This window comes from Pleurodeles waltl, chromosome 3_1 (assembly GCF_031143425.1).
Source record: "Pleurodeles waltl isolate 20211129_DDA chromosome 3_1, aPleWal1.hap1.20221129, whole genome shotgun sequence".
Classification (NCBI taxonomy): domain Eukaryota; kingdom Metazoa; phylum Chordata; class Amphibia; order Caudata; family Salamandridae; genus Pleurodeles; species Pleurodeles waltl.
Window position 1 is genome coordinate 1,907,073,864 of NC_090440.1, and position 144,179 is coordinate 1,907,218,042.

A 144,179-nucleotide genomic window follows, 5' to 3' on the forward strand; every position below is an offset into this window, starting at 1 on the left:
TAGCACAAATTCCGCCTGTCTCTCCAGAAAAGGTTCCAACATTACTGGGCACCCTTAAATCAGGATCTCCCCTGGATCCTGCACTGCCATCGACTTTAACACAAGGATTCTCAATAATAGTCCCCATTCTGACCGACTTGTTGAATCTGTCAATGGCTATTAGTTTTATTCCCTCACAGTGGAAACATGCTATTGTGAAACTCCTGCTTAAGAACCCCAACTTAGACCCATCTATACTTAAAAACTACAGACCCATTTCCATGTTGCCAGCTTTCACTAAGATACTTGAAAAACATGTAAACACTCATCTTTCCATCTTCCTGGAAGACAATAACATTCTTCATCTCTCTCAGATGGGCTTCAGACCCTTACATAGCACAGAATCAGCACTGATTGGAGTCACGGAGGAGGTCAGGAAGCACCTAGATCAAGGACTGACTTTGGCAATTGTGCTTCTTGATCTCAGTGTCTCCTTTGACACTGTAGATCATGGTATCTTACTCCAGAGAATGAAGGAAATTGGAGTTACAGGGAATGCTTTAAGTTGGTTTACAGAGTTTTTGGATGCAAGATCTTTTCAGGTACTTGATCAATCTTTCTACTCTTTAGTCCCACGTTGTTCGATATTTATATGTTGCCACTGGCTAAGGTAGTGGAACCTTATGGCCTTTCCCTAGTATCATATGCAGATGATACCCAGTTGGTGGTATCTCTCTCCACTGCACTGAACTCATTTGAATCATCGCTTGCCCCCTGTTTATGGGCAGTATCCAATTGGATGTCTGATTGTAAACTCAAGTTGAATGGAAACAAAACAGAGGTTATGTTCTTGGGTCATTACGCCAAACCAAATCTTACCCCTTACAATCGCTAGGAAACCTTCCATCCCCCAAAGGATACATTAAGAGTCTTGGTGTATGGCTTGACCCATGGCTGTCCACGGACCAACAGGCGAAGAAAATATCTGCCATATGTTTTGGCATATTTAGACTTCTTAGAAAGGTGTTCAAAATACTTCCATTTATCGTGAAGAGACTTATCATACAGGCATTAATAATCTTGTGCCTGTATTATGGGGATGTCTTATTTCTTGGGGCTCCAAATTATGTTAAAAAGAAATTGCAATTGTGCAGAACACTGCTGCCCACCTTCTCTTTAATATACCCAGGCATGAATCGGTCAAGTCTGCCCTCTCAGCTCTGCACTGGCTCCCATTGGAGCAACGGATAAAGTTTAAAGCACTGTGTTGTATCCATAGAGCTCTGTATGTCAAAGGCCCTCCATTCTTGCGAACCATGGGCACTTTTCATAAGCCTGTCAGACATCTTAGATCATCATCGGCAGCTTTGGCGGTAATTCCGTCAATAAAAAAAAGCCAAATGGGGTGGAAGATCCATGTCCTATCTTGGTGCTAAACGGTGGAATTCCTTACCTCGGTCCTTATGTCAAACTGGCAACGAATTATCTTTCCGTCGGCTGCTGAAAACATGGCTGTATTGATTTCTGTCCCTAAGGTATTGTGGAAGATTTCTTTGTAGCGTTGGGAGGCCTTTGGGTAGCTATGCGCTCTATAAAAAAAAAAAAAGAATAAAAAAAAAAGAAAGAATGGTCAGAGACCTATGCCATACTCTAGAAACCTTTGGGCATAACTACATTCTTATGTATCCACTCTTTCAAACACATGATGCCCTGTAATGGGGAAGCTAACAAGTCATTGCCAGTGAGATGTGTTAGCCTAATACTCATGCCATACTATTCAAGAATAGTGTCTGCTAGAATTCTTCCTGCTGGAATGCTAGATACATACAAAATTACTAGATAAGTGCATCATCATGGGATGGACTCACCGCTTTTCTGACCACGGACACTATAATTGTAAAATACCACTGATATTAAGTGTATGTGCCTTTGAAATGCTCATGTTTTGTATGCCTGTATAGCTGAATAAAGTGAATAAAAAATGAAATATAGTTGATATATTTTCTAAAATTAAAATGTCTAAAACTAAAATCTAACTTGTCCTCTATACCTCCTATGTCAGTTATACCAGAGAATAAAAGCAATTTATGGATCACAATAAAGATATACTACAGAACGCAAAAGCTGGCCACTTGTTTCCTTTCAACATTTTACTTTTTTTTAATTAATGTATCCCGATTGCATACAACTGTTTTCACTCCCTTTGGTCTCTTATAAGCCCTTAGCCACTATTTTGCTGTTCCAACCATTGAGCTGATCATCTGTCCTTGCTAAAAAGATGGTCTAGGAGTAGCACAGCAATGAACAGTCTGGACACCTGTTTATAGGGCTTACCAAAAAGTACCAATACGGCACTCTCAAATACAAATAATGTTTCTTTTTACAGTTTTGCGTCCTCAAAGTGCATCTCACCGCAAAAGTCCACTCAATGTTCCTAAAACCCTACATGGAATTATTTTACCTTGACTTAAAACTTCTATTGTTGCCTTCCTTTTTCTTTGAATGACCCACTGTTTACTTTCAGTTCTCTGCACACACCCTCCCTCTGAGTACAGAGACTACTCTAAGTCATGTGCATGTTTGAATTAATCTCCATTGTGGTATTTCTGCAATATGAGTCACACTGTATCTATAAAAAAAAAAAGGTAGAGAGCACCAACCATTTTCAGAAGAGCTGATGTCGGTTATGCATCAGACGGCTGGGGGCAGCGATGGATGTGTGTATCAGATGGCCCCTGACCGTCCTAGCACCCACCTACACCCCCTCCCCCTCAACTAGGGATGGACTCCCGGAGAGCTGATGACATCAGCGCACACATTGCGCGCTTGCATCATCAGAGCAGGCCAGTGGCCCTGGAAGCCATTTGCTTCCAGCACCAATCGGACAAAGAGGTACGTTTTTTCTCCTGGGAGGGGTGGGGGTTTCAAAGAGGCACTGGTATGAAAGTAAAGAGATTTTCCTTTCCCTCTGTGTCTCTTTGAAATGTATTCCTGCCGCACGATCATGCATGGTGTCGCGATCGTGGAGCAGGAATACCACTGGGCCACCAGAGATTTTTGTGTGTGGGTGTGGGTGTTTGCATGTATGGGGAGCAGCCCCTTGGGCAAGGGGCACTCCCCTTTAGGGGGCACATATTTTGGCCATTTCACCCCCCCCCCCCCTGCCCCCCCCCAACCCTTGGGGGCAGATTGGCTTTTTTTTTTAGGCCAAACTGCTCCCAAGAGGGGCAGAATCCACTAGGTCAGCAGAGAGTTTCAAAAGGAAGCGACCCCTTCAGCAAGGATCGCTCCCTTTAGGGGGCATATATTTTGGCCATTTCTGCTCCCTTTAGGGTCAGATAGGCCTATTTTTAGGCCCATCTGCCCCGAAGGAGGGCAAAAACCACTAGGCCACCAGGAATTTAACATTTTGGTGATTTTAGGGAGCGAACCCTTGGGCAAGGGTCACTCTCTTCAGAGGGCAATTATTTTAGGCATTTCTGCCACCTTTGGGGATCAGAACGGCCTTTTTTTTTTTAATGCCCATCTGCCCCAAAGGGGATGTAAAAATCACTAGATCCCAAGGATTAAAAATGTTGGCGATTTTGGAGAGCAACCCTTTGGGCAAGGGTCGCTCCTTTTAGGGGGCAATTGTTTAGGCTGTTTCTGCCCCCCCCCCGGGTGCAGATTGGCCATTTTTTAAGGCTGAGCTGCCACTAATGGGGACAGAAACCACTAGGCCACCAGGGATTTTTGCATTTTGGAGATTTTGGGGCGCAAACCCGCTGGCAAGATTCTCTCCGTTTCAGGGGCAATTATTTTGGGTGTTTCTGCCCGCCTTGCGAGCAGATCGGCCTCATTTTTGGGCCCATCTGCAGAAGTTACTAGACATCAGGGATGTTTTAATCAGTGTGTTGCTGCTGTTGTTGTTGGCAGCGGCCCTTTGGGCAAAGATCGCTCCCCTTTAGCGGGGTGAATGTTTTGGCCATATTTGTAGACCCATAATCCCCCATACCCCCCAGCTTGGAGTGTGTGGACAGGGGTATTGTTTGCATTTGCCATAATGTCTATTTCTCCTTTTTATTATAGTGTAAAGCTTTTGATTCCTTTGCTGTGACTCCTGCTTGCGGTTTCAGCAATGGCAGATCTGCAGTTTGCATAGTTGCTTGTGTTTGATAAAAATATCTTTTTGTACTGTTTACTTCAATGATTATCATTGCCATGCAAGGATGAGTTTTTGTAAATGGTGTAATAATAGCAGCATGTTTAGCTTATATTTTATTGTGTGTGAAATACTTCTTAGATCTGTTCGCTATGTGTATTGTGTTGTCTTATGTATAATTTGATTTTGTTTTTCGTTTTTAGTGGGATATAGTTGGTGCTTGCTATGTCTGTGCAGAGTAGGTGCTGGTGAGTCTAGATGTCTCTGGCAAGTGAGTTGTAATGTTTTTGAGTATAGAAGTCTTTGTGATAAAGCCACACTTTATTAATTGCTTATTTTACACAGTGTTGGTTGTTGTTGACGTATTTGTCAAGTTACTTTTATTAGGAAGTATCATGGCTAGCCATAGGATGACCACTCAGCAGGTTGTTGGTATGATTTTTGAGTCTTCCTATGACCATGGTTAAGAGACGGACTCTGCATCTGAGGCAAAGGAAGAAGTGCAAGATTCTGCCAGTGAAGTTTCTGTCCAAGAGGAATCATCTGATGATGAAGTCACTCTCAGTGCGGGTGAAGTGCCTGTTTAGAGGACACTGATGTGCAGATAGTGCAGCAGCCTGGAGCTGAAAGACTTCTCATTGGAAGATCTGAAATCGGTGTTGCCCCAAACATGGTGCAGCCAGCATTGCCTGCCTTTACTGGTGTCGCAGGGTATAAAGTGAATAATGAAAACTTGCCTATAAATGTATTTGAGTTGGGTCAAGATGGCGGACGCACTTTTATAGTGCTCCAGACCCCTCTGTCATCGGCCTTGAATCCGCCCAGGTCACGGTCGCAGAGGGGGTGCCGAAGCAATTAGAGACGGGGCGCATCTGAGAAGGAGTGATCCACCGCTGGAGCAGTCACGGGCACAGGTACTGAAACTGGGGCCCTCTCGAAATCGGAGATGGGGCGGAGGGATAGACACTGACTCCCTGGGGGTAGAGCCCTCTCCTTGCTGATGGGCCCTTCCTCCACCCCCCTCTGCCTTTTCCCCTCCTCCTTTCGCCCTCCCACCCTCAGGGGTGAGGGGGAAGAGAACGCCCAGTGCCTGGGGCCCCCTCTCTGCCTCTCCTTCCTCCTTTCCCCCCCCTATGCGGCCTCGCGCTTCCCAGACCGGGGCCGCGGCTGGGGCGTGGTGGGGACCCAGAGACCAACTTATACTGCATTAAAAGACATTTGGACGCTCTCCAGGCGAACAGTTGGAGGGGGAGGGGGCCGGTGGCCCTTGGGGACACGTCAAGCCGGGGCCTGGCATTGACGGACCTGCACTGGGCCCAAACAATGAACTGCTAGAGGTAAACAAGAGGAAGGGGCAGGGACCCAAAATAGATTGTTGCAAAGGAGGTGGACATCCGAGGTTCTGCGCCGCACCAGGAGGAAGGGGCCCCAACTAAACTCCGATTCAGACCCCGGCAAAGAAACACAGTAGAAACATGGGCAAAGACAAGGCAACACGACAATCGACAGCCCAAGCGCGCATAGAACAATTCGCCACAAACACAGCTGGGCCCCGAAAAGAGACCCGCACCCCGGGGGAAAAGGAAGACCAACCGACGACCTCCGGAGACTTAGAAACGATCCTTCAAGCCATCCACACTTCCCAGACCGCAGAGGAGGCCAGGGTGGGAGAAGTCAGGGAGGAGGTGTCCCTGGTCCGTCAAGATCATTGCAACGCCACGGCCCGAACGTTAGAGCTATACCGAAGAGCTGAAGATGCTGAGAACAGATCAAGACGCAACAATCTCAGGGTGGTCGGGCTTCCGGAGGCCACAGCCGCGGCGTCTCTTGCCACGTTCTTAGAGGAATGGTTCCGATCCTGGATCCCGAGGGACCGTCTCACCCCATGGTTTGCCATTGAGTGAGCCCATAGAGCTCTACAGATGAGGCCTCCGCCGGGGTCTCCGCCAAGACTGGTGATACTCCGCCTCTTTAACTTTAAAGACATTGACATGATCCTACAGGAGGCCTGCGTTAGGGGAGACCTCCTCTGCAATGGGGTTAAAGTCCTCCTCTTCCCAGACTACACGTGGGACATACAACAAATGAGGCGCTCATTTCTTGAAGTCAAACAAAAACTGAGAGCAATGGATATTCAATATTGTCTACTGTTCCCTGTGAAATTACGAGTGGTCCATGGAAACAAAACCCATTTCTTTGAACAACCAGCCGCGGCATGGACATGGCTAACGGAGGAACTGCCGCTCAGACCGACTGGTGAACATTCTGAGTAGTCACAGAATGGGAATAAAGCCAACAACCGGCCGAAACGACTAAACACTAAGGGACACCGCACGCGGTCGGGGAGGCCGTAGCTCCCGCTCGAACTCCCCACTACTGGCCGCATCTGATAACTCGAAAGACCAGGGGCCATCACAGAGGTCTGAGGAGCACGAGAGAGACTTGGAACAGCGAAGCCCGTCCCGGGCTGGGGCCGATTCGTCAGGAACCACAGATTTATCATGTAGCCCGGCAATATAATTTGAGGCCCGAGGGAGGGGAGAAGATAAACTATGCTGAAATATTAATGTCATAGATAACTAACCATCATTAAGTGCTTTTACTTCAATGATCCATCTATATGGAGGGGTCCACCACTGCTCAACTAGTTTCAGTTACTGTTACCATCTCGCCAGGTTAAAGGGCCCGATGTTCATGGGTAAGGGCGACAGATGCTTCTGGGGGGGAAGTATGGGGTGGGGAGGGAGTTGGGGGGGTAAAAACGTTACATTCTATAATAGGGGGTGTGATACTGTTCAATGTCACGTTGACATGCTTGCTGGTTTTGAATTTGGTTAAAGTACAGGACAACCGACAGACGGATCTAAACAGAGCAATAAGCTCTCAAATGCACGCGGGGATACTGGGGAGGGAGACACCTCAAACCCAGAGAAACTGCACCCGAGGGGCAAAGCCAAGACAAATACATACACAGATGTTAATGTACCCAACATAGGCCATCTGTCAATGGACTGTTAGATAAGATTAAGCGCACTGCAGTGTTTACCTTCATACATAAACACCGACCCGAAGTGCTCCTTCTGAAAGAAACACACCTTGTCGGGAAGCGATGCCCCTTCCTGGCACGAAGAGGGTTTAACAGGGTCTATCATGCGGGGTTCATGCGAGGCTCAAGATGGGTTGCGATTCTCCTACACTGCTCTTTTCCTTTGAAAGTGGTACAGACCTGGAAAGATAAACAGGGCCGGTATGTGGCCATTACTGGTAAAGTGGAGGGGGTGACGATCAACATAGTTAGTATATATATATTCCCCCAATGCTACAACGGGGAACCACTAAAGAGCTGACTCAGCTCCTCCTAGACCTACCCCCGGGGCTAACTATGCTAGGGGGTGACTTTAACGCTGTCCCAGACCCGAAGCTGGACATAGAGGGCCCAGTAACCACTCACAGATGCAAAATGGCAACAGGCCTTGCGAATTGGATGACAGCGACTGGACTCTGCGACGCATGGCGGCTATGGCACCAAAGACATAGGCAATTCACCCAACCTCGGCGGCACATGGTTCACAGTCTCAAATTGATCTGATACTGCTGCTCAGCATAGATTGCAGTGTCCTAACTCACACTGAGATTCTAGCAAGAGGCATATCCAATCAGGTACCACTCCGCTTGGTTATAGGCCACACCCGACAGGCGAATCGCCCAATGTGGAGGCTAAACGCCTGGTATTTACAAGATGAAGAGTTTGTAGAACAGCTGCAAAAGGCACAACTTTACTATTTTAGCCTTAATGATGGATCAGTGTCCTCTCCTGGCACCTTGTGGGCTGCAGGTAAGGCTGTATTGAGAGGATCGGCTAGGGGCCTAATAAGAGAAATAGAGCGCTTAAAAACTCATAATATCGAATCATTAGAGAAACAGCCGGCAGAGCTAGAACACGTACAAGCGAAAGAACCGAGCGAGGCAGGGGTACGACAGCTATCCCTAATACGAGAAGAAATCCAAGATCTATCCCTAGAAGCAGCGAAAGCCCTCTGGCGAGCGAGCACAGCAAGAATATACGGATGGGGGGACAAAACAGGGAAATTACTCCATTGGCTGGTCTCCCACCATAGAGCCTCAGGCATCATCTGCGAAATTTGGGATGGAGACCATGGTAAGGTTGAGAAGCACCAAGACATAGCAGAGGCCTTTGCCCGCTACTACAATGCGTTATATAAGGCCTCGGAATCAGTAGACCCGGCCCACGCTCGTAGGCTATTAGATAGCATCTCCCTGCCCCGGCTGCCCCCCTCAGAGATACAGATCCTAGACGAACCTCTGAGGGAGGAAGAAATAAATGGAGCTATCGCGGGACTGAGAGCTGGGAAGGCTCCGGGCCCGACAGCTTCCCATCAGACTACTACAAGAAATATAGGAAAGAGCTGGTACCCCATGTGATGGCCCTTTTCACAGAAGTGGAACAACGAGAGTTCTTTCCGAAGGGACTAGACGAAGCCACCATAGTGATGATCCCCAAATCGAAACCTCCATCACTGCACTGTGCAGACTATAGGCCGATCTCACTGACAAACTGCAAGGTCAAAATCCTTGCCAACATCCTTGCAACACGTAAAAGAGTCTTACCGCAACTGATCCATTCAGACCAATGCGGATTCATGGCAACCAGAAGCACCAGTCATTGTATCCGTCGCCTCCACGTGGCTCTTGATGAGAGACATAGACGTCCCAGAGATCTAGCGCTGCTCTTTATTAACTTTGAGAAGGCCTTCGACTCGGTGGACTGGAACTTCCTCTTCATGGTGCTTCAAAAGGCAGGACTTGGACCGAGGTTGTGTCGCCTAGCCCGAGCGCTGTATGCAGACGCCTCGGCCCGGGTGCAGGTCAATGGGACCATGCATTCACTCTCTTGAAGTCAGAAGGGGAACGAGTCCACTGTCCCCCCTCCTCTTCGTCCTAGTCATAGAATCTCTGGCCCAGATGTTCAGGACAGACCCGGAATATTGTGGCTGGAAATGGAGGCATGCTAAGGAAGATAGAATAGCCCTATATGCGGACGATGTGCTGCTCTACATGGGTACACCAAGCACGTCGGGACCCCGCAGCCTCCAACTCCATAGAAGCTTCACAAAGGCATCGGGCCTGAAAATGAATTCCGCCAAGTCAGTGCTGGTTCCCTTGGTAAACACCTGTGACTGTTTCGACTGGCAGGACACAATACCCCTCCGCAGGCTGAGTTTTAAATACCTCGGCGTCTGGGTTACCCTCCTACCGGAACTGACCGGGGCGAAGAATGTGGACTCGCTATTGACACGGGTAAAGGCAGACCTACAAAGATGGCAGACACTACCGCTGAATATAATGGGCCGGGTTGCCCTGTATAAAATGATGATCCTACCCAGATTATTATATGCTTTCCAGAATTTCCCCTTTCCAATCCCTCGTTCGTGGTTTCGGACCTTAGAAACAGCCCCAACACAATTCCTCTGGTGGGAGCCAGGCATCGAGTGGCAGCAAAGTATTGTAAGAGAGGAATACACGAGGGAGGCCTGGTGGCGTCTGACCCGTACTTATACTACCTGGCGACACAGGTACTAGTAATTCATGATTGGTTTAATGGAGGGTGGTCGGACCCAGCATACCAGGTGGAACTGGGCATTCTAGGCTTCCCACACATCCTTGACGCGTTATCCAGTACACCTCTCCCCCATTCCATGGGCGAGATAACTAGGGCAGTTCTCCTGGCATGGCGGGCTGCGCTGAGACACACCCACTGGAATGCTATAGTTACTCTACAGACTCCGTTGTGGAGGGGGAGATGGATGAGTGCTACCGCCGCACTGGAGGGATTTGCAGAATGGGACCTATTGGGGATTTCATTGGTAGGTGACGTGTGGAAGGGAGAAACATTAAAATCCTTCCAGGAACTACAGACAGAGTTCCAACTATACCGAACACAGTTCTTCAGATATCTCCAACTTAGGCATGTCATAGGAACGCAGCTTTCGAAGAGTCTGCTGCCGGAATTCAGCCCCCTCGAAGCTAAACTACTAATGGGAAACCTGGGAGGGAAAGGGGTTTCACAGATCTACAAAATGCTAGTTAACAATACACCAGTGGACACGGATTTGACAAGGACTGGATGGGAGACCTGGACAGGTGCTCTAGAAGGCTCGGAGTGGGCAGAGGCACTAGAGGCCCCCAAAACCCTAGCCATATCGGCAGAACTACACACTGTACAGTTTTATTATTTACACAAAGCATATCTGGCACCGGTCAGGCTTCTACGAGCTGGACCGTGGCCAAATAGCCGTTGCCCCCGTTGTGGCAGGGAACACGCAGATTTCTTTCATATGGTCTGGTCTTGCCCGACCATACAGGTCTACTGGGGAAGGGTACTAAACGACTTAAACAAGACATTGGGGACAGAGCTGCAGCTCTCTGCCAGTATGGTACTACTTGGGGTCATTGAAGGGGTAGTGAGATCATGGACCAACCGCGCTTTCATTGGGACGGCCTTGCTAGTGGCAAAGAGAGATATTGCTGCGCGTGTACCTCGCCCTCTGGCCCATCGCTACAAAAATGAAGAAAAGGTGTAGACTGGTGTGCCAATCAAGAGAAACAGTATATGAATCGAGAGGATGTCCCCGGAAATATGAAAAGATATGGGGTCCATGGCTTGGGACATTGTCATAGGCCGGACTGGAACAGTCTCCTCCCCACCGTGCTGATTCAGAGTAACACATACTCTCCCCGAGAAGCTACACATACGAGAGACTAAAATGCATAATACTAAATTGTCTGGTTCTGTCTGTACTAAATGGTTGATGCTATATTTTCTTGAAAACAATAAAAATTTGTTTATAAAAAGAAAAAATGAGTTTTTCATGAACAATGTATTTTTGGGTGAGATTGTTGAGCAGACTACTTTATAAGCTGAACAGTATTTGAGGTACAACAGTGTCAGACTTAGGCCCCATGCTGGAGCTACCCAGTGGACTCCCACAAATCTGGAAGAGTTGAAGAAGTTCTTGGGTTTAACTTTTTTGATGAGCTTGATATGGAAGTTGTCGCTGTCTTCATATTGATCTACCGGTCCCTTGATGGTAACAGCCATATTTCCTGCAATCATGAGTTATGATTGGTATTTGCTTCTGCTTTTGTTGATAATGCTTTAGAGTTGCCACAAGATCACCCTGATTGTGACTGTCTTTATGAGAATCAGCCTGTCCTCAATCACTTTGTAGATCAATTTCAGAGATCTATGTTCCAGGGGAAGAAATAGCTGTGGACGAGTCTTTGGTCGTGTACAAAGGCTGTTTGTTTTTTTAAGCAGTACATTCCTAGCAAGAGGGCACGTTATGGAATTAAGATGTATATGCTGTCTGGGAGAAGTATAGGATATGCCTATAATTTCCAGGTCTATACTGGTAGAGATTCCACTACTGAACCCCCCTGGTTGTCCATCCACATTTGGGTGAAAATTGTATGGGAACTGGCAAGATGACATTTTAACAAAGGTCACCATTTCTACCTAGATAACTTCTACACTGATGTGCAATTGTTTAGGGAATGGTTCAAAGTGGACACTGTTGCTTGTAGCACAGTCCGCTATAACCATAAAGGTTATCCAAAGAAGCTGGTGTGTAAAAAAAAAAAAAAAAAAAAAAAAAACTTGAGAAGGAACAGTGCAGTGCCTTACGTAATGATAAACTGCTAGCTGTGAAATTTGCAGAGAGGAAGGATGTCTACATGCTGACTACCCTATATGATGAAAGTACTTAATCTGTGGCTGTTTGGGGCCACGTTGCTAAAGTGTGCAAACCTGTGTGCATTTTAGACTACAATAAGCACAAGGGTGGTGGAGATAGGCTTACATTTGGTATAAGAAGTTGGCTATCCCTCTCTTCCATTTAGAACCCTTTAATGCTTTTGTTGTGTTCAAGGATTGATCTCCAGGGTCAAAGATGGATGTTCTGTTTCAGGAATCTGTGATAAGCAGCCTTGCAGTAGTGGAACAGGCAAGGGTTCCTAGAGTAGGAGTGGTGGAGTATGTGGCTGACTTGAAAGATTGCCACTTTGCTGATCACATTCCTCCCACGCCTAAAAACAAATCCCTGTAAGTAATGTAGAGTCGGCATGTGGAAGGAGAGTTTTATGCACTGCCCTGATTGCCATTCCAAACCTGGGCTGTGTCACCCGCCTGCTTCAGAACATGCCACACCAAATACATTTCTGGGAGCACTGTGAGATTTGCTTGGTCTGTATTGTATTATATTTTTTGTTTAGTTTCAAAGTTGGCATTAGTGTGATGTATTTAGTTAGAGATGTTGTGTTTGTAGTCTTGTGTTTGCTTACAGTTGGTTTGTGTTTTCTTTTATGTAAACAAAAAAATGTGATGGCTGTTTGCATGGACTGGTGCTTGGCTGACAGTGTCTGTGAGCTGGTGCTTGGCTGGCAGTTTGCTACACACACTGCTAGCCAAACACCAGTCCACACATACTTCGTCAGCTGGTGTGATTGCTGTATCAGTAATGTGGGCATATGAAAGTGATGGGACCTTGAATGGCGCTGTCGATGTGAGTGTTGTAATGTGCTGGGTTTGCGGCTGGCGGCATGAATGGTCTTGTGTGTGTCATGTATGAAAGGTGTGTGAATGGACTGTGAAGTGGTTGGTGCTTTGACATGGTTTTACAGCTCACGAGCTGCAAGTTATTGGTTTAGTTTTTTTAACTTTCAAATATTAACAGTGCATTTCATTTCTGTGAAATCTGTTAATAAAATGTAATCTACTGAACCATCACTCACACTCGTGCCAAATCCAACCAGTATGCGTCTGTACTTGATGAGTATATGGTTGTGCAATAATAATTGTCTGTTCTGTCTTTCTCTGCCAGGGTGTACATTGTCTCCACATGGTATCTTGTTGTGAATGCTGTAATATACTGGGCCTGCGGCTGACGGTTTGAATAATCTTGTGTGTGTCGCATATGAAAGGAGTGTGAATGGCCTGTAAAGTGGTTGGTGCCTTGTCGAGGCTTTACAGCTCACGTGATGTGAGTCATTGGTTCAGTTTTTTGACCTATTAATTATTAACAGAGCATTCATTTTGTGAAATCTCTTGTTAATAAAGTTTTATATATTGAATCATCACTCACTCTCATGCCAAATCAAACCAGTGTGTATCATGGCAAGAAAAGAAAAAAAAACCTCTCCGCTATATTCAGGCGTCGAAGCACACCCCTGACACACAAAGGGCCTGATTACAACTTTGGAGGAGGTGTTAATCCGTCCCAAAAGTGACGGTAAAGTGACGGATATACCACCAGCCGTATTACGAGTCCATTATATCCTATGGAACTCGTAATACGGCTGGTGGTATATCAGTCACATTTGGGACGGATTAACACCTCCTCCAAAATTGTAATCAGGCCCTAGGTGTCTTGGGTGGGACCCAATGATGAACAGGCCACCAACTAGGTTAGTGGTTGAGGAGTCTTTTTAACAAAAACTAAGGGCTTTTCTTCACAATTTGAGTATTTTGGGACATCTCAGAACTAAGAGACTTGGTAGTGTGCTCGCTTCTCATCTATAAAAAAGAAATCTACCAACTCTGGATATACACAAAACTAGACAACCAGGAGTAAAGGGTGGTGTGCCTCTTGTGGATTCCAACACATTTTCTTACCCACAATGCCCTTCAAACCTCAAAATGTGCTAAAATCATACATTTTCCTTAAACTTCTTTGCCATATTCTTCCACAAACAGAAATAAACCAGAAATTTTCTATCACTCAGTGTTACCCTCGGTCTCCTGCTAAAAATGCTACCTCACTTGTGTGGATGGGCCAACTGCCCACCACAGGGAAGGGCCCAAAACACAACATAGACACGTCAAACTTAACTGTTAACTATTACTTTCTATAGGAAAACCTTGAAGGATCTACACAAATGACCCCTTGCAGAATTTAGAATTGTATTTACTTACAGAAATGAATAGCTTTCCAGGATTCACCATAGGTCTGACACCCATTTCTGTCACCAACTGGAAGGAGGTTGAAAGCACAATACATAGAAACAATGGGGTATGACCCAGTAAAATGCCAAAACTGTGTTGAAATTTTGGTTTTCTGATTCTAGTCTGCCTGTTCCTGAAAGCTGGCAAGTTGGTGATTTTAGCTTCGCAAACCCTTCATTAATGCCATTTACACAGAAAAAACAGAAGTTTTCTTCCTCAGCACTGTAATCCCATTTTCCCCAAAGAACCTAAATTTTAGCTGTATTTTGGCTAATTTCTCGGTCCCCACCAGGGTAATCCATAATCCCAGAGCACCTTCAGAAACCCCAGACTGTTGGAAAAAAGGGACGCAAACGGCATGGATAGCTTATGTGGACAAAACGTTATGGGGGCCTTAGTGCGAACTACCCCAAATAACCAAAAAACGGCTAAGTACAGGAGGGAGGAAAAGGTTTAGCAGCAAAGACACTTTCACATAATTTACTTTAATTAGCACATCAATGTCATGACTAACCTTTGTTCCCAAGTACCGTGTTTGATGCTCTTTACATATAAAGAGCAAGTCTACACCCACCAGCCCTGACAATGCCATCAGTCAACAGAAGGAGTGCACACTTACTCCAGTTTATCTGCAATCCAGAGTATCTACGAGTACTGTACTTGTGTTGGAGTACACTTATTGTAGCACTTATACACAGGGATAGTTTGCAAAAGCTAAGAACAATGCAATATTAGTTTGTTTGGGGAACATTAATTGTGTAACCCAGTGCAAGCAAGGTTTTGCAGGGTTAACTGTTTTAGAATACCATGGCATGATTCTGCAGCGAAGCAAGAAGCAAGAAGCAAGGCTGAGAAGTGCCTTGGTATGAGAAGCCAACATTCTTTACATAAGAGGTACCCTTGGAGCAGCAAAAGTCAAGACTAGTCATAAGCAAGATTTCATGTTGTCAACAGTGTAGCTTCATAGAGTGCGAGTATATGGGTGTCTGAACAAGTTATTTTGTGAGTGTATATATATATATCTATATATATATATAGATATATATACACACATACACACACACACACGGGGCGTGGCCAACGATCCGGAGATGGCGAACCCTTAATCCCCTCGCTCTGGAGGGGCCGACACAAATCCGAAGTGAATGCATGCCATCTCTGGGCAATCTGGTGCCCAGGGGTGAGTGGGGGACTGGGGGCCGGTCCTGGAAGCGGCCAGGCCCCCGCTGTGGTCGCGAAGTGCCCAGACCCGGCTGTCGGCCGCGGGAGAGGCTGGTGGCCCGTCCCGGTGCTTGGAGCCGGGACCTCGCGTGAGGCGGTGGGCCAGCCCGGAGCGCGGGAAGGCAGCTAAAAACTACAGAGAGACACCTAGAGGCTCTCTCTGAGGAATCGACGCCAGAGCCCGGGGGTTGCCACTGGGTGAAAAAACAAAAGGTGCTGAGTCGCGCCTGGTCCTCCGGGGGGCGGAGGAGCCCAGCGGTGGCTGGGAGGTCGCGGGGCCTAGGCCCCGTGGCGCTGCGATCGGGAGTGGATCCCGTGAGGTGTGGCGAGTGGTGCGGACCCGCTTCCGGGCCCTGTGGAGGCGAAGGGGCCTGGGGAAGGCCGGGGGGACCCAGGAGGGGCAGCGCTCTAGGGAAGCGGGACGCACCGACGTCCCTGGAGGAGGGCGTGGCCCTGGATGGTACTCGTGCCGAGGGGCAGGGGCTCAGTCGGGGCCCTGGTGGGGACATTCAACACGCTGCCACACTGTAGGAAGCTGCGATAAAAGGCCAAGCTCACCCCCGCATTGAGCTGGAGAAGACGGAGCCTGACCTGTGCAGTTGAACTCTGCACCAAGTGGGAATCGGCCTACTGGACGACCCAAGCAAGGCAACCGACGGAGAACACTATTGGCAGGGTGCCTGAAGCGGGCGGCCCACTGATCGCCCCATGAGCCGGTGACTCCTGAAGTGAGTGACACAGCGGATGGTACACCAGACGGGACTGAAACCTGGGTGTCCTGGAGTGCGCCTAGATTAGCTACTAACGCCGCAGTGAGTACTCGGAGGAGGCGAGTGTGACCCTGCGGCGAACTACTGGACTGGAGCGGAACTCCAGGGGGCCCCCTGGGCCGATGGGAGAGCGGCCCTGCAACGCTGCGGCGGAACTAGTTGAGCCGTGTCATGGGGTGCAAACGTGCAGAGGAACGATAGAAAAGGTCAGGACAGAAGGGAATAATGGTTGCCCGCGGGCTGCCGGCACGGAACCCTCTGACTGAGTAACGGCAAACCGTGGATGGCTGGCGCGCCCTTGGTGGGCCTGCCTCGCGCCCGCCTGGGGTTGTGGCCTGACCTGTGGTGCGGAACTACAGAAGGTGGGAGCTTGCGGCGTGACCCGGGCTTGCGCCCTTGGGGTGCGGACCCCCCCTGCCCTCCCCAATCGATGCCCCCCAAGGCCCGACATAAGCGCAAAATCATGGACACTGCGACACCAGCGGAGCACAAAGAAATGGAAGCACATGGCCACTCTCAGTTCAACGTACAGGAAACCCTGGACAAAATATTAGGTGCGATAGAGGACACAAAGACAACACTGCAACGCGACATCAACCAAGTAGCGGTTGAGGTAGGCTTACTGAGAGCAGACCACCACAAACTGGTGGACAGAGTTAAAGAAACAGAATCCACGCTGGCAGATATTGGGCCGAAACAGAACGATCTAGCGGCCGAGGTGACCTCCCTTGCTACCAGAATGGCACGGCTTGAACAAAGGGCCGAGGACGCGGAGGGGAGAAACAGGAGGAACAACGTGCGCGTGGTGGGCCTCCCCGAGGGGGCCGAGGGAGCCAACAAGGTGGAGTTTCTGGAGAAATGGTAAAGCACAACGGTGGCACCTGGATGGCTGTCCCCCTTTTACACGCTGGAACGTGCGCACCGGATGCCGTCGAGGCCTCTTGCTCCTGGCAGACCACCTCGTGTAGTGATTGCCAAGTTACTACACTACAGAGACGGAGACATTCTTGTACAGAAGGCTAGAGAGATGGGCCTGTTTAAAGTAGCAAACGGAGAGGTGACACTATTTCCGGACTATACATTGGAAGTCCAGAACAAACGAACCTCATTACTAGCAGTCAAGCGGGCCCTAAGGGAAGAAGGGATTCAATATTCGTTGTTGTACCCAGCCAGACTGAGAGTGATACTGGAGGGGAAGACCACTTTCCTACAGTCTCCGGAGGAAGCATGGGAATGGCTAGAGAAAAATGGATCCCAGATGGGGCGACCTGCGAGTGAGGGTGCGACTGGGGGTCGAACTCGTCGGGCCCGAGGGCGCGGAGGCCCGGGAATCGCCCGCGGCTGGCACCAACGCTAACACAAAAAGAAAAAGGCAAAAGGGTGGCCCTGGAAGCGGCAGCCCGAGTGAGTGGAGGTGCGACCCCCCTGGAGGGTTTGGGAGAGGAGTCGGATGACACAATGGTGTCCTCGGCTGGAGAATCGGGCTGCTCGGCGCGTGCTCCCAGGGTGACACCGCAGACTGCCGCCGAACTCGGATGATCCTAACACGTGAGGGCCCGGAGACACAGCACAACGGGTGAACGAGAGGCCCCTCTGGACTTGGCCACCCCCCAGTCCAGAACCTCGCCTGTCCATTCAGGCTGGCGAGAACTGCAGTTATATGTTCGAACAAGTTGCACTGTTGCATAGTTTTCTGGGCTACCTACAGTTTGGTAGGAGCCCTTGGGAGGGGAAGTTGGGGTTTGCAGTTACAAGTTAAATTGGCAAAATGGATGGCGATACCTGGCTACAACATGGGTCCGAACAGGGGAAGGGGTAAGTCGGGGGTCTGTGGGAACCGGGGGCACTGTCATCAGACTATTATACTAAAATGGCAGACTACAATCTCTTAACATGGAATGTTAGGGGGATGGGCACGCCGGCTAAACGACATAGAATTCTCTCCTACTTAAAGAGAAGAGGGGTGCAGGTGGCAATGCTACAGGAGACACATTTGATGGCTGGGGAGGTGGAGAAACTGAGACGCAGGTGGAGGGGACAAGTGTTTGCCATGGAGTACTCAGCGTATGCAAGAGGCGTAATGATATTGGTCAGGGCCGGGGTCCCTCTGGTGATAGACTCTTCCAGCATAGACCGGGAAGGTAGATTCGTGATATTGGAGGGGAGGCTACATTGTACCCCGATTGTTATAAGTTGCATTTATGCCCCCAATCAAGACCAGATCCCCTTTCTGAGTAAGTTATCGAGCCACCTTACCCGCCAATGCACAGGAGAACTATTAATAGAGGGGGACTTCAATGCAATACTAGACACAAACATGGACAGGTCAACTCCGCCACTGCAGGGGGCAGTGCCAACTAGAATAGCCAAAAAGCTAAGTGAATGGTTGGGGACCCGGGGGCTGGTCGATGTCTGGCGGGAGCAACACCCAACAGACAGACTACTCGTATTATTCGGGCCTCCACAGGCTGCATACTAGAATCGATAGGGTGACATGCACGGCGGGCCTTGCGCGTAACATGACCCATTCTGAGTATCTCGGCTGCACACTGTCGGATCATAATCCCTTACTGCTTACGCTAAGAGTTTCGGAGAATAGGCCCCCCATTCCATCATGGAGACGGTCCCCCGCGTCGCTGGAAGACCAGGCGTATAGAGACGCCCTGCGGTCCCACCTGGCAGAATATATTGAGATCAATGGTGGATCCACCTAGTCCAGGGCTACAGAATGGGAGTCACTTAAGGTGGTGACGAGGAGCAGTCGGTGGGTGTGAAGCGCACACTTGAGAGGGAACTGTCTGCTTTAGAGAAGGAAATGCATGTAGGGGAGTTGAGACAGGGCCCTGAAGCCCAGGGGAACGAAGAATATAACCGAGCCCGCAGAGAACACTCCTGGATTGAGGAGCAGCTTAGGTGTCATAGCATGCAAAAATATCTGGCATCACTACAATCAGAGGAAGGCAGATCAGGGAAGCTGCTAGCGTGGCTGGTGCGCCCAAATGGGGGCGGAGAGCCCATTACGAGTGTACAAGATGAAGAGGGACTTCGTAGACATAGCCCAGGCCCAATTAACGACGCATTTAAGGAATATTATATGCACCTGTATAGGAAACCTAATGACCTGGGGGCGGAGGCCTTTGAGGATCTCCTACAGCAAGTCCCACTCCCAAGATTGAGCCAGGAAGAGCGGGATAGCCTAGGGGGACTGGTGACAGTGGAAGAGATAAACAAGGCCATATCACAATTGGCTCCCGGGAAGACTCCTGGCACAGATGGCCTACCAATGGACTTTTATAAAAAAATATAAGACACTATTGGTTCCCTGACTGGCGGAGATGTACACGGAGGCTGCCATGCACGCTCCGTGAGGCCTTGGTGGTGCCGCTCCCCAAGACAAAAAACAGGGAAGCATCAGTGACTGACTTTCGTCCCTTATCAATGCTGAAAAGCGACTTTAAGATCCTTAGTAAGGCCATGGCCGGCAGGTTGCTCCCCCTCATGACCACACTCGTGCACGCGGACCAGAACGGTTTTGTCTCTGGTCGCAGCACGTCGTTGAACTTAAGGCGACTTTTCACTGTCTTACATATGCCAGTAGAGGAGAAGCCCCCTGCTGGGGTTTTACTCGCGGTGGACTTCGAGAAGGCCTTTGACTCAATTAGATGGGACTACCTCAGGGCTGTGATGTTAAAAATGGGACTAGGGGAGGACTGGGTGAAATGGGCTGACCTATTGTACTCATCCCCGCTGGCACGGGTGAGTTCGGGCAGAACGATATCCAGTACATATCTGGTATGTCGGGGGACTAGACAGGGGTGCCCCTGGTCCCCACTGCTATTTTCCCTTGGCAATTGAACCTCTGGCGGCCCAGCTGCGACAGGAGGGAGTGGGTAAAGGAATTAAATGGGGACCAACTGAACATATTATCTCCCTATATGCTGATGATATACTGGTTTATCTGAGAGATGGAATCAGTGGCCTCCCGTGGGCTCTGAGGACCCTGGAGGTTTTCGGTGGGCTGTCGGGGCTTCGCCTTAACCGAGGCAAAACGTTTGTATTTCCTATGCTGCCGGACTGTATACGCCCTGAAACATGCCCGAGAGACGTGAATTGGGCCCCACGGACCTTTAAATATCTGGGCATTCAAATATACCATGAACTGGGCGACCTCTGAGACGGCAACCTAGGTGGGACACTCCGCTCCCTACGGTCCTCGGTGGGGTTCTGGCGATCGCTGAAGCTAACAATAATGGCCAGAATAGCGTTATCAAAAATTATTATGCTTCCCCGCCTCCTCTATTATTTAGTGAATTTACCGTTGTGGATCCCTCCGGCGTGGTTCCGCGAATTGAACACATTGCTTCGGGAGTTAGTGTGGGACGATGGTCGCAGACGTACGGCACTGACGACCATTTGCAGGCGGGCGAGTGCAGGTGGACTGGGGGCCCCTGACTTCGAGGCATATTACCTGGCGTCCCAGTTACAATGGGTGCCCGGCTGGATGATGGGCGGGGGACAGTTGGACTTGTTCACTTCCCACGGTATGTTGGACACAGCACGAATAGTAGGACGAATGGCAAAGAGGAAGATCGCCCCTCTCGGAGACAACCTAATGACCAATGTTGCGATGGCGCGCTGGAAGAGATGCACGAGAAGAGTCGGAGTGGGCCCGCCTTACTCTCCGGCGCTGCCATTGTCGGTCCTAGTCGTGGATCCGAAGGAGATGGGACCAAGGGGCCTGGGTCTGAGACCATGGACGGGAGCAGGGATAGGGACGGTGGGAGAGCTTTTCAGTGAAGGGGTGATGAGGAATTTCACCGACCTAGTGAAAGGGGGGGTGCCCCTGGGTCAATTCTTGCTCTATAGGAAGTTGGTGTACACTCTGAAAGACCATTGGGATACAATTAACGCAGAGCCCACTGTCCACAAAGTGTTACACCTCCTGTTGACGTCGGACGGAGAACCCCATTTGATTGCTAAAATATATCGAGCCCAGATTGAAGCTGCACTAGACCCCCTGCACTCCCTGAGGGAGAGGTGGGAGAAAACGGTCGGGCGTGACCTGTCCGAGACGGAGTGGAGTAGGGCTCTGGCTTATCCCCGGGAGATCTCACGTAACACCCGTTTAATATACATCCAATATATCTACCTACATAGGACGTACCTCACCCCTCACCGACTGTTCCGCATATACGGGGGGACACCTAGGACATGCCCCAGATGTGGCGATGGGGAGGCTGATTTTGACCACATGATGTGGAAATGCTCAGTGTTGCAGGTTGGATGGGGGGCGGTGATAGCGTTCATATCAAGACTATTTAGCACGGAACTGCCGTTAACCCCCGCTATATGTCTACTGGGCCTCAAGAACGGCACCCCTCGGGGGAAAGTCAGGAGTCGCTTTTTGGACCTCGCTCTGGCCCTGTATAAAAGGCTGATCACGAGGGGTTGGGAAGCCCGTAGCCACCCCTCGCTCACTGAATGGAAAAGCGACGTTGCAAAGTGGACTACGGCTGAGTTGCAGGTCCTGAAGGCTGAGGAGGCCAAAGGCCTCGCCCCAGACTGGGAGGACTAAGTGACGAGTTGGGACGACCTAGTGAAGGGACCAACAGCTCCCAACGCGGCACCAGTAGAGACAGGACCATGAGGGGGTGGAGGGCTGAGGGGGCGGATGCACCCAATAGAGTTGCCCCTTGGGGAGGGCTCCCGACACCAGAAACGCAGGCCGACGATTGCACCAGCAAACCACACTAGGGCATGAGCGACAGGGCAGGGATGGCCACGCACTGACACAACAATGTAATGGGAGAGTGAAGGAAGATAGTTTGTCCCTCCCCATATAATACAATCCCCTGTGGAGGACCTCCCCCAGTTAACGCAGGAGCCATCCACAAGAAGCCATCATGTTTATATACAGTTTAATAGTGAGTTGAGCTGCTATGCGGACATATACAATAAAAGTGTAACACAGAATCATAGGGCATAGGACCCACTGAAACAGGAAGTCAAAGATTAGATCTAAGGAGTAATGGAGACCTAGAGAAGGTCAAAATCAACAATAATTCGAGATACAAAACATATGTAAGGATTAGTATATATATGTATCTTTTAAACGATGTGTATGATAAGAACAAGATGTTACCACTGACGGATTTGCATAATGTAAAGCAGTGAATTTTTAATAAAAATATATACTAATAAAAATAAAAATATATATATATATATATATATACACACACACATGTACACACATATAAAATTCTATCTGCTTATTTTTTACTATATGCTTACATTTATATTAAATAATTGCATGTTAAAACTTCTACCCCATAGTTTGACTTGCTTCCTTGAGTTAGGGGCTATTAGATAGCACCTCTACTCAAGTGACTCTGTGTCTGCACTTTGAAGCTACAACTGTTAGTGCGAGGTTGGGTCAGTTTCTTAGTAACAGGCACATGTCGGACCAAATGGATTTTGACTTCCTGACATAAAATTATCATCCATCACCTGCCTAAGACACCACATAATACCATGATTTTTTCCAGCCAAGGACAATGATTTTCTTTCGGCTCTGTCACAAAAAAGTAAGATAGAATCAGTGTATATACAGAGTAATGTTGGCCACCCTCAGAAACCTATTGTTGTGTTGGGTATTGCTTAAGTAGCTTGCGCTAGACAGCACATGCATTGTTCTGTGTTAATGCTCTTAGTTTTTTTTATACAATATTGTAATTTGAATGACACAGCATTTCACTTGTACTTATTGGAGTTGTGGCTGGATCACCCAAGGGCTATTATAATACAAGGTTTTCTGTGTCTCCTTCACTACAGACTTGGCAACGAGTGTAGCCCCAGCTAGAAGGAACTAGAGGCATACTGAATTTACTTTGTGCTGAAAAATTGCCCTTACCTTCAAATTGTATATCCAAACATAGAGGGTTGTGTCCTAATAACCCCACTAAACATGGGCATGAAACTCACTAAACATTAACATGCTATAAAGTAGGGATAGATCATGCAATTCATGAATCCACAATAAAACATTGATTTATCACCGGGATATAAGTATGATTCATATTAAACATCTCATTTGGTTCATTATTGCGTAGTAATCTGTTCTCCTAGTACACAGCACCTGGAGTGTATTTACCAGTGAACGAGAAAAGAAATAAAAAATAGAAAAACAAGAAAACAAATCACCATAAATCTCAACCTAAAAGTTACAGCTTGAAATACAATCAATCCTGTCTTCAGTCTTTCTACAATATTACACATAGGCGGTCATTCTGACCCTGGCGGTAGACTACCGCCAGGGCCGGGGACCGCGGATGCACCGCCAACAGGCTGGCGGTGCATCCATGGGCATTGTACCGCCGCGGTCAGAAACGGGAAACCGGCGGTGTCCCGCCGGTTTCCCGCTGCCCTTGGGAATCCTCCATGGCGGCGCTGCAGGCAGCGCCACCATGGGGATTCCGACCCCCTTACCGCCAGCCTGGCTCCGCCAGAACCTGGCTGGCGGTAACGGGTGTCGCGGGGCCCCCTAACAGGGCCCCACCAAGATTTTCAGTGTCTGCCAAGCAGACACTGAAAATCGCAACGGGTACAACTGCACCCGTCGCACCCCTTCCACTCCGCCGGCTCCATTCGGAGCCGGCATCCTTATGGAAGGGGGTTTCCCGCTGGGCTGGCGGGCGGCCTTCTGGCGGTCGCCCGCCAGCCCAGCGGGAAACTCAGAATAACCGCAGCGGTCTTTTGACCGCGCAGCGGTATTCTGGCGGTTCCCACTTGGCGGGCGGCTCCCGCCGCCAGCCAAGCTCAGAATCACCCCCATAATGTGCTCAGACTCCTTAATTTGTACACAATCCACACAGGAGGTAGTCCTTGAGTGGTATCACATACCTAGGCATTCCCACCCTGAACTGTTTAATTATGTGTCGATATAATTAATTAGTTCTTAAAGTTTTGGTTAACTCCTCCAACAGAACTTGTTGACATTTTTCAGCCCCACTTTACTTTAGAAAATGCTGAGAACTGACAAAGTCACATACTGTCAGATTGAAAATGCTTTGAATCTCAAGTTCAATTCAGTAGCAAACTTTGATTATGAACTACATGTTTTCAGTAAAGAATGTCAAAGAGTTGGTGAAACTATTGTTGAATTTGTGGAAAGACTCGATGCATTCAAACACTGTAAGTTCAATTAATTTAATGCTAAAGAAATGTGTCTTATGAGTTATTGATGGATGCTTGCCAGATTAATTCAGATGACAAATTCTGAAAGAAACTCAGTCTGAAGTAAGTGTCAATGGCTGCCAGAGCTGAGGAATTGCTGAGAGACAAGCTGCTTACATGGAGACCGGAGGTTGCCCGGAGAAATTCAGTCATGGGTGTAAAAAGTAATCCAAAGCAAAAGACACAAATTGATGTCTAGATGTAAAATGAAGTTTTGTTTTAGATGTGAATTTGCGCTTCCACACGAAGGAAAGTGCCCAGCCATTGGACAGATATGTAAAGGCTGTGGGACAGAGAACCATTCTGTGACGATGTGTAAAGCGAAGGAAAAAGTAAGTGCATAACAGCACGAGGACTAAATGGCCGCCAGGATGTTCCAGAAGCAATGTTTGACACACGCCCACAAGGCCAAGCAGCGACATCAGTTGAGGCAAATTGATAGTAAATGAAGTATATCATCACCTAAATCATCATCAAACAGTTCATCCATCTCAATAACAAGTGAAAGTGAAGAAAGGAATTGTGCTATGTCGATGTTTACCTCAGAGAAACGTGCACAAGTTGGATTGGTTGCATGTGAAGAAAAATGGCAAAGAAAAGTCGACATGCCAAAGCAACAAAATTATACAAACACTGTCCAAAGATCAAATTGAAAATAAATGGGTGTTCAGTACCTTTCATTATAGAAAGTGGTGCATCGATAAACATAATACATGAAGAGAAATACAAAGAAGTATCTCCATTACCCCGACTCACGCCATCAAAGACCAAAGTGTATACTTAGGCAGCATCGACACCCGTTAAGAGTTAAGGTTAATATGTAGTGACAGTTAACATAAGACAACGAAGGTACAAGCACTGATGCATGTGCTCCAAGGTACAAACTCAAGTGCCGGTTTATTCATTTTCGACACGGCTGCTGATATGGGACTGATTTCTATGAATTACAACATGAATGTTCATCACGAAATAGTAAGTCATTTCCCTTCGTTATTTCATGGTTTTGGAAAGCTTAAGACTATGAAAGTAAAACTGCATATTAACAAGAACATCCATCCTGTTGCTCAGAGACATAGATTAATTGCTTTTAATTTACATGAAGCAGTTGAAAAAGAACTTGAATCAAAGTCCGCCAAAGTCATTATGATCCACTGCTCAGAATCCGCCGAAATTGAGACACTCACACAAGTCCGCCACACTAAAGGTCAGCGATAAACTGGCGAAAACAAACCCTCCACCGTCACGCCAACAGAAATACGCCCACACTATCACAACCCACGAATCCACGCAGCGGTCTTTCAACCGCGATATTCCATTGGTGCTACACACCGCTGCGCTCAAAATACACACACTCTTACAAAACACAGCCACATTGGACAAATCGAAATACACACACCTGATACACATATACACACCACTCCCACACACCCAATACAATATAAAACACACACCCACATCACCCACAAACCCCTACAACCAAAATACAGAAAGAAGGCCAGAGAGACACTACAAACTACTACCAAGCATCCACAGACACACAATACCATCATCCACATAACTTCCACACACCTCACACAACACACCACTAAATATCACCCCACGTATCACAACACACACCACCCCACACATCACCCACACCACACCATGGCACGGCAAAGACACCCCAGGTTCTCTGAGGAGGAGCTCAGGGTCATGGTGGAGGAAATCGTCCGGGTAGAGCCACAGCTATTCGGATCACAGGCGCAGCACACCTCCATAGCTAGGAAGATGGAGCTATGGCAAAGAATCGTGGACGGGGTCAACGCAGTGGGACAGCACCCAAGAAATAGGGATGACATCAGGAAGAGGTGGAACGACCTACGGGGGAAGGTGCGTTCCGTGGTATCAAGACACCACCTTGCGGTTCAGAGGACTGGCGGCGGGACCCCCACCTCCTCCCCCCCACAACTAACAACATGGGAGGAGCAAGTCTTGGCAATTCTGCATCCTGAGGGCCTCACAGGAGTATATTTACTACTATATCCCCCACCCTACCTGCATGCCATCACATACCCCCACCCTCGCCCTCACCCCCATCACTCCAACTCCTCACAAATGTCTAAATATCACAAACCACACATCCCAACACCAAGCTCTGCATGCAACAACAAAACATGGACACCCATCACCAAAGCATGGCCACTGCACATACCCATACACCCCCCTAAACCATCATCACACAAGGTCACACACAGGAATGCAAGCACTGGGGGACACGGTCACCCACCCATTGCACACCATGGCACACACAGATGCAATAAACATCCTTTTATACCCCTGCAGGACCCCTACCCAACGTCACCGGACAGGAGGGTCCACACATGTCCACACCACCAACAGAAGAGGCCCACAGTGATGACAGCAGCTCTGTCCAACTGGATCTAGATGACCAGCCCGGCCCATCTGGGACCTCGGGACAGTCGGTTCCCCTCACACTGGCACAGGCCACCACAGAGCTTCCCCCCTCTAGAAATATCAGCACAGCACCCACCCAGCAGGCCCATACCTCTGTCCCCAGGACACGTCAATCAGCAGTGTGTCCACCACTACAGGGAACCCAGGCTAACCCACCACCCCAACAACAACAGGGACCTGGGGACAGTGGCAGTGGGCACACGTTCACGGGACAGAGGCACATGAACACAGGGGAACTGGGAGGGCTGCTGTGCGACAAGGGGAGGACAGGCCCAGGGAACCCACTCTCCACGAGGCCCTCTCCAACATCATGGGAGCCTACCACCATTCCCAGGAGACGATGGCAACGGTACTGTCCAAGTTTCAGGAGACCCAGCGGCTGCAGAAGGAACAGTATTTGGGGTTCAGGGAGGAACTCAGATCCATCAATTCAACCCTGGGCACCATCGTAGGGGTGCTGAAGGAAGTCCTCAACATCAGGAGGGACACTGTGGCACAACAAGGGGCCCCGGACACTAGCCTGGCCGATGAACTTCCCACCACCTCCGCCGGCGCTGTGAAATCGTAAGGGAAAGTGAAAACTCAGTGACCATACACTGGGTGAAAATGACAGACAGTAGAGAGGTAGTAGATTTTAATTAGATGTAGTAGGCAGGTTTGTATTCTTACCTGTGTCTCACTGGAAGTATTGCATGATCACCGAGTGCCTGTTGTCGATGTCCTCTTCTTCTGCTTCCTCGTCTTCACTGTCCACATGCTCCACAGCTGCCACAAGACCTCCATCTGGACCATCCTCCTGCAGAAAAGGCAACGGTCATCGCAAAGCTAAGTTATGAAGCATACAGCAGGCCGCAATGATCTGGCACACCTTCTTTGGTGAGTAGAATAGGGAACCACCTGTCATATGGAGGCACCTGAACCTGGCCTTCAGGAGGCCGAAGGTCCGCTCTATAATCCTCCTAGTTCACCCATGGGCCTCATTGTAGCGTTCCTCTGCCCTTGTCCTGGGATTACTCACTGGGGTCAGTAGCCATGACAGGTTGGGGTAACCAGAGTCACCTGCAAATGGCGAGGGACAACTGTTAGACACACACTAACCTGTAGAGATATCCCCAGACCCAGACAACCATTCCCACTGACTTGCTTCCAGGTGTTCATCTAATAGCCACACAGGGTGCCTCTGGAGTTGACCCATCACATAAGGGATGCTGCTATTCCGCAGGATGTAAGCTTCATGCACTGAGCCAGGGAATTTGGCATTCACATGGGAGATGTACTGGTCTGCCAAACACACCATCTGCACATTCATCGAACAATAACTCTTCCGGTTTCTGTACAACTGTTCACTCCTGCGGGGGGGGGTACCAAAGCCACATGTGTCCCATCAATGGCACCTATGATGTTGGGGATATGTCCCAGTGCATAGAAGTCACCTTTCACTGTAGGCAAATCCTCCACCTGAGGGAAAACGATGTAGCTCCACATGTGTTTCAGCAGGGCAGGCAACACTCTGGACAACACGTTGGAAAACATAAGCTGGGACATCCCTGATGCTATGACCACTGTTGTTTGAAATGACACACTTACAAGGAAATGGAGTACTGACAGCACCTGCACTAGAGGGGGGATTCCTGTGGGATGGCGGATAGCTGACATCAGGTCTGGCTCCAACTGGGCACACAGTTCCAGGACTGTGGCACGATCAAGCCTGTAGGTGATGATCACGTCTTTCCTCCATTGTCGACAGGTCCACCAGCGGTCTGTACACTGGAGGATGCCGCCATCTCCTCACATGTCCCAGCGGATGGTGCCTATGAAGGACAACAGCGAGCAAATAGTCAACCAACTCAGAGGTACGTACACACAGTTTACACAGTACCCGATTCATAATCCGAAGTTAGCATGTATGAGTGTTGCGGCAAGGCCTAGGTATGTGTGACGCAGTTAAAAAATAAGCCATGTGGGCCCCTAAAATAGCGGCTGCCTAACCTGTGAAGTGGGACAATGGGATGTGAGGTAACTGCGCTGGCGTTGTACACCGTCGTGGTAGGCGGTCGAAGCCCGCAGCGCAATTCTGCATTGGTTAACATTGGACCCTATGGGTCCCAGGAGCCAATGACTATGTACGCCGGCGGTGACGGTACGCACCGCCGCGGATGTGACCGCCATTTTCTATCTGTTCAATCACTCGATACCTGATCTTCGACAGGAGAGGACCTACACTGCAAGTGCTGCTGTGACCTCAGTCTGGAAGAGACGATGGCTCGTGCGTCTGGGGAAATGGCCCCTGCCTTCAGCACGGAGGAGTCGGTGAAACTCGTGGATGGGGTCCTCCCCCAGTACACGCTACTCTACGGTCCACCAGACAAACAAGTAAGTACACTGGGAGCATGCTGTATGGGCTATGCCTGTGTGGAGTGGGGTGGATGAAAGATGGGGGGAGAATGAGGCGTGCATGAAACGATGGTGAGTGCATGTGCCACATGGCAAGGGTGAGGATGGGGGCCAATGACTGTGACGGTTCAGTTGGTAATAACTTTTCTTTTTCCTCTGGACAATTCATGTAGGTCAGCGCCCACCAGAAGAGGGATATCTGGCGTGCCATCGCCAAGGACGTCCGGACCCTGGGGGTCTATCACAGACAGAGCACCCACTGCCGTAAGAGATGGGAGGACATTCGCCGCTGGAGCAAGAAGACGGTAGAGGCCCAGCTGGGGATGGCCTTCCAACGTGGGAGGGGTGCCCATTGCACCGTGACCCCCTGATGTTCAAGATCCTGGCGGTGGCGTACCCGGAGCTGGATGGGCGCTTGAGGGCATCACAGCAGCCACAAGGGGGTGAGTACACTTGTTCAGCTGATTCAGCACGCAGTGGAGGTGTCTGGGTGGGGAGGTGGGCTGTGGTTTTCCCTAGGCCAGGGCGAGTGTGCTAGCTAGGTCCCCTTCTTCTGGCAGACCCTGTGGCACCCTACCCCACCTGTGTACAGTGCCAACTACACCTAGTCAGGCTCCTGTGACATCCATGTGTGAAGATGTCAGCCATAGCCTTGTAGGCCATGTCCCAGGGATTGAAGAGTGGACCCCAAGTGCACGGCGTAGTGCAGGGGGATTCTGTGTCTGTCGTGTCCGCCAACGGTAGCGGTAATGCATGCACTCAACATGTCTTTCTTCAGTCCCCCACCCTTTTTGTGGTCTCCCTGTTCTTGTGTGCATTAGCATCATCAGGCGGAGGAGCAGTGGCACCACTGCATCCCACATGACCCTAGAGGGTGACACTACGGAGTCTGAATTCACCAGTGGGACGGAGGGCGAGGGGAGCTCCACGGCGGGGACAGGAGGTGACACCAGTGATACGGACTCGTCCTCTGATGGGAGCTCCCTTGTGGTGGCGGCCACATCTGTGCCCCCGCATCTACAGGTTCAGCCGCCACCCCCCCCTACCAGCACTGTCCTCCCAGCAGCCCCTCAGCCTTTGCCCCGTGCCCGCTCACCCAGGAGGGTGGGCATCACCTTCGCCCCAGGCACCTCAGGCCCTGCCCCAGTCACCCCTGCTGCCCTCAGTGAGGAGGCCATTGACCTCCTCAGGTCCCTCACTGTTGGGCAGTCTACCAGTTTGAATGCGATCCAGGGTGTAGAGAGGCAGTTGCAACAAACCAATGCATTCCTGTAGGGCATTCATTGGAGTCAGGCAGCCCTTCAGCAAGCTTTTCAGACTCTGGCCTCAGCACTGATGGCAGCCATTGTCCCGGTCTCTAGCCTCCCCCCTCCAACTTCCTCCACCCAGACCCACACCCCTGTACCTCAGCCTACCCCAAGCACACCATCAGACCAGCATGATCACACCTCAACACACAAAGGAAGGTCAGGCAAACATAAGCACCACACATCCCACAGGCACTCACACAAGCATCACACACATGCACACACCAACATCCACTGCCTCCACTGTGGCCCCCTCCTCCTCGTCTCCCTCCTCCCTCCCAGTCTCGTCTCCACTCACACCTGCATATACAACATCTACAGCCACTACTTCCATCACCAGCACACACACCACCACACCCCGCTCTCGTGCAGTCACCACCCCCACTACCATTCACACGTCCCCTGTGTCCTCTCCCAGTGTGTCTGTGACGCCACCTCCCAAGGTACACAAACGCAGGCACAAACCCACCAAACAGCCATCCACCTCACGACAGCCTCCAGCGCATGCACCTTCACCCAAAGTCACCAAACGTACACCTACTACAACCACAACCTCTTCCTCCACTCCCAAACCCCCTCCAGCTACCCGTCCCAGTGTTCCCAAGAAACTTTTCCTGTCCACCCTTGACCTCTTTCCCTCACCTCCCCCACCCAGTCAGTCTCCTAGGGCCCGACTCTCCAGGTCCCAACTTAGCACCTCAGCCACAACATCTCCGGGACCAGTGGTGCCAGTAGTCACTGGATTCTGGAGTGCACCAGGCAGCAGGGCAGCCAGTGTGGCAAGGAGCCACAGCACAGACCGCCCCCCACCTGTCAAGCATCAAAAGTTGGCCAGTGCATGGCGGGAGAGGGGGAAGACTCCAGCCACCAAAGCCGCTCCCAGGGGTACAGGTGGGAGTGTGGAGTCAGCTGCGACACCTTCCAAGGTGGGAAAGGGGTACAAGAAACCTGGCAAGTCTGGGAAGAGCAGCACCGCGGAGAAGACCACCATCAGCCCCACTGCCCAGGAGGTGACCGCCACCATCCCCGCTGCCCAGGAGGCCACCGCCATCATCCCCGCTGACCAGGAGGCCACCACCATCAGCCCCGCTGGCCAGGAGGCCACCACCATCAGCCCCGCTGGCCAGGAGGCCACCGCCATCAGCTGCTGGCCCAGACAGGACTGCCAGCACCAGCCCCGCTGGCGCAGACAGGACCGCCAGCACCAGCCCCGCTGGCCCAGACAGGACCGCCAGCACCAGCCCCGCAGGCCCAGACAGGACCGCTAGCACCAGCCCCGCAGGCCCAGACAGGACCATCAGTGCCAGCCCGGCTGGCCCAGACAGGACTGCCAGCAGCTGACTCACTGCCAAGGACCCAGCCGCAACAAGCACCGCTCAACAGGACACCTCCACCACAGGCACCGCTGCCAAGGACACCGCCGCCACAAGCACCGCTGAACAGGACACCGCCGCCACAAGCACCGCTGAACAGGACACCGCCGCCACAAGCACCGCTGCCAAGAACACCACCGCCACAAGCACCGCTGGCTCATGAGCGCCAAGGGCACTGACGCTACTGAGTCCGCCACGAGCAGGATGAAGCACTCTGGGCACAAAGCCCCCTCCAAAACCAGTGGCGAAAGGCATCCACTACCTCAGTCCTTGGCAGGATGAAGCACTCTGAGCACAAAGCCCCCTCCAGAACCAGTGGAGAGATACATCCACTACCTCAGTCCTTGGCAGGATGAAGCACTCTGGGCACAAAGCCCCCTCCAGAACCAGTGGAGACTTATCTACTTGAGAGACTGTGGCTTTGCACTCCCCAGGATTGAACAGTGGGCATGGGGCCCCCTCGTGGATTTGGCGTCGTGCACTCAACCGGCTGAAGTGCCCCCCCACCCTTTCACTTCCCCCTGAGATGCCTGTTTTATTGCTATCTGATGCCCCGGCAGTGTTCTCTCCATCATGTTCGGGTATTGAGTGTGGGCCTCGCCCATGCAGTGTGGGCCCAGTGTTCTACGGACTTCAATGGAGCAATACCTGGACTTGAATTCTTGGTGTATATATTTGTTTATAGTGTATATATATTTTTGCGTACAGGATTTTAATAGATTACAATGGTTACACTCATTTCCTTTTGTCTTTGCATTCTTCCGGGGGGCTTGGGGGGTGTAACTGTAATGTATCATGCTGTATTGGTGTGTGTGTTGTCGTGGGTGAGGGTGGGGGTGTTGCGTGTGTGTGTCCCTGTTTTTTCCCTCCCCCCTCCCCCCTCCCCTGTGTCGTAGGTGCAGTACTCACTGTGGTCTTCGCCGCCGGCGTTCGTGCTCCTGGTAGAGGAGCAAGAAGATAAGGGCAGGAAAAATGTTAAGCTCTGGTTCAATGGCGTCCTGGTTCCTCGTGGGGTGTGTAGAGGTGAGCGTTTTCCCTTCAAAGTCCTGTTTCCCCGTGTTTTTTTTCGCGGTGAATCCGCCCCGGAAACGGTGGCGGATTGGTAGGTTGTGATACTGTGGGCGGTACATTGTCTCCCGCCTGTCTGTTGGCGGTGACCGCCACGCTGTTTGTACCGCCTTGGCGGCCAGAGTGTTAAAGTGGCTGTCTTTGTTGGTGGTTTCCACCACAGTCGTGATTCAATTTTTTTCCGCCGGCCTGTTGGCGGTCTTACCGCCGCTTTAACACCAACCGCCAGGGTTGTAATGACCACCTTAGTTTTGGTGTGGCAGTGGCTGCAGAGCCTTTTCAAGATGTCATTCGACATATCATACAGCCTTTTGTGAAGGCATTTAATTATACCAATGATATATTAGTTCTTGGAGCTACACAGAAGGAGCACCACAGAACTCTCACACAAGTATGGTGTTTACTCAGTGATGCAGGATTGACTTTGAATGCAGACAAGTGTGAATTCAACAAGAAAAAACGAATTATTAGGCCATATCTTTTCTGATGGGGTTATGATACCGGATGCTGCAAATGTACAATCTCTGTGAAATGTTGATCCCCCACATGATGTTTCAATGGTATGTTCTTTTCTTGCCATGGGCAGTTATTGTTCAAGGTACATACAAGGCTTTGCCACTGTCAGTGTTCCATTATGAGAGCTGACGAAGAAAAACGTTTCCTTTCAGTGGTCACAAGAATGTGAGAGAAGTTTCAAGAGAATCAAACATTCCATTGGAAAATGCTACTGAATTGGCATACTTTAATCCAAAGCTTCATGCAGAGGCTGCAGTAGATGCTAGCCCAGGCAGGTCAGGTGCTGTACTTTCACAGCATAGTGGACGAAGTAATATAGTGGCCTATGCTAGTAGAAGATTGTCCCAGGTAGAACATGCTTACTCACAACCTCAGAAAGAAAGCTTGGCTGTGGTATGGCTTGTGAACATTTCCATGTATTCCTGTACAGAAAACCTTTTATGCTGGTAACTGATCATCTAGCTTTGCTGATCATCTCCGACGGTCCAAAAGCCAAGATGCCTCCCCGCATCGAACGATGGGCACTCAGATTGCAAGAATATGATTATACAATTGTGCATCATCCAGGAAAGGATCAGAATCCTGCTGACTACTTTTCGAAAGTGCCTTTACAAGGTAACATTATTCCATCTAAGATGGCTAAAGTCTACATTAATTTAATCGTCAAGTACACCAGCTGCTATCTCATTAGCCCAGATTGTAACTGCTACAAGCCATTATAGTGACCTGCTGAAGTTAAAAGAAATAATTACGTACCAGTCATGTAACCAACACAATCAATCTCTCACCAATGATGGTGAATCAAAAATACAAAAATGACAAGGATGAGTTGTTCATAATTCAGTAAAGAGTTATATTGTGAGGGTTGAGAATCCTGATTCTGGAGAGTCTGAGACAGAAAGTAATAGAAGTGGCTCACGAACGACATTCTGGTATTTCTGCCACAAAGAGAGCTCTCAGAGACAGAGTCTGGTTTCCATACTTAGATGAAAGTGTTGAAAAGGAACTCATGGCCTGCCATATATGTAACTGCCTTTCTACCAATGTTATTCAACATATTCTGAAAGTGTCAGAACTCCCTAAACATGCATGGGAGAGAATACTCATCAACTTCTTTGGTCCACTTGATAAAGGACATCATCGAATGGTGATTGTAGATTAATACTCACGTTTCCCTTGGTTGAAGATCTCTCATCTATGACTCATAAATGAGTTACAGAAAAGCTTGATGGCATCTTCAGATATAGGGCATTCCAGGCATTGAGAGGTATGACTATGGCCTACCCTTTAACAATAAAGAATTTCTAGAGCATCTCTACAGAAAGCATCAGAAGAGTACGTCTTAGTGGCCACAGGTGAATGGACTTGTTGAGCATTTCACTGTATGTTAAAGAAAGCAGTGCAGAGTGCAACTTTTGAGAAGCACAATTTAAAAAGCATACTAATTTCTACTCTACAAGCTTATCGTTCAACACCCCCACTCAACCACAGGTGAAAGTCCTGTGACTTTAATGTTCGGGAGATCAATGGCAACAAAGTTACCTTAATGGACCAACAAGAGAGCCCAAAGTGAGAACATGGTTCACACAAGGGTCTTGGTTAACAAGCAGAAAATAAAATCTTATGTAGACAAGATGCAACATGCAAAGAAAATCTATTTTAGAAAAGATTTGGTGATCGCCCGACAAATAAAATCTGATGCTCCCTATGATGCTGAGCCTTTCCAAGTGGTGTCTACCAAGGGACACCTGGTGCCTGCCCAGCACCCTGGAAAGTCGATCACCAGATATTCTTCTCACTTTAGGCCTGTGTGTCATCGGTCTTCAACTCAAAATGCTGAAAGACTGACCCTGAAAATATATATATACATACATACATATACACACACACACACACACACACACACACACACACATATACTCACTGATTTTGCAAAAACAAAAATGCAATGTTTCATTTAACAGAGAAGGAGATATAGTGTCTTGCACATTTTATAACGGAACCCTTTTGGTTCTGAACAGACTCCGTTGCAGTGTCACGTAATCGCTAGTATGTGATGTACTGAAAGCTTGGTTTAGAAAGCAGGGGCTCACAGATACAATAAGAATAAAGATGTTTGATTTACAGCTCCGAATGTGGCATAGTCATTGGCAGGTAACCATGCTGCGGAGGAAGCTATACAGTTTTACAAGCTTTGTTAATAGCTTGGGGTCCTCGACTCCTTGTGCACCTCAAGGCTCCTAGGTGAGGGGGGTTCTATGAGGACGTGGGTCTAATATTACCACAGAGAATGTGGAATATACTCTTTGTGACCTTTAGATTGTAGCACTCATAGGTGTGAATAGTGCAAGTGTGCTTGGGCATAGGATATACTGCGCCACAATGGAGTAATACTGGCAGATGGTATCGGGGGGAAACCGGGAACCCCAAACATCCTAAACTACCAACCGAAAAGCATCAGACTAGGAAACAACAAGAATCAGATCAAATGTCTGGTCAGTCAAATCAGGATGTGACTGATGAGGGCCTCGACATGAAGACACTCCTTAAAAACATGCAATCAAGCTCTACGTCAATTGATAGGAAGATAGACGGAATCAACCTATGAATAGATGCTATGGCCACGAGGATAGATAAGCATGAAGACTGGCTAACGGAAGTTGAGAATGGAATAAACAATTAAATATAGCGCCCACAAAGACACAGTAGCTACTTAAAACAGATAAAGTACTCTTGCTTATACCATCTAAAAACGAAGACTTAGAAGCTAGGTCGAGGCACAACAATATGCACATTCTTGGAATAGCGGAATCAACAAACATGGAGACGTATGTTGAGGAAATATTGCTGTCCCTCTTTTGTGCGGATTGCTTTTTGAAACTATTTGTGGTGCAGCGGGTGCATCGTTCAATGGCAGCCTGCCAGTAGGCAGGTGCCCACACCATATCCATAATGCCAGACTCGAACTTCCACAATAGATACTCAATCCCAAATCTAGCATGTATAAAGAAAGATATGCAGAATAAAGGCAACATTATTTCATTCAACCTTGATTTCACCCTTGCTGCACAGAAAGCTCATTGGGTTTCCACTGCAGTGAAGCAAAATGTTCAGCAGTTGGCGATCTCCTATGCTAAGTTTTATCCCGCAAGATTGAGAATCACCACTGATGGGCAGCTGAAGGTTTTCACAGACGCACAGCAGGCAACCATGTTTGTCAAATCCTGTGAGGAGTGTTGAATGTGAATGGAAAGGGATAGCACTATACAACACATCTTGCGGTTGGATGACGAGCCTCCTTATGAGATACACTAGAAGGAACATATTAAGTGATAACATCATCTTTGCTGTGTGCCTCTACCAATTGTAGGGATTTGTAAATCAGGGAACGTCAAGCTAATTAGATACGAAAAAAAACAAAAGTTCATGCCTTTGGGGAGGTAGGGGAAAGGCCAGGAAAACCCTTGCCACTAGAACAGAAAAAAAACCTGGGCTGCAACCAATATATTCTCCATCAATTATAGTAATGCCAGCCCCTAATATAAAAAAGCTGATATTCAGGAAGTATTCTTCAAATACTTTAGTGAACTGTACTCATCACAATGTACACCCGACTCGTATCAAGAACATAACTACTTAGAAGACAAAGAGTTAGTGTGGTTAAGCATAGCAAAACAAGAGTTTCTGGCCCAATCTCTCACCCTTGAAGAAATCGCTGAAGTCATACATGGCCTTCCTAATGGTAGAGAACCCGAACCAGATGGCCTGCCCACTGAACTATATAAAACCTACTTGGCCATATTGGCCCCAAGACACCTGGATGTCTTCCAGGAGGCGGTAGATAAAGGTGCACTTCAGCTGTCCAAGAGTGAAGCACTTTCGATTATTCTCTTGAAATTGAATGAAAATGCGGCCTGCTGCGAATCATACAGATCTCCTTCGCTAGTCAATCGTGACGGCAAAATATTCTCAAAAATCATTGTCCATAGATTGCTCCTTTTGCTTTCTGAAAATAATGCTCCTGAATCAGGCTGGGTTTGTACCTGGCAGATCAACAATCACAATCTGGGCACCTTTTTTTTAGTTGCTCCGTCAGATTCAACCTTGAGACAGCCAAAGTGGTGGTATTTTTAGACACCATCAAAGCTTTCTACTTGCTTGAATTACATTACCTCATCAACGTATTGAGTCAGCTGGGAAACCCCCATCCTCCTGTCAATCTTGAGACTTATTAGCACTCTGTAAGCTTTGTCGATGGCTAATTTATAGATTGAGCACACTTCTTCCCCAATTTTAACCCAACTGGCGCTCACCTGGGGTGCCCCCTTTCAGTGCTATTATTTGCACTAGCACTCGAACCACCAGCTACTAAGCTTAGGGAACACTACATTCACTGCACTTCAATGACCACCCCACCCCCCAATATCACTATATGCTGATGATATAATGCTATATCTTAGGTTGTCTCAGGCAAGTCTCAACCCCATACTGAGAGAGTTCATGACATTCAGTGGGCTTTGGGTTTCACTATCAGTAGGGACAAATCAGCTTTTTTCCTTTTAACCGAGGGGACAAGATAGGTAGATCTTGACTTCCCACTTGAATTGTGTATTGAACCCATCAAATACGTAGGGATAAGGCTGGTCGGAATTAAAGAGTAAATTACTAGGCTTAATAATACATGTGCGATTGTCCACTTGGAAGACAGAATTGATAGGTGGCCGAAACTACCATTATCCATGGCAGGCAGAATAAGTTTCATTCATAGGGTAATTTTGCTCAAACGTCTATACTATTAGATTAATATACCCATAATACTCAACACACACTTTTTAAAATCTCTTACAACACTGCTCCCCAAACTAGTGTGAGTGAATAAAAAACCCAGAATTGAATGTGAAATCCCAACTCTGCCATACAATCAGGGCAGGTGTACAGTCCCTAAAATGGAACTGTATTACCTATTAGAGCAAGCCCACTTCACACACTGGTGGATTAAACCAAAGCACCGTATGGCCCATCTTGCTATTGAAAAAGATGCAGTAAACCACACCCCACTTTTGAATGTCATATGGAATAAATGCATTGTTGCACAGTAGAAAAATAAACTCTATTCGTACCACAATATTCGGCAAAGGAAAAGCTTAAAAAGCAAAACTGAACTGAACCTATTATGTACTCCTCAGGCCTCCTTACCCCAGCCACAATTCTTCCCCATGATGAACGAACAAAAAACAATATCACAACCACTTATTTGAAAATACAAACCTTGGGAGACTTGTATGAAGGGGGGATAAATTAATCACACTAGACTGTTAGAACACGTACAGTTCTTAGATCGCTTGACTTCTTTCTCAATTACAGAATTAGGACAAAGTGCAAAAAAAATTAAATGGTGTTCCCTAAGGAACCTGAATGTTTTGGTTCCCTGGAAAAAATTATGAATGCTAAATCTCCAACGCGGCTTATTATACTGGGGATCTTAAAACATGCTCTTGGAACTCTTCTCCGGCACACACTTGATGGGATGCAGAAATGGATTCTGCCCTGTAAAACGAAATTTGGGAATACTGCTGCTCTCAGATGGGAGAACTGCTGCCAAGTAGCAAATTACACTTGATTCATTATAGATTCCTTTACAGAATAAATTACAGTGCATTTCCTCTGTATAAATGAACTCTGTGGGCAGACTCATACAGTGACCACTGAGGGGGAAGAGGATACATGGTCCATCCATTTGGTATAGGCTTGCCAAGGTATTTTTAATTGCAGGTAGTAGGCACACTACAGCAAATTATTGAATTCTCCCTGCTGATTTCCCCCTTTGCTGTACTTCTGGGTTGGGTGAAACATATACTTACCCAAAATGCATGTTTACCTCCCTTGCAGCCCCATTCCCTAGAGTACGTCTTTCACCAGGTGGGGTGTGGGGGGGGGGGGTTGGCTTGTTTTTTTTTTAATTAGAAAACAAACACAGTGGGAGAAAAAAGAGCTTTTCCCTTCCTTCTGTCCCTCTTTGAGTGGATTACTGCTCCAAGATTGCTTGTGGGGCCGCGATTATGGAGCAGGAAGTGAACCACTGGACCACCATGGCCTTTTTTGTGTTGTGGAAGCGGCCCCTTAGGCAAGGGTCGCTCCTAAAGGAGGAATACACAAATATCATGTATTGACACCCCCCCCAGGAGGTAATTTGCCTGTTTTGTTTTTGGTTGATCAGCCCCTCTCTCCATGGGAAGGAGGTGGTGGGGGAGGTTGAAAGCCACTAGATGCCAGGGAGGTTGTGTCTTGAGGAGAAAGACCCCCATGGGAACAAGTCACTCCCCTTGGGGATAATATTTTTAGGGGCAAGCGTAAAGCGCTCCGTCCTGTGTTGTAATCTCTCTTTGGGATTCAAACCTCACCCATGTCACGCCAGTCTCTTTCATTGTGGGCTTGCCTTTTAAAATCCGCTTCCTTTCATTAGTGAAAGGCATGCATAAGTCATGCCTTTCCCAGTGTTTAGCCCACCTCGAGCGCAGCAACCAAGTACTAAAAACATATGAGGCTCCACGTTTTCCATCTGATTTCTGGACTACTTTTTCTCTTTTTCGCAGCACGGTCTCGCTGGCCAGAAGTCGAGCGCTTTGCATTACATCAACCCTGTTACATAGTTAATTGCACTTTTGCCAGTTACGTAGATAATTGCACTTTTGCTGATAGGTTTCACTACAAGTGAACTTTTATTTCCTTTTGTGTGTCTGCTTTGCACTGATGGTGGCAGTCAGCTCGCTTATGTGAAACTTTTACATTTCAGTCTATATGGTGAGAAAAGTCCAGTTAGTTATGTGAAACTGTTTTATTTTCATTTTCAATTTATGGGGCAAGAAAGGCCCAGTTATGAGTTTACAATGCTAATTGCTCTAGCTCAAGCAAACGCGAGACCCATTACATTGCAAATGCTGGTTTGTATTCTGTTCCCTCCCTTACCCGAAGAGCAAATCAGCTGTTTTTAGGCTGATCTGCCCTCTGGAAGGGAGGAGGAGGGGTGCGGAAGCACACTAGATGCCAGGAAACATCTATAGAAGGGGAGCGACCCCTTGGACAAAGGTTGTGCTCCTTGAGGGCTATTTTATACTTAACCCTCCCACCAGAGGGTCGATCTGCTGGTTTTATACAAGAGGAACCCCACTAGACACCAGGGAAACATTTGTAAAAGAAGAGCAACCCCTTGGGCAACAGTCACTTCTCCTGGGGGGGGGGGGAAGGGGAGTGATATATATTTTTTTGTATTCTGCACCCCTGCTTGATGGGGTAGAAGAGGAGTGAGGATTGAGTGATAGAAACCTACTATACACCAAGATCGCTCACCACGGGGGGTCATATTATTCTTGCATTCCGCCGGCACCACCTCCCCCTCCCCATGGGCAAACTTTGTTGGTTTTTGGTCTTTTTTTTAGTGGACTGTGCCTCAGGATGGGTGGTAACACTTCAGTCACCTGGGAATAAGGTTATGTATATGGTGGGGTGGGGGCGTGGCCAAGATGGCAACCGGAGCAGCAGCATAAACTGCAGCTCCGATCCCTGGCCCACACAAGTATCCTGATAGAAGTGTCCTGGCCCTCCCTTTGTGGGGAGCGAGGATCACCTAGGGTGCCGCCGAGGGGCAGCGTTGCTGTCCGGTGCCACAGAGGCTGTAAAACGGAATCGCGTGGGAAACACGGAACTGCTGCCATCGGAGCGTGCCTGGCCGACCGCGTCCCTCGTCCGCCTTGTGGCCGCCGCACCCGCTACGTGCTCTTTACTGGATCCTCCGCATCCCGTAGCTGCTGGTCGGGATCGGGCAGGACAACGGTGGTGGACTGCCGGTGCCTGAGCCTCATCGGAGGCACAAGAGGTGCGGCCCTACAAAGGCGGCGCCGGCCGCGCTCTCCCGGTGGTGGCGCCGCCCCTCTTCCCTCGCGTCCTACCGGGGCGAGGTTCCCTGGGCTCCGTCCGTCCGCCGGGAGAGACGGCCACGGATGGGACCGACGCCCGACCTTCCTCCCGCTCGCAGGGGGCTACTTTCAGCGTTGCGGCCGGCCTGGAGGCCGCGCCGCGCACACAGCACTGCCGTGCGGCCTAGCGGGCCGCGGCAGCCATCTCTCCACTTTTTTTTTTTTTTTTGCTCTCTCGGTGCTGTCGGCTCCACTTGCCGGGACCACTGCCCGAGTCGGTGACTCTTTTTGCGACGCCAGGATCGCCTTGGAGACCGTGAGGGAGCGGCGGCCTACGTTGTTGGTGCCCGCGGCCGCGGTGGGTGAGTCTTCCTATCGGGGCCAGGGCCCGGCCTCCCCCCCGGGCATCGGAGACCCGGGGCTGTGCCGAGGGGGCCCGCTGGGCGTTGGGGGGCGCGGGAGGCTGTGAGGAGCGGCGATCCAGCGCCGTTACGAAGGGATAGAGCGCGCCCCCCCATCTGCACTGGAGCTGCCGTTGCGGCATTGGACGCCCGGCTCGGAGATCTGCGGCCGCGTCCGGACTCCTCGTTACGCGGTGCGCCCTCCCCGATCAGCTAACGCGTTGGGCGCCCCCATCAGAGGGCACCGGAAGTAAAACACTGCGACCCCCCATGGCGCTGGAACACTACACTCGCATGGCGGCAGACCGATCGCAATGAGGCAACAGCAGTATAACGAATGAAACCGGGAGGGCTTCCGGCGTGTGAGGTACAGCCGACGGGCCAGAGTTTACTTGGGAGCCTGCCAGGGGGTTCGCCGGTTGGGCCCAGGGTATTTTTGACTGTCGCGGCGTGGTGGACCCACATTTCTCTCGGCGACACAAATCAAGTCGCAATGTGAGAGTGAGGGATCTCTCCCCATTGAGGCCAGCGTAAATAAAGGGAACTACAGTGGAACTTGCACGAGGAGGGCACCACCCCCGGATTATCCAGTTGAGCAGGCACACAGCGTTGTCCCTGACCCTCATTGCATTGGGCAGTCACGGTTTGCCCTCCATTGACCCACGGCAGTTATAGCACTCCGGGAAACTAAACTTGTGCGCCAACAGTCCTGATCGGAGAAGGAACTCCTAGCATTCTAGACGCTCCTCCATTTCAAGCAACGGGCTCCGAGGATATGAGTGCAGGAAGGGAAGTGAAATAGCGGCTCCCCGACAGTACCGGAGCTATTACTGGGCTGTGCGGCGCTGGACTACATCGCGCCTCACCAGACCGCTGCAATCACCAAGGGCACTATCAACGTTCGCACTTTGGGAATCTAGCGTAGTACTGAATTTTGGATCGTTCCTTCTGAAGAGGGACAACACGCACGACAAGGGGCCCAACTGAGTCCTGCTGTGACCAGGAGCGGCGGCTGCTGCGCAGGGAGAATTGGAGAGGTACCAGACTGGGTCTACAAGTCAAAAAGTCGTAACAAGAACTCAGAGAAATCAAATAGACACTGACACTAAAACGGTTACACACTAATCCCTTCTGAACTACTGACAAAGAGCACCTGGAGACGCGCTTAGGGAAGTCTGAGGACGGGGGCGGAAACTCTCGGCAAATAACAAATCCTGGAGCAACGTACTGGCGCAGGCCAACAAAGAAACCATGGTCAAACCAAAACACCCCAAAACGGGGGCTACCGGAGAGGGAGACCCTCTCCAACCGACCGGCCAAGCAGATACGCAATCGTTCACACAGCTACAGCTGCATGAAACATTACGCACACACTCCCTCCAATTTGATAAAATTATGCAAGCTATAATGGACATCAAATCCTCGCTCGAAGGGAAAATTGATGCCGCAGTACAGGAAGTCTCATTGCTGCGGGTCGACCACCGCAAATTAACCAGAAGGGTTCAAGACACTGAAGCGTCACTGAAAATCATCCAACCAGAGGTAGCAGAAATGAAAATCAAAATGCAAAAAATGGAACTAGACATAACTCTACTTCAACGCAGAGCAGAGGAAGCTGAAGGACGCTCCAGAAGAAACAACATCAGATTCCTCGGAATCCCAGAGAGAAGCGAGCAACCTAAGGCAGAAGAGTTCTTAAGAGTCCTGGCTGAGGAACACACTTAAAGAGCAATACCCCAACACATTACCAGTGATCGAAAGGGCACACAGAATACCGGGCAGACCACCAAAGCCCGGAGCTCCACCCCGTCCTCTAATAGGTCGCTTCCTAAACTATAGGGACAGAGACTTAGTCCTTCAGCATTTCAGAACGTCTGACCAGATTATGTTCGAGAACAGCAGAGTAACTGCCTACCCCGATTACACAATGGAGGTACAAAGCAGAAGAATCGCGTATAGCAAGATTAAGCAGCTGTTGCGCGAAAAAGGCATTACTTATTCCCTCATGTTCCCAGCACGACTACGAATCGTCATGGACGAGAAAATCCTAATGTTCCCCACTCCAGAGGATGCATGGACATGGATCCATGCTAAAGGATTGGTCGACCCGGCCAAGGAAGACGCTGTATCTGAAGAATGGTCTGTCGCTAACTCCAGGAAGAAAAAAGGTAAAAAACCCAAAACATCCTCCCGTCCCACAAAAGCGCAAATGGCGCTGGATCGTGCGCAAATAATAAAAGACATGAACTCATTTGCCCGTGGGATGCTAGACGCCAGGAGCGAAACGGATACTAATGACTCCGCATCACATGGGGGAGACACAAGTCCATCCCCCTCTCCATTGTTAGTGGGCCCAGATCTCACACCGCGATCGGCGGATGAACTTTAAAAACAAAGAACTGGCATCAGCGGACCCCCCTCGACAGCGGCGGCGGTTGGGGTGCGACGTGCTACCGGCGCTGGGCCGCTGCCCCTGAGCTTCACAATGCACGACTGCCGTGGCATGAGTGTAGAAGACTGAGTCACCGATCACTGCACAAGACGATTGATACTGAAGTAACAGGAAGCATCCTGTAGGTGGGCCATCCAAGGGATCGACGCCAGGGAATCCACGCCCCACATACCTAAACGGTATCCGAATGGAACTGACCTTTACGGAATTCACTTTAGGCACCGGTTGTGCCACGTTATTTAGCGGACGCATACAGTCTGCAATATCCTTTTTGTTGTTATACCTATCTCTCTTTTTTCTATCTTTAGGCCACTATGGCCCACTCTCTACTCCTCGGAGCCTTTGGGTTGGGATGGGGGGCTGGCGGCCGGGGCTGGGGGGGGGCGGATGGGGGCACGGGGGCGAGCGTACTCGGGCGGTTTGGGCAATCCCCCACGTCTCAATATAACAAATGACTAAGGAACCCATTTATAATATCATAACCTGGAATGTGAGGGGCATGGCAGGGACAAACAAACGTCACAGAATACACACGTTTCTAAAACGACATCACGTACATATAGCTATACTACAGGAAACGCACATTACGTCTACAGAGGCTGCTCGGTTAGAAAAGTGCTGGAAGGGCTCAATATACAGTGCTGGCGATTCTTCCTTTGCCAGAGGGGTACTGATCTGGATAGCGCCAGGTGTCCCTTACACAGTACAACATAGTACAAAAGACAAGGAGGGCAGATTTATACAATTAAGGGGACTGTTGGATGGAGAGGAACTCGTGATAAGTGGGCTGTATGTCCCGAACATTAAACAAGGTGAATTTTTACAAACTAAGGCCTCACAATTAACCCACGACTTAACTTCACCATGCATATGGGGAGGGGACATGAACTGCGTTCCAAACATAGTAGAAGACAGATCACACCCCCCGCTAGTGGCCGCCCCAACAATGAAAAATGCCCAAATACTGGGCGCATGGATGGAAGAGCGGCGTCTGATTGATATATGGCGGCACTTACACCCACATGAAAAGGTGTATTCCTACTACTCCCCAGTACACCTATTACATACCCGAATAGACCTCATCCTAACTTCACAGAGTCTAACACATAAAATTACGAGAGCGGAATATTCCGCCAAGGTAATATCAGATCACTGCCCACTCATAGTACAAATGAGATGGGGCAGACCTCGCTCATGTATTCCTACCTGGCGATTGCAAACACTTCTACTGCAGGATCCCCCTTTCAGGAAGGACATTGCCACACACATCTCAACCTATTTTGCAGCGAACGTAGGGACGGCCAGCTCAAGGGCCATAGAATGGGATGCACATAAGAGTGATAAGAGGGGCATGCATATCAACCACAGTGGGAGTGCGGCAAACACTTACGCGCGAACTCCGAGCATTAGAACAAGAAATACAGTTAGCTGAAGGCGAACACGCTACAGGCTCCGTAACTACAACCACCCTCACTAACATGCGATCTAAATGGACAGAGGCGGATAACCGCCTCGGACATTTTGATTATCGACATTACATGGCCCGTACACACGCGGAGGGTGATAGATCCGGTAAATTATTAGCTTGGCTTATAAAAAACGAACGCCGGAACACCCCCATAGGTGCTATCCGACTGGAATCAGGTCGGGTAGTTAATACACAGGCTGAGATAAATAATGCTTTCAAAGAATATTATAGCTCACTGTATCGGGCCCGGCCGCCGCCCACCAATGCTCAATTAAGCAGCTTCTTCAATGGTGTCACCCTGACCCATCTGACAGATACTCAAATTACAGAACTAGACAGCCCAATACAGATAGCTGAAATCCAACGAGCACTGCTACAACTGGCTAACGGCAAAGCACCGGGCAGTGATGGTATACCCATAGAATACTATAGCACGTTTCAACCGCAGATCTTAGCACCATATCTGGCAATGCTAAAGGAAGCTCTTCAACTAGGCCTACTTCCTGATACATGTCGTGAAGCATTGATAGCAGTGTTACCGAAGGCAGGCCGCGACCCTTTGGATGTCCGGTCATACAGACCACTATCATTACTGAACACAGACTGCAAATTACTCGGCAAAATACTGGCCAATCGCTTGCTCCCATGCATGGCAGAGTTAGTACATCAAGACCAAGCAGGTTTCATACCCGGTCGCAACACATATAGCAACATCAGGAATTTAATACGCCTAATGAGAAATCCCCCGGTGGAAGATGAGTTGCAGGTTGTAGTCTCACTGGACATAGAAAAGGCTTTTGACACGCTGGGCTGGCCTTTTTTAATGGAGACACTCAAACGGATGGGCTTCGGGCAAACATATATTAGATGGGTGAGAACATTATATACTGACCCCAAGGCTAGGGTTAAGACAGGCGATACGATATCCGAGAAATTTAGCATTGGTAGAGGCACTAGACAGGGATGTCCGCTGTCTCCATTGTTATTCGCATTAGCGATTGAACCTTTGGCCGCCCGCCTTCGCATGATGGCCCCCGCATGGGGTGTCATGGATGGCCAGACACATCAGATAGTATCCTTATATGCGGATGATGCGCTGATCTTCCTACGGGATCATACTGTAGCCCTACCGGGATTGTTAGATCTCCTAGAGGAATTTAGCTCAGTGGCCGGGTTAACAGTAAACTAGACGAAATCCTGCATTTTTCCGATGCGCACAGTCCCCGATGCGACTAGAACACCAGCGGGTCTAGGCGGCTTGAAATGGTGCCACACAACATTTAAATATCTTGGTGTAAATATATACCACGACAGTCAGGATCTCAGAGACGGCAACCTTGGCCACGTGATCAGATCAACGAGGGGCTCCCTACCCTTTTGGTGCTCACTCCCACTCTCCCCTATGGGTAGAGTGGCTATAGCAAAGATGATAGTGCTGCCTCGCCTACTTTATTATTTCATGTCATTGCCTTTGGTACTCCCGAGCTCATTCTTTAGACTATTGAATAGTTTATTAACGGATTTAATATGGGGAAATGGCCGAAGATGCGTTGCATTGACAAAAGTGCTCCAACCGCTCCGGGCGGGGGGAATGGGGGCCCCCAATTTTGAAGCGTACTACGCGGCTGCTCAGATACATTGGATATCCACATGGGGCGGTAACCCACCTGGGGCTGAAGCTCAGAAGGTGCTGTTGGAGCTTGGCGGTACAGAAATAATACAATACCTCATGAACCGCACCGACCCAGCACACACTGGTAATGTGCTGCTGCACACAGCACACTGGGCCTGGGGCCGATATGCGATGCAAAGCGCAAAAGGTCAGCAGTACTCACCAAGGATACCACTGTTGGCTCTCTCGAAATTAGCAAAAATAGCAGCCAAAGTGGGCCTGAATGCGTGGGGCAACAGGGGCATACACACACTAGGAGATATTTTCCAGGACGGACAAATCCTAACCTATGAGGCACTAGCCGACAAGCACGCGTTGGGTAGGGGAGGATTCATAGCCTATGGAGCAGTTCGGCAGGTAATGCGTGAATATTGGAGAAATGGCAACTCCGAACCAGATGTCTCTCCTCTCCTACATGAGTTGCTGGAGTGTACAAACGCCCCATCAAGAATATCGAATATATACAACATTCTGACAACCCAGACGGAACACAAACAGGAGCAAGCAAAAAATAAGTGGGACCATGTGCTACCGGAACCACTGTCTATAACTGCATGGGAGCAGGCGCTGGAAATGACACGAGAGGTTTCACGTAATCCCCGCTTTCGGTACACACAGCTTAATTACATGCATCAGACTTACCTGTCTCCGCACCGCTTAACACGCATATTCCCCCATTCACCGCAAACATGCCCCAGATGCGACACTGTAGAGGCCACTTTCTATCACATGAAATGGGAATGCCTCCCGATTCGGAATACATGGATAGAGATAATAACGTTGCTAGCTGAGTGGACAAATACCTCACTAACTCCCACTCCTGAGGTATGCCTGTTGGGTATAACTCCCCGCCCCAAGAAACGCAAACGCACATATAAATGCATTGCCTTGGCGTTGGTGCTGTACAGACGCCTCATTGCCATGAAATGGAAGGCCCCTGGCGCCCCAGCTGTTACCCAGTGGCGTGAAGAGGTAACACGATGGACCAAAGCAGAAATACAGACATTACAGAATTTACTGGAGAAGGGTATACTAGTTAAAGGCCTAGAGGTATGGCAATCATTTTTGTTAGCCATAGAAAACAAAAACGATGAACGCCCTCCCTAAACAGACGAGAATGAGATAATTGACACATTAAGGACCATAATAAAACAGAATCATATCGCTTGATAGAGGGGCACATGGGAGGGAAGAGGAAAAGGTTAAAAAAAAAAAAAAAAAATTGTACTAATATAAACTAAGGTGCTCTTGGTGTATGCCCCTGGGTGATACGTGGGAGCCCCGTGGTGCGCTAGAGGACATGGGGGCCGGGTGAACTTGAAACTTGCTGATTCCTCTTATTGCGGCCAGCTGCCCATGCCCGGCAAAACATGGCGAATGGCTGGCTGGCCCCCTGTGGGCCGGGGACAACAAGATTGAGCGCTGAGGCGATGTAATTGAAGGGATGTACGCGCAACTGTTGTGCGCGGCTCATGGATAGCAGATGTGGCCTCGTTGGTGATTGGCTCTCGCCCTCTCTCTGGGGTCGACCGCTCCTCTCGCCGGTCCCCCCCCCCCCTCGGACTGGGTCCTTCGCTGCCGCCTTAGCTCCTATCTAACTCTTTTTCTCTATATCTTTAGTTTTCTGAATAACCTTTGCACACGTAGAATGTACTTCATGTTTGGAAGCATGGCCTCTAGGCCCGAATCGGGCAACAGTGCACTTGCACTGGACTCGCAAAATGTGTACCCATAAACTCACAAATATAATGTATGTTGGAACATATTGTAACATCATGTATCTCAGTTAAATGTTGCCACTTGGCTGATAAGCAATAAAAATATATTTAAAAAAAAAAAAATGTATATGGTTGAGTATCTGTCTCCTGGGTAAAATATACTTCCATCTGGTGGTGTCCTTTTTGCCTGTGTGACGCCTCCTTTTAGGGGAATGTCAGTGTCTTTTGATTGATATTTCATCATTTTTATTTGTGTTTAAATTTTCTTTTGTACTGTAGAGCCAATCGCTTCCTTTGTCTTGTTGGTGGATCCTGTTTGCAAGGGCAGCTTTGCCAGATCTGTAGTTTGTGGGATTGTGGTTGGTAAGCAACTCATTTTGTAACTATTTCATCTTATGTGTATCAGGGGCCCGTCTATACAACAGTTTTTTACTTCTGTACAAATGATTGAATCTTTAACTTTTTGTGTGATTTTCTTTCAAAGTAACATATTGATGTGTGCACGTTCTATACTGCCTTGTGATATGTGTAATGTGTTTTTCCTTTCCAGTGGGACTTCTTTGGTGCTTACTTTGTCTGTGCAGAGAAGGTGCAGTTGATCCTCAGACTTTGTTGTCTCTGGCAAGTGATTGGTGTTTTTTTAAAATGTATAGGTCTTTGTGTGCCAAGAGAAGGAAGTACAAGATTCTGGCAGTGAATTTTCTGTCCAAGAGTAATGATCTGATGATGCAGCCACTCTCCGTGAGGAGGAACTGCCTCTTTTAGAGGATACACTGATATACCGATAGTGCAGCAAGAAGAATATGGATTGCAGCCTGGGCTAGAAGGCTTCCTATTGGAAGTGCTTAACTCTGGGTTGCCCGAAACATGGTGCAGCCTGCGTTGCCCGCCTTTAGTGGTATTGTGTAGGTTCAATGCTGAAAATCTTTTACTTATAAATTTCTTTCAGTTGTTTATGGACAATATTTTTGGATGAGATTGTTGACCAGACTAATTTGTATGTTGAACAATATTTGAGGGACAACAGTGCCCGACTTACTCCCCCTCTAGAGCTAGCTGGTGGACTCCCACAAATCTGGAAGAGTTAAAGATGTTCTTGGGTTTAACTTTTTTGATAGCTTGATAAGGAAGTTGTCAGTGTCTTCATATTGCTTTCAGGGTGTACACTGGTAGGGATTCTTCTATTCACCCCCCGGTTGTCCATCCACTTTCAGAGAGAGAATTTTGTGTGGGAACTTGGTACAGGACATATTAAAAAAGGTTGCCATTTCCACGTAGATAACTTGTACACTGGTGTGCAATTGCTCAAGGAACTGTTCAAAGTGGACACTTGTTTTTTGTAAACTAGACACCATAGGGACGCCAGGGTAGCTCATGTAGATCCCTCAAACTACTGGAATCTGCTGAGTCTCTCAAACTACCTGCCACCCAGAGTTCCAACATATCGCCTGATAAAAATGGTACCTTACCTGTGTGGGTGGGCCTAGTGCTCGTAAATGTGCAGGGTCCAAGACACAATGTGGCAACATCAACAAAAGGGGTAGCTGCTGTTTTTGGGCATGGGTTCGGCAGCCACCCAAGAAAGCCTACTACACCCAGGCATTTCAGAAAACTAGACACACACATGAATACAGGGTAGTGTGCCACTCATGGATTCTATAATGTTTTCTTAACCACATTGCTCTGCAAACCTCAAAATGTGGCTAATATTGCACATTTTCGTACATTTGTGCCAATCGGAAGTAATACACAACATTCCTACCAACTAGCTTTCTGTTGCTGTGTTTAGATTTCTTTTTATTCACTACAAGATGGCCGCGCTCAAGATGGCCGTGCTTTGTTTTCCTTTTCCAGTTTCTATGTTACTTGGTGGGACCCAGTCCGATGCGTTTCTATGGCAACGGTCGTTTCGTAACGCCATCGGCAATTTGGCAGTCTATTATAAATATGCCCAAACCCTGCCATTCGGCTTACTTGGTTTGCGCTCGATATTTCCGCCGCTGACACTTAACAGTTTATTATGATACTGCCCCATACCACGCGGTAAGTTCTTCAACACATGTGCATTTGTTGCCTTCATTCCGTTTACGTTCTCGATATACGGGGCTTTATTATAACTGTCTGCTTTCTAACCTTAGCAGCAGATGTTTCCACTCATGTCCCATAACGCTCAATCCACAATACATGTAGCTTCTTTCTCTCTTTTATGTCGCTTTATCTTTTGAGGTAGAACTTGTTAGTATACTTGCCTTTGAATTTTCTGCATCTCTTAGGTAGAATATTACTTTTGAATACCAGACGGCGAATTATTGGGATGATTACACTTTTCTCTTTTATTATTTATGTGTTGATCAATGTGTTTCCTGCTTCCTTTGTTTAGCTTCTAATTGTTTATTATGTTTAGTTTCATTCTTTATTTTACCTTGTTATTTTTCTGTTACTATATATCTTTTGTTTAGTTTATGACCTGGTTACGGACTGTCCGTTGGTACGATGTTCACAATGATTCACCAATAATGTCTGGAGAAAATGAGTGACATTTATATCTTGAGGTATGGCGTTTTCTCTTCGTTATCTGTTGGTTAATTGATAAATAGGATTACCCTTATGCACTAATTCTGTATTTTAATTTAAAAATAATTTAAATGAATGTTTCTACTTTCCAATAATCACTTTAAAAAAAAATCGAATTACTATCTGCATATATGTTTTTTATGATTATCTGTGGATTGTTTGTCTTTTCGTAGTTTTAATGTATTTATTATGTTAGTTTTTGTATATTTCATTTCATTTTGACAGTGATTTTGTTTGTCAGTTTTCTTGAATATTTGCACAACTGTTGTCCAATGTTTGTTGTTTGCTGTTGTTGTCCCTTGCCTGCATATATATTTATAAACATTTTTGATATATGTTTTATTGAAATATTTTTTGTATGTCTTTATATATTCTTTGTTTGTATTATCAATAATATGTTTGTGCGTGTATATATATTTAGACACTTTTTTTCTGTTTTTATAATGTTTACAGCCCTGAAGAAGTCCTTCATTAGGGACGAAAGGCGTTGGCTGTTTTGTTTTAACATCTAAGGACACTTTAATAAAGAAAAATCACTTTCATTACAATATGGACTAAACTGATTTGATTATTTTTTGTGGTGCACGTTCAAGAATTTCTTATACTCACAAAAGTAAGGTATCATTTTTATCAGAAGACTTGGGAGAATGCTGGGTGATAAGAAGTTTGTGGCTCCCGTGCAGATTCCAGAACTTCCCATTACAGAAATGTGTGGAAAACGTGTTTTTTTTTTTTTTTTTTTTAGAAAGTCAAATGTTGATGTTTGCAAACGATTCTGGGTAATACAAACTGGTGAGAGACACACAAATCATCCCCATCATGGATTCCCCTCGGTTTCTAGCTTTAAAATAATGTACAGGTTTGCTCAGTTTCACAAGGTGCCAGATGAGATAGGGCCCAAAATCCAGTTAGGCACACTGCAAATAAAGGGTCAGTTTGCAGTGGAAAAATGTGATGCATCCATAATGCGTTTTCGGCCCTTTATCGCGGGCCATTAGCCTATCCATACAAGTGTGGTACCATTTGTATTGGGAAACTTTGGGGAGTACAGAATAGTAGAGCAAGTGTTATTACCGGTTGTATTTCTCTGGATTTGTGTCTTCCAAATCTAAGACTGTGTAAGAAAGAAGACATTTTGAGAAATGCCATCTATATCACAAGATAGTAATGGTACCCACAAATCCAGAGGTGTGCAAATAACTACTGCTTCTAAACCCCATATCTTGTGCCAATTGCAGAAATGCATAGGATACTTTGATACCTATTTTTCATTATTTTTGTTTTATGATATGATACCATACTATACCAGTACACAATGAAAGCCCAGTGCAAGGAGCAGCTCAGTTATTGGGTCTAGGTACCCAGAATTCTTGGAAAACCCACACCCCTTATCCCCACAGCCAGAAGGTTCTAGCAGATGTAATGGTATGTTGTATTAGTAAATCAGCTACCTTAATGAGAAGTTAAGATGAAAACGTTCTCAAAGCACTGCTTTTTCCCTACTAATTGTCAATATTATTTTTTACATTCATTTCCTTGAAGGATCTACACAAATGCCTCCTGTCCTAAATTCAGAATTTTGTCTAGTTTTCAGACATGCATAGCGTTCCAGGATCCACAATGGGTTTCACAACAGTTTCCACCACAAACTGTAAGGAGGTTGGACACTAGGGACAGAAAACAAAACAACTGAGTTCATTGGAATCTGTGCCCAAAGGAACACTGTCGAGTGTTTTGCTCAAACTCCATAGAGAATTAATTTACTAATGTAGGAAAGTGCCCTCTTTCTTGGCATGGTTACCCCCTTTTTCTGCCTGATTTCAGTGTGTTTGACTGTGGGGCTAACCAGGACCCCAGTGATTATGCTCTCTCTCCCCCCCAAAAGTCTGCATTCCACCCACAATTGGCACACTGGTGCCCCAGTGTAAGTCCCTAGTGTATGGTACTTAGATACCCAGGCCATTGGGTTCCCAGGGGATCCCTATGGGCTGCAGCATATATTTTGCCATCCATAGGAAGCCCAAGCAAAGGGTTCTGCAGGACTGCCATTCCACCATGTGTGAAAAGGTGCAAACACCCTTTCACTGCCACTTTTCACTACACCAGGTAACTTAAAATTACCCCTATGGCAGGCCTTCCAGCCCAGAGGCTAGGGTGCCAAGTACCTGTGTGTGAGGGCACCCCCACACTAGCAGAGGTTCCCCCATGAACTCCAAGCCCATTTTCCCAGACTTCATGAGTGCGGGTACGCCATTTTACACGTGTACTGGACATAAGTCAATACCTATGTTCAGCTACAAAATGGTATCTCCAAACATAGGCATGTTTGGTATCAAACATGTTGGAATCATACCCCAAGGCTTTTGTAAGCATTGGTTGTATTATTCCATGCACTCTAGAAGCTCCTTAGAGCAGTGGTTCCCAACCTTTTGACTTCTGTGGACCCCCATTTTATCAATACTGGAGCCCGGGGACCCCCACTGAATCATTATTGGAACCCGGGGACCCCCACTCAGTCATTACTGATATCTGGGACCTAATATTATAAAAAAATGTAAGCAGTCGCGGACCCCCTGAGGAGGCTTTGCGGACCCCCAGGGGCCCCCAGCCCACAGGTTGGGAACCACTGCCTTAGAGGACCCCCAGTATTGCCATTACACCTTCTGAGAATTTCCAGGCAGCCCAAGCTGCTGCCACATCCCAGACAGGTTTTTCCCTTCTGCTGCTTGAAAAGCTCGAGCCCAGGAAGGCAGAACAAAGGATTTCCTTTGTAAGAGGGGTGTTACATCCCTCCCTTTGGAAATAGGTGTTACAGGCTTGTGAGGGGTATCCTCCCCAAGCCAGTGGAAATGCTTCTAAGGGCACATTTGGTGCCCTCCTTGCATAAACCGGTCTAAACCTGTTCAGGGATCCCCCAGTATCTGCTCTGGTGCAAAACTGGACAAAGGAAAGGGGAGTGACCCCCAGGGTTGGTGCTCAGAGCTACTCCAGAGGGTCCCTGGGTTTTGCCATCTGGGATTCAAGGTTGTCTGGGAACATCGGAGTGGCCAGTGCCAGCAGGTGACGTCAGAGCCCCCCTCCTGATAGGTGGTCACTCAGCTAGGTGGCCAATCCCCCTTTCAGGGCCATTTAGGAATCCTCTGCACCCTCCACTTCGACTTCTGACTCTTCAGGCCCCTACAAGCTGCAACAAAGAAGCAAGACGCCTTCTGCAACATTGTAACTCTGGCTCCTTTCAGCAACTGCAACATTTCCCCAGTTGTGCATCCTCTGAGGACAGCCAGTCTTCAGTCTGCATCAGAAGGAAGAAGGAATCTTCCTTGGGGTGAAGGAGTCACTCCCCTGCTTCTGCAGGCACCAACTGTGAAGACGACCGGCTGCATGGATACCCTCTCCTGCTGAGCTCTGTGGATCCTGCATCACGGGTGGTGGACTGAAGAGGTCCAGACGGTCCTCTCTTCCAAAATGTCCAACTTGGGTGAAGGTAAGCCCTTGCCTGCCCACGCAGGACAGTATCCCCATGCACTGCATCCTTTGCAGCTGCGAAGGCTGGTTGGCATCCTTCCTCCAAGATCTTCCGGCATCTTGACCTTCCTGCGATACATAGCTCCCCGAGTGGTTCTTCGGTGGCGTGGGAGTCTCTTTCGTAGTGCTGTGTGGGCTTCTTCTGCAACTCTCCTGTCCCAGTCCTGTGGAGTTCCTGTGGGTGCTGCCTGGGCTTCTGTGGGCTTTCTGTGTTGCTGAGGGCCCCCTCTGACTTCCCCTCCTGGGTAGAGCCCATCTGGTCCATCCTGATCCTCGGCAGCTCCACTTTTCGCTAACTGCGAGTTTTGAGTGTGCCAAGACTTGTTGGCAGAATCCGAAGACGCAAACCCAACTGCATCCTCCAGGAACCCGACTTTGCCTTCTTGGGTGCAGTGCTGACTGTTCTTACTCACCAGTGGTTCACTTCTTGCACCTTCATCCTGGTGGGTAGCGGCTCTTGCCCTTCCTGGACTCCGTGCTTCTTGAGCTTGGTCCCCTTCTTCCACAGGTCTTCTTATCCAGGAATCCACTGCTGGTGTCTTGCAGTCTCTTCCGGGTTCTGCAAAATTCTTCTCCTCGTTTCTGTGTATGTTCTGGGAAAGTTACTGTGATTTACCCCTGCTTTCCTGGTCGCTGGGGTGAGTTGAAGTACTTACATTTGGGCTTTCTTAGTACTCCCGGGCTCCCCTCTACACATTACACTTACCCAGGTGGGGGACCGACTTTCGCATTCCACTTTCTTAGTATATGGTTTGTGCTCCCCCTAGGCCTATTTCTAACTACTGTGATTTTCACTAATTGCACTGTTTTCTAACTGTTTTATGCCTATTTCTGCATACAAGTGTATATAACTTGTGTATTACTTACCTCCTAAGGGAGTATAGTCTCTATGGTATTTGTGTCACCAAAATAAAGTACCTTTATTTTTGTAACACTGAGTGTTTTCTTTCATGTGTGTAATTATTAAGTACATCCACAGCTACCTCTAGAGAGTCTGGCTTCTAGACACCAACTACACTAATAAGGGATACCTGGACCTAGTATAAGGTGTAAGTACCATGGGTACCCACCACACACCAGGCCATCTCCTACAACTACTTCCTGCGTGGAGGTTAAAGTGCCACCCCTGTCGTAAGCAGTAGAACATTTGATGTTAAGCTTGGCTTGACGCTAAGAAACACCCAGAAATGTCACACATCTTTGTACTATGTACAATTTTAATATATTGCTTTACACAAGCAAGTGAACAGATGATTCTCAAAGTCTAACACAACAGTGTACTGGAAGATGACTGGAAACCTCATTAGCCCCCAGAAAAGAAGCGGACACACCAATCTGAAACTTTTTTGCAGTCCTTCAATGATGCCCCTTGTCCTTCTTTGGTGGAAAGAGGGCATACTCTACACCTAAAGCAACTACGAATGCTGCAAACCCCCACTTGAATCCTCGGAAAAGCACTTCTGTGAAGGTGACCGGCTTTGCAAAGCCTCCCATGTACCTCCAGGCTTCGTTGCTGAAAAGAGGTGAGAAAGAAAAATGGGTCAGTGAAGGTGCATTGGACCTACAGCAAACCATATACCTTAATTGCTTCATTGGCTAAGCATCTCAATTTTAGATTGCAAAACAGTTTTATAGAAGAAATTATTTAAAATACACTTTGATACTCCACTTATTAATTATACTGAGGTCAGAATATGATTGCCTACTAAAACCTTCACAATGAATGAGAATGAAAACATCAGATGAACTTCGCACATTTTCAGTCTCACTCACCTATGACATTTTACTAATTCTTTGTCTTGAATGTCATTTTACTAAAAGCATTTAGCACATACCTTTTATCATTTAAGTTACTGCAGTCTCTTTTGTGACAATCTTTTTCCTACACCTGACAAGCAGTTGTGCATTCGCCTCTGATTAATAAAAGATGTAAAATATGCAGTTATGTCTTTTTGTGGACCTTGTGAGCACCATGTGAGGAAACCCACCAGAATGGTAGAAGACGATGAGGTCTTAGCAAGAAGCCGTTGGTTGTATCTATAACACTTAAATTTGTTTTGCCAAATGAGTGCTTCCAATATTCTACTTGCAAACTGAGACATCCATTTGGTGCCAGAGTGGTGTTTTCAGTTATTTAAGTGGTTAGAAAGGGAATATTTGAGTGTGGTTAAATTAAGCTGGACTAGGGGTTAAGGGAAAGACTATAGAGGATGTTAAATGACATTGGGTTATAATGCAATATACAAATGTGCATGCTTGTTTGTCTGGTGTGCATATAGTTTGGCTTTTTGCGTGCATAAGGATCAATGTAATAGTCTTCTTTTCTCATTCTCTTCCATGGGGCCTCCAAGGGAAGCTCCATTCACCTCTCTGCCTGACAACCGCACTTCTCCAGAGAAGTAACTATGCATAGCATTGCCTCATCCCTCTGTCAGCCACCTATCCCCAATAGACCCACCTTACTAAATGGCCTATGACAAGCACAAACAGGTGATTCACTGTCCTTTTCTCATTGCATTCTTTAATTCTGGTTTATATGATGTGTGCAGAGTTCGAAAGCTCAGCAAGAGCAAAGGAGTACCTGCTGATCTGTGTTGGAACATGATCAGAGCACAGGCTTTAGGAGTAACAGATGTAGAAGTGATCCTCCACATGAGCTTCTAAGATGAGTACTGCCACTGCCATCCAACATGGACCTGCAGTTCATGTTGGTGAGAAGCTGGCGGGCATGCTGGACTTCTGTGCTGGTGCACTAAACCATAGGCTGCAAACCAAAATCGACTTGAAGGAGGACCTGGATGTTGAGGTGGAAGCAGTTTGAGGTCACCCATCTAACCTCTACATCAGGATTACAGATTAGCTGTTCCGGTGGGGCATTCTGGGGGCACGCAGATCACTGGCCCTAGGCATTTTGAGACGAAGCTTTGAGGTGGAGGAGAACCATATGGAGATATACAGCTCTGCTAATGCTTGCAACCCACCCAGAGTTAAAAGTGACAAAGAGAAAACCAAAAGAAGAACTGTTATACTGGATTCAGGGCAACATCCAGGAAATAAAATTTGCTGGATGGATTTTTTCACCCCACCACTGCTTTGTGAAAAAGCTACTGATGGCAATGCCATCACTGAAAATACATGCCTGGAGGCTCGAGGGGGGGCGTAAAACGTGGATAATATTGAGTCCAAGTTTGTGGCACTATAGGCCAGGTGGCATTTATGCGAGGGTCACTAGTGCCGAGACTGCTGCACATGGTCATCCCATTTTCAAGTGCGTGACCTTCATATCCTGATGGACAAGATTATGAGACTGTAAAATGGTAAAGGAGCCAGCACAATCAGACTGACTAGGTGGTCTGTGCCTGGAATAGGAAACAAGGGGTAGGGGGCAAGGGACGAAGACTAATTTCTAAGTGTGCAAATGGCCCATGAGAAGAACCACCAGCCAGTCCAGTTGCAGCGAACTGTCAAACTGCCCATAGTGATGGTGAAAATAGTAAACAGGAGGATATAATGAGATATGTGGCCACAAATTAGGATACCTGGGCTGGAGGAGCATTATCTTTCCAGATGGAGCCCAGCCACTGTCCTGAAGAAAAAGGTGTTTCAATAATTTGTTTGGCCGTGCACCATTCCAATGTCTTTTATCCAGCAATACAAAGGGGATGAATAAGACTGGGTCTTTCCCTTTACAAAAATCAAAGCAGGACAGTCATCCTTCTGAAGCATTGTATTTGTGTGATGCACACTTCTCTTTTATCATTCACTGGTTTGTCACTTGGCCTGTATCTATTCAGACACCTTGGTGTCACAGATCTATTTTTGGTCCTGCTGCTCAACAAGGGTATTACATTTAGTGCTGTATACCCTTGTAGTGGTTTATGTAAGTTCTTAACCCCATCATTCCAATGGAGGTGTCCATGCTTAATGGTGAGCCCATCTACCAATTTTTAAAGTTTTCAATGTCACTGTCAAATACCCTCCTCCCAAGACTGTGGTTTCCAGTGTGTATTACCTATATGCCTTTTTTTAACATGCAAGGATGGTTCTAAAATTTGCGGCCAATATCATGTTAAGCACAGCTGAAGGCTGGCACAGAGATGGATGTCTGTGGAGGGTTGGACAAGGCCATATACTGTAGCTAATCCAAAAGGCTGTTTGCGGCACAGGATTTTCCTTTGCTGTTTCATATTTTGTTTACATGCACTTGGGGATATTTAACTAGGATGTGCTGCACTGAGGGGCATGTGATAAAGGTGGTGGGGCCAAAATGTATCATGGATTATTGCAGCTAATAAACTTTTTGGATTCTTGCTTTCAAAACCGGACTTGAGTGAACAGCGTCTTCCTGGAGATAGACCGACAGATAGATAGATACAGACAGACAAACAAGTGTGTTTCACTGGAAAAAAAACCCCACAAAGGTTACAGAGATCTAAAAGTTACAAAATAGAATTAAAAAACCTTAGAAATTCACTAAACAAGCAAAAACAAAGGTTACAGGGACGTTATAGTTAGGTTCAGATTTTACACACACAAAACCATAACAAGGATTTGCAATACAATGGGTCTCGTGTTTGCTCGAGTTAGAGACACTAGCGTTGTTAATTTCTAACTGCATTTTTCTTGCCACATAAATTGAAAATGAAAAGTAAAATAGTTGACAAAAGCAAGTCAATACAAAGCGCCACGGCTGCCATGAGCGAGTGCAAAGAAGAGACAAAAGGAAAAAGAAGTTAACTCACAGTCAAACATATCGGCAAGAGTGCAATTATCCGTGTAACAAGGTCAGTCCCCAAGGCGGTAACAAAACCTCCCCAAAGCGGGACAAACGTAAAGCATTTACCAATGTCATTAAAGGATTTTTAAAAGGCAAGCTTACAAACAAGTGCAAGTGATGGGAGTGAAGTGGGCGTGATTAAAAGCCCACATTGATACAAACACATTGAAAAACTAAGCTCAACCCAACAATTCAGCAGTTATTGTGATCTCAGGTAACTATAACTTGTGCCCTGAGGTAACTATAACTCACACCCTCACCATGAACAGTTTTCTCATCAATTTTATTGCAAATGGTGCAGTGATTATTATCAAGGATGTCACAGATGATGCTATGACTGATGTAATATGTGGGGTAATTAGCAGTGCATGGTGAGAGTGCGAGTTATACTAACCTTACGGCACAAGGTATGGTTTCTTGAAATAAGTATAACAATAACCGATTCATTTCTATGGTATTGTGTGTGTAAAATCTGAACCTAACTATAACATCCCTGTAACCTTTGGCTTCTCAGTGAATTTCTAAGGGTCTTTTGATTCTACTTCCTAACTATAACTGACATGATTTGCTCTTTGCGCTCTCGTGCCATCACCATGGGGCCAAATTGTGGGACTTCCAGACCTTCCTCTGCACGCATATCCTGACTTCCAGCCATTTGGATGCTATTTGCAAATTACCATCCATTCACAATTCATGTCGGGTTTTGTGGAAGCCAGTCTGCTCATGCTTGGAACTCCATTACCTAGAAGGCCCTGCTCACTGCTTCGCCTCCACCCCTGCAGGACAATGATGGGAGGAGGAATTCAGCACACCTGTGACTGGCCAGCTGGCTGCTAGCTGCTAGCCTGCTCACACCGGATGCTTGTGATTACTGTGAGTCCTTTTGAGCCTCAGCTCTCTTCAGCCCAGTGTTGGTCATTGTATCGGTGTTCCGGTGAGACCAACACTTGCTTCCTGAGCCATGGTTATTCCTTGTTCCTGAGCTGTAACTATTCCTTGTTCCTGAACTAGCACTCCCCGTAGTGCTACCTATGCTCCCGAGCCTTAGCAAATCCTTATTGCTGAGCTGGCACTCCCTGCATGCTACCTTGACTTCTGAGCCTAGGCAAATCCTTGTTCCTGAACTAGCACTATCTGCTACTTGACTCCTGAGCCTCAGCTATTTTTGTTGCTTGTACTGTTTCTGCCTGCAGTGTTTCCTCGCTTCCTTGAGTCCTGCACCAGCACTCCAAGGTGTCTGCTCCAAAGACCCTGCCTTTGCATGTAAATCCAATGTATTCGTATTAGCAGTCAGAATCTGTAACAGCAATTGTGGGTGAGGAACTCACAGAGCTTCAGTCTTACTGTGTGGAGCTCCCAAGTGCGAGCAAGAGAGAGAGAGCGAGAGACAGTGAGAGTGACAGAGTGTGTGTGTGTGTGTGTGTGCCCCTCTCTCAAGTTCTGGGGTGTCAGTGTGGGTGCCACATTGACTTTTTAATGGCTGTTCTTTCTGAGCCTCATTTCTTACTCCCTTGAACATAGCTTCCTTTTTGGAACCCCCTCTCTCCTCTGACTCCGTGATCTTGGGCAGCTCTATACCAGTTTTCTGCCTCCTTTGTCTTCCTCTGCCAAAGGCTTGCACTGCACATGGGTTGGGGTGGGGTGGGGTTGGGGCTTGGGCGCAGGGCCCCGCGATAGGCCCTGTGGGCAACCCCCTTCTGCGAATAGCTGTGCGCAGCAACCGATGCATTGTGGTAATTAAATATTACTTTACATCTTCCTGAGGCAGATGTGGAGCCATTTGACGAGTTTGCGGAGCATGCAAAGCGTGTAAAAACAGGCTGAGGTGACAGCACTGACCTGATGTTTCATAGAGAGTTCACAGTCAAGGATGATGCCAAAGTTATTCGGGGTGAGGGCAGGTCAAGAGTTCTGGCGGCCACCAGGAACCATTCCAGAGGGCCATGTGTCTACCGAAGATCAGGATTTCAATGTTGTCCGGAATGAGCTTCTGGCAGTTGTCCCTCATCCAGGCAGATACGCTCTTCATGCAGCTGTGGAAGTTAGTCTTTGTCCTGGTGAGGTCTGCTGAGAGTGAGGAGATAATGTTGATGTTGTGTCCTTTTATTATGTCTGCGAGTGGTGTCATGTGGACATTGAAAAGGATTGGGCTGAAGGATGAGCCTTGGATGATGCCGCAGATGCTGTGTTTGGCTTTCAGGGTGAAGGGGCTGTACTCTGTGTGCATCCTGCGAGAAAGGATCCCATCCATCTATGCGTATCGCCTGTGATCCCAATCTGGCGTAGTCGATGAGTGTGTAATGTGAGACTGTCGAAAGCTGTGGAGAGGTCGAGCAGGATCAAGCTGGCAGATTCTCCACCGTCGGGTATGGGTGTATGATGGTGATGCCGCCTCTGTGCCTGTTGGTGCGGTCGTGATGTTTCAATTTGTAGCCAGTGGGTGCTGCCATGGCGAAGTCCGTGGGCAGATGCTGGTGTGCGCCAGGTTTCTGTAATGAAGGTTATGTCAGGGGTGAGGGTGGAGATGGTGCCTCAGACTTTGGTTTTGTGTTTCCAAAACGATCTGGCGTTGAGCAGGAGGCATCAGAGTTGTTCCGGCGAAGGTCTTGGTTGGCGGGGGTTGGCCAGGCATTGGTAGTTGCGATAGCGGTTGATTCTAGGGTGGACGAGCGCCGGCAGTGACTGCAAGTGAAATGTTCAGCTGTAGTGCATGGTGATGAGAGGCTGCAGTTGTTGTTGCGTCCGAGGTCCAGGGCATGGAGATCGGCAAAGCTGTATCTGTGGAAGAGAAGAGGGCCAGGGTTCCTGGCACTGGGAGCGGTCCAGGCACGGACGGGTGCAGACAGGCTTGCATTTGGCACGCCGGTGGCGCACCCGCTACGATGTTGTGCAGCGACCTCCATAAGTAGTCCTGGGAGGTGGGAGAAGCCGAAAGGGAGACGGGAGGGCGGCAGCAAAATGGCACACACAAAAAAAAAAAAAAGGAGCAGACTAGGCACTGAGCTGGCAAGCAGTAATAGACAATTAGACCTGGGGTCTACGGCACCTACAATACAAAATGCTACCAGAAAAATGAACTGAGAAACAGTACAGTTACCGGGTGTGAATTACCATTAATGGGAAGCCAAATACCAGAATTCAGGCGTGGTGGACCGCAGGACCGAACCGTTGGCCTCGTGCTGCAAGCTAGGCAGCGAACTTGAGATGCTGGGCAGCAGCAGAGGGAGTGGTCGGGAGACCACGGGTCAGAGGCTACATATATTACAAAAATAATTCTACCATATATATATATGGTTACACGTAGCATAATTCACATTAACAATTACCCACATAAATAGGGGAAACCCTCATTGTGTAAGGTGTTCAATCTATATACAGCTGTTAAGAGAAATCCAAAATAGTGAAGGCCAATTCCAAAACAACTGCCATAGTACAGACAGCTTTTATCTATATTTTATCTATATCAAACCCCTGACACACACCAACCTACATTAAGAAATGAATTTGCTATCAGACAATTGTAAACAAGGTTTTCATTCTTTTGGCATTGGCCACCCACTCTGACAACCCATGGGGGGTTTCACTGTGATGATTCTTGGTAATGGTGTTCACGATTCACTTACTTGATACCGTGGAACCACGGAAGATTCAAAGAAGAAGTTTGCATAGTACCTGTATTGCTACATACACTACGTGCATGTGGCAGCACTACGTGCAAGGTAAACAGTGGTGCAGAGTGTGGACCATTGGCCTCTGCTTTCATTGGCCTTCGCTTCCATTTTGGTTCACGACTCCATTTTGTCGAGTCTGGTTCGGTGCGTAAGGCACTGTTCTGTGTTTTTCCACAAGCTTCGGCAAGCTGAAGGGTGGGGTGTTTTTCTGCTCAACTTCGCTCCATCTGCCTGGTACGAAGGGCGCTATTTACATTCCACGAGCTATCAGTGAGAACAACAGGGGGATGCGCCTGTACACAAGGAGGAATGCAAGCTTCACCTTGGAGTCCTCTCCTGGGAACTTGGCCCGTTCTGAGGAGACGTCTCGAAGGGTGAACAAGGTACCGCCGATTGCACAATTTGTAAAGGAGGGGGTCTTTTTCTAGAAAAGACTCCTGGGCGTTAGTAGATACTATAAAAGTTGGGGGCCTGGATGGGCAGGTTTAGGAACTCTCTTCTGGGTTGGACGCAACGCCAGGAGGACTGATTGTCCCGAACAGAGGCTCCCTGTGCCAGCTGATTTGGGTTCCCCAGCTTTGTGTACGGCGGAGGGATGCAGACGCTCTTTTCGGTGAAGCTTTTCAATTTATTAAGTGTATTGTGTGTGCGCGCGTAATATGTACTTATTCTTGCAGTCATTTTCATGCTATTGAGCATTGAAGTATATTGTGTGTGCGCGCGTAATATGCACTTATTCTTGCAGTCATTTTCATGCTATTGAGCATTGAAGTATATTGTGTGTGCGCGCGTAATATGCACTTATTCTTGCAGTCATTTTCATGCTATTGAGCATTGAGGTATATTGTGTGTGCTTGTATTATATGCACTTACTCTTGCAATTATTCACAGAGTGCTTATATCTTTATCATTATTCTCATGTTATTCTCCTGATGTATATATATATATATATATTAGTGTGGTTTAGTTTTGCTAGCTGAGAACTTGCCCCTTAAATAAACTTGATTATTCTACTTACGAAGGTGTTTGGGAGTGATTGCTTTACATTGTGCCTTAAAATATCCTGAAGTGCATAGTTTTGATATTCTGAAGAGTAAAGCAGCACAGTACCATGGGGTGAAGTTTGAGTGGCGAATACCAAGGGACAATTGTTATCATTTTTTATTTTTTACATTGTCAGGGCTGAACCCAGAGTTATGTAATGACAGCTGCAACACTTTACTCTTGTTTCTGGTCATCATGAAATGGCCATGGGAGAAAAAGCTCCCTCATCCAATCAGTGGGGTCTATTACTTTTTTTTTATTTATGGTATCACTTGATTTTTGTGGGACTAATGCTACAGATATACCTAACTTTTCGAATCCTTTGAGCCCAACCCAGGAACATCTTTAAATACAAATTTCTCGAAAACGGTTGAACGGATTTATAGCAAATATCAAAAAGCAAGCTTTGGAGTAAAAATTTCACTTTTTGCTAAATTTGGTGTAATTATGTTCAGCCGTTTTTTCTGTATTGGAAAACAAAATTACCTCTCATTCTTCACGTGAGAAATCAATATTTTTAGAACACCCCCACAGTGTCTTTGCGCTCGCTTGATGGATCAGCACAAAAACTTCCATGAAGGAGCAGCGTTGGATGAACCTTTTTTGAGAAGTTTAATGCAGGTTCATCAAACAGTGCTAAAGTTATTAGCAAAAGAAAAACGCTAATGGTATGGAAAATTTTACCTACCTATAACTACTAATGATGACTGCTACTGCGTTATATATAGTTGTGTCTCACAAACCCCAGCATGGCATATCTTGTCTGCGGGTATCCGCTTTAGTTCAAAGCACAAAATATCAACCATTCTAAATTAAAAATATTGTCCAAAAAATGTGGACTTTCTTTAGACAGGGTGGGTGAGAGTGGGGCATTAGAATTCCCTTAACACTTTAATCTGCTATATCGCACAAGCAAGGAAGATACAGATAGGACTGAGATTTAGAAATCAATGTCTGGTGACCTTGAGAAAAGACGCTGGAGGAGTGCTAATTTGTCCCATCAGTCAGAGGAGGCATCAAGAGGTTTTGAATGCAGAGCGAAGGTGAAGAAACTAAATATAAGTACTCCGCCTGGCTTGGGAGCTCAAAATAGTAGAAACACGATTTATAGGAGTTTTGAAATCCCATGGGAACTCTGTATTGTGTGGAGTTGCCCCTTAGCCTGTTGTGGAAGAGACAGCAGAGGGCTCCTTATTAAACTGCACGTCTTGGTGAATTAGATAGGAGGTGATGCCACTCCGTTTTCCTTTGATATTTCACACTAATAGTGATAAAGCGATCAGCCCAAGAGAACAGGCGTAAAGATCAACTAAAATGAATGATGCAACCATCTGGCTGCCCACTGCCAACTGTCATCCCATGTTTCCCTGGCTCCACCCTGCAAAGCCTTGGCCTCCGGACCGCTTTACGCTTTGGTTCCTCAACAAAACACGCCCTAATTAGTTACTTCTCTTTCTTTCACTATTGTTCGATGCACTCCAACCAGCACGACCATTATTTTTATCTTTCTACTGCAGTCTGGGTCCGTAAGGTGTTCAGCTTGGTGTTATTCATGCTGTCTTGTAGAAAGGAAAGGCGGCTGGTGGTTCTATATGGCTGTACTGTATCTGACAGTTTCTGGAAATATGGAGACGTCCAGTGCTACAAACTAAGGACAAAGTAAAGGTGCATTTTATGATCTGAGGCTCAATTATACGTGTTGGGGTATGATTGTTTTACTTGGCATCACTGATGATCTTGAGAAATAATTTGGTTTATAATAGTTTGGCCACTGTTGTTTCTTCATATTTGTGTCTGCTATACAATTTGATATAATACCATTAAGAGTAAAGTAAAAAAGGATAACCCTCATTTCATTAAAATTATTCTTTGATTTCATAGTTCGTAAAGAAACTTCGTCGAATCTTGGGAAAACTTCATGTGAAAAATATGTAAAAAACATATATTATTTTGAAGCCTCTTGCTCATATTAGTCCCTTGAAATACGGCAGCACAGCATGTTGGTGTGGAGTTCAATTTTGCATTTTCGTTGTAAATATTTATTTAGGGCTGTAAGTAGATTTGGATATTTTGTATGAACTACTGCCAAGATCCTACTAAGCATGTTTATGAACTAGGAAATGAAGGGAAAATTTCTGATGAAGCAAAAAAGATTCTCCCTTATGACCCTAGCTTCATGGCAGAAGATATACCTGGTACTTGGCTGAATGTTTTAAGCAGCTTCAATCACCTTACGTTGACCATCACAATAAGAGGAGGACTTAACGTGATTCTATTGGAAGGTCTAGAGTCGAAGCACTGAATGTTGCGGAGTATGACACTGTAGAGGTCTTCTGTAGTTTCATTTTAGAAATGCTATATGGAATCTTCGTTTAAGTAATTATATTTATCTCTTGCTGCCAGAGGTGTGTTGGTGGGGGCCTGCAAGCTCTAATGTCAGATTACATTATAGTCTTCACTGTAAATATTGGCAGAGGAGTTGTGGGATCTAAAGTCAGGTTAGCATCCGTGACTAAACCCCTGTGGCCATACCATTGTAACGGCTTATATATGTCTCAGGGAACCGTGAGTACGCTAAGAATCAGCACACGACCAACATTACCCTAAATTAACTCTTATACAGATGCGTCACGTGCATTATTTATACTACAACAAAGCATACTGAGTACGTATTAAATATTTATCTCAGCAGTGGAGCCATGAACATTTCTCGAACAAGACACCACTTACTGTGTTCTGATTATAAAGCAGTACGCATTAACAACAAGAATGAAATATGTAAAGAGGTGGAATATTAAAAGTTAAGAATTCAGCAGTAGTTTAGAACGTGAAGTACCTTCTGAAACATTTGAACACAGATAGAAAACTACAATAGTAAACAGGCGAATACTGCACACTAAGCAATGCTTTCATTTACAATGTCTTACTTGGAAGAAAAAATATTTTATATGCCGGCCTATGCCAGAAACAGGAGAAAAGTTGCATTGGTAATTAAGTTAGTGATACCACAAGGAAACATGCTTTTCCTAAAATGAAATAAAATGGTATAAACCGGCATACAGTGCAATAATGCTTCTCAACTTGTACAATTTATCAACGTTTCTACACATACTAGAAATAAGTAAACACGAGGAGGGATAGGTGCAGTCTGTACAGTCATTATTTTCAAGTGGTTGTGAGAGTAAAGATATTTATAACGAACCATCACCCAGACCAGTAATGAAAAAGAATAAGAAGTTAAAAGGAACACACCTGCCAAGGATAATTTACTTTCCACAGACCTCGCAAAAGAAACATGCTCCATCTATTTGGTCCTCTGCAGTAACCTAGTGAGAAGATTGGTGGGCCTCCAGGAGAAGAGGTACTTTACCAGTTATGTTAAGTACACCTTCTACTAGCTGAGTAAATGCCGTTGCCACCCCTTCCGCCCACACCATAAAAGCCTTTATGAGCCAAAGACTGAGCTTTTCTGCAATATGTGTTAGGATGGAATTTCGGGTGGTCTGGCACTGCCAGATAGGTCTGCCTCATGCAGGAATATGTATGGGGTGTTTTATTATGGTCCTGTCACAGCCCAACGGGAAAAAAATAGCCGAAACACTGGCCCATCTGGCAGTGCAAGACTGCCTGCAGTTCCAGCCAAACACTGGCCATCTGTGTAATGCAGGAGATAAAACAAGAACAATTCTTAAGATCTGCTCTTTAGTCTTACCTTGGCAAAAGTATACATTTTGCTGTGCTTTTACTGACAAGTGGGGAGGGGTAGGGAGTAACAAATCACACTCTGGTTAATTTTGCGTGAGAGTGCAAGTAAAGATAGCAGCAAAACCCATGGACTCTCATGGAGTGCAGAATGAAAAAGGAAAAAGTTGTTTCCTAAATGTGAACAGTGGAAGAATAGAAGACAGCCATCAAAAAGGAGTTGAAAAGGCTATGCTCCAAGACAGGGACACAGCACAAAACGAGGAAGGAAAGCCATCAGATAAGAAGTAAACAAATGAGAGTGATGAGACCAACCAATGGTAAGCAATACACAAAATTCAAGTCCACTGAAAGTTTTCGGTATGGTGCTCTCAAGAGGATTTCGCTAACAGACAGCTAAAAGTGGTCTGGTAAGCGAGACCATAAAAAAAATAAAAAAATAACACTGACTGGCACGAGGGGGCTATGGTAGAGGATAACAAACAAAAAGATCACCTTCATGGAATAGTGACATTTTCAGCAGTCCAATATTAGCAGACTAAATGGCTTGTCAGGATGATATCAGTCTTTTTTTGTTGGTTAAAAAAACTTGATTTGATTTTCAGAGAACAGCATTAGAACAGGATCCATTTTCATCATATTTACAGATGAGTACCATACTAATATGTTGTACAATGTGTGGCATGTATTAGGCTTTGGTGAGTAGAATCGTTAATGTTATTATTATGTTCTATATTCTGCAATCTATATTTGAACTGTTGTGGCTTGAAACACGAAGAAGATCCGATACCAGGAGTTGTAGCTGAAGGCATTATAACTGAAAAAAGCAAACTACTAAAGCTAAAGATCAAGTCCCAAGTAATGCGTCTTTACTTGATGGAAACAATTTACCAGAGTTGGCGATGAAGGGATTCAAACCCATGTGCACACATCTGATAGATTTGTCACATGCTGCACATGAATTAAACCAAAGAGAGGTTAAGAAGTGATTATTTGCAGTCAGGTTCAGGCATCCTTATTGAACATGTGGTGAGAGAACATCAGGATTACTGCCAAAGGGACAAAATAAATAAACCCCCTCCCATGGTGTGCAGACAAATTCCTTCTGGACCTTGGGAAGAAGTAATGTTAGACACAGTGGTACCGTTTTCAGTGGGATCAGGTCCCATTTACTTGTGGGTGCTGATGGAAATGTTCTTTAGGTTGCCTGAAGTTGATGTAATGAGAGATTAATACAGCACTGTTGATCAAATTTCTGGTAGACATTTTTAGCAAAGAAACTAATCTCAGAACAATCCTAACTGATAACGGGACACAATTCATGCCACAGGTGGTAGAGGTTTTTCACTTAAAGAGGTACTGGGTATAAGAAGTGTTCCCTCTACCATTCTCAAACTAGTGGGATGGAAGAGAGGTTCAACAAGACAATAAAAGAGGGAGTTTAGCTGTCCAGAAGTTGTGGAAGAGATTGGAAGGATGAAATGTGGAAGAAAAAGGAAGCATACAAATTCACTCCATGAGCTACTATGGGTCACACACAGTGAGTTTTTTTGAAGAAGACAACTTAACCCCTTTGCTGCCAGGCCTTTTCCCCTCAGGTGCCAGGCCTTTTTTTGGCTATTTGGGGCAGTTCGCGCTTAAGCCCTCAAAACTTTTTTTCCACATAAGCTACTCAAGCCAAATTTGCGTCCTTTTTTGCCAACATCCTAGGGATCCTAGAGGTACCCAGAGTTTGTGAGTTCCCCTGGAGACCAAGAAATTAACCAAAATACAGCAAAATGAAAATGTCACTTACCCAGTGTACATCTGTTCGTGGCATCAGTCGCAGTAGATTCGCATGTTTTGCAATAGCTCGCCATCTGGTGTTGGGCCGGAGTGTTACAAGTTGTTTTTCTTCGAAGAAGTCTTTCGAGTCACGGGACCGAGTGACTCCTCCTTTTGTCTCCATTGCGCATGGGCGTCGACTCCATCTTCGATTGTTTTTCCCCGCAGAGGGTGAGGTAGGAGTTGAATTGTAGTAATAGTGCCCATGCAATGGAGTGACTAAGTATGCACCTATTTAAGGTTGAGATGATACATATACAAATAGTTGAAGGTAACTTCCAAACTGCTACAGGCTCCCGGGGAGGCGGGTGGGCACATGCGAATCTACTGCGACTGATGCCACGAACAGATGTACACTGGGTAAGTGACATTTTCAGTTCGATGGCATCTGTCGCTGTAGATACGCATGTCTTGCATAGACTAGTAAGCAGTTATCTCCCCAAAAGCGGTGGATCAGCCTGTAGGAGTGGAAGTAGTCTGAAATAATGTTCTTAATACGGCTTGACCTACTGTGGCTTGTTGTGCGGATAACACGTCTACACAGTAGTGCTTGGTGAATGTGTGAGGCGTAGACCATGTGGCTGCCTTACATATTTCTTGCATTGGGATGTTTCCTAGAAAGGCCATGGTAGCACCTTTCTTTCTGGTTGAGTGTGCCCTTGGTGTAATGGGCAGCTGTCGTTTAGCTTTAAGGTAGCAGATTTGGATGCATTTAACTATCCATCTGGCTATACCTTGTTTTGATATTGGGTTTCCTGCATGAGGTTTTTGAAATGCAATAAATAGTGGTTTAGTCTTTCTGATGTTCTTTGTTCTGTCAATGTAGTACATCAATGCTCTTTTGACATCTAATGTATGTAGTGCCCTTTCAGCTACGGTATCTGGCTGTGGAAAGAACACTGGAAGTTCCACTGTTTGATTTAGATGGAACGGTGAAATAACCTTTGGCAAAAATTTAGGATTGGTCCTTAGGACGACCTTATTCTTGTGTAGTTGTATAAAAGGTTCCTGTATTGTAAACGCCTGAATCTCGCTTACTCTTCTTAGGGAAGTAATGGCGATGAGAAATGCCACCTTCCAGGTTAGGAACTGTATTTCGCAGGAGTGCATGGGTTCAAAAGGTGGACCCATAAGTCTAGTTAGGACAACATTTAGGTTCCATGAAGGAACAGGTGGTGTTCTTGGTGGTATAATTCTCCTAAGGCCCTCCATGAATGCTTTAATGACTGGTATCTTATATAGGGAAGTTGAATAGGTAGTCTGCAGGTATGCAGATATTGCTGCAAGGTGTATTTTAATGGAAGAGAAAACCAGGTTAGATTTTTGTAAGTGAAGCAAGTAACCCACTACATGTTCTGGAGTTGTGTGTAATGGTTGTATTTGATTAATATGGCAGTAGCAAACAAACCTTTTCCATTTACTTGCATAGCAGTGCCTGGTGGATGGCCTTCTGGCTTGTTTTATGACTTCCATACATTCTTGGGTAAGTTGTAAGTGCCCGAATTCTAGGATTTCAGGAGCCAGATTGCTAGATTCAGCAATGCTGGATCTGGGTGTCTGATCTTTTGGTTGTGTTGTGTCAACAGATCTGGCCTGTTGGGCAATTTGATGCAGGGTACTACTGATAGGTCTAGCAGCGTTGTGTACCAGGGTTGCCTTGCCCAAGTTGGTGCTATTAATATGAGTTTGAGTTTGTTTTGACTGAGTTTGTTTACCAGGTAAGGAGGGAGAGGAGGAAAAGCGTAAGCAAATATCCCTGACCAGTTCATCCATAGGGCATTGCCTTGGGACTGTTTGTGTGGGTATCTGGATGCGAAGTTTTGGCATTTTGCGTTCTCCTTTGTCGCAAACAAGTCTATCTGAGGTGTTCCCCAGAGTTTGAAATAAGAGTTCAGAATTTGGGGGTGAATTTCCCATTCGTGGACCTGTTGGTGATCTCGAGAGAGATTGTCTGCGAGTTGATTTTGGATCCCTGGTATAAATTGTGCTATTAGGCGAATTTGGTTGTGAATTGCCCAACGCCAAATATTTTGTGCTAGCAGGCTTAACTGCGTGGAGTGCGTCCCCCCTTGCTTGTTTAGATAATACATTGTTGTCATGTTGTCTGTTTTGACGAGAATGTATTTGTGAACTATTATTGGTTGGAAAGCTTTTAGTGCTTGAAAAACTGCTAGAAGTTCTAGGTGATTTATATGCAGTTTTGTTTGATGTACGTTCCATTGTCCTTGTATGCTGTGTTGATCGAGGTGTGCTCCCCACCCTGTCATGGAAGCATCTGTTGTTATTACGTATTGTGGCACTGGGTCTTGGAAAGGCCGCCCTTTGTTTAAATTTATGTTGTTCCACCACAGAAGCGAGAGGTAAGTTTGGCGGTCTATTAACACCAGATCTAGAAGGTGACCCTGTGCTTGTGACCATTGTGATGCTAGGCACTGTTGTAAGGGCCTCATGTGCAGTCTTGCGTTTGGGACAATGGCTATGCATGAAGACATCATGCCTAGGAGTTGTAGTACCATCTTTGCTTGTATCCTTTGTGTTGGATACATGCGTTGTATGATGGTGTTGAAATTTTGAATTCTTTGTGGACTTGGAGTGGCTACTCCTTTTGATGTGTCTATTATGGCTCCTAGGTATTGTTGTACCTTGCGCGGCAGAATTTTGGATTTTGTGAAGTTAACGGTGAACCTTAGTTTGAAGAGGGTTTGTATGATATGATTTGTGTGATTTGAGCACTCTATTAACGAATGGGCCTTGATTAGCCAGTCGTCTAGATATGGGAACACATGTATTTGCTGCCTTCTTATGTGTGCAGCGACTACCGCTAGACATTTGGTAAAGACTCTTGGTGCGGTTGTTAATCCGAAAGGCAGTACCTTGAATTGGTAATGTATTCCCTTGAATACAAACCTTAGGTATTTCCTGTGCGATGGGTGATTCGATTGCATTCTTTTGCAATAGTGCCTGCACTTCTATCTCCAGGAGATTGGAATGATGTTTTGTCAAATTTTGTGCTTTTGGTGGTATGTTTGGAGGGAATTGTAGAAATTCTATGCAATAACCATGTTGGATAATTGCTAGAACCCAAGTGTCTGTAGTGATTTCCTCCCATGCTTTGTAATAATGACTTATTCTTCCCCCCACTGGTGTTGTGTGGAGGGGGTGAGTGACATGTGAGTCACTGTTTAGTAGTAGGGGTTTTGGGGCTCTGAAATCTTCCTCTATTCCTAGGGAATTGCCCTCCTCTATATTGTCCCCGAAAACCTCCTCTATACTGTCCCTGGTAACTGGACGGTGTTGCTTGTGAGGTGCTGGCTTGTGTGCTCTGACCCCGAAACCCCCCTCTAAAGGGTGTTTTACGGAATGTGCTGTAATTCCCTCTGCTCTGCGGGGAGTAGAGTGCGCCCATGGCTTTGGCAGTGTCCGTATCTTTTTTGAGTTTCTCAATCGCTGTGTCCACTTCTGGACCGAACAGTTCTTTTTCGTTAAAAGGCATATTGAGAACTGCTTGTTGAATCTCTGGTTTAAATCCAGACGTTCGGAGCCATGCATGCCTTCTGATAGTTACAGATGTATTAATTGTCCGTGCAGCTGTATCTGCAGCGTCCATGGAGGAGCGGATCTGGTTGTTGGAAATGGTCTGTCCCTCCTCAACCACTTGTTTTGCCCTATTTTGTAAGTCCTTGGGCAGATGTTCAATGAGATGTTGCATCTCGTCCCAATGGGCTCTGTCATAGCGCGCAAGTAGTGCCTGGGAGTTCGCGATGCGCCACTGGTTTGCAGCTTGTGCTGCGACTCTCTTACCAGCTGCATCGAACTTGCGGCTTTCTTTATCTGGGGGTGGTGCATCTCCAGATGTGTGGGAGTTGGCCCTTTTCCTAGCTGCTCCTACAACGACAGAGTCTGGTGGCAGCTGTGTAGTGATGAAAACCGGGTCTGTAGGAGGCGCCTTATACTTTTTTTCCACCCTTGGTGTGATTGCCCTACTTTTGACCGGCTCCTTAAAGATTTATTTTGCGTGCCGGAGCATACCAGGGAGCATAGGCAGGCTTTGGTATGAGCTGTGGGTGGAGGAGAGTGTGTTGAATAAAAAATCATCCTCGACCTGTTCTGAGTGGAGGCTTACGTTGTGAAATTGTGCTGCTCTAGCCACCACTTGAGAATACGCGGTGCTGTCCTCTGGTGGAGATGGCTTCGTAGGGTATGCCTCCGGACTGTTATCTGACACTGGGGCGTCGTATAGGTCCCATGCGTCTTGATCTTGGTCACCCTGGCTTATGGTGGTGTGAGCTGGGGAGTGTGATGGAGTTTGTGCTGGTGAGACGTTAATCACGGGCGGAGGAGAGGGTGGTGGGGTAACTCTTTTCACCACTTTTGGTTGTGGTGTCTGTTCAGTTTGGAACTCCAACCTTCTCTTTCTTCTAATAGGGGGAAGGGTGCTTATTTTTCCTGTCCCCTGCTGTATGAAAATTTGCTTTTGCGTATGGTCCACATCAGTTGATTGTAGCTCTTCCTCAAACCTATGCTTTTGCATTTGGGAGGTTAGCGAGTGCTCTTCTGTATAAGAGCCTGAAGCTGGGTCGGTTGCAGTTTGTTTCGGGACCGAAACCCTGTCTGCGTCCTTTTTCGGCTCCGCGGTGACTTTTTTCATTTTCGGGGCCGAAACCTGTCGGTGCCGATCTTCTTCGGGGCCGCTGTCTCGGCGTCGAGCCGTGTCTACACCGGCATCTCGGTGTCGATGCTTGTCTCCAGCACTTTCTCGGTCCCGAGAAGGCTGCGTGCGGGTGTCTCGACCGGAGTCGGACGATCTCGGCACTGTTTGGGCCTTTTTCGGTGCCGACGGTCGGTCACCGAATTTATGGGTGGAGCCATGGCCTGGTGGCAGTGGCGTCCCCTGGGCCTTGTAAATCTTCCTCTGAGTGGTTTTCAACGTCTTACTCACGGTTTGTGTATCGTCGAATCCTTCGGAGTCTGAGTCTTGGATCGAGAAGGTACCTTCCTCTTCTTGTTCCTCGAACACTCGGTGGGCTGTTGGCGCGGACGCCATCTGAAGTCTTCTGGCTCGACGGTCTCGGAGTGTTTTTCGGGACCGGAACGCACGACAGGCCTCGCAGGTGTCTTCACTGTGCTCAGGTGACAGGCACAGGTTACAGACCAAGTGTTGGTCTGTATAGGGGTATTTATTGTGGCATTTGGGGCAGAAACGGAACGGGGTCCGTTCCATCGGCGTTCTTCAGCACGCGGTCGGGCCGACCAGGCCCCGACGGGGGATCGAAAAAACTACCCCTTCGATCCTTCGACGCGGTGTTGAATCTAACTACGCCGATCCCGAACGCAACAATACCGACGAAAATCTTCCGAAAGTAGCTACCTTTCCGTTCCGAAACTCGGAGCGACAGGAACACGTCCGAACCCGATGGCGGAAAAAAAACAATCGAAGATGGAGTCGACGCCCATGCGCAATGGAGACAAAAGGAGGAGTCACTCGGTCCCGTGACTCGAAAGACTTCTTCGAAGAAAAACAACTTGTAACACTCCGGCCCAACACCAGATGGCGAGCTATTGCAAAACATGCGTATCTACAGCGACAGATGCCATCGAACATATTGTTTTTAAAAAAGAAATGGGGGAAAAAGGGCTGCAGAAGGCGGCTTGTGGTTTTTTCCCTGAAAATGGCATCAACAAAGCATTTCTGGTGCTAAAATCACTATTTTTTCAGCTTTCAGGAACAGGCAGACTTGAATCAGAAAACCACATTTGTCAACGCAATTTTGGCATTTTACTGGGACATAATACCATTTTTACTATTTTTTGTGCTTTTAGCCTCCTTCCAGGTAATGACAAAAATGGGTGTGAAACCAATGCTGGATCCCAGAAAGCAATGCATTTCTGAAAAGTAGACAAATTTCTGAATTCAGCAAGAGGTCAGTTGTGTAGATCCTACAAGGTTTTCCTACAGAAAATAATAGCTGAAAAGCCATTTTTCTCCATGGTTCACTCTCTAACGTTTTCCTGCGATGTCAGATTTTTGAAAGCAATATACTGTTACATCTGCTTAACGCTTTTGGTTGAGGGGATATATAGGGCTTGTAGGTTCATCAAGAACCCTAGGTACCCAGAGCCAATAAATGAGCTGCACCTTGCAATGGATTCTCATTCTATACCGGGTATACAGCAATTCATTTGCTAAAATATAAAGAGTGAATAATAGGTATCAAGGAAACTTTTAGATTTCCAAAACGGGCACAAGATAAGGTGTTGAGAAGCAGTGGTTATTTGCACATCTCTGAATTCCGGGGTGCCCATACTAGCATGTGAATTACAGGGCATTTCTCAATTAGACGTCTTTTTTGTACACTGTCTTACATTTGGAAGGAAAAAATTTTGAGAAAGACAAAGACAAGGGGCATAACACTTGTTCTGCTATTCTGTGTTCTCCCCAAGTCTCCCAATAGAAATGGTACCTCACTTGCGTGGGTAGACCTAATGCCTGTGACAGGAAATGCAACATGGACACATCACATTTTCACATTGAAAACTGACGTGTTTTTTGGAAAATGACTAGCTATGGATTTCGATCTCTAGCTCAGCCGGCCCCTAGGAAAACCTACCAAACCTGTGCATTTTTTAAAACTAGTCACCTACGGGAATCCAGAATGGGGTGACTTGTGGCGCTCTCACCAGGTTGTTACCCAGAATCCTTTGCAAACCTCAAAATGTGGCCAAAAAAATGCTTGGTGACAAAGTTCTGGAATCTGAGAGGAGCCACCAATTTCCTTCCACCCAGCATTCCCCCAAGCCTTCCAATAAAAATGGTACCTCATGTGTGAGGGTAGGCTTAGTGCCCGCGGCAGGAAATGCCCCAAAACACAATATGGACACATCACATTTTCCTAAGGAGAACAGAGCTGTTTTTTGCAAAGTCCCTAGCTGTGGATTTTGGCCTCTAGCTCAGCCGGCACTTACGGAAACCTACTAAACATATACATTTTTGAAAACTAGACACCAAGGGGAATCCAGGATGGGGTGACTTGTGGGGCTCTCACAGTTCTGTTACCAAGAATCCTTTGCAAACCTCAAAATGTGGCCAAAAAACACTTTTTCCTCACATTACAGTGACAGAAAGTTCTGCAATCTGAGAGGAGCCACAAATTTCCTTCTACCCATTGTTCCCCCAAGTCTCTCGCTAAAAATGGTACCTCACTTGTGTGGGTAAGCCTAGTGCCCGTGAAAGGAAATGCTACAAAACACTATCTGGACACATCAAATACAAAACTACCTGTTTTTGTAAGAGGGGGGCAGGGTTCTGCGTTTTTGGTCCTGGGTTCAGCAGCCATATAGGGAAACCTACCAAACCCAAACATTTCTGAAAACTAGATACCCGAGGGAGTCCATGGAGGTGTGACTTGCGTGGATCCCCCAGTGTTTTCTTACCCCAAATCCTCAAATTCAGCAACAACAAAAAACCCACATTTTTCCAACATTTGGGTGTTGGATCAGCACCGGGACAAAATTCCTATCACCAAACGTTCCCTCGGTCTCCCGATAAAAATGATACCTCACTTGTGTAGGGTGGCCAAGTGCCTGTGACAGGGAAGAGCCAAAAACATGTCAAAATTGAGGGGGAACCACAGCGGATCTAAAACGGCTGTTTGAAAATAAATCGGTATAGATGTGACAATGCTGGGTGGTAGGAATTTTGTGGATTCCTGCAGATTCCGGAAGGTTCCATCACAAAAATGTGGGATTTCCAGCAAAATTGGAGGTTTGCAGGGCATTGTGGGGAAGAAAAATGGTTCAAGGTGCATGTGAAGCTCACCACACTGGACTCACCCAGATGTTTAGTTTTCAGGTGTGTCTAGGTCTTGTGGATTTTTCTACATGGCAGGGTCCCAAAGTCCAAAATGTGGGATTGTCAGATGAGCCTTACCAAAAATCATGATCTGCCCAAAGGGGCACAGAAATGGCCTGAAATAAATACGACCCCAGGGGAACGACCCTTGCCTAAGGGGTCGCTCCCCTTATGAAACAAAAAAACAATCCCTGGTGTACAGTGCCTCAGTCTAATCAATATAGGCCGATCTGTCCCTAGGGGGGGGCAGAAAAGGCCTAATAATTAAATGGCCCACAGGGGAGCAACCCTTGCCCAAGGGGTTGCTCCCCTTCATATGTAAATAAAAGAATGTAAAAAAAAAAAAAAAAAAAAAAAAAAACTCACTGGTGTCTAGTGGGCATTTCTTGAATCGCGATCGGGCAGTCGAAATGCTCAGAATGACCTCAAAGGAAAGGAAAAGCCTTTCCTTTCGTTCAATGTCTCTGCCAGCCTGCTTCTCCTAAGGGGGCACTGGGGTCAGGGGAAGCAATTCCTCTTCCATCCCCGATACAGGGGTGGGCCCGGTGCAGGACGAACTGGTCTCGTCCCCGGCACACGGGAACCGTGGGCGAGGGCGAGACTAGCTCGTCCCAGGCACCGTAAGGGTTAATAGCAATATGTGTCCTTAGGTGAGAAAATCTAGAGTTTGAATATGAATGAATGGGTTGAGCGAGATTAGAGGATTGCTGATACCTGTCTAATAAGAGAGCAGGGTAAACAACTGCAAGGAAAGGTTATAATAGTACAAACACTAAGGTGTAAAAATTGATGTTGTTCACATGGCCGTAGTCAAGTTACCCATACATTGTCATAACAATTCTGAGTTCAGCAAGCCTCTGAGTCTTTAAGTTGTTTCATGGTGGTTGTTTTCATTCCATGTTCCCTTTCCTATTGTACCTTTTGTCTTATTATATTTTGTGCACTTGTTGGGGTGGGAATGTGTGGCTTGTACTAAGCTCCACTGGGAACAATCAATCATATTCTGTATTCTATATGGCAACTGCTTGAAACATGGGGGAAGACTTGATACCGGGAGTTGTAGCTGGAGGTTGGAGTCTTTTTTACCATTGAATAAAGAAACTGTACTCAAGCTGAGCCCTGACTGACCTGCCTTTACTGGATGCAAACTGCAAAATAATCCAGTCAGTAATGTCCATCCTGCCCACACTCTCATCACCAGCATTGCTATGTATCTGGTCATCAATCACCTTTTATACTCATCCACCCCACTTCAGAAACCTCTTCCATGCTCCTCCACCCATATTTTATCACATTTGCGAGGCATTCTCTCCCTTTGTAAACCCATTTTTTGCGACCATACAGTTCCTATTTTCTGACCAGTTTTTAAGTTGTGGAACAGATTGGCTTCCCATAATCATATCACATCCGTCTTCGCCACCATCAGCTCAATATTAGAGAAAAATTTGTCATATTTCAGATATTAAGAAGGTTGCTAATCTGGGGCGATAAGCTTCAGACAACCAACCCTATATAGCCGCACCAGGGAACCATACCCAGCATAAGGTCTCTGCTGCACAGTCATCTGGTCAACCTCACTTTCACCTTTAGTGAAATGTGAAGGGGATGAACAGCATGAACAACATAAAAGCCCATCCAGCATGTAGTCCATTGTAGTGCTTACATCACAAGCTGTCAAGGGTTAATTGCACATGACCAGCTTTGGGAACTAATAATAATATATGTGATTTAGCCACTGTAGATTAAACTCAAACTCAGTCATATGCAAATCAGTTTTGATCTTCTCTAATAAGAACAGTCCAATTTGAACGTCCAGGCTGGGTCCTCCCTGAACAGAACCACAAACATCTCAAGATAGGTTTCGTCCTTATTAGGGCTCATCAGTTATGCCCAGCTTGGTTCCAGTGGCACAGTGTGCATGGGACTCACATACTGGCATACTCATTCCACTTAGGGCGTTGCACAGAAGTATACAAAATAAAGTGATGGATGAAATGCCTGAATTAGTCTCAGTCACTGGTAATTACTCTGGCTGCATGCTGACTGATTTGTATATGGCTGGTTACCAGTGGCTGAGATTAATTAAAGCATTCCGGCCATCACTTTTTTGTATACTAAAGACTCGGTTGGGCAAAGGGTGGCAGAGAACCATGAAAGTTATCAGGAGTAGGTTTTCACAATGGCGCAATTGTCAGCGCCAAATATCTTCCCTCATAGTGAACACCCAGTGATTGAATCTAGATGTACACCTAATAACGAAACAACTATAGTAGAGTTGACATATTGAGGGATACTCCTGATATGGGGTTAAAAGGAAAGATGCAACCCTGCTTTTACAATATTTTCTAAAATGGAGTATCACTAGATTTGATTTTCACCATTAAGAGGAACCGAATTGGTCTTTGCACCACTTTTACAGATGCCAGACCACCTAAATTCAACCATCTCCAGAAGAACCATGTCTCCTGTGACTCTGTACCAAATACAAAGGGGGAATACCAGGCGGACAAATCCAGAAGTGTTGACATTTTTAATGAATCCCAGTCACTGATCTCCAAGACCATCAGCATGACCCCTTAACACTAGGGGCAAGGAGGTCAAATCAGATTGCTCAGGGGGATCTAATGAGTTGCTTCACTGGACTCGGAGGACAGAGATGGCTCTGTGTTTCCAATACTTCATTTTCCCAAGCACCTGCAAGGAGGCAAAATTCTACAGGTTATGCAGCATCCCTTGACCACAAACGAGGAAGGGTAAACAAGTGCAAAGAGGCTCACAATCCTCGAATAAACTCAAATGTCAGCATGTATTGATCATTCAGACTTCATTTTAGATGTGTGCTCTGGGTCGAAGTAAGCCTGCTCAATCGTGGTTCTACTAAATAAAACAGGGGAACACAAAGGTATCCTTTGTTATGAAGATGATGTATGTCAACAGGCTTCACCCATGTCTGTCATTTAAAGAATTGTGAATTAATCAAATGTATAATCTTGTTATAACATGAAATGAAACAAGAGAAAGTGAAAGGTAACATATTTAACCTTGCTAGTCCATGATTACTGGAGTTCAGCTGCAGTCATTTTGAACTTCCAATAACTGAGAATGCAACCAGAAACCCTCTCTATTTGAACTGTCATGCCTTAAATGGTCACCATAGCTTATTCACCTACCTAAAAACTAATGTGTCTTATGGTTGGCCAACACTCAGATAGCCAATTTCTAAGAGGAACAAGTAAAGCGGCTTCCTTGCTAACTTACTGCACCAAGAGCCTTATTACAATTTCTTCATGGGGAGAAACCACAGAAGGCATTGATAATTCCAGACCTGGTGTTGCCCTAATAGTTAACAGGGATCATGATAATCTACCCAAAATAGGAATGAATGAGCTAGACAGTAATTACCAGTTTCATTAAACCAAGTTTTGCACAATTCTGTGGAGTTTAATGATCTATGTCTAAAATATACAATGTTTCATTTTAACATATTTCATACTCGATATTTCAGCCTATACTTTATATCTACTTTCAAGCTCGGCACTTGAACAATATAAGCATACATGTCTTGCCTTTAAATACACAAATAACAGTGATCTAGTTCATTTTTAAGCGTGGAAAAGAACTACAGGAATTGTTTGAGGAAAAAAAGTTATTTTTTCAGTGTCATTCAATGTTTAGTGTGGGGAGCCAGGATTAGAACTTTGGTTACCCAGCGATGTTACTTGGACATGAGTCACTAAATCACTAGAACCCATATTCTCCAAGTAAAGTGGAGGCAGAGTCAGTCACACATGCTTGTTTATTAATTAACTGCAAGTGTTCTGAACATATCAGTATTGCATTGTGGTCCAAAGAGTTTCTGGAGTAAATGGGGTGTGCCTTTGAGGCGCCTTATAGCACATATGCTGTTGACATATTTCTGTGTTTTATAAGATGTCAGCATGCAGCTCCAGGCTAGGCAGCTTGCTATGAATACATCATAAATCATATGACGTATTCAAATACCAAATGTTCTCACATGAAGCTCTTTCACGTTTACTGCTGTGCACGCTTTGCAGAATGTATCCAATTTAGGTAAAGCGACCAGTAGAATACAAGGTTGTCAAATGTGATAGCTAACATTATTAATCATGTCCAAACACTAGATGACATCTCCTTTTAGTTAAGCACTCGACAGTTATTAAAGAAAAAGAGACTATTTTGTCTATCTATGTTGGTATCCGTGAAAGGACAGAAGTGATAGGCAGAATCAGTCACACTCCTTGCCTGGAACATATCTGAAGTTGTGCTAGCCATATCTTTTATTCCATAATGTCCAGTCAGTCTTTGCATAAACAACTGGTCTTCCGTACATGTGTTCAAGAATACAAACTCGGTTTATACAGTACCAGGCTGCTTAAAGAATAATACACCATGAAAAACAAGTGCAATATTTCAGTCCACATGCACATCTTAGTGGAGCACATCAAGCATCTCTGGTTCCAAGTGACTTTTTACGCAGTTCTTTAACAAAAAGCAGTTATAGTAGTTACTACACATGGCTATTATTTCTGAATTGCTTTAGCTACGAAGACTAACAGGGTCAAACCTTGAAGGGAATTCTGGCCTGGGCAAGGGTTTTATGCATTTTATACACTTCTTGGCGAGATGTGAACATGCCTGGACTTTCTTAAATAAAAAAAAGTGATGGGCTATCTTACCGCAACCAAGGATCCCTCAGGCCTCTTCTAGCCAGCCGCTGTTGTACAACCTCCAGAGGCGTGCCTTCTACTTTCCACATCCTGTGATCTGGCAGCTGCACTTTCCCCCCGTGTCCGTGACCAGCACCATGTTCATGACCATGCCCCATTTCTGAAAGAAACATTTCAAAAGCATTTATGAAATCTAAATCACAAACCAGTCTCTATTTGCCTTCATCATAGCCCAAAAAGGACACAACTGAAATCTAATACTAGGAACAGGGGAAGAACCCTGATTTTTTTTTATTTGATGGTAAACTTCCCCCACAGCCACCTGCACAATATTTCTAGCACATGGGGGCAAGGTCCCATGCCCTACACAAGAATTCTAGATAGTGGGCTGCTGTGGGCCAATAACAAACAGCTATTTTCAATTATAAAATATCTGTTCCTGATAAGGCAGGCTTCTACATTATACAAACAAAGTAATGGAGCACTCTAATAAGAGAGTAATGATATTCAAACAATATGATAATATAATTAGTGATTTCAATAGATGTGTGTACTATTGTCTTTTAATTTAACATATCGAATGATAAGGACACAAATACAGTACAAGAGATGAATCCATTTACATACAACCCAACTTTGTAATAACATTATTTAGTACATAAATCCATGAAATAGTAAGTGTTATGCTCTATGTAACTGATCCAGATCAAGTTTAAGAAACAGCCGACACGTGTTTCGTCCCTGATGAGACTTCTTCAGGGCTGATGGTAAAAGAACAATGATGTGTTTTCAGAGTGAATAAACATTACATTGTATTACAAAGTTGGGTTGTATGTAAATGGATTCATCTCTATTGTACTGTATTTATGTGTCCTTATCATCCGATATATGTTAATTTAAAAGACAATAGTACACATGAATCTATTGACGTCACCAACTATATTATCATATTTTATTGTTTGAATATCCATACTCTCTTATTAGAGTGCTCCGTTACTTTGTATGTATATTGTTCACCTAAACAGAAAACCTTTTCTGGCTAGACTTTACACATCAGGGCAACAGGTGTGATGTAACGTATGAGCACCAAAAACTATGTAACAAACCTCTTTGGGGAATACAAATTGGATGTGCATTAACGAAAACCATTGTTGCCTTCTTTGCAATACAGACTTCGACATTACTTCTATAGATTTGCATATCCAGCCCACAAAACAAAATCTTCAAATTGGAGAAAGAAATGCGTTACTCACTTTCGCTTGGTAGCTAACAGGATGACCCATGGGACTCCACTACTAAAACAGCTAACAACTACTGGTCAGGCACGACTGTGATTGGAAAGTTACTCTACCACAGCTACTACTACCAGTGTCTTCCTATCTGAAAAATGCACTACATTGGTAGATGATATCTGGTATATAGCATCTGGAACACTTTTTCTACACATAAGTCTCATTCTATAGTTTTCCTCCCTCTCAGGCAGAACTTGCTAAGAACTTTTGAAGTACATGGCCCAACTTCACAGCAAGCTCTTCTCTTGGGGGAATTCAGTCAAAACATTTCCCCTAAGGTTATCTCAAAAATGAAGTCTACACTTGGGCCTTGTGATAGTATGGCTGTATGTCGAAGACACAGTAAAATATTCTGGCAGTCACAGGTTCTAGAGATCTGGGATTAAGACAATTCGGCACAATAAAAAAACTGAAACTAAATAAATAAAATCACAAGCAAATACATTGTATATGCAGAGGTGTGGAATTTAATAAAATATCTACTTGTCCATGGGACAGGTTGCTTTTTAAATCTAATTGTCTGGTAAAAAAAATCTACTTGTCCTTTTGGTGCCATGTAGTGCGGCGACAAATTATGGCCGCAATCTCATTATGTAAGAGATCTGATAATAGCCTCTCTGATAATGCCAGGGATACTGATGTAGTGGAGCTTGAATACTTGCAATGTCAAACCATACTATAGCAATTTCCTTATTTTGCAAGTTTCCGCAGATCTACATACTGGGGCTGGAGGAAGCAGTAAGCAATAGTTCCAGGGCTGAAATGCCTTTGAGTCTGTAAACCTACTAGCTTGCATATTTTAAGGATTTTCACCAGCTCTTCTCTAATCTTTTCCCATAATGAGAAAGGCTGGAAATGGTCTCCTGACAAGGACAAGTGGTTGGAGGGAAAGTGAACTTGTAAACACTCAATCGATTTTCACATGAGCAAACCTGCACATGCATATTTGCTCGCACTAAAATACAGTTCACAAATATTTTCTAGGAGTACGATTTCCTGGTCTACTTCTGTAAGTTCTTGCGAGTTCATGAAAGCCATTAACTCAAAGACACATACCCTGGGTGCACTTTTGTGACTTTCTTTAAGGATTGGGTCCCTAATTAGGTCTGGTGTTTACAAAGACATTTTGTTTTTATAAAACTTCTATTTCTTTCTCTATCAATCTGCCAGCTTTGCTGTGAGTGATCACATTCTGTTCTTCCACCAGGAACATGTTAGTGTACAAATTAGTTTTGTTCAGTGCCAAGAACCATTGTGACAATCAGTGGTGTAACAAAATTGAAGCCCCCCTCCCCTGCAAAGAACATGGAGCAACCCCCCCCTCAGACTCACTCAGGGTAGGTGCTGTGCTGAGAGGGCCCCCTGGAGGTGGGCTGCAAGGCTTTTGTTACACCACTGGTGGCAGTGTGTGATTGATACCCAAAACCTTTTTTTCTTTATGCCAGTGTTTGTTACATAGTGAGGGCCTGGCAGCTCCCACAACAATAAAGTGTTACAAAAGCCATGTTAAAACAAGACATGCATTGACAAAACCAAAAGACTCACAAAAAATGTTGGATTAGTTGGCTTTGCCAATCCTTGTTTGTTTTCATGCTTTCCATAATCTTGTTGAAAAGGGTTGCATCGATTTTACATTAGGAATATTTTTGGTAAGTACTAGCATGCATCAACACATTTTACTAAATGAAGATTCAAAGAAATAGCACCTAAAATTTCATAGTAGGTAAGTGTTTTTTCCTACTTGCATTTTTTAAAAAAACATTTTATTTTGAAAGCAAATAATTATCACTCTTGCTTACAAGCATCTGCAAACATTTGCAGACAATCAGAGAGCATTCTGGGAGCAATATACTTAGCCTCATATATTGCTAATCTTTACAAATGTGTACACTTTTTTTTTTTTTTAAACAGGAACCCCTGTCAGTAGTGCAGTGTGATCTTAAAACGTTTATTTACAGAGCTCACCCTAATAATGAAGGTTTTTAATTAATGATTGATAAATACAAGTTCGAAAAGCAGTAACATATGGACACACATACCACCTCAACTCTGGACAGTTCCCTTCTCTGTAAACTGGCAGCCAAAGGGTTTGTGCTGCAGAGGGTTGGGCCTACTTGTCCCAATGACAAAATAAACATGAAAACCTGCTGCACTTGACCTCAAACAATATGTCCTGGTGTCGGGTGATAGGAATTACACATCCCTGTACAGGACTGAAACAATAAACTTGCTGGTTTCGGCACTGACCCAGAATTCCTTTAAAGAGATAAACGCAGATACAACCTAAACAAACTAATCTGAAGAGACTGGATTATTTGCTCAAACCAGCTCTGGTTGTTTATTCTTCGTCTCCTACATGCAGTGAGACAGGCAGCTGTAAGTCTTAAATCAGGTGTCCAACTTTTTCTTTAAGGCAAACTACTTCTGATTAAGGACAACAGTCCAAAGCTACTAATAACTTGGACAACTGTTGCAGTAGTGTCCACATCAGAGAATCTGGATAGTGAGCACACCTCACAGGATTAATAATAATGATCACCTAGGTGATTGTCACAACAACAACCATCCCAGTACAGAAAACAGAGTTCTTAACACCAATGTCAGGCAGGAAAAGCTTTATCGTTATAAAATAACTCCTCATGAACAATGAAATAACCACAACAGCAGCAAGTGGCCACAGGCACAAAGGAAACAGTAAAAGCTATAATTCTCCAAAATTCAGTATGAACTATCATTAAAAGAGGAGCTTCAAGAGGATTTTGAATCATTTTATTAATCATTAGCATGCCCGTTTCTCAAAATACAAGAGTGTCTATCAGATACCCACTTTCCATTTTGGATTAATATATACAAAGAAAATGTTTTTTTTCCTCAAACAAACTCAAGTTTTGCCTCAAAAATAAGATTTCATGCATCATCTCTAAACTTCAGTTTGTGACTTCCCTAATACAAATGTATAATAATATAGACAGATTCTACCCTACCTGTCTAGGTTTTACTGTCACACGCCAGCGCTGCCCACCATAATGCCAGCGATGCGTATATTACACCAAGGGTGCCTACCATTTTGTCCGGCCCATAATTGTGCACTGCTTTCCATTATACCTGTAGGGCCTCCCCACCCCACCCCCACATAACATGTCAGCCATGGCTATTATTCCAAAAATATATACACTTATGTGATAGATGACCATAATTGGTCCAAGCATACTCACAATACAGCGAGGACAGCTGCTATTATACCATTATTAGTCCAAGGGTGCCCAGCATCTGTCAAGATTAACCATTATTTTGCTAGTGTCAACATTATATCAGATATAGACTTAACTGTACCAGAAATAAATCTCTTATATTTGGGGTATCAGATGTAATTGGTGTTCCCTGACAACAGGAACAGCTAAAAGTAAAAAATTAAAATAAAATAAAAAGTCTTTCAAGGAGGACACAATGGCAGAAACAAACAACACATACATAAATGTACATGTGTACATATGCACATAGAACTATTTTTAAAAATATACATACGTGCTTCCAAGGTATCAGCGAGCTTACCTGCAGATCACAAGATACCCAACTGAAACCCCTGTCCTAGACAGAATTGACAGCACACCACAACCTGATCATAACTGGGAGTTTGTTGATATCATAAGCCCAGAAGTCAAAAAAGTTGAGGCAAAATTTAGACTTCTGGACTTATAATATCTGTGAAAGACTGAACAGAAATAGGGCCTTGGGGTGTTGGGTAGAGAGGAGAATGAGATATGAGAGGAGAGAAGAGAAGAGAGAAAAAAAAATAAAAAAAATAAAAAATAAAAAAAAATAAAGAGTAGAGCCTAGTATCCTGGTTACCAATGTTGTGGTAACAGAATGCCACGTTGGGGAAGTTCTGGAATGGTGGGGCGAGAAGGAAAAGGGAGTGAAGGATGAGTGAGGTGATGGTTGCGGAAGGTTGTCACTGGCCTGCTCTTAAAAAAGATATATATAAAACTTACCATTACAAGTGAATTAATCTTACAAATTGACGACTGAGGTGGTTTGTTTGAACCCAGGATGTAGCCTAAGCATCAACTAGCATCTGGAGTAAGAGAGCAGGGCGGCAATTCAAGGACTGCTGATGACCCTGAATAGGACACGTGTTGAGACAACTAGAAATCTTCTTTTAAATCTGTTTATTTGTATACGTTTTTACGATACAGCCCGACTCCGTTAACCTCTGTCTCTTCCCGTTGCCTTCTCCACTACATCTCATCAACACATTCTACATTCCGCATTCCACTTCGTCATCCATACAACGCATTCTAAACAAACGTAACTACCCATGTATTTAACAACACGAACCAGGATACTGCATAGCAAAGCGCCAGAGCAGACTGTCCTGGAGCAGTGCGGCACTCAATCGTGAGTCATACTTGAAAATGCAGGTATTGAAATCACGACAGTTTGGACAAGTGCATGAGGAACTGCTCATGCTAGAGCTTGCGCTCCGTTGTAAGTGCTCGCGCTCGCACACTGGGGAAGCAGGAGTGCAGTGAGGAGGAAGTGATGTCATAAGAGTCATGGTGTCAATACATGAAGACGCTAGGTCACATACTAAAACACCATTTTGTAACAGGATCAATTGAAGAATCTTCGAACTGTGGCGTGTCTGGTGATACGCACACCATTTAATAGGAATCATTTTGGAACAGGATTCATTAAGGAAATATCGCTCTGTAGCACACCATTTTGTGGGAATAATTCTTTAGTGAGAATAATAGCGCATTTGGTGATGCGCACACCACGCTGCAACAATTTTAAATATTGACAAGTCACTAAGATACACAACACTTGGAAACAATAATAGCAGTGCACTCGCAAAGTGCACACATATGAGCAACGATTGTGGAAATTCCAGATCCTTGAGGAAAACAAAGTTGTGAGTAACTTTGCTGTCCTACGTGCTCAGCCAGCAATTAACACGACCACTTAAGGCATAATATTATAAACGTTATGGCGTGCATTACGGTGACACGCACACCAGTTCAGTATTACAATTTTTACTATCAATTTCAAACATATATAGAAGCAAGCAATTGGATAGTACATTAATATACAAGTAATTATCTTTATTCACTTTATTTGTGTTTCATCATGAGTTCACAAAACTGTGGACTCACGCCATCAGTATCATTTCTTCGACAAACAGGTGATCCTCAGTTAAAATTGTCTGACAGGAAGGAGTACTTCTTAAACTATATGTCAGCACTGGAGGAGGAGAATGATGAAGAATTTACACCTTCAAGGAAAAAGAAAATCCTTTTACCTAGTTTGGGCCAAGAAGGGTTGCGTGTGGACAGCCAAATGGACAACAAAGTGAGGCCTATAGGAGTGTAGATGTTTTCAAAGAAGCATTGGAAGATTTAGATAATCACTACCACCCTACAGTAAGTACTTCAATTTATAGATATAGTTTTTTCCAAAGGAAGCAAGCTGAGGCTGAAACTGTAGAGGACTATGTAGCAGTTTTAAATAAACTTGCTGTCCCTTGTAAATTTGGACCATTACCCAATGATCTTATAACGGACTAACTAGTAATGCATTCAAATAATGTGGGGATTCAGAAACAAATTGTGGGTGTGTGGTGATTTCCCTTTGACTTTAATTGTGGCTACTATTAAGAAAGCAGAAATGTCTAAAAGGTGTGCAAAGACAGCCACGAAGAGCAATAGTGAGGGGAATGTGGAAGAAAAACATGTCAAACTCTAAAGAAGTAGAAAGAAGCATTTGCAATGCAATGGGGGTCTCACGTTTGCTCGAGTTAGAGCTATTGCGTTGTAAGTTCCAAACCGGACTTTTCTTGCCACATAAATTGAAAATGAAAAGTAAAATGCAGAAATGCAAGTACTCAGTGTCCAGAGTACCAGTTTACAACTCAGAAATTCAGGTACTCTCCCATTAAATGAACTGTACCGTTGCTGAGAAGACCCCCCACCCCCCCAACAACTTCAATTTTAAAAAAGTGCAGGTACTCAGTAGCCCCAAAGGAGGCAATGGCTGAAGTACAGGTGGAACAGGAAAGTGAAGTATCACTCACCAAGCTGTGTGTGGAAATCACTAAGTCATGGTCTATCTAACGAGAAATGCCTTGGGCGCCAAAAGTTTAGGGACAAACAGCACTACCTTCACTACCACTGTATGACGGCAGTAGTATCGGCGCGTAAACATACTTTATCAACTCTATCAATGTAAACTAAATAGACAAACATGCAGGCGTACACATGCAAGATACAGCCACAAAAAAAGAAAATCAGTTACACAATGGGCTTACTAAGGGTTAAAAATGCACCTGCTCGCCACAATGTCACCCTAGAAAACATACAAAAAACCTAATGCAAATGCACTTCCAGCTAAAGACGGTCACTACGAGAAACTCAAGGACGGATGCTCAGAAACGTGCAAGGCTACGCTTCGTACCAAACGCATAAAGTCAAGAATGGATACACAGGCAAGGTCCATTCCACACACATACGTTCACATGGGGTTACAGTCACAGGGGGGAAGGAACGAGCACATCCCCCCAGGTAACCTCAAAAAGAGGGCACAAAACCCTAGTTTCACACAAGAGAAGAGATATTTGCAGGGTTACAGGTTAGAGACAGGGGTACATAGGCCTTGACTTCAGAGCAGAGTGCTCAGAGAAAGACACGCCAACAGATACTGCTCAACCCCACAGCAGTAGAGACACCGGGGGCACCAGGTCACTCACAGTCCGCACCACAACTACATACGGCAATACCTCACACCAGAACGGTCCTTCCACAGAGACTGTCACCTACCTCTGCAGAGACTGCTCACTGTCCTTCCTCTGGCCCTGGGCCAGGCTGTACCTAAACTTTGGCAACTCTCCAGCCCCACCTACCCACAATAACCAGGAAACATGTCGCTCTGCCGTAGGTTTGAGGGGAGGAAGAGGCCAGGCTGTGGCAGGGGGTAGAGGGACACCCCCGCCTGGGCCGGACAGGCACCAGTATGGCCCAGTCTACAGAGGAACAGGAGGGAGAGAGGAGAGGCCACAGAGGACAGGCAGGATTACTGGATTGGAGGAGGGAGGTAGGGACAAAGGAAGGGGGCAGTGATACAGAGGGCAGGAAGAATCACAGGATGGGTGGGACAGAAGAGGGCCAAGGAAGAGGAGGGTGGTGCAAGGAACCTTAGTACACGGGAAGGGGGAAGAAGAGACAGCTATCACAACACCTGCTAGTTATAAACCTATACGGAAGACTGCAGCAAGCAAAGTGTCAACAACACGTTCAAAGCATCTCGTAACTGTATGCAACAATTAACTGGGGCACCAAGGTGCTTGCGATGGAGAGAACGAAGACAGGAAGAGGATGGAGAGCCAGTGTGGAGGCGGAGAGTGGAGCCTGGGGACAGAACCAAACTTCAGTGGTGAGTAGTCAGGCCGGAGCATGAAGGACAGGGTCTGCCAGCAGCAGAGATACCCGGGAGAAGCACCCTTCCTCCCTCTATAGTCCGGGGCACAGAGACCGCTGGGAGGGACTTGTGGTGCGCATACTGTGTGAAAAAAAAACACACTCCCAGAAGAGGCAGAACTCCGCTGCGTACTTGGAGGTACACACATGCACGTGAACAGGGATGCAAAGTGCGTCCCTGCCTCCCACAGAAGTGACATGATGATCCGGAAAAACAGGCCGGGGGCCTCTGACAGCCTGGAGCCCAGGTGCAAAAAAAAATATATATATATATATATATATATATATATATATATATATATTTTTTTTACAAAAAACCTATTTGCAATGCAATAGGTTTCACACATTTTGAACAAGTTAATTGTCATCTTTTGACAGCAGCGCCCACAAGCAAAAGCAAAAAAATAAAGCCAAAACAAATGTCACCGACATGGGATGGGATGAAATTGGAGGAATGGAATGCTGTAATAAAACACAGGCAGCTACCAGCCTAGAAGGGAGCACCAAAGAAATGTCAAAAATAGTCTGTCACAGCAAAAGATAAATAAACCAAAGTGAAAGGATACAGTACTAGGTCACTGCTCTACAACAGAAAAAGAGGGAGAAAAAGGCACAACTGATCACCAGCAAGCAGGACTTTTTGAAGGACAAAGCAACAGACAAATCAAATTGCTTTAACCCACAGTATGAGTATACTCAAGTATACACCAGGTCGAACACTAATGCTCGACCTAAAAAAGAAAATTGATAAACGTAGTAGTAGTAAAGGGTGGAAAGGAGTGACTAAAAATAATACAGAAATTGATGACAAACATCCCACATGTTTTAGATGCAGAAATAAAGGACAAATGGCCAGGGGTAAGTGTTGCCCAGCAATAAAATCGAAATGTGCACACTGTGGTAGTATAGGCCATTTTGCCAAGGTATGAAGAAAGAAGTTGTACAAGGTTGATAAGAAAACTGTAAAGTGTGTACCTGAAAATGAGGAAGAAGGGGAGGAAGAGAATGAATCCACAAGTGATGATGGGGTTCTATGCATTGAAGAGTTTGTTTCTTTAGAAGAAACTATTCTAGACATGAGAGTTAACTTAAAGAAAAAACCTGTATGTGACATAACTATAGGGGGAGTTCACATTCAAATTGTTTAAGATTCTGGTTCACCGTACACCATCATTTAACGCATGGTATGGGAAGATTAAGTTTGAAAGAGTATTTGGCAATTGCTTGAAACCGACAGACATACATCCAGTTACGTTTATTAGGGAGGAAATTCCCATGGTTGGATCTGTAGAGACCAAATGTGAATTTTAAAAAAGGTCAGCACAGTGAAAGTTGTATGTGGCAGAAAAGAGACCCTCTGTATTGGGGTGGACTGATCAAGGAACCTTGATCAACAGGAAGGACCAAGTTAATGCTACTCAGTGAACATACAAAATCTATAGAGATAGAAATTAAAAAGCAGTTTCCTACTGGTTTTTTCTGATGAAGTAGGGAAAATGAGTGGATTTGTACACAAATTCTACTAAAAGAGGGAGCTACACCCATATGTCATGAAGCAAGAAACATTACTATAGGCATGAGGGATAGCTTTATGGAGGAATTAGATACGTTAGAGGGCAAGGGGATTATTGAACCTGTGGATAGTGCAGAGTGGTTGGCCCATTTAGTGGTAGCATGGAAACTGGATGTCAGGTTTGAAAACAAATATTGTAATCAATAAATTCCCATTACCGAGGATAGATGAACTGCTTTCACAACCCAAGGGGATGAAATGGTTTTCCACCATAGACTGGACCACAGCCTACCAACAGGTGCAATTGCATCCGGCGAGTAGGAACCTTGCAGCGTTCATCACTCCTTTTAGATGCTATAGATTTATATGCATGCCACTTGGCCTTGCATCAGCGGAGGCAGTCTTCCAGCGCTTGATGCATACAATCTTTAGAGGGATTAAAGGAGTGACATATTTGCAGGATGATATTTTAGTGATGGGCCGAGATAGATTAGAACACAATTCAAGATTAAAATCAATTCTAGAGAAACTGGCAGAGAAAGGCTTAACTGCAGAGTTAAGAAAATGCAAATTTGCTGTAAACGCAGTAACATATCTAGGCCATGAGGTGGGAGGTAATGGTATATCACCAAAGAAGGAAATAATTGAGGCAGGTAGTAACGCCCTGGCACCAATGTCCAGAGAAGAAATTAGGTAATTCCTGGGCCTTACAACAGAATTTTATTCTAAACGTGTAACGAATTTTGCAATGAAAACACACAGCTTAAAACAGTTGAAGGTGCGACAAGAATTTACGTGGAGTGATAAACTAGAGAGATTTTGTAAGGATCAAACAAAAATTAAGTACAGCTCTTCCCTTGCAAGGTTTTAATACAGAGACAGACAGCAGAACAACAAATGATGCTAGCGGAAAAGGGCTATGAGCTGTATTAACGCAAGTAGCAGATACTGGAGAAGAGTACACAGTAGTGTTTGCTTCTAGGTCTTTGTAACCATCAGAGGAAAAATGGTCAGTTATGGAGAAAGATGTTGGCTGCAGTCTGGGCTATGGAAAAATTCAGGCACTACATCTGGGGATTGTGCTTCACCTTATGCACAGACCATAATCCTTTAGTGAAGGTTTTGACTTCTGATAGCATAACCAGAGCTACACCAAAGATATAGCTAGAATGACCTTACAATTATTGGATTTCATGTATGATGTGAGTTATCTGCCAGTGAAGAAGAGGAAGGTGGCTGACTACTTGAGTCAGTATTAATGAGGATTGGGAAGATTTCAGTGTAGCAGTGATCATGGACAGTAGCAATTCCATAATGAAGGAAGAATGGGAGGTGGGGTATAGAAAGGATGAAATATTAAGTAAGGTGAAATATTTAATTACCAATGGTTGGATTAACAAGAAAGATTTACAAGAAGAATACAGAAGTTTGTGGGAGGTCAAGGATGAATTATCCCTTAATGATGCAGGTTACATTTTTTAGGGGTGATACCTCCAAAAGAGGAGAGACCCGGAATTGTAAACATAAATCATGAAGGACATCTAGGCATTATAAAATTAAAGTAAAAGAGTAAAATCAATGTATTGGTGGCCTGGGATAGACAGAGAAGCAGATACATTTGTGAAAAACTGTCAAATGTGTGTCGAATCAGACAAAACGCAATCTGTATTGAGATCACTACTAGGAAACAGGAAGTGCCCGGAACATCCGTGGAAGGATTTAAGCATTGATTTATTAGGCCAAATATGAAATTACCAAGGAGAATCCAGGCATTTTATTGTTGTTATGGTTAATTGCTCCAAATGACCAGAAACTGATGTAGTAGAAAAGGCTCACCCAAAGTTATAATTACTTTTCTAGAAAAAATATTTTTAAGGGAAAGCATTCCAAAAACCATTTTGAGTGATATTGGTCCATCACTTCCCATTCTCACCTGTCTGTAGGATTGCTAGGGCTGACACATGGTATTTGTTTGCACTTTGTGATGAAGCTCTCTATTTCTGGGATGGCATGGAATTAGCTCCGAGTGGATTGGTGCAACTACACTTGTGACATGCCTCTCCCATGGCTGAACAGGCGCAGTGGTGCATACCCGTTGGTAACGTGGAGTTTAATTCATTCTCCCCTCTCTGAGTGCGACCTTTGTGTAGCTGAGCTGTTGCCCCATCAGACAGCTTGCATGGTCTCTTGCTAGCACTGTGATTTTTTTATGATCACTGATACAGGAGGCACTGTTTGTGCTGCTTTCCTCCTTTCACTGTCACAGTAATGCCCATGTTCCTGGTGTGGCCTCTTATTTCTAGTTAACTCTTTGTACCTCTTATTGTCGCCTTATGCACACCATACATTGACATCTTGGTTTTATTAATGAGCACATTAAGGGTCGATTCCACTTCTTTCAGTGCCTTGTGCAGTTTGCACATAGCCATGTCTGGACAAGCCTGGATGAGGCACCATTCATATGTTCTGCTTTTTCAGTGCGGGAAAACATATGCATAGCTGCTTTGGTAGGGCTCAGATCTGTCCCTGATTCCTTGGCTCTGCATTACTGCTGGAGATAGTTGAGGTGGGGATATCAGGTTGGTGAATGAGTCCCTGCCGAAGGCAAGCAGATGTGCAATCATCTTTGTCACCAATGTACTGTCTGCCAATGCAGACAAATGTTTTCTAGAGGTGTGGCTGAGGAAGCAGTAAAATGAACACCACCATACTCCATTGGCACCTTTGGACTGGGCTCAAGGACGCCAGATCCACTTTATCTATCCCTTTCACCCTGCCCAGGTCTGGGTGTGTGCAAATCTCAATGTAGGCAAAACAGGTGTCTGGTGGCACACTAGAGACCAGAGAAACTGGAGGTGGGAGAGGCAGCCCTCCTCCCCCTTTGCGGCACCAGCGCCAGAATGATGGCCATTAGTCACAAGCAGCCCATTGCTAACAGATCTAGCAGAGGCCTGGCAGAGAGCAGGAGTCACCCTGTAGCAAAACGGTGGTGGAGCAGGGTGGCAACCTGAATTACAATAATGGAAGTCCTGAAGTGAACAGGTGTTGCAGGGTTTCTTTTTCCTCCCTGGATGACTGCAGGATGTTGCTGACAACTATGATTGGAGGGCTGACTCAATGGGCCAAACAAAGAGAGATCAGAGGCTGTTTTACACAAAGGGCCAGGGGGGCAAAACAGACATTTGCACCTATATTATTCGGCCTTGGGGCACTCTGGTATCACAGAAGAGGCCTCAAGTGTTTGGGCAGAAACGTATCTAACACAGATCATGGTGGTGCCATCTAAAGCGAGAGTCATTCTTAGTGGGCATTCCATCATTAGGAAGGGAGCCTGACCTAATACCTCTGCATCCTCGACATCTGTAGACTTTGTCACAGAGGTAATGAATTTGTCAGAAGGTGCACTGACTATGCACACAGAGGTAGCACACAGTTAGTGTGCCCGTAAAGAGTGACCACTGCATGGGGTAAAATGGGTCTCATGGACATCCCAAGACATCCCCTAGCAAACGGGTGCATTCACCTACAGCTTCTGGGGTATCTTTGTCCTCCTTTAAATTGCAAGTTGGGTATCACCCAAAGAAAGAGTAGCTGCTTCAAACAGCCATACCACCTTTCACTAATGTGCTGCCCCCACGGCAGCTGTGATTTCACAGTTGCCCTGGGCGGGTTATTGACTATTAAAGGACATACTGCCATGGTCTGTGCCTGCTGCACCCTGGTAAAGGTGCGGTCGGTGCAAACCAGGGCTGTGGCCCTTTCCAAAATGTGGCCTCAGGAGGCCTTGAGGTACCAGCAGGCATGATCCAAACCACAAAAATATGGATTGGGCAGTAGACCAATTTTGTGGTTTCTTTTGTGCTTGCCCACGAAACTATATACAAAGACATTACCTAGAACCCTTACATGGTCCCAAAGGCATCCAAATAAAAGAGGTGAGAGAAGAGCTGGATTATCTTCCCTGAGATCGGTGCCTCGCAGGAACAAAGTTGTGATCCTAGTATCACCTCCCTTGCCATGGATCATTATCTCCTCTCTGACCTCAAAGACCTTAGAGTAACAACTAAAAGAACATACCAAAGCACCGGCACTTAGATTATATATCCAATATGGACTCTCATATCATGGAAGTGCAAGTAAAGTTGTCAGGGCAGGGGAATGTTAAACATAGGGAGAATACATCAGAAACAGGATCAGTTCCGCAATTTCAGAAACAAAAAATCGTCCTAATATACCTGCTACTTACAGGCCGCCACTACATCACCCAACTCAATGTAGCATTCTGAAATGTTGGTGATTCCCAGTTCACCTCCACTCATCTGAGTCCATCTTCCGGACAGAAACTCCCTTGCTCATTTAGGTGGCTGTATGCATTTTGCCCTTGAAACTCATTTGGATCATTGAAGGGAGCTACAGTGAGGCCCCATTCCTCACCCAACTTCTCCTCCTTAGTACTTCAACGGTCTGACCTCCACCTCCGTTATCCGAGACTTAAATCAGGAAATATGTTCATTCTGCTGCTCCTAAAAGAAAGGTCATTACTGTTCCTGCAGCCTCTGTTATAGCCTCTCTTTGCACTGGGTCTGCAATGAACATCAAGACACTTGGATCTAAGGGCAGGGGAACTTTAGGGAACCATGAAACTGGATACAGAGAAGTGCAAATAATTGTAACAATTATAACAAGGACAACAGCATTTTTTGCACCCTCGATCTGAAACGATATCCTTGTATTTATCGGGATAGCCCTGATTGAGAGCTGAAGTCGCACTTCTTTAAAGTACATTTTACCATGTCAAAGTAACAGTGGATCGCCACTACTATTAAAACCCAGCCCCCACTCCATTTATTCAGTTACTGCTTCCTTACCCTTCACCCAGAACAGTGCTTTGCTGCTTCGGCCAGGTTTGTGCTGTACAGACGATACAAACCTACTTTTATAAATTCTTCAATTCTGGTCGAGAATTGATTGGTGCTTGGGTTGAGCAGAGTTTTGCTGAGATATAACCAAGAAGTGTTTATTAAGTTGGGAAGAATCCACCCTTCCAAACTCAAAAATCCACTTTCCGACGGCAGACTCTCTTTAAAGTATCACAAATGCATTCATTTCAACAGCTACGTTAACAATGTTCTTCGTTTAATGAGACACTACTATAAAAATTGTAGCATAAGAAATGTGTAGCTGGTTAACAATCCTTGCGTTTCCTAATGTCTATTTATTACATAAGGCATTATTCAATGTACATAAATACATGCAGTAACATTTTGGCATAGATTTAAATATCACCTCTAATATTTATTGCTGCTTACAATTATCAGCACTGTTGGGACAGAAATGTCTCATGCATAGTAAACAGGTATGTAATCTTTCGGTTAGTCACCAACCTGCATGTGAAACTGGTACCCTGATTTTTGTTGGCACAGCTGACAAGCTAATCTAGCATGCGCGCAGAGGCCTAGGTCTCTCCATGACAAATCCAAATTACGGAACCTGGTCTGTGATCTTGAGGGGGTGCACCAAGTGCGCTCTCTTACAGGCATGAGAGTACTGGCATTGTCCTAGGTGGTTGACATTAAGAGATGGTAGAAGTATACCAATATTTGTGTGTGTTGCTAGTACCGAGCAGACTTTTTTCAGTTGCAGTAGAACTCTGGTACACTGGCCTCATTCGTGTAAAGTTCTGCTTAGATGCAACACCTAGACCACTGCAAGCACATCCCACGTGCGTACTGAGTGCATGCAAGAATGATGTCGATGGTAGCAAGACTCTGTATTGTGGTTAGAATCTGATAGCTTGGGCCAGTGGATCCATCTGAATAGTCCGTGGTTTGACACAGAACAAACTGGAGGATAAGAGAAGCTTTCTCAGTCAGTGGAAGAGCGCTGCGTGCATTTCTGAAGGTACACACTCCACCGCCTCCTTCAACAAAAGGCCCCTGAACACGGCCGCCACTTGTGAGCCTCACAAAATGTGTGCCTAAATCCCCCGACAAGTGAGCCAGGCCTAACCACCAAGTGAACCCCCAAGTATGTATTCCTCCTGTTCAGGTGCTCCATGTGTCAGCTCGCAAAATGTCCAGGTCCAGCTATGAGTAGGTTATCAAGCCCAGGATGTTTCTTAAGACACGTGGGTCTGATTACATGAAGGGATCAAAAAAAAAAACTACAAATTCCAAAAAGCAAGTTTACTGGTCTGAATGAGCTACGCATGAAAGTAACTTAGGATCTTCAGAACTCTGCGAGCTGACCGTCACGTAGGGTGACCACCCGTCCGTAAATTTCACAGACTGTCCGTAATTTCGCCCTGCCATCCGTCGTCCGTGATGAAACCTTAAAAGGACAGCATTTGTCCGTAATTTTAGCCTTTCACCTAAAGGGCAACGGAGGCAGGGCGAAATTATGGGCAGATGAGTTTCCCCAGCTGGGCTGGAAGGCAGGGAGTCTCCTGTGCTCAGAGGGAGGGGCAGACAGATAAGAATCAGACCTTCTTGCCAGGGGGTCTCCTTCCCTAAAGACATGCAAATGTGGGCAACTGGTAAATCTGCAAATACAAAGGGGCTTGAAAACCTGCATTGACTTTCCTTAAAGGAGTCACAAAGTTTTCTGGTGGCAAAGATATTTCTTTTAGAGAGGTACTGTAATGGTGAGCTGTAGAGTGTGTGGTTTTAACCCCTTCGCTGCCAGGCCTTTTCCCTCTCCTGTGCCAGGCCTTTTTTTGCCTATTTGGGACAGTTAGCGCTTAGGCCCTCATAACTTTTTGTCCACATAAGCTAACCAAGCCAAATTTGCGTCCTTTTTTTCCAACATCCTAGGGATTCTAGAGGTACCCAGACTTTGTGGGTTCCCCTGAAGGAGGCCAAGAAATTGGCCAAAATACAGTGAAAATTTCGTTTTTTTCAAAAAAAAATTGGAAAAAGTGGCTGCAGAAGAAGGCTTGTGGTTTTTCCCCTGAAAATGGCATCAACAAAGGGTTTGCGGTGCTAAACTCAGCAGCTTCCCAGCTTTCAGGAACAGGCAGACTTGAATCAGAAAACCCATTTTTTCAACACAATTTTGGCATTTTACTGGGGCATACCCCATTTGTGCAATTTTTTGTGCTTTCAGCCTCCTTCCAGTCAGTGACAGGAATGGTCATGAAACCAATGCTGGATCCCAGAAACCTAAACATTTCTGAAAAGTAGACAAAATTCTGAATTCAGCAAGGGGTCATTTGTGTAGATCCTACAAGGGTTTCCTACAGAAAATAACAGCTGAAAAAGAAAAATATTGAAATTGAGGTGAAAAAACCATCAATTTTTCTCTACGTTTTACTCTGTAACTTTTCCCTGCAATGTCAGATTATCGAAAGCAATATACCGTTACGTCTGCTGGACTCCTCTGGTTGCGGGGATATATAGGGTTTGTAGGTTCATCAAGAACCCGAGGAACCCAGAGCCAATAAATGAGCTGCACCCTGCAGTGCGTTTTCATTCTATACCGGGTATACAGCAATTCATTTGCTGAAATATAAGGAGTAAAAAATTGCTATCAAGAAAACCTTTGCATTTCCAAAAAGGGCACAAGATAAGGTGTTGAGGAGCAGTGGTTATTTGCACATCTCTGAATTCCGGGGTGACCATAGTAGCACGTGAATTACAGGGAATTTCTCAAATAGATGTCTTTTTTACACACACTCCTATATTTGGAAGGAAAAAATGTAGAGAAAGACAAGGGGCAATAGTACTTGTTTTGCTAATCTATGTTCCCCCAAGTCTCCCGATAAAAATGATACCTCACTTGTGTGGGTAGGCCTAGCACCCGCGACAGGATATGCCCCAAAACACAACGTGGACACATCACAGAAAACAGAGCTGTTTTTAGCAAAGTGACTACCTGTAGATTTTGGCCTCTAGCTCAGCCGCCACCTAGGGAAACCTACCAAACCTGTGCATTTCTGAAAACTAGAGACCTAGGGGAATCCAAGGAGGGGTGACTTGCGGGGCTCGGACCAGGTTCTGTTACCCAGAATCCTTTGCAAATCTCAAAATTTGGCTAAAAAAACACATGTTCCTCACATTTCTGTGGCAGAAAGTTCTGGAATCTGAGAGGAGCCACAAATTTCCTTCCACCCAGCGTTCCCCCACGTCTCCCGATAAAAATGATACCTCACTTGTGTGGGTAGGCCTAGCGCCCGCGACAGGATATGCCCCAAAACACAACGTGGACATATCACAGAAAACAGAGCTGTTTTTAGAAAAGTGACTACCTGTAGATTTTGGCCTCTACCTCAGCCGCCACCTAGGGAAACCTACCAAACCTGTGCATTTCTGAAAACTAGAGACCTAGGGGAATCCAAGGAGGGGTGACTTGCGGGGCTCGGACCAGGTTCTGTTACCCAGAATCCTTTGCAAACCTCAAAATTTGGCTAAAAAAACACATGTTCCTCACATTTCTGTGGCAGAAAGTTCTGGAATCTGAGAGGAGCCACAAATTTCCTTCCACCCAGCGTTCCCCCACGTCTCCCGATAAAAATGATACCTCACTTGTGTGGGTAGGCCTAGCGCCCGCGACAGGATATGCCCCAAAACACAACGTGGACATATCACAGAAAACAGAGCTGTTTTTAGCAAAGTGACTACCTGTAGATTTTGGCCTCTAGCTCAGCCGCCACCTAGGGAAACCTACCGAACCTGTGCATTTCTGAAAACTAGAGACCTAGGGGAATCCAAGGAGGGGTGACTTGCAGGGCTCGGACCAGGTTCTGTTACCCAGAATCCTTTGCAAACCTCAAAATTTGGCTAAAAAAACACATGTCCCTCACATTTCTGTGGCAGAAAGTTCTGGAATCTGAGAGGAGCTACAAATTTCCTTCCACCCAGCGTTCCCCCAAGTCTCCCGATAAAAATGATACCTCACTTGCGTGGGTAGGCCTAGCGCCGGCGACAGGAAACACCCCAAAGCGCAACGTGGACACATCCTAAATTTTGGAAAAAAACAGAGGTGTTTTTTGCGAAGTGCCTACCTGTAGATTTTGGCCTCTAGCTCAGCCGGCACCTAGGGAAACCTACCAAACCTGTGCATTTCTGAAAACTAGAGACCTAGGGGAATCCAAGGAGGGGTGACTTGCGGGGCTCGGACCAGGTTCTGTTACCCAGAATCCTTTGCAAACCTCAAAATTTGGCTAAAAATACACATGTTACTCACATTTCTGTGGCAGAAAGTTCTGGAATCTGAGAGGAGCCACAAATTTCCTTCTACCCAGCGTTCCCCCAAGTCTCCCGATAACAATGATACCTCACTTGCGTGGGTAGGCCTAGCGCCGGCGACAGGAAACACCCCAAAGCGCAACGTGGACACATCCTAAATTTTGGAAAAAAACAGAGGTGTTTTTTGCGAAGTGCCTACCTGTAGATTTTGGCCTCTAGCTCAGCCGGCACCTAGGGAAACCTACCAAACCTGTGCATTTCTGAAAACTAGAGACCTAGGGGAATCCAAGGAGGGGTGACTTGCGGGGCTCGGACCAGGTTCTGTTACCCAGAATCCTTTGCAAACCTCAAAATTTGGCTAAAAAAACACATGTCCCTCACATTTCTGTGGCAGAAAGTTCTGGAATCTGAGAGGAGCCACAAATTTCCTTCTACCCAGCGTTCCCCCAAGTCTCCCGATAAAAATGATACCTCACTTGTGTGGGTAGGACTAGCGCCCACGAAAGGAAAGGGCCCAAAACACAACGTGGACACATCACATTTTTTTATAAAAAGCAGTGCCTACCTGTGGATTTTGGCCTGTAGCTCAGCCGACACCTGAGGAAACCTAGCAAACCAGTGCATTTTTGAAAACTAGAAACCCAGGGGAATCCAAGATGGGGTGACTTGCGGGGCTCTGACCAGGTTATGTTACCCAGAATCCTTTGCAAACATCAAAATTTGGCCCAAAAAACACTTTTTCCTCTCATTTCGGTGACAGAAAGTTCTGGAATCTGAGAGGAGCCACAAATTTCCTTCCACCCAGCGTTCCCCTAAGTCTCTCGATAAAAATGGTACATCACTTCTGTGGGTAGGCCTAGCGCCCACAAAAGGAAATGGCCCAAAACACAACGTGGACACAACATATTTTTTCACAGAAAACAGAGGTGTTTTTTGCAAGGTGCCTACCTGTGGTGTTTGGCCTGTAGCTCAGCCGGCCCCAGGGGGGGGGGGCAGAAATGCCCTAAAATAAATTTGCCCCCCCAACCCCCACCCTCCCCCGCCGGGAGCGACCCTTGCCTACGGGGTCGCTCCCCCTGCGTGACATTGGCACCAAAAAACAAATCCCAGGTGCCTAGTGGTTTCTGCCCCCTTGGGGGCAGGTTGACCTAAACTCAGCCAATCTGCCCCCAAGGGGGGCAGAAATGGCCTAAATACAATTTGTCCCCCAGGGGAGCGACTTTTGCCTGATGGGTCGCTCCCCATCTCTAAAAAAAGAAACAACAAAAAAAAAAAAAAAAAAAAAAAAAATTGCCCTGGTGCCTAGAGTGTTCTGCCCCCCCCCCCGGGGGCAGTTCGGCCTAATAATAGGCCGATCTGTCCCCCGGGGGGGCAGAAATGGCCTAAAATAAATTTGCCCCCCCCCCCCCCCGGGAGCGACCCTTGCCTACGGGGTCGCTCCCCCTGCGTGACATTGGCGCCAAAAAACAAATCCCCGGTGCCTAGTGATTTCTGCCCCCTTGGAGGCAGATTGACCTAAAATTGGCCAATCTGCCCCCAGGGGGGCAGAAATGGTCTAAATACAATTTGCCCCCCCAGGGGAGCGACCCTTGCCTGATGGGTCGCTCCCCATCTCTAAAAAAAGAAACAACAAAAAAAAAAAACACCAAAAAAAAATTGCCCTGGCGCCTAGAGTGTTCTGCCCCCCCCCCGGGGGCAGTTCGGCCTAATAATAGGCCGATCTGTCCCCCGGGGGGGCAGAAATGGCCTAAAATAAATTTGCCCCCCCCAACCCTCACCCCCCCCCCCCCGGGAGCGACCCTTGCCTACGGGGTCGCTCCCCCTGCGTGACATTGGCGCCAAAAAACAAATCCCCGGTGCCTAGTGGTTTCTGCCCCCTTGGGGGCAGATTGACCTAAAATCGGCCAATCTGCCCCCAGGGGGGCAGAAATGGTCTAAATACAATTTGCCCCCCAGGGGAGCGACCCTTGCCTGATGGGTCGCTCCCCATCTCTAAAAAAAAAAAAAACAACAACAAAAAAAAAAACACAAAAAAAAAATTTGCCCTGGCGCCTAGAGGTTTCTTCCCCCCCTGGGGGCAGATCGGCCTAATAATAGGCCGATCTGCCCCCAGGGGGGGCAGAAATGGCCTAAAATAAATTCCCCTCACCCCCAGGGAGCGACTCTTGCCTAAGTGGTCGCTCCCTTTGCGTGAAATTCACGCAAAGAAAAAACTCCCTGGTGTCTAGTGGTTTCTAACCCCCTTGGGGGCAGATTGGCCTCATCAAAATAGGCCAATCTGCCCCCAAGGGGGGCAGAAATGGGCAAAATATAATTTTCCCCCATTGGGAGCGACCCTTGCCTAAGGGGTCGCTCCCCACCAAAAAAAAAAAATGGTCCCTGGTGCCTAGAGGTTTCTGGGGTCAGATCGGCCTAATAGTAGGCCGATCTGCCCCAAGGGGGGGCAGAAAAGGCCTTCCCGAAAATATGCCCCCCTGGGAGCGACCCTTGCCCAAGGGGTCGCTCCCTTTTGTCAATAACAATAAAAAAAAAAAAAAATCCCTGGTGTCTAGTGGTTTCTACCCCCCTTGGGGGCAGATTGGCCTCATCAAAATAGGCCAATCTGCCCCCAAGGGGGGCAGAAATGGCCAAAATATAATTTTCCCCCAAGGGGAACGACCCTTGCCTAAGGGGTCGCTCCCCACCTCAATAAAAAAAAATGAAAAAAAAAAAAAAAAAAATGGTCCCTGGTGCCTAGAGGTTTCTGCCCCCAGTGGGGGCAGAAAAGGCCTTTTCAAAAAAATGCCCCCCCTGGGAGCGACCCTTGCCCAAGGGGTCGCTCCCTTTTGTCAATTTCTAAGAAAAAAAAAAAAATCCCTGGTGTCTAGTGGGGTTTCAAAAGCCGGATTGCAAGCAATCCGGCTTTTGAAACCCTCGGAGGGACTTCAAAGGGAAGGAAATACTTTTCCTTCCCTTTGAAGCCCCTCCGGGCCTCCCAAGTGATTGAAAAAGAAATGCTTTTGCATTTCTTTTTCAATCGCGCTGGAAGCAGAGCTTCCAGCGCGACGAGGGAGGCCCCTGTGACACATCAGCGCGCGCGCTGAAGTCACAGGGGGGGTGGGGGGGGTCGGGGGTGGAAGGGGAAGGTCTTCCCCTTCCATCCCCGACTTGGGGGGGGAAGGGGGGTGCACGGGGGCGCGCTAGCGCGCCCCCAAGTTCCCCTGTGCCATGGACGAGATGATCTCGTCCAAGGCACAGGGGAACTGTAGCCTTGGACGAGATCATCTCGTCCAAGGCACAGAAGAGGTTAATGGAGTGTTATACATTTTTTTTAGTACTAGGTATAAACTGTATATTATTCAAATCTGTATTTGAGAAGCACTTTTTTTTATTTAACCAAAATGTATTTGCGTATTTTGTAGCAGCCTTTATTATGATGTAATTGTATTTTTCGCAGTTCTTTCAGGTACTTTGGTACCTCATAGTACTAACAAACATTGGCAAAGTAATAGGTCTCATCTGCGAAAGAGTTATTGGCTTTGCTAATGTGTTTTAGCCATTAGCCATGTTATACACCAGAGTAGCTGCTGTTCAGCATGGCTTAAAGTTAGTGGCATAGTGGTGTGGAGTGGAGTAGAGTAGCATAGGAGCAGTGGCGTAGAGCCCAGATGTGCAAAGTACAGTGCAGTTGTTTAGAGTGCGTTAGCGTAGAGTGCAGTGGCATGGAGTGCCATGGGACAGAGTAGAGTGGCAGAGAGAGCAGTAGTATAGAGTGGTGCAGTGGCATAGATCGCAGAGTAGACTCATGTTGCAGGGAGTGCAGTGGCATAGTGTAGAGTGGTGCAGAGTAGAGCAAAGTGCTGTAGAGTGGAGTAATGCAGAGTAGAATGACATAGAGTGCAGTGGCATAGAATGCAGTAGTACATAGTACATTGGTGTATAGTACAGTGGTGGAGAGTGCAACGCTGCAGAGTAGAGTGTCAGTGCAGTGATGTAGAGTGGAGTAGAGTGGCACAGAGAGCAGTGGCGCAGAGTACAGTGGTACAGAGTAGAGGGCAGTGGCGTACAGTGCAGTTGTTTAGAGTGCATTGGCGCAGAGTGCAGTGGCATAGAGTGGCATGGGGTAGAGTTACATAGAGTGCAGTGGAGTGCAGTGGCATACAATAGAGTAGCAGAGAGTGCAGTAATGCAGAGTGGTGCAGTATCATAGAGTGCAGAGTAGACTCATGTGGCATAGAGTGCAGTGGTGTAGAGTATAGTGCCTAGAGTGCAGTGCCATAGAGTAGAGTGGTGTAGAGTGCAGAGTAAAGTGTCAGTGCAGTGGTGTAGAGTGGTACAGAGAACAGTGGCATAGAGTACAGTGGTGCAGAGTAAAGGGCAGTGGCATACAGTGCAGTTGTTTAGGGTGCACTGGTGTAGAGTGCAGTTGCATAGAGTGGCATTGGGCAGAGTAGAGTGGCATAGAATGCAGTGGAATAGAGTATATTGGTGCAGAATGCAGTAGTATAGAGCAGAGTGGTGTAGAGTATAGTGGCGGCCAGTGCAGTGTTGCAGAGTGTCAGCTTGCAGTGGTGTAGAGTGCATTGTACTAGAGTGCAGTGGTCAGAGTGGTATAGAGTACAGTGGCATAGAATAGATTGTTTCAGAGTAGAGTGCAGTTGCATAGAGTGGAGAGGTGCAGGGTAGAGTGCAGTGGAATAGAATGCAGTGGCACAGAGTGCAGTGGCATAAATTAGATTATTTCACAGTAGAGTGAGGTGGCTTAGAGTGGAGAGGTGCAGGTTAGAGTGGAGTTGCATAAAGTGGCATAGAGTGTGATGGCATAGAGTAAAGTAGTGTAGAGTGCCGTGGCATAGAGGTGCAGAGTAGATTAGAGTGATGTACAGTGTATTGATGTAGAGTGCAGGGGTATAGAGTTGAGTGTTACAGAGTAAAGTGCATTAGCATAGAGTGTATTTGCTTAGAGTGCAGTGGCATACAGTGTAGTGTTGCAGAGTGGCAGAGAGTGGAGTTGTGCGGACTAGATTGGTGTTGCTTAGATTGGAGTGGTATGGCGTGCAGACGAGCAGAGCGCAGTGGTGTAGAGAGGCGTAAAGTGCAGTGGCATAGAGTAGAGTGGTACAGAGGAGAGTAGAGAGGCATAGTGTGAAGTAGCATAGAGTGCAGTGGCATAATCTGGAGTGGTTCCAAATGGAGAAGAGTGCAGTGGCATGGAGTGGAGTAAAGTAGAGTAATACAGAGTAGGGTGCAGTGGTGTGTAGTGGTGCAGAGTGGAGTGCAGTATGGATGATATGCTAACACACTGCCATTACAGACAACACATTTTTGATTGAAATGACCATTACATTTGCACAGATATACAGTTTTTCAAATCAAACTATACTGTGCACAGACGATGATGTGTGGAAATTGCATCACCTAATGCAATGATTTGTTTTAATCATGTAAAAGGTATTTGTTTCCAGCACAGTTCAGAATTAACAAAAATGTGCTTGATTTGTACTTCTAATTCCGATATATTCTGAAGTTTATTTAAATGTTGTCATGTGATAGAAAAAAACTCTTTCCTAACCCCAGTATTCAGCAAGATTGTCGCATAAATCCTCTCACTTTGAAGTCAGAGAAAGGAAAGTAAACACTAAGTTCCCACCGAAGACAGAGCCTGACATTTGACTTTGTTCTTTGAATGCACAGCAAATGTGATGACATAAGAACAAGACTTATAGGCCTGTTTACAGAAAGGGAGCACTCAGCAGGATACTGTAAATAAGGTCTTGGCAAGGGAAGGGATGAATTCAAGCTGCATAGCCTAAAACAAATAAAGCCAGCAAATTGAAAGCAACAAATTGTGAGTTACAAACCACAAGGTCAATGGCAAGCAACGAGCAGAATGCATTCACAAGGAAGCACTATGAATTTACCTAAAGTGACAGCTGTGGGATACTTTGTGGGGAAAGTCCAGTATTTTAGTCCATATCTTGCAGAGGTTTGGCTACATCAATCACCCAGGTAGTATGATGAGAAGACCTGGAGTGGTTTCCATGTTGCAGGATAGGTCTGTACACCCATTCTATCAGTTTGCCACCATTTCCTATGGTACAGAGCTTCTGGCACACCTCTTGTAGGGTTAGTGCTAGGTGGCAGACATGAAATAGGGCATTTAATGATTATTTAAGGTGTTTGTAAGTAAGGAGTTGACTGGGGTGAAGATGGTAGCGTGCCACAAGGGTTTGGAAATTTTGTAGCTCACTGTTCAGAAACAAAGTCCCCAATTTTAAGACACCTGCAACATGCCACTGATGGAGTTGCTCTGAGCACAGCCATCCTGTGCGAGTGGGAAGGCTTAGCAAAGGTAGTGCAGGAGCATAGGGTTTCTTTGTGTCAGTGAGTTTACAGGTTCTAGCAAGGCAAGAGAAAGCCATGCATGTTAACCCCGGGTGGTGATCCGTAGAATGGTCAGTAGGAAACAATGAGCAGTGCATTAAGCCCTCCTTAAAAGTTTTTACTGATAAACCCCATCTCATGCAGGGAGATGGGCAGAAAGCCAGCGTGCCACCCATTGGACCTGTGCAGCTGAATAATAGCATTCTAAGTCCAGAAGACCTAATCTTCCCGCAGTCACAGTTAGCTTTAGAGTGGAACGAGCTCCCGATGGCACCACAGTGACCAAATCAGATGTGTGGCCTGTCTGAAGAAGGAATGAAGGACGAGCAGGGGAAGGTTTGCAAAATAATACTATCATTGGGGTAGCACACCATCTTCACTAGTGCCACGTGGCCTTTACAGAAAGCAGAAGAGAGGACCAAAAAGCAAACTGGGCTTGGAGGGACCGTTCGCTCTGCCGAGATTTTCATCCTGAAAATCAGTGTAAGAATGGTCGATATTAATCACTGGGTATCAAAAGGTAACTGGTTCCCAGTTCAATCTGAGATCTAATTGTATATGAACGCGAAAACAGTGCCATATGTTAAAGAAACACTAATTACATTTTAAAATTAGAAAATTTTGTTTGTGCAATTTACATCCCAAATATTTTGAAGATTCTATGTGTACTTGACACTTAGGGATAACCCAGAACTCTAGTTTGGCTGTTGCTCAATTTCAAAACCATATAAAGGCAAGGACAAAGAGGCCAATTGCCTTGCACAGCCTTGCAAGGGGTCTGGCCCCTGCTCACCCTTCAAAAGCACTAGCAGCGGACCATTGCACCAGAAGAGTTTGCCAAGGTGGATGGGTGTTGCTTGTTCAACCACTTGACAGTGCCCCTTCTGTTTTGCTCCTGTGTGCAGAGACAACTCCCCAGGTACCCAGTACCTTCGAATAGTCTTGGTGGACCCATCTTGTCTGATTTTAGGAATTGTCCCACCTTGTTCTTCTCTTCTTTATTCATCCAGTTTTTAGCAACAACCCTTTGAATTACTTGCCGTGGATCTCCCATTTAATCTCAATTTCATCCTCCTCTTTTATTATCGTTGATTGGTAGTCCGGGCTCCCATTTCTGAGATAAACGTAGAGTCCCAGTCATACAGTCTAGTGCAGTGAGACTACAGACAAGTTATGGGTACATCACATCCTGACATTAGGTGTGAGACTGTCGCCCACACCATCTGCCCTGCCTCTTTAAAAAAAAAATTAGGTTGAAAGTCCATGGGCGGTTGGGGTAAGCCAGATGTTTTTGTTCAATTTGTTTATACTAGCATAAGGTTAATTACCTTAATGTTTCCCAAACTGTTTGCCAGGGGTTTTAAAATGTTCAGAAACATAATCAAAATGTTGCTGTTACTTTCTCTTCAGGAAAGATCGGGTAGATTTGAATAGGCATGGGCGTAGGAAGTGTGGGGGACGCGGGGGATATGTCCCCCAAGATGTTGAAGTAGGGGGGACATGGGGGACAAGGGTGGGGGGGACGAGGGGACAGAAGAATTTTCCCTTCTCTTCTGTATTTCACAGGGCCATTAGCGCATGAAAGCTCTACCTATACTGGCCCTGCACTTGACCTGTGACCTGCCTCCAGGACACTTGCCCTCCTCCCTTTTGTTGTGCTGCAGCACACAAGGGATTCTTTCTCACCTTGCCGCCACAGCTTCTTACACTTCTGAGAACAAAGGGAGACGAGAGGCCCTTTGTTGGTTGCTGTCTGCATCCCGTCCCTCCTGAGCCCTACCCTTCCCTTCCCTTGAAAATCGAACCCTGAAGACAGCAGCAAGACATGAGAAGATAAGGAGGTTTGGGTAATTAAATAAAGTATTGCCAAATAACTCCCTTTCTTTTTAAATACAGTGCTGTGTTGCAGAGTATCTCCCTTTCTAAAAACAGTATTGTTGAGTTACTGTGAGATATGAGCAGGGCAGGCTTTAGCGCGCTAGTGGCACCCTGTGTGCCAATGTTTGTTAGGGCCCCCCTTTCTGTCTCCTCCGTCTCACTCTCTTCTCTCCTCTTTCTCCAGCTTGCCTGCCCCAGTGCTAATTATTGTCCCCTAAGTTGACATCCAGCCCTCCCTCCAACATTTTAGTCCCCTGTCTCTCCCTAAGCCTTCCTGGTATTTGCGAAAGCCCGCTCTAAAGTCCAAGGGCTGTCTGTAAATCTCATTTCCTGCCAATGGCCTGTGGATGCGAAGCCGGCACTGTGGCAGCTCACAGGCTTTACAGGACTTCACAGGCTGTGGTGGAACAGAGCCTGTCACTGCTGGATAGACGACAGAGAGACTAGCACACAGCATGGGTCCCAGGAAGAACCAGATGGCCTGAGATATGTACAGTGCTAGTAAGGCATCAGGGCCAGCTCTAGGGCGATGCAACCGGTGCCGCTGCACTAGGTGCTGACTTAAGATGGGGATGCTGCGTTTGCAAGTATATTGTGACTTTAAAAGCACCTGCTGGGTGTTCCTTGCCAGCAACAGTTTCAGGCAACAATAAAAATCTCAAGATAATTCTGGTGATTAATGGTGTTCCTGGAGATAGATTGAAGTTTTGTCTAGTCAGAGTTTTGACTCATCATAACGTACAGGGTTACTATGCCTGCTACAAAGAACGTCTACATGCAGATCACAAAGTGTATATAATGTGAATAGGTCAGTGGGTTACTGCTTTTGTCAGATGCAGGAAAGTACCCTCTTTTTGGCATGGTTGCCCCACTTTTTGTCTGTTGTCAGTATGTTTTGACTGTGTTCACTGGGATCCTGCTAACCAGGACCCCAGTGCTCTCTCCCATTACATTTGGTTGCTTGGACCACACACACCCCACATTTGGCGTACTGGTGCCCCTTATAATTCCCTAGTATATGGTACCCAGGGCATTGGGAGATCAGGGCTTCCCCAGGGGCTGCAGCATGTATTATGCCACCCATAGGAGCCCATGTAAACTGTGTCTGCAGGCCTGTCATTGCAGCCTGCGTGAAAAGGTGCTTGCACCCTTTCACTTCAGGTCACTGCACCAAGTCACTGTAAGTCACCCCTATGGCAGGCCGTCCTAGCCCAGAGGGCAGGGTGCAAGTACCTGTGTGTGAGGGCATCTCTGCAGGAGCAGAGGTGCCCCTACAAACTCAAGCTCCATTTTCCTGGACCTCGTGAGTGCGTGGACGCCATTTTACACGTGTACTGGACATAGGTCACCACCTATGTCCAGCTCCATAATGGCAACTCCGAAACCTGGGCATGTTTGGTAACAAACATGTCAGAATCATACGCCAATCCTATTGTCAGTATTGACTGTATGATTCCATGCACTTTGGGGGCTCCTTAGATTTCTGCCCTCCTGCTGTTGAGCAGCTCATGCCCAGGAAGGCAGAACAAAGGATTTCCTTTGGAAGAGGGAGGCAACACCCTCTCCCTTTGGAAATAGGTGTTACAAGGCTTGGGAGGGGTAGCCTCGCCAAGCTACTGGTATGCTCTGAATGGCACATTTAGTGCCCTCCTTGCATAAACCAGTCTGTACCAGTTCAGGGACCTCAGCCCCTACTCTGGTGCGAAACTGGACAATTGAAATGGGCGTAACCACTCCCCTGTCCATCACCACCCCAGGGGTGGTACCTGGAGCTCCTACAGGTGGCCACTTGAATCTGCCATCTGTGAGCATCTGAGTGGCCAGGTCAGGCAGGTGATGTCACAGCCCCATCTTAAGTGGTCACCCTGCTAGGTGACCAATCCCCCTTTCTGGGCTATTTAGGGTTTCCCTCATGGGTGGGTCCTCAGATTCAATGTGCAAGATTCCAGCAGGACTTTACTTTGACTTCTGGCCACTGGAACTGCAACTGGACTTCACAGGAACCTACAATCTGCAGCTCCAGCAACGACTTCGCCCTGCAACATTGCTTCTCCGGCTCCTTCCAGCAACTGCAACATTTGCCCAGCTGTGCTTCCTCCGATGTCTGCATGAGAAGAAAGACGGAAAATTCCTTGGAGTGAAGAAGTCACTTACCTGCATCCGCAGGCATCAACTGCAACAATGACAGGCTGCGTGGATGTCCTCTCCTCCTGAGCTGCGTGGATCCTGCATTAGGGGTGGTAGTCTGGAGTGGTCTCCTTGTTCATCTCTACCAGCTGTCCAACTTTGGAGTCGGTAGGTCCTTGCCTTTCCATGCTTTTTGTGCCAATTTCTGATTGCTACTGTACATATTAACAGTGTGCTACTTACATCCTATTGGGGTATTGCCTATCTAGTTTTTTAGTGTTTGTGGTACCTTTATTTTCGTAACACGTGTTTCTTTCATGTGTGTAAGTGTTGTGTGACTACAGTGGTACTGCATGATCTTTGCATGTGTCGTAGATAAGTCTTGGCTGCTCATCCACAGCTACAGACACTGTCTACACTTAACTAATAAGGGGATACCTTGACCTGGTATAAGGTGATAATACCATAGGTACTCACCACACACCAGGCCAGCTTCCTACATCAGAGAGCCAACTTCTTTTTTGTCCCCTGCTATTTATAAATTAAAACTGAAGATAGAACAGTGAGCAATGAACTCATCAAAGAGCTGCATGCAAACATCAAGGTATAGATTAGAGCGTTATGATTTCCCCCCACTTTTTCATTAACTTAATGTTGCAAAACAAGTTAATTTGAGCGTAAATCAATTCTTAATATTAAAGAGAGCCCCCAACCATGGTGTTATGTTTTAAATTCCGAGTTTGCGCTTCTCCAGATAAAGCACTCTTAAACTATACCTGCTACCATTATGGATGACCTATGACACCTACACCTTGTAGTCCTCTGTCCTATGTAACATTTCATATACACTGATATACACTGATTTACACATATATGATGAATGTCTCTGCGTAATGTCTGTGTGATATAAAGTGCTTTGACACCCTAGACTGGTATGAGGGCTGAATGATGGAACAACACATGCCTATATTATGCATGCCTTAACACTGCGGTCTCAACAACGACCGTGTCTTTACTACTCATACCTTTACAACAAATTGAATGGTGCTATAAAACGAATGAAATGCATCTGAGAGAGAGTTGTGATGGATTGTAATGAGAGAATCCGTGGCAGAGGTGGTCACTGCGGGGCGCCAACAAACAATGTCGCACAGGGCACCACCAGCACTAAGGCCGGCCCTGTCAGACAGCACAGCAGTTCACAGGAAGGCGGCAGCACAGAGACTGCCACTTGACTGTCAGCCAAGGACCCAGCAGCAATCATAGGCCTTACTGACCTTCACAGGCAGGCGGGAGGCCAGAGACTGACACAGCCCGACTAGAAAGAAAGCTCCCAACAGGCAGCACAGTGCATTGGAGGCAGCACAGGAATCGACAGGAAGCACTGCGCCCAGCAGGCAGTACATGCCTCTTAGGACTTCACACAGGCGAACAGCAGCACAGAGCTTGTCGCTGCCTAATAGGCAGCCAGGGGCCCAGCAGCCAGGGAATTGCAGGCCACGCAGGACTCGACTGAAAGCGATGCCTCTTCCCAACACCCCCCTCCTCCCCCCACGGCAACCCTTCTGGGTGCAAACTTTGTGCAGGGGGCCCACCTCAAGGTTGTCCCTGTCCCCCCCAGAAATGTTGTGTCTCCTACGCCCCTGTGGGTAGGGGTGATGGCCTTGCCGTAGTACTGAAGGTCATTAAATTACTACTGAACAAGGACGTAATGTGACACCTGAATGTAGCATACCAGGAGGCAATCACAAAAGGTCCACAGTGAATAAATAGTGCTAGGTTAAAAAAGAGTAAACAAATGCACTGACAACATAGTGAGGCATGACCTCTCTTGCGTGTGTCTGTAAAACTGACGTTTTTTCTTGAATTTTTGTCCTGAATGTTGACCCTTTGTCCTGAATTTTTTACAGTCCTGTCCAGAATTTGCCTTAATGCCAGGTGTCACCCTACCGTCACGCTCAACATGTCCTTCGTGTGACCGCAGCACTAAAAACGACAGCCAGCCTGCACACGCCCCCTATGTGATCGCCCCCTTCTATGTGCTTCTTATGAGCCACCCAAACTCAAATCCACACTCCACGAATATTTACCCAGTGGTGTGACCTCCTCCACAGAAGACTTTCAACTCCACCAGAGGAACCGGAAGCTGTCACCTAACTAAGTGCAGCGTGAAAAGGGAGGCGTGGATTCAGGCCCTGGGACGCGTTGTGTAACCGCGTGAATGAGGCGGCCATATTGGAATGCCGCTGAGTACCATTTTAAACTACAAAATTCTACTACATATTAAATAATTAAATAACTATACTGCCAAATGATTCTTCAGATGATTAAAGATTGAAATTAAAAAACTAACCTTCTCGGCTTCTAATAGTAGTAAGCGTATTTTCTTTTTAATTAAACGTTCTACGGGTTCCATGGTGCTCTGGGTGTGAAATGCAATGTCAACCATGAATTAATTATTTAATTAAAATGTCAAATACGCTTTGCTTGATTGTCTGACGTTTGCGAAATTGCACGGGCTCTCTATCTGGCCACTTTCCATATGGAGTTTGAAATCGAGAGACGGCTGGCACAACTGCACGTAAAAGTGCTGTTCAGACGTTTTTGTATCATTGGTCTTGTTTTTGTTGTGGATTTGCTGTGTTACATTTTAGGGTTATTGTGGGTGTGGTGTATCCAAAGACTTTGGAGCACTGTACAGGGTCAAAGATAATCATAACGTCTACAAGTGGTAGAAGTGCTGGTTTTGAGGACTGAGTTGCCACCTGGCCGTCTATTTTTAACCTGCAAGACCAGTATTTCAATATTCCAAAATGTGGAAAATCACCTAAAGCTGTTTTTACCTCTTATCATTAACTATATATTCAAAACAGTAAAATATAATACAAAAGCACTTTGAAATCAGCTCTGGCAAATATCCCAGGTCCATTCGTGATGTGCTAATCCAGTCCAAGATTTACCTTTAAAATACAGACAATTCTATATAAAGTTTTATGTAAGTGTCATCTCCAGGCCTTTGCAGAACCTTATAACAGAAACAAACGGTCAGTATTTTAATCTGAGAAAAGTGGCAACCGGGTTAGTGCATTGCGATATAGTGTTCTTTAAAGAAGGGAGTCTTTAACTGTTTTTTAAATTTGAGCAGTTTTGGGGAAGTGTTGATGGATACAGGACACGGAGATGTTGTGCTGCAGATGGAAAATGCCTGCTGTCTTTTTTTTCTTCTTTGCACCTCTTAGTCTGCAGTCTGATGCGGTCCTGGCTGTGTGTGTGCCAGGGATGGTGATTTTGTCTGCAAGAAAACCAATGGTGCTGTTTATGATGGATTAAACCCAGATCTGTGACTGGGGATGAATGTTTGATTTGTTCTGCATTCCGTCCATCATCTGTTGTTTTTGCATTTGTCGCCCCAAGTGGGAAGGGTATGCCCCGACGTGGGTCCCGTGCTTGCTATGCCACCAGATTCAAGCTAGCCTGGCTGATAAAGGGTGATTCCCTGAAATCGGTCCCAGGATGCTTGCTTCTGGTCCAGGGAAGACCTGGTCTGCCAGTTCGGGCTGGACTGTTCCCATGGGGAACAGGGTCAAGACTGATTTGCATATGGCTGGGTCCAAACTGTAATGGTATGGCAAGCAAAAAAACTGATGGATTAAACCCAGATCTGTGACTGGGGGTGATTGTTTGATTTGTTCTGCATTCCGTCCATCATCTGTTGTTTTTGTCTTTGCAAATGATGCAGCTAGTTTTGAAGCCGGTGTTTACAGGCAAGGGGAGCGTATTGAGTTTTTTCAGGATGGGGTTGATATGATCATACTACTTGAAGCCCTGGATGAGACATGCCTCAGTGTCTAAGATGCTTTGTGTGCCAGTGACATCTGAGAGGCCATGGAGCAGGCCGTTACAACCATCCAGATGTGGGAGTACAAGGTCTTGAATAGCAGTTCTGAGTTGTTTTCTTAAAGAAACAGTTTCAGGTTTTTTTTTTTATAAGAGAGAGCTGAGGCCAGCTTATCTTTGTGTTTGGCAATGGGTTCCTTGAGGGTGAGGCTGGTGTCCAGCGTGATCCAAGTGACTTGGTGTTTAGTGAAAGTTGGAGTTCAAAGTCATCAAAGTTCATGTCACTGAGCCAGATTTATACTGTTTGTTTTCCTTGGCAAATAAGAATTCTGCGTTGGTTGGGCTGGTCATCTAGGTCTGGAGGATGTAAAGGTTGTGTTTGAAGTGTTGGACATCTGCGCAGAGAAGATTTTCAAATAGAGTTGTGTAGCATTGGCGTATTGGGGACTCTTGATGCTGTTATCTGTGAGTGGAGATCCAAGTGACTCCATGTAGAAGTTGAAGATGACAGGGGACAGTATGAAGCCTGGGAGAACCCAAAGGTGATAATGACATTTTAGGACACAGAGGTGCCCGAGTGAAAAAACTTGTTGGTTGGAAAAGTAGGAGGGGAACCAGTGAAGGACATCACAGATTAATCTCATGCGAGGCTCAACAATGCTTATGAGGGTAGTGTGATCTTATACATTTTTACTGCATTTAGTATCCAGGGTGTCCTCATTCCCTAAATATTCAAGCTGGTGTCTAGAATGAAGGATTTAATAGACTGCTGATATGTGGTGTGCAGTGGAAGCTAGGAGATGAGGGAATTGGAGGGAGAATGGACCCCTGACAAGGACCTACCTGCTATTGCTGTAACCCAAGGGCCTAATGTCGAAAAAATAACTTAACTGCTACCGGAGTGGCTCCAAATTCTTGTAAGAAGACCCTGCTCCCCAAATGCCACATTTTGGGGATGAATTGTTAAGCACCTGCATGAAAATGGAGCAAAACTCTGGTGGCAGTTGGAAGCCAATTTTAGCAAGGGAGGAGGCATGTCATGAGAAGGAAGATGGACCTGTGACCATGGAAGACTAATTTGGGGCTGCCCACTCTCACATCCACCAGGAAGTGCTGTACGCTCAGGTTGCTAGACAGGAGAAGCCCAGTGAGAAGGGTGGGTAAGGACAATTACCCAGCTGAGCAGACAATAAACTGGGGCCAGTGTCCCAGCGTACAACTCTAAGTTTAGTGACAATGCTATGAAGACAGTGTTGTAAGGACAGTTCTGTGAAGATAGTACTGTGGAGAAAGTGGGAAGAGGCACTGTATCTCCTTTACAGAAAGCATAAATCTGATATGGCCCATGGAACTTCAGACAGTAATACATTCAACAGTGACATAAGGAGCAGCATTGGTGAGTGTGCAGAATGTTTTCTCATTTAAGTAGACCACGGCACAGGCTAATCATGCTTTTGCAGAGGCCTGTGTCCATTCTGCATATTTTATGCACTCAGTGCGGAGTGACCAGAGGAGGTGATGTGGCTCTGCTAGCTCTCTGGTCTATGCGATAGTCAGAGGTCTTGAGACAATGTGCAGCACCAGATTAATGGAGACGTTCTTCTCCAGTGCAACTCAGTCAGCGTCGGAAGAAGAGGGTGTGGAGTTTGGAGGCATAGCAGCACAACCTACTCATGAGAGAACTTTACCAATGTCTTGGATTCCAGGCCTGGGTGTCAGAGAGATGGCACTGGCTATGTAGACTTTATGAAGGTTGTAAGCTGATATTTGATTATGACACATCTGAAGACATTGATGAAAGACTACCCAAGGCCTCCTGGTTAATTTAGAAAGATAAAAAGGGCTATCTCCAAGGACATTGGAGATAGAAATGAACTTGTGTTGTTAAAGGATACACTGTGCCCTAAAGTAATGGAAAGTCTAAACATCGCCTGCCTGGCAATTCTCTAACTTAGATGTTAGACTATGATGCTGAGTTATTTGGCATTCATTGAGTTAATGTTATTATATTTGCTACCGTTAAACAATAAGCCTTGTTTTCCTCTAACTGTGAAGTTCACTAGATTGGGGAACAGTTTGGTTGCTGATTCTTGAGTGTTGACATGTGCCATATACACCTTATTGTTAATACCTCTGTGGAAATTGCAATTTATGTTAGTGGTTGTTGTATGTTGTTGCTTACTACTGAAAGATGGGTTGGGAAGTTTAAGATATCCACTTATATTTTGTTTTCAGAGTATAGTGTGAGCTTTTACGTTCCACTCCATAAGCAGGCTAGTTAGCAGTTTGGAGAAGAGAGTGTAGTACTCATCTGCATGTTGTTGTGTAGATATGTGCTGGTTTAGTATGTTGCAGATATAGGGAAGACTAGTACCCCACCACAAGAGATATGAGTGCAGTACACTTTATGCTATCTGGGGAAAGGGCAGTGCCTTGTGGCTCAAAGTTGAATGTGGGAGTACCCACAGTGCTCAAAGTTGTGGAAGATTAGCAACCTGTTGCTCAAGTTTGTATGTGAGGTTTTCCCTGCAATAAATGAAATTGGAGAAGTGTAATCTCCTGTTGGAAGAAGTTGCACAGGGGCGTACCCCGTGGTCAGCTAAGTTGAGGTAGTGTAGTACCCTGTTGTGAAAAGCTGCATGGGAGAGTAGCCCACGGTGTACAAAGTTGGGGAATATTGTGCCATGTATGAAAAGTTTCATGGGTGAGAAGTTGCATGGGGTGGTACCTAATGGGTGTGGTATGGGGGAAGAGAAGTGCAATGTCAATAGATAGTATAGCTAGGGAAGTACCCAGTGGAATGAAAATTTGGGTAACTGTAGTACCCTCTGGTGTTGTGGATGATGGCCACAAGTTTTATTCACTTTGAGTAAAATTGAATAGGTCAGGTAATGAATGGTAGGATTTGATGGAGCTCTCTTGTATTGTAGGTGAGCAATTCTGTACCTGTTGACAAAGTTAGAATCAATGGTTGTATTGCTCTTGTGTTTGATTGTTGTGTCAATATATTTTCAATATCTGTCTACTGGAGGCTACAATCATTGTGTTCAGATGTCTTGACCTTTTCTGAGGGAGTTGTACTGAGTGCAGATAAAGTGCATTCTTCGGCTTGATATCTGGTTATATTAATTTGTTTAGCTAGTTTAACTAGGTGTGGAGCATTTTGGAGTTCAGGACTGCACCTTTGTGTGTGGTGTAGCGTGTTCTCCTTATGGGGATGTGTGTTGCTTGTGGAAGATGCACAAAGTGTAAGAGTTTGCTATGCTATACAGCATAGAAACATGATATGAATGTCTGGGGTTTTGTTTTGGGGTCTGGGCCAGAGAATTGTGAGTTGAGGTGATGTATGGTTAAACATTCAATTTTTTGTTTTGTTTTGTGTTTTAAGTGTATAAACTTAAGGATGACGGGGAAACCCCTGTTGAAGGAAGCCTATGAGATCAGTGCCCTGGCTGCTGTATGACAGAGTGTCCATGACTGGGTGTCCTTGACAACGTCATGTGTGCATTCATGTTGTATGGTCTCTTTGTGAGTGTACAGACATCATGATATGGTTTCATGTCCAAGGTTTAAAGACTTCCGTGGCTTGGACCATTGTGCAATGGTAGTCACTATTTGTGTTTCTTTGTTTGACATGAAGTGTGGGAAGCCATATGTCTTGACCCCTCATAGACTTTATGTGACTGCTATTTGTTGTCTTTGTGTGTCTGCATGGGGATTCAGGAATTGTACAGGTAGCTGTTTGGTGAATTTGTAAGCTACACATGTAGGGGATTGAGTGATTATCTGTACTTGATATTTAAGGGTGACTGGCTAAGTAAACCTATTTATTATTACTACTGGAAATGAATAAAGCTACCTGCTTTATCGATTATCATGTTAATCCCCAATGTGTATAAAAAACAGTAAGTAACTACAATAACTGTGCCATGTATGAATTTTCTACAAAGAACACTTAAAGGGGGTGTAAGAGGTTTTCATTGTGGATTTCCTTATCTACTCGATCTAAAATATACATTGTTGCTACATTTAGCAGGAACAAATACCAGTAATGTGTTACTGTTCTGAGATTCTAGAAAATCTAGAAGCAGACAGTATTACAAAATAGGGGTTAGGTCAAATCATCTTTATTAATATTTTTATATAAAATATGTTTGTTTTTATAAGGACTAGTTTAGGAAGTTCCAAAATACTTTTGACGTAATTTCCACTTGTATATACTCTTTCAAATTCTCAAAAGATGAAACAAGTATGGAGTATGCCAAATGTTCCAGTTGTTACAAACCTTGACATAAAAATATCATTCATGCCAGTAAAATAATGGTGAGCTATTAACACCAGCAATAAAATGTGACCCTCAGATTCACACAAAACCTTTCTTGTTGTAGGACAACAAAATAGAAGTAATGAAAGACACAGTGGTGCTAGAACAGAATTTTAAATTCCCTGGTTTTCTCTTCTGAAGGTTTTCAGTTCTATTGAGGACTCTCAGGTGAGAATTATGCTTGCATTTCTTTAAGTTATATACTCATCAGTGAGTTAAAACAGTACAGCAAAGACAAAAAAACACAACAACTCTCTATGGCCCTCATTCTAACTCTGGCGGGCGGCGGTTGCCGCCCGCCAGGCGGGAAGCGCCATTTGGCCGCCACGCAGCCAAAATACCGCTTCCCGCATTCAGACATTCCCGCTGGGCCGGCGGGCGCTAAGCAAGTTAGCGCCCGCCGGCCCAGCGGGAATGAGGGCCGCAACACAGAAGCCGTCTCCGAATGGAGCCGGCGGTGTTGCGGGGGTGCGACGGGTGCAGTTGCACCCGCCGCGCTTTTCACTGTCTGCTTAGCAGACAGTGAAAACCGCCAGAAACAGGCTGGCGGGAAGGGGGTCAGAATCCCCAAGGCAGCGCTGCTTGCAGCGCTGCCCTGGCGGATTCGCCCAGCCGGGGGTAAACCGGCGGGAAACCGCCGGCCCCGGTTTTCTGACCGCGGCTTTAACGCCGCGGTCAGAATGGGCTAGGAAGCACCGCCAGCCTGTTGGCGGTGCTTCCGTCATTTGCGGAATGACCCCCTATGTGTCTCAGGAGTTTTCACTAAAACATGTCATAATAAATCAGCCAATTAGGAAGTGAAGAAGTATACAAACGAGTTCTCAGCTATACAATTTGCTGGAAAATGGCCCTCTTTAAAGGGTCATCCCAAACATTATGCCTTCCTGCTCCTCTTTTCTGACCTTGCTTTTGTTGGCTTTAGGGCTCTGAGCACTTTACTACTGCTAACCAGTGCTAAAGTGCATATGCTTCTCCCCTAAACATGGCATCATTGGTTTAAACACAATTGGCATATTTAATTATTTGTAAGTCTCTTGTTAAGTGGTATACCATATACCCAGGGCCTGTAAATTAAATACTACTAGTGGTCCTGAAGCACTGATTATGCCACCCACCGTAGCAGCCATATAAACATGTCTCAGGCCTACTACTGCAGAGACTGTGTGTGCAGTTTGACTGCCACTTCAATTTGGCATTTAAAACCCCTTACCAGGGCTTAAACTCCACTTTCAATACAGAAATGTACCCAAAGTAGGCCCTAGGTAGCCCAAAGGGCAGGGTGCTATATAACTAAAAGGTAGTAAATGTACTTCTAAGTTTTATATGTCCTGGTAATCAAAAACTCACAACGCTGTGTTTCACTACTGTGAGGCCCACCCCTATCATAGGTTAACATTGGGAATTCCATAATGCACTTTTAAGATGTAATTCCTGATCGTGAAGGAGTAGCTATGTCATATTTCATATCTTTTGAATGGCAATAATAAATCCTCTTTACTAGTAGAGTCGGATTTAACATTAATATTTTAGAAATGCCAATTTTAGAAACTGGACATTTCTCTGATCTTACAGCTCTGTGTGCCTGCAGCCTGTCTCCATTACACATAAGAGGTGGGTGACAGCTACACTTTGTGCATTCCCTCTAGACAGCCACAAACACATGAAGCTTAGGTGTGTCGAAGTACTCATATGCATTCTGATGGCTCTTCCTGGGCAGGAAGGGGCTGACACTTACACCTGAATTGACAGTGCTTTTCCCTGCACAAAAGGCTGATTACCCCCCACTGATAGTATAGATATAGAGCTGAAGAAGAAAGGATACTTGGGCACTTCAAAGACCCTTCTTTGAATCCACCTCACATCAAAGGCACAACTGGTTATAAGTGCTGGGTCTCTGGCCCCCACCAAATCAGACACTTCTGGACCTGCAACTGGACTTTGTCAGAAGAACTGCTGTGCTGCATTAAGGGCTGTTACTCTGCTGCTGACCTGGAAGGACTGATTTTCTGCTGTGTGCACTGATGCCTGCTGCTCTCTGAGCTTGCCAAAGGAGAGTTGGACTCTGCCTTGCATCCCGAAGTGATCTCCAAGGGCTTGGTGGGTTGCCTCCTGTTGCCATGGAGTCAGGGATAGCAAAGTCTTTACCCCTGCTCCTATGCCTTGTTCACTGGAAGTAGACCCAAATACTTGCATCAGTGAAATCGACGCATCTTCTCCCTCCTGGAAGTGTTGGTTGGTGTTGCAGCAGTAGAAACTGGCACATTGCACTTGGGGTCTGAGCAGCACCTCGGGAACCACTGCATGGACTGCCACATCCTCTGCCTGCTTGAAGCAGCTCTCAGCGCATCGGCATTGATGCAGCACTAAAACTACCACATCACCACTATCGCTGAAGGAAGATCGACGTATCCCTTTGATAGCATGGAAAAACCCGGCGCATCAGCTTCATAAACAATGCCTCGCAGCTTCGACCCACATCTTTGGAAACCAACGCATCGCTATAAATGCATGTGAAAAATCTATGCATCCCCTTGACTCTACCGCTGCATCATCCTCACATCTTGTGTTCGTGACTGGGGTCACGGTAATCTGTTCCCCAGGCCTGTGTGGCTCCTGTAACCGGTCTGCACTCCATCGCAGTCAGCTTGAACTTTTGACTTTGGCCTGGTCCAGTGCAACCTCAATTAAACCCTTAAGAGCTAGTTGCTTCGAAGCGATATAACTATTTTATTCTTCTAACCTACATATCTCAACTTTTACTCATTGAATTTTTGTCGTTTTAGCCTTGATTTATTTATAAAATTATTGTCTATTTTTCTAAACCTGCGTGGAGTCTTTTTGTGGTGTTTTCACTGTGTTACTGTGTGTGTGTTGCACCCATACTTTAAATATTGTCTTTTTAGATGAGCCTGACTGCTGTGTGCCGAGCTACCAGAGAGTGTGCACAGGTAATGTCTAAATGTGTATCTGACTTACCTTGACTAGAGTGGTGGTCCCTACTTGGACTGGATGTATACCACTGCCAACTAGAGTCCCCATTTCTAACACTGGTGACCAGCGGTGAGGATAGGACTTGTGTTTGTGCAGTACAATATAGTAACTCAGTCTTCACTACAAACTCTATACAAAGACCAATACAAGTTCTCCTTTTTTCTCAATTGGTAATTTTTTCTAAATTTGACTCTTGCTTCATCTTCTACACTTGTGACTTTGTTTGGTTGTTGCACCAGTGATACCAGGAATGAATAGGAATAACTCTGGATTTCATGTGCATATTATCCTACACTGTAAAGGAGCTAAAGGATTTCTGCAAGGAGGGGGGCTGGCTATAAAAAGAGAACGCACGCTGGCTAGAAGCACCAATAGATGAATCTGAGGAGGAGGACTACTTTGTAGCTTTAGGACTAGAGCATGCAGAGTCCTGGTGCTACCTAGAGGATCCCAAATCGAAGCCCAAGAGAGAAATGGCCCTGAAAACTGAAAAAAAGTAAGGGGGAAAGAAAAATGACTTTGCAGAGGCTCCAGAGGAGAGAGGCAACCTAGCAAAAGGGAGTCCCTTGCTGGATCCATTGCAAGAAGCAATGTCTTCTTCCAAACCCTGTCTCCTGAGGAGTTAAAGGACAGGCAGGTTGAGAGAGACCTGAGGCTGCAGCTGGGCCAACTGGCTGCAGAGGAGAGAAGAGCTGAGGCTGAAAGGGCCTTAGCCAGAGAGAAACTTGCCATGGAGGCAGCTGAACCATGGAAGAAAGAAAAATATTGTGGCTCATGAACTGAGTCTCAAGGAGCTGGACTTGAAGGCTAAACAGGCGGCAGAGTCTAGCAGAGATGGGGGCAGCAAAACTACTGTGCCAAGTGTGGAAGAAAGAGTCCTCATACCTAGGGACGTGGTGCCTGACATGAAGAAGGGGGATGACATAGACAGGTGGTTTCAAGGATATGAGGTAGCTCTAGACGTGCACAGGATCCCTCAGGAGAATTGGGGAGCTGGCATATGGAGTCATATTCCTGGTGATGGAAGGGATGCACTACTGGCCCTAGAAGAAGGGGGACAGGCTGAGGTATCCCACCATGATGTTGACTCTTGGTAAAAAGTATGGATTCACCCCAGAAGAGTGAAGGTTGAAATTCAGGGGCAGTCAGAAACTTTCTCACCAGTCCTTGGAGGATCTTGCTGGGTACTTTTGCAAGGCACTGGATGGCTGAGTGAGGGGTAGTATGGTAACCATGTTTTTTACGGTTCAAATTGCTTTATCTGTATTTCTGCAATATAAAAATGGCAAAATATGGAGTATTGCAGCACTCCTTGCAATTACCTAATTTGTCAACAACAATAACCCGAACAGGAACCACCCCCCTTCATACCCACTCCCCATAGCACTCATCCTAATAATGCACAGACGTTATGGCTCCCCATCACCTGTTGGCGATCAGACTATTTTACTGCTGCAGATTGTGTTGGGGTGGCATCATCGGTTAAACCAGTGATACTCATAGTACGGCCCGGGGGCTGCATGCGGCCCTCCTGGCCTTTACATGCAGCCCACCGCACTGGGCTGCTCTTAACTAGACTCAGCACTGACATTTAAAAAATGTAAATAAACAGGCAAGCATTTATTTAAGGTGAGTTGAAGGTAAAGAAAAGAGATAACAGAGAGTGTTCTGTACAACGTAACATCAGAAACACCGTCATTTTTAAAGACATATTCGAAGCACAAATGTAACGCATGATCTAGTCGGCTCAAAATTCAAAAAGTGTATTTCATTAACACGCAGAAACTTTACCTTAGTACACCAGATTATATCTCTGCATTGAAGAAATATATATTTTCAAGGTGATAATTTTCTAACTAGAATGTAGAAACATTCACTCCTCCATCCCCCACCCCAACAACAATGCTTTTGGTGAGCTAAGAAGCAAGTCAGCTCTATGTGCACTCTTTGGGTGGCCTAGGTTTCAATTATACAAGAATATTATAGTTTATTAAATCAAACACAAGAAGGTTTTGTGCAGCACGCATCCTGAAGTCATGCGAGGTCCTCATGTGATAATGAACAAAAAGCAGGGAAAGTGAAATAAAACATTTGCTTAGGATCACACAGTTTGGTTAAGTGGAGAAGCTGTGATTACTCCCAAGTTTATGGTTTCACCTTGTGCTATTCAGACATTAGAAGTATATGCTTTGCTTCCCCCACACCCACCTTACTGCCAACCCTGCTGCCATCAGTGCGGCCCTCAGTCACATCAAAGACCAAACTCTGTGGCCCCCGGGAAAATGTTTACGAGTACCCATGTGTTAAACGTAAGAGGCACAGCACCATGGGGACGCGAGCTCTTGGAACTCCACTGTGAGTAAAGTGATGTATGGGCTCCAAAGCTCCCTATAAGAGTTACCTTGTGCTGTGAAGATGAGTGTAATTCTTTCGAGCCCTAGAATATGCCATAGATCAGTGGTTCCCAACCTGTGGTCCGCGGACCCCCAGGGGTCCGTGACACATTCACCAGGGGTCCGCAGGCCTGGACTGGGAGGAAGGCACTTCTCCAGCTGGAGCCTCTGACAAACACGAGCGTGCGCGTTTTCATATTTATTACTTCCTTTGTTGAGAATTTTTAAACGCACTGCAAAGCTCCTTGTACTATAAAAATAAAACCATCAAGCTAACTCAAGTGATTAATGTATCTGCTGAAGAGAGATGGGAGTTGTGTGCAGTGGCAGTTTTGACTCAAAGGTAGCGCAGATGGTTAATATGCCTGCTGCACAGAACGTGTATCATGCAAAGAACAGAATTTTATGTGGATGGCACAGTGGGTTACTGCTTTTGTCACAGAGATTCTTTTGTTACTGTGCAGTTCATAATCGTAATCTAGCACAGTGAGCTGTGAACTGCCATTAGAGAGCTGCATGCAAACCGCATGGCACAAATTAGAAAGTTGTTTTTTTCCTAGTCTTTCATTTTCCTTATGCTGCTAAAAAAGGTTTGCTTTGTAGAAATGCATTCTTATTGCTAACGCAGTGCTTCATTTGTTCTTGTTGTTTCCGGTGCTGAGCACCAGCACTTATTTTTGAGGGCTGGGGCTATAAAACAAATGAAGTACATGTGACAGAGAGGCTAGGGAGAGATGAGAAGCCCTTATGGTTTACTTCCTTTCCCCTTCACTTATTTATGTGAAAAAGCTTTCTCAGATCTTGCATACCTAAAAAATAAAAACTGAAATTGCTCCAGAAATGTAGAATCTGACCTGAGGATTCACCTTTTCTAAATAAAACCAAACATTGAAAAGGTAGTTGCCAAAATGCAGCGCCAACCTTCCCAATAAAATGTTTCGATTTTTGCATATTTTTTCAATATAAAAGAATTTTATCCTTAGTAATTTGAATATTTGTTTGGTGTGTACTTGTTATATTTTTTGCGAATTACTGTTTTAATGTTTGAAAATTAAATCGTACAAATTGCTGGGGGTCCTCGGCTTCCAGTAATGATTCATTGGATGTCCTCAGGAGTCAAAAGGTTGGGAACCACTGCCATAGATGATGTAGCCACCCTAGATGCATTGGGGTGTGCCCTGTGACCCAGTGTGTTATGATGTTCTGTAGGGCTGCACTCAGGGCCAGCCCTATCTGACACCCTTGTGGGATTTGAGCTGGAATGTGAGTGCATTCAGGAGCCCCAGGACTATATAGGCGGGGAACCGTGGAAGCTGCATATCTAAATGTGTGTCAATAGCATCTAAGATGGTATTACTGTATTTCGTAGGCTTGGGCAGTCCCACAGCAAGTGGAGCAGCGTTCCAGGGGATCTGCAGCCCCTCCAGCAATCAGCCATCCTTGCTGGATTACCCTTCTGTAGGCACATTAGGGTAAAGTATCAGTTTATAACTATCTTGGTAGCGGTTTTCATAGTGGCTACATTTCATGCAGTGTGTCGCACTCTAGAGTACACCTCCTCCCACTCCTTTTGTGTTAGTTGTCTCCCAAGTTCCATTTCCCACATCCTCTGGCCCACTGTTTTAATGAGCAGTGTAGTCTGCTCAGGATGCTGTATGCCTCAATGACTGTCTGAAGCCTTCATCACCAACCATTTCTCAAAAGGTGTTAGAGGTCTCTGCCTCCCTGGTCAGATGGTCAGGTGAATAATCCAGTGGTGAACATGGAAGTAATGCATCCTGTCCAGTTCAGTTGTAGTTGACACTGAGCTGGTTGAAAGGGAGCACACCATCCTCGTCAAACAGATGCTTTACAGAGCAACATCTCCCTTGTTGCCATGCAGAGAATGCCACTTGATCCATGCCGGGGTAAAATCTGTGTTGCCGATGGCCGGTGTTAAAGGGGATGGGAATGAGAATAGATTTTTCTGCAAGCTTACTTGATCCCATATCTCCGTGGTGGCTCTAGAGACTGGGGAAGATTTTTTAAGAAAGGGGATCTTCCATAAGTGCTGTCCAGCTAATTCCTCGTCCATGAATAGCCAGGATTTCTCAGATTCCTTCCTACCCCACTCTATTAGATACCGAAGTTGTGCAGCCTGATAGTATTGCAGGAGATTCTGGATACCCACTCCCCCCTCACATAGCGTTCTGTAGCTATGTTCCTGCTGCATTTGTGGATGGCCTCCAGCCCAGAGAAAGCAGTTCATTTACCTTTGAAGGGATTGGATCATGTCCGCCGGAGGCATCACCGGTAGAGCCTGGAATAAAAATAAGATCTTGGGCAGAACGCTCATCTTGAGGGCAGCCACCTGGTCAAGCCAGGAAAGCCGGAAGTGTTTCCACCAGGCTAGATCTTGTTTAGTTTGGTAGAGCAGGGGCCCGTAGTTAAGGGAGGCGGCCACTGCAACTGAAGGATCTAAGTGATTCCCCATGTAAGGGATGGAATTAGTCACCTATTGGATCAGGTACTGCCTTACTAGGTGTGCTACTGTTGCTTGAGAGACTGAGATGTTCAGTGCCTGTGATTTGTTGACATTGACTCAGTACGCTGCCACCTGTCCAAAGCTCTCCAATTCTGCCAAAAAGCCCAGGAGGGCTGTGGTTGGGTTGTCTAACACCACCAAGACATCATCTACATTGAGGCTAATAGTGCAATCCACTTTGCTGAACGTGTCCCCTGTGATAGCAGGATTATCTCAGACGTGTTGGGCCATAGGTTCCATGTAAAGGGCAAAGAGCAGGGGCAAAAGAGCGCACCACTGCTGCGTGCCTCTATCTATGGGTGCCAAAGTGTGCCCTTTGACTCTGACCGTCACCTTGGGGCGGCCATAGTTGCTGCAGAATCATGTAGGGAATGCTCGCCAATGCCAAAGTGGGCGAGCATAGCTTCAAGATTAGACCAGTGAACATGGTCAAAAGCTTTTTCGGCATCTATAGCCAAGAGCATTATTCCCCTCCGGGAGCACTATGTCCTTATCCATAAGATGTAGGATGCGTTTAGTGTTGTCGCTACACTGTCTGTTGGGGACAAATCCTGCCTGATCTGGGTCAATCAGGAACCTGCATGAGGGGTCCTAACCGGGCAGCCAAAGAGTTTAATATCCACATTAATAAGGGATATCGGGCAGTAGGATCTACATTGTTGCTTGTCCTTCCCTGGCTTGGGAATGACTACGATAGCAGCATCCAACATCGGGATCGGGATCGTATCTGGACCTGCAATCGAGTTGAATAGTCGGGTCAAGATAGGAACCAGCATGGAGCTAAAGGTTTTATAAAGGAGGGCCTGGAAGCCATCTGGCCACAGCGACTTTAGGAGTTTCTGATGAGCGATGGGCGAAATGACTTATTCTATCTGTATCGGGCAGTCAAGGGTGTTTGCCTGCTCGGGCGAGAGCCATGACATGTGCTCACCTATAAGATAGAGGTTTGGCCCATCTGGATCTATATCCTGCCCCCTTTACAGCTGTTTATAACAACCCTGGAAGATGGATGCGATGGGCCCGTCCCCTGTAATTTCCCAGCCATATGGGGCTCGGAGGGAGTGTACCCTGGCGGCCTGTCATTGTGCTTTCAGTCTATTAGCCAGCAGACGTCCACATCTGTCTCCCACGACGTAATAGGAATGTGGAAGCCATAATGTGGCATATTCGTCCGTATCGAGATCGAGGCCTGCCAGCTGCGCATGGGCTAATTCAAATAGTCGCCATATGTTTACATATACACTCCAGTTCCTGTACTTGCTGGTGTAAGCACTCCTTTTTTATCCCTGCAAAGTTTATTATTTGCTGCTGAAACGGCAATAAGTTCCCCTCGCATGACAACCTTTAGGGATTACTAGAGAGTGCTGATGGTAGTGTCTTCTGTGTTATTTCTTTGTAGGAAGTCCACCATGGCCTGCTTGAGCCTATCTACCACTTCTGGCCTGTGTAACAGCATTTTCTGCATCCCCCACAATCTTGAGGGACGTTTTACCGGGGGGAGATCAAGGGTGAGAGATACTGCAGCATGGTTGTAAAGAGAGGGTAGCTCGATCTCTGATGCGGTTGTTAAAGTATGAAGCTCTTTTGTCCCCATGAAGTGGTCAAGGCGGGCATATGTTTTGTGGGTGTGTGAGTAAAAGATGTAATCTTGCGTTTGTGGTTGTTGTTCACACCAAATGTCTCTCAAACTCATCTCTTGTTGCTATTGTGCGCCCTCGCATTACGGGGCCCCTGTGTTGCTGTAACGCTCCGCGAATCTATCTAGGTCATTATCGAATACTAAGTTAAGGTTCCCCCCCAACTCCCCTTCTCCCCAGAAGCACCAACCTGTCTTGGGTAGACATCGTCTCAGCCACCATCCTGTGGAGGAAGCTTTCCTGGCTGTCATTTGGGGCGTAGCGGGGGCCATGGGGGATGGCTTGTCTTCTGCCTTTGACGGATTCTTCGATGCCAAGTACCCAGCATACCTCCAAAAGCGATCGGATTTGGTGGAGTTTGCCCTCTAGATGAAAGATGATCCAAAATGAGTGACCCCAGGGGTATGAAACACCAGCATTCCTCAGGTGTGTATTCACTGGACGGAAGTCGCAGTGCTTGTGCAAGGTGTGTGGCCTCTGAAATGGACCAGGTGAAGATCGTGAGCCTTACAAAGTATACTTTCCTTCAGCTGAGAATCGTGGACACACACTGGTATATCCACTGGGGGGCCTTCTCTGGTTTTACTAGGCCCACGCAGTGAACCCAGTCAAGCTTTATCACCTTGTACGCTGGTGCTTCAAGGATGTATAGGAAGAGGACCCTAACATATTCATCCAGATCGGCCCCTTCTGCATTTGTCCGCACCCCTCTGATGCATATGTTATTTAGTCTCAATTTATTTTCCAGGTCCTCAGCATAGGCCTGTAGGTCAATCTGTTGTTCCTGAAGTCGGATCGCCTCCTGCTGGAACTGCTCAATTTCCTCAACTTGACTGGATTTATGGTTTTCGACGGTGCAGGCCCTGTCGCCCATCTCCTATAGGTCCTGGTAAATCCCTTGGAGCTTATTTGATTAGTCTTTTTTGATGCCTGGAGATTGTCATGCAGAGATGCAAACAAAGCCTCAAGGAAGGACAGAGTCACTGGCCCTTCTGTGTCCTCAGCCTCCAGCGGGTGTTCTGAGCCACCTATCGGCAGACAATCACCAGAGTGGCTCCTAGTTGGGTTAGTCAACTTGTCTTTCAGGGTGCAGTCTTTCTGCACCTTGGCCGACGCCATGGCAACACAGTCCGCAGGGGCACAATCTGAAGCAGGTGCCTGATCAGTGGCTTTCTTTGTGCCTCTCCCTACAGGGGGACTTGCTCACAGTATCAAGTTCGCCAGAGGGGTGTGATAGGAGCAGTGTCTATAGACTCAGGCTAATCTAGTGTCCTTTCATCTTGCTATACGGGCACGGGCCCGGCTGGTGCCTGACTAGTTCATAGTCGGTGTCCAGACTGCTGTAGGCCCAGCATGTCCTGAGGGGAGGCCTTCCTGTACCCTTCCACTGCAGTCAGTTAGCATGCCCACTGGTTAGATCTCGCTAGGGACCCAGCAATCCACCAGTATTTTCAAGGGCTTCCCTGGTCCCCCACTCTGCACTGCTAAATTACTGTGTCCACGCATACCTGGCCGCAGTGTTCCTGATGGAGAAATAGTGCTCAGGCTGGTCAGAGTCAGGAGGGGGCCGCAGGTTCACTGCTCTTTGGGCAGTGCTAGGCCGAAGCCTGACAAGGTAGGCCTGGGCCACGGAGTAGGCCGTGGGCGGCTGTAGGAAGGGCAACTCACCTCCTCCAGTGCTGCACCTGCTGTGGAGGCCAGCACACTTTTCTGGGCTTCAGCCAGTATATGTGCTGCTAATGACAGTCTTTCAATAGGGAGTCAGGTTTTTCAGGGTCCGGCCGTGATGTGGGCAAGCCACCAGAGGGACTGCCCCTCTCTGCTCATCTGGCTTATATGTCGCTGTGCCTCTTCTCCATTGTGGCTATTGGGCTTCACTCACTTAGCCCAAGGCAGGTTACACCCAAGTCCAATCTCACCAGGGCTCCTACAAGCGGCACTGTTCTCCCAGGAAACCAGTGGCAGCGCCCAAGGACTTCCCATCTTCTTGCCCAAGCCGCTAGGGGTCCCGGCAGCCGACAAGTGCAGTGTGGCACTTGTCTGGCAGCCCAAGATCTCATGGGCCATCTGCTCTTGTTCTGGGCCTCAGGAGCTGTCCACTGCAGTGCTTTAGGACCAGGGTGAGTTAGATACAGTAGGCCTCCCCTTCGTTGCATCTCCAGCATGCACTCTTGGGGACCTGCCACTCTGCCTCAAAGATGTTAGTGTTGACTCAGTTGCAGCATGTGTCCGTGCTGCTGCATCGATGTTCAGGCTTGAGGGGGAGAGGCTTCAAGACGAGCAGCAGTCAGCACAATATGGCAACTTCCATTTTACTGCTTGCGGCCTCTGACTCCCGTACTCAGCTCTCAACAGGACCTTCTTTTAGTGCCCGGGGCCACTGCAGGCTCTTCCCCCAGTGCCTTGTCACTGTCACTATGGTGTCGAGGCCATGGGGTAATTTTGTGCAGCAGGCAGGGTGTTCAGCAGAGCTAAATTGATGGCTGGCGATGGAGAGACGGAGAAACACGTCTTAACTGTCTGCTATCTTGGACACACCTCTCCATGCCTTGGTAACACTTTTGAGGGGCTGTACAATTTGATTGGAGAGAGCACAAGTTGTCACTGTTTTCCAACGCTTGGGTGATTGTAAGTTCTCTGACCCCATGGAACTTGCAAATGAGGCAGACCACTGGGTAAGTACCAGAGTGTCTGAGAAGGCATTTGGGAGTGTTCCCCTCAACAAAGTGAGAAGGAGGTACGCAGTGACCCAGACAGGTCCCAGTCTAATGAGAGAAGGGGTGGGGGTGGTACCATGTCCCCTCTAAGAGAAGGAGGAGAGGTGACGGGGGCAGAGACCCAGGGTCCTTATTCCCAGCCCCAGAGCTTGGGTTGTTTCCAAAGGGAGCACAAGGAGGGGGACCTGGTCTATACCATGAGATCAACCACTGGTCCTACAGTGTCAGGAGAGCTGGGTGGGGCGATTGCAACAAGCGTCCTACCAGTTCTTTCTTCTGGTGGCACCACTCAACAGCTGAGGGTACAGAGGCCCAGTTGGAGGGGCAGGAGGTGGAAACAGTGGTAGGACCAGTGGGGTAGGGGTTGCCAACTCTGAGATCAAAGAACCCCAAGACTGATCCTGGTGAGGTCACAGGAACATAAGGATGGAGACGTGCACCAAGCAGACTGTTGTACAACACATGCAGAATGTGTTTCCCTTAGGGGTAGTTGTACTCCCCTGGAAGTCCTGGCATGCCAGGCACATGTTCAGCCAGAAGGTACAGACCCTGGGTTGAAGGACCGGTTTCAGGCTACCACCACTGAACTAGTGAGAGGTAAAGTAGAGAAAGGGTACAAGACACCTGGGGCTACAGCCCCCCCCACTTTGAGAAACCACAGAGGTCAGAGACCACTGGATGGGCTGAGGCCTGGCTTTTGACACTGCCAGCTATCAGTGGCCTTTGTTGGTTGCTGTCCTTATGGACAGAGGTTTCATTGGATTCGGGACAGAAGTCTGATCCAAAGAGTGGAATGGGCCACATCATTTTGTTGGCCACGGTGGTACTGTCTGCCTACTGGGATGCATCTGTGAACAAGTTAAGGTTAAGTGCTGCACAGATGGGGTCCACAGGCGAGGAGAACGGTTCCCCATGGGTCAGCTCAGTTGCCCAGGAGAGTATAGACAGAGGGATCCAACTGGGGTCATAGAGGCTTAGAACTGGCAAGTGCCCCTGCAGTAATGTAAGATTGTCCATGTTCTATCACCCTAAGCAGGGAAGTCCATGAGGGTATTGATTATTTTACCCTGGCTTTAGGCTGGAGGGGGGTCATGTTGGAAAATGGCCCTTTCTGAAAGGTCGCCCCAAACTTTTTGTCTTCCTCCTCCTCTTTTTCGGACATTGTTTGTGTTGGCTTTAGGACTCCGAGCACTTTTCCACCAATAACCAGTGCTAAAGTCGCCTGCTTCTCCCCTAAGCATGGTAACATTGGTGTATACACAAGTGGCATATTCAAGTTACTTTTAAGTCCCTTTTAAAGTGGTATACCATATACCCTGGGCCTGTAAATTAAATGCTTCTAGTGGGCCTTTATTCACTGATTGTGCCACCCACTGAAGTAGCCCTTTACACATGTTTCAGGCCTGCCACCGCAGAGCCTGTGTGTGCAGCTTGGCTTCTACTTCGACTTGGCATTTAAAACCCTGCCCCAAGCCATAAAATTCAATTTAATTAGATATAAGTCACCTCTGGGGTAGGTCCTAGGTAGCCCATAGGTCAGGGTGCTATGTAACTAAAGGTTAGGACATGTACTTTTAAGTTTTACATGTCCTGGTAGTGAGAAACTCCCAAAGTAATTTTTCACTACTGCGAGGCCTATTCCTCTCATACGTTAACATTGTGAATTCCTTAATACACTTTTAAGCCATAATTCTTGATTGATAAAGAGTAGCTATATCATGTTTCAAATCTTTGGAATGGTAATGATAAATCCTCTTTACTAGTAAAGTCAGATTTAGCATTACTATTTTAGACAACATTTAGCCACACACTATCCTATATGGCCCACACCATACCCATACACCAACATACACTGGGTGTGAACCAGGGCTCACCTATAAGCCACACCCTGTGCCTCTGTAGTTGGGCCATCACATTTGGGATGCTGCCATTCCGTAAGACAAAGGGATCATGCGCCGACCCAAGATACTTAGGGCCTGATTCTAACTTTGGAGGACAGTGTTAAACCGTCCCAAAAGTGGCGGATATACCACCTACCGTATTACGAGTTCCATAGGATATAATGGACTCGTAATACGGTAGGTGGTATATCCGCCACTTTTGAGACGGTTTAACACTGTCCTCCAAAGTTAGAATCAGGCCCTTAGTATTGACATGGGAGATGTACTGGTCCACCAAGCACACCATCTACACATTCATAGAGTGGAAACTCTTACGATTCCTGAACACCTGTTCATTCTGGCAGGGGGGGGAACAAATGCAATATTTGTTCCATCAACCGCCCCAATTATATTGGGGATATGTCCCATTGCATAAAACTCAGCCTTCACAGTGGCCAAATCCTCAACCTAGGGGGATGCAATGTAGCTGCACATGTATTTTATCAGGGCAGACAATACTCTTGTCAGCACTATTGAGAACTTCTGCTGTGACATTCCTGCTGTCAAGCCCACTGTCACTTGGAAAGAATCAGTTGCCAGGAAATGGAGTACTGCTAGCACTTGCACAAGAGGGGGGATCCCAGTGGGGTGACCCATAGCAGATATAAGGTCAGGCTCCAATTAGGCACACAGCTCTGTGATTGTGGCCCTGTCCAGTCTGTAGGTGAGTATCATGTGCCTGTCCTCCAGTGTAGCCATGTCCACAAGGGGTCTGTACACGGGGGTATGTCTCCATCTCCTATTCATCCGCAGCAGTAGGAATCTATGGGACAAAAGAGTGAGGAGCCTGTCACAAATTGAACCATGGAGCCACAACAGTAGTTTGCATTCTGTAAATATGTAATGGGTCAGTGTGATTTGTCCAGTATGTGCCTATTTCTCCTGTGACGCAGCATTATTCCATAGGGCTGCCCTCCACCCGAAATGGCGTCTGCCTGTCCTGTGTGGAGGGACAGGTGGAAGTGAGGTAATTCCACAGATGTTGTGCGCCATGGCAGGAGGTGGTCGGGAACCGCCGTGCAACTCCTCATTGGTTAATAATGGGCCCTATGGGTTACAGTGGCCAATGGTGATCTACGCTGGCGGACGTGACCGCCATTTTCTATCATATTCCTCACTTGTTACCTGACCTTCCATAGGAGAGGACCTACACTGCATGTGCTGCTGTGACCTGTGTCTGGAACCTACCATGGCCCGTGTGACCAGGGAAAGGGCTCCAGCCTTCACTTCGGAGGAGTTGGAGTGATTGGTGGTAGGGGTCCTGCCCCATTACGGACTGCTGTATGGGCCTCCAGACCAAAAGGTGAGTACACTGTGGGCATGATTCATGTTGCATGGATGCATGGAGATGTGTGTGAAGGCATTGTGTAAGGGGGGATTATCTGTTGGCGGTGTACATGTTGTGAGCTGGGCTATGAATGTGCCAATGGTGATGGAAAGGGGTATGGTGGGCCATGTGTGTTACAGGCTGGACTGTTTGTCTAATGGAGTTCTCTGCAGGTCAACGTCCATCAAAAGACGGGTATAAGGCATTCCATCGCCAAGGAGGTGCTGACCCTGGGGGTCTATGGCAGGCGGAGCACCCACTGTCGCAAACAGTGGGAGGACCTGAGACGCTGGGCACGGAAGACCGCGGCGGCCCAGCTGGGGGTGGCATCCCAACAAGGAAGGGGTGCCCGTCGAACCCTGGCCCCTGATGGCCCGCATACTGCCGGTGGCCTATCCAGAGCTGGATGGGAGCTTGAGGGCAACACAGCAGCCACAAGGGGGTGAATACAGTGGCTATCATTACAGCTTACATCTCGTGGGGTTGTATCTGGGTGGTGGTTGTGTGTCAGTGGGTGCCCCTAGGCCAGGCCAGACATAGCAGCGTAGGTCCTCTGGTGGCTAGGGGTCTGAAGTGAAAATAATGGCTACCTAGCTTGTTAGCATCCACTACTGGCCAGGGCTGCATGTGTCCCAGGTGTGCTGCAGTTGGCGGTGTGTGCCCCTCCTCGTGCCTTGGTGGCTAGCAATATCACTGGTAGTGCAATGCATAGTGCGTAGGCCTGTTCCCTGTGTGTGAGGGTGCTGTGTACGCCAACGGTGGTGTTGGTGCAGTCACTGACCCAGTGTATCCTTTGTCTCTCTCCCCCTTTCTTGTTTTGTCATCCTGTCCTTATGTGCATTAGCATCATCTGGCGGAGGAGCAGAGGCAACGGCGACGGAGGAAGCTGCATCCCACAAGACCCAGGAGGCAGAGTCCACCGACGCTGAGGACACCAGTGGGACGGAGGGCGAGGAGAGCACCGCTGCGGGGAGTGGAAAGGACAATACAGACTCAGATACTTCCTCCTATGGGAGCTCCCTGGTGGTGGCAGACACCTCTGTGACCACCACAGCTACAGCTGCCACCCCAGTACCAGCACTGCCCTCCCAGCAGCCCCTCAGCGAGTTGCCTGTGCCCACTCACCCAGGACGGTGGGCATCTCCTTTGCCCCAGGCACCTCGGGCCCTGCCCCAGTGACCTCCTTAGATCCATCTCTGTAGGGAAGTCAACCGTTGTGAATGCCATCCAGGGGCTGGCAGCCCATATGCAACAATCTAATGCATTCCTGGAGGGCATTCACACTGGATTGGCGGCCCAACAGAGATCGATTCAGGCTCTGGCCTCCTCTCTGATGACAGCCATTGTCCCTGTTTCAACCATCCCCCTCCAACTTCCACTTCCCAGGCCCATTCTCCTCAATCCCAACCCATCCCAAGCACACAGCCTGACGAGCACGCACACAAGACAACACCCAAGAGTGTCACAGGCACCACACTTCATCCCACAGGGACTCACACAAACACCATCCAGCTGCAGACACAACAACATCCACTGTTTCACTGTCTCCCCCTCTTCCTTCTCCTCCACCTCCCACCCAGTTACGTCCACAATCGCACCTGCATGCACTACATCATGATCCAGTACCTGCATCATCACCACACCAAGCAGAACACACACCTCACTGGCAGACACCGCCATGCACACATCCCCTGTGTCCTCCCCCACAGTGTCCATCCCCCCCCCAAGGTACACAAACGCAAGCACTCGGACACCCAACAGCCATCCACCTCACAACAGCATACAGCCCATGCACCTGCACCCAAATCCAGCAGACAAACACCTCCAACAACCACTCCCTTATCCTCCACTTCCATAACTTGACCCTTTTCCCACCCCAATGTCCCTAAAAAGCTTTTCCTTACCACCATTGACCTCTTCCCTTACCCCCCACCCCTTCCTGCACGTATAGCCAGGGTATCAAGAACCGAGCCAAGCACCTCAGCCACACAGTCCACGGGCCCACTTCCATCCGCACCTACTCATGGTGGAAAGGATTCCAGGCCACAAATACTCAAGGGGAAGGAGCCGGCACCAGCCAGCAGAAAGGGGAAGGGCCCTGCCCCAGCCAGCAGAAAGGGGAAGGACCCTGCCCCAGCCAGCAGAAAGGGGAAGGAGCCTGCACCAGCAAGCAAGAAGGGGAAGGAGCCTGCACCAGCAAGCAAGAAGGGGAAGGAGGCTGCACCAGCAAGCAAGAAGGGGAAGGAGCCTGCACCAGCAGCTGTCACAAAGCGCCCACCACCAACCGTGGTTGTGCATCCATCAGTGAGTGCAGGGGCTGAGCAGGAGCCTCCCACAACCTCCACCACCACCACATTGCAGCCATCGCAGGTTGCAGGGGCTGAGTAGGAGCCTCCCACTACCACCACCACAGTGCAGCCATTACAGGGTTCAGGGGCTGAGCGGAGCCTCCCACTACCACCACCACCACAGTGCAGCCATTGCAGGGTGCAGGGCTGAGAAGAAGCCTCCCACTACCACCACCACAGTGCAACCATTGCAGGGTGCAGGGGCTGAGCAGGAGCCTCCCACTACCACCACCACCACCACAACCACAGTGCAGCCATTGCAGGGTACAGGGGCTGAGCAGGAGCCTCCCACTATTACCACCACAGTGCAGCTATCACAGGGTGCAGGGGCTGAGCAGGAGCCTCCCATTACCACCACCAGCACAGTGCAGTCGTCACCGCCAGCGGACGCAATGTGATTCAGCCTCCATGGGCTGCTATGTGGCCTGTCCCCTCCAGAACCAGTGGGGAATACACCCACTTGATAGACTGTGGCCTTGCACTCCCCAGGACCAAGCACAGGGCATGTTGCCCCCTCCAGAACCAGTGGGGAAGACACCCACACAAGAGACTGTGGCCTTGCACTCCTCAGGACCAAGCACAGGGCATTTTGCCCCCTCCAGAACCAGTGGTTTTGTTTCTGCATCCAGCTGAGGTGCCCCCCCATCCCCTGAGGTGCCTGCCTATTTGCCAACTGATGCCCCTACAGTGTTCTCTCCGTATTGATGCAGGTATCAAGTGGGGCCTTGGACTTTGCCCTGTGGCCATGTGGCCCATGCAAACTGAGGACTGGGCAGTGTCCCTTTTTTGTACATTTGTACATATCTGTTGTATTGGCAAAATTATTATTAATATTGTATTTATCTTATTACAATCACTTTAGTCAATTCCTGTTGTCCTTGCATTATTCAGCCGATTTACGAGGATTAACTTGTTTTCTTGGGCAGCTGGTTGTGTGTATGGTGTGTGTGTCTGGAGTGTGTATGGTGCATGTGTGTCACTCTCGTTTTCCTCCCCCCTCTCCCTTGTGTGCTAGGTGGCTGTACTCACCGTCGTCGTCTTCACCGGCGTTGGTGTTCGTGGTGGAGCATGACAGAATATCATTAGGAAAACTTGCAGTTCTGAGTTCTGGCTCCATGGCGGTGTGGTTCTTCCCTGTGTCTTCAATGGTGAGTCCTTTCACTTCTGTGCAGTGTTTTCACCAGACTTTTGATGGCGTTGGTACCGCCCCGGAAAAGGTGGTGGATTGTCTTGTCATAATATGGTGGGCGGAATTGTGACTTCCGCATGGCTGTAGGCGGCTACCGTCATGGTGCCTGTTATTTCCGCCCTGGTGGGCGGTATGGTATATTGGCTGTCTTTGGAAACCTTTCCGCCATGTTCATAATTTGGCAGTAGTTACCGCCAGCCTGTTGACTGTATTACCGCCACTTTATCACCTACTGCCAGGGTCATAATGAGGGCCATAGTTACCCTGTCAAAGGAGTCCAAACAAGAGATGCAGTGATGGCTAAAGCATTTTGACGCATGGACCACCCGAGAAATTTTGTCTTTCTTCTGGACTGGTTGATAAACACGTGTGAAAAATCAACATATCCCCTTGACTACGGGAGTGACATTGTTGCATCTACCAACACATTGTCCGCGCATTTTGTGTTTGCAACCAAGATCAATGTACTCTGTTCCCCGGACCTGCGTGGCTCCTCTCCCCAGCCTGCACTTCATTGTGGTTGACTTAAACTGTTGACTGTGCCCCGGTTCAGCTCAACCTCCAGTAACTATTTGCTTCTAAACACTAGAACACTTTTATTCTCCTAAATACATAGCTTGACTTCTACTCATCAGTTTTTGGTTTTTTTTTGGTCTTGATTTATTTATAAAATTATTGCAATTTTTCTAAACCTATGGGGAGTCTTTTTGTGGTGTTTTCATTGTGTTACTGTGTGTGTGTTGCACAAAGACTTTGGGGGTCATTACAACATTGGCGGTAAAAGCCGCTTACCGCCATGCAGAAGACCGCCAATACACCGCCGCGGCCACAAAATTCCGCCACAGCTATTATGACCCACATCTTGGAATCCGCCGAAATTCAGACACCCACACAAGTCCGCCACAACAAAGGTCAGTGATAAACTGGCGAAAACAAATCCTCCACCGTCACACCAACAGAAAAACGCCCATACTATCACGACCCACAAATCCACGCAGCGGTCTTTCAAACGCAGTATTCCATTGGCGGTACACACTGCTGCGCTAAAAATACACACACATCTCCAAAACACCGCCACATTGGACAATTTGAAATACACACACCTGATACACATACAAACACCACTCCCACACACCCAACGCAATATAAAACACACACCCACATCACCCACAAACCCCTACGACCAAAATTATTGACGAAGGCCAGAGAGACTGCACAGCATTGACAACCCCACCACACAGAGGCACACAACACCATCACCCACACAACATCCACGCACAAAACACCACACACCACTACATATCACCACACTCATCACCACATACACCACCACACACATCACCTACACCACCCCATGGCACGGCAAAGACACCCCAGGTTCTCCGAGGAGGAGCTCAAGGTCATGGTGGAGGAAATCGTCCGGGTAGAGCCACAGCTATTTGGATCACAGGTGCAGCACACCTCCATAGCTAGGAAGATGGAGCTATGGCGAAGAATAGTGGACAGGGTCAATGCAGTGGGACAGCACCCAAGAAATCGGGAGGACATCAGGAAGAGGTGGAACGACCTACGGGGGTAGGTGCGTTCCGTGGTCTCAAGACACAACATTGCGGTACAGCGGAATGCCGCAGACCCCCACCCCTCCCCCACAACTAACAACATGGGAGGAGCAGGTCTTGACCATTATGCACCCTGAGGGCCTCGGGGGAGTCGGTGGAGGAATGGACTCTGGTAAGTCAAATCTTAACTGTCATATCCCCCACCCTACCTGCATGCTATCACAGACCCCCACCCTCACCCCCTCTCCTATCACTCCAACTCCTCACTAATGTACTAATAACACAAACCACACATACCCACACCAAGCCCTGCATGACACAACAAAGCATGGACACCCCTCACTAAAGCATGCCCACTGCACATACCCATAACACCCCCCCAACCATCATCACACAAGCCCCCACACTGGAATGCTAGCACTGGGGTACATGGTCACCCACCCATTACACACCATGACACACACAGATGCAATAATCATGCTTTTACACCCCTGCAGGACCACTGCCCAACGTCACCAGACAGGAGGCTCCAGAAATCTCTACCCCACCCACAGAAGAGGCCCACAGTGATGACAGCAGCTCTGGCCAACTGGATCCAGATGACCAGCCCGGACCATCGTGGGCCTCGGGACAGTCGGTTACCCTCACACAGGCACAGCCCACCACAGACCTTCCACCTTCTGGTAACACCAGCACAGCACCCACCCAGCGGGCCCATAGCTCCGTCCCCAGGACACGTCAATCAGCTGTGTGTCCACCACTACAGGGAACCCAGGATAACCCACCACCCCAACAACAACAGGGACCTGGGGGCAGTGGTAGTGGGCACACGGTCCAGGGGACGGAGGCACAGGAACACAGGGGAACTGGGAGGGCAGCTGTGCGACAGGGGGCGGACAGGCCAAGGGAACCCACTCTCCACTAGGCCCTCTCCTTCATCATGGGAGCATACCACCACACCCAGGAGACGATGGCTACGGTCCTGGGCAAGTTTCAGGAGACCCAGCGCATGCAGGAGGAACAGTATTTGGGGTTCAGGGAGGAACTCAGAACCATCAGCTCCGCCCTGGGCACCATCGTAGGGGTGCTGAAGGACATACTGAACACCATGAGGGACACCGTGGCACTCCAAGGGGACCCTGACACTAGCATGGACGATGAACTGCCCACCACCTCCGCCGGCGCTAGTGGACAGGACGCCCCGCCACACGACCACCACACCAGCACCCCACCCCCTGCAGACGGAGAACCACCCCGCAAGCGGTCAGGAACAGGACAGAGCACGATGGCAAGACCCCCGCCAAGAAATGAGACCACCCTGATTGTCATCCCACTATCCCACTTTGTAGCCCTGTCCATATTGGAACTGCCCAAGCTCCACTTCCTATGCCCATATGGGCAATGCACCTTTGAGACTAATAGACTGGACTCTGCCATGGACATTCCTCCACCATCACCCCTCACCATTTTACCACCCCCTCCAATATTTAGCACTTTAATAAACACCCTTGAAGGACAAAACAATCTGGAGTCAGTCTGTGATTTCGGAAATGTGTATTAGCTATGACAGTGACAAAATCCGTTCTCAAATGTAATGTCAACATACCTATGTCACACATCACAAGTCCATGAAGAATGTAAGCAGATGACACACGTTGGTAACCACACCTGTGAAACCGTAATGGAAATGTACAACTCAGTTACCAAATACTGCTTGAAATTGACAGACAGGATAGAGGTAGAAGTGTGAAAGTACTTGTAGTAGGCAAGAATGTGTTCTCACCTGTGTGTCACTGGAAATATTGCTGGATGGCTGAGTCCCTGTTGTCAATGTCTTCTTCCTCTGCTTCCTCCTCATCACTGTCCACAGGCTCCACAGCTGCCACAACACCGTCATCTGGACCATCCTCCTGCAGAAAAGGCACCTGGCGTCGCAAACCAAGATTGTGAAGCATACAGCAGGCGATGATGATCTGGCACACCTTCCTTGGTGAGTAGAATAGGGAACCACCTGTCATATGGAGGCACCTGAACCTGGCCTTCAGGAGGCCGAAGGTGCGTTCGATCACCCTCCTAGTCCACCCATGGGCCTCATTGTAGCGTTCCTCTGCCCTGGTCCTGGGATTCCTCACTGCGGTCAGTAACCATGACAGGTTGGGGTAACCAGAGTCCCCTAATAGCCACACACAGTGCCTCTGGAGTTGACCCATCACATAAGGGATGCTGCTATTCCGCAGGATGAAGGCATCATGCACTGAGCCAGGGAACATAGCATTTACCTGGGAGATGTACTGGTCTGCCAAACATACCATCTGTACATTCATTGAATGATAACTCTTCCGGTTCCTGTACACCTGTTCACTCCTGTGGGGGGGGAACAAAGCCACATGGGTCCCATCAATGGCACCTATGATGTTGGGGATATGTCCAAGGGCATATAAGTCACCTTTAACTGTAGCCAAATCCTCCACCTGAGGGAACACGATATAGCTCCTCATGTGTTTCAGCAGGGGAGACAACACTCTGGACAACACGTTGGAAAACATAGGCTGGTGCATCCCTGATGCCATGGCCACTGTTGTTTGAAAAGACCCACTTGCAAGGAAATGGAGCACTGATAGCACCTGCACTTGAGGGGGGATCCCTGTGGGATGGCGGATAGTTGACATCAAGTCAGGCTCCAACTGGGTACACAGTTCCTGGATTGTGGCACGGTCAAACCTGTAGGTGATGATTAAATGTCGCTCCTCCATTGTCAACAGGTCCACCAGCGGTCGGCACACCGGAGGATTCCGCCATCTCCTCACAT

General features: G+C 46.7%; 1 protein-coding gene across 1 annotated transcript; it reads right to left on the reverse strand.

Annotated features, from left to right (window-relative positions):
* Positions 1–56,396: 56,396 nt before the first annotated feature.
* NDUFB3 (NADH:ubiquinone oxidoreductase subunit B3) lies at positions 56,397–114,798 on the reverse strand. The gene is made up of 3 exons (XM_069226081.1): positions 114,675–114,798; positions 82,764–82,914; positions 56,397–56,712 (listed from the first exon to the last, which is right to left on the reverse strand). Exons 2-3 carry the CDS (start codon positions 82,910–82,912, stop codon positions 56,556–56,558), a joined length of 306 nt encoding a protein of 101 aa, XP_069082182.1. The 5' UTR covers positions 82,913–82,914; positions 114,675–114,798; the 3' UTR covers positions 56,397–56,555.
* Between the last annotated feature and the right edge of the window lie 29,381 nt (positions 114,799–144,179).

Bases quoted from the DNA above. Each gene is read 5' to 3' on its own strand.
- NDUFB3 (XM_069226081.1), bottom strand. From the start codon at position 82,912: ATGGGGCATGGTCATGAACATGGTGCTGGTCACGGACACGGGGGGAAA. The intron at 56,713-82,763 runs GTAAGATAGCCC...ACCTCTTTTCAG, and splicing joins CTGAGGGATCCTTGGTTGCG to CAACGAAGCCTGGAGGTACA.